Raw genomic sequence first — 144,179 nt, forward strand, 5'->3', positions numbered from 1 at the left:
TATCATATGTAGCAATGTTTATTCATGAAGTAGAATTCAAAGATAATTAACATGTGTAAAAACTAAATGAACACTGATATTTTAGGAATCAGTGAACTAAAATGGACGGGAATAGGTGAATTTAATTCAGATGGCCATTATGTCTACTACTGTGGGAAAGAATCCCTAAAGAATCGAGTAGCCCTCACAGTCAACAGGCCTTCCCTTGTGGCTCAGCTGGTAAAGAATCCGCCTGCAATGTGGGAAACCTGGGTTCAGTCCCTGGGTTGGGAAGATCGCCTGGAGAAGGGAAAGGCTACCAGCTCCAGTATTCCGGCCTGGAGAATTTCACAGACTGTTTAGTATGTGGGGTCACAAAGAGGTGGACACAACTGAGTGACTTACACTTTCACGGTCACAGTCACCAAAAGAGTCCAAAATGCAGTGCTTGTGTGCATAGTAAGTCCCTCCAGTCATGACTGACTCTGTGACACCATGGACTATGCCCTCCAGGCTCCTCTTTCCATGGGAGTCTCCAGACAAGCACACCAGAGTGGGTTACCATGCCCTCTTCCAGGCTGAAATGCAGCACTTGGGTGAAATCTCAAAGACAACAGAATGATCTTGGTTCATTTCAAAGGGAAACATTCCAACATCACAGTAATCCAAGCCCATGCCCCCAGCCACTAATGCTGAAGAAGCTGAAGTCAAACAGTTCTATGGAGATCTACAAGAAATTTTAGAACTAACACACACACACACACACACACACACACACACACAGATGTCCTTTTCATCATAGGGGACTGGAATGCAAAAGTAGGAAGTCAAGAGATACCTGAAGTAACAGGCAAGTTTGACCATGGAGTACAAAATGAAGCAGGGCAAAAGCTAATAGACTGTTGCCAATAGAATGCATTGGTCATAGCAAACACCCTCTTTCAACAACACAAGAGACAAATCTACACATGGACATTACCAGATGGTCAATACCAAAAGTAGATTGATTATATTCTTTGCAGCTGAAGATGGAGAAGTTCTATACTGTCAGCAAAAACAAGCTGGGGAGCTGACTATGGCTCAGACCATGAGCTCCTTATTGCCAAATTCAGACTTAAATTGAAGAAAGTAGGGAAAACCAGTAGGCCATTCAGGTGTGACCTACATCAAATCCCTTACGATTATACAGTAGAAATGACAAACAGATTCAAGGGATTAGATCTAACACAGAGTGCCTGAAGAACTATGGATGGAGGTCTGTAACATTGTATAGGAGATGGTAACCAAAATCATCCCCCAAAATAGAAACTTAACAAGGCAAAATGTTTGCCTGAGGAGGCCTTACAAATATCTGAGAAGGGAAGAGAAGCAAAAAACAAAGGAGAAAGGGAAAAATATACCTAACTAAATATAGAGTTCCAAAGAATAGCAAGGAGAGATAAGAAAGCCTTCTTAAGTGAGCAAAGCAAAGACAGAGGAAAATAGAATGGGAAAGACTAAAGATATCCTCCAGAAAAATAGAGATACCAAAGGAACATTTCATGCAAAGATGGGTGCAATAAAGCACAGAACTAGTAAGGACTTGACGGAAGCAGAAGAGATTAAGAAGAGATGGCAGGAATACACAGAAGAATTGTACCAAAACAGTCTTAATGACCCACAAAACCACTATGGTGGTCACTCACCTAGAGCCAGACATCCTGGAGTGTGAAGTCAAACAGGCCTTTGGAAGCATTACTATGAACAAAGCTAGTGGAAGTAATGGAGTTCCAGCTGAGCTGTTTCAAATCCTAAACCATGATGCTGTGAAAGTACTGCTTCCAGTATGCCAGCAAATTTGGAAAACTCAGCAGAGGCACCAGGACTGGACAGATAAGTTTCATTCTAATCCCAAAGAAGGGAGATGCCAAAAATGTTCAAACTACAGTACTGTTGCGCTCATTTCCCATGCTAGCCAGGGAATGCTCAAAATCTTTCAGGGTTCACTTAAGCATTATGTGAACTGAGAAATTCCAGATGTACAAGCTAGACTTAGAAAAGGCAGAGGAACGAGAGATCAAATTGCCAACGTCCTCTGGATCATCAAAAAGAGAGAGAGCTCTAGAAAAACATCTACTTCTGCTTTATTGACTACGCCAAAGCCTTTGACTGTGTGGATCACAAAAAAATGGAAAATTCTAAAGAGATGGGAATACCATACCACCTTACCTGCCTCCTGAGAAATCTGTATGCAGGTTAAGAAGCAACAGTTAGAACTGGGCATGGAACAACAGACTGGTTCCAAATTGGGAAAGGAAGATATCAAGGCTGTATATTGTCACCCTTCTTATTTAACTTATATGCAGAGTACATCATGAGAAATGCTGGGCTGGAAGAAGCACAAGATGGAATCAAGATTGCTGGGAGAAGTATCAATAACCTCAGATACTCAGATGACAACAAACTTATGCCAGAAAGCAAAGAAGAAATAAAGAGCCTCTTGATATAAATGAAAGAGGAGAGTGGAAAAAGTTGGCTTAAAACTCAACATTCGTAAAACTAAGATCATGGCATCTGGTCCCATCACTTCATGGCAAATAGATGGGGAAACAATGGAAACAGTGACAGACTTTATTTTTTTGGCCTCCAAAATATCTGCAGATGGTGTCTTGCAGCCATGAAATTCAAAGACACTTGCTCCTTGGAAGGAAAGTTATGACCAACCTAGATAGCATATTAAAAGCAGAGACATTACTTTGCTGGTAAAGGTCCATCTAGTCAAAGCTATGGTTTTTCCAGTGGTCATGAATGGATGTGAGAATTGGACTATAAAAAAACTGAGTGCCAGAGAATTGATGCTTTTGAACTGTGGTGTTGGAGAAGACTTTGAGAGTCCCTTGAACTGCAAAGAGCTCCACCCAGTCCATCCTAAAGGAAATTGGTCCTGAATATTCATTGGAAGGACTGATGTTGAAATTGAAACTCCAATACTTTGGCCACCTGATGCAAAGAACTGAGTCATTTGAAAAGACCCTGATGCTTGGAAAGATTGAAGGCAGGAGGAGAAGGGGACGAGAGAGGATGAGATGGCTTGATGGCATCACCGACTCAATGGACATGAATTTGAGTAAGGTCCAGGAGCTGGTGATGGACAGGGGAGCCTGGCATGCTGCAGTCCATGGGGTCACAAAGAGTTGGACATGGCTGAGCAACTGAACTGAACTGAAGCTCTGCTTCATTGACTATGCTGAAGCCTTTGACTGTGTGGATCACAATAAACTGTGGAAAATTCTTAAAAGTGTTGAGAATACCAGACCATCTTACCTGCCTCCTGAGCAACCTGTATGCAGGTCAAGAAGCAACAGCTAGAACCAGAGATGGAACAATGGACTGGTTCAAAATTGGGAAAGGAACATGTTAAGGTTGTATATTGTCAGCCTGCTTATTTAATTTCTATGCTGAGTACATCATGCAAAATGCTGGGCTGGATGAATCTCAAGCTGGAATCAAGATTGATGAAATTGAAAGAGGAGAGTGAAAAAATTGGCTTGAAACTCGGCATTCAAAAAACTAAGTTTATGGCATCCATTGGCATCACTACCTGGCAAATAGCTGGGGGAAAAATGGAAACCGTGACAGACTTTATTTTCTTGGTCTCTGAAATCACTGTGGATGGTGACTGCAGCCATGAAAGTAAAAGACATCTGCTCCTTGAAGGAAAAGCTCTAACAAACCTAGACAGTATATTAAAAAGGTGAGACATCACCTTTCTGACAAAGGTCCATCTAGTTAAAAGTACATTATTTCCAGTAGTCATGTATGGATGTGAGAGTTGGACCATAAAGAAGGCTGACTGCCAAAGAACTGATGATTTCAAACTATGGTTCTGGAGAAGACTACTGAATGAGTCCCTTGGAGAGCAAGTGGATCAAACTAGTCAATCCAAAGAAAATCAACACGAAATATTCATTGAAAGGACTGAAGCTGAAGCTCCAAATACTCTGGCCACATGATATGAGGAGCAAACTCATTGGAAAAGACCCTGATGCTGGGAAAGATTGCAGACAGGAGGAGATGGGGGTGAAAAAGTTGAGATGGTTGGATGGCATCATTGACTCAATGGACATAAGTTTGAGCAAACTCCAGAGATGGTGAAGGACAGGGAAGCCTGGCATGCTGCAGGCCATGGGGTCACAAAGAGTTGGACACAGCTTAGCAACTGAACAACAACAAATACATTTATAACCTAAAGTTAAAAAAAATATAATTTAAATATGTCTTATATGTCATCTTACAAATATGCACCTTTACAAAGCACACATTTTCTCTGCAGTATTCATTGCAACGTATTGCTTTGCATCACAAGGAGAAATAAACCAAAAACAGTACTTGAACCTGAGTACCTCCCTAGAGAATTATTATCACACAATATTTAGGAAAGTAAACTTTAAAATTTGCAACTCCTACACACACACATACACACAAGCAATATAGAGAAAAGTATATCATGGAGTACTAACAGAAGTCAGAAATAGTACTTTAGTATTATAATAAATAGTATTTTGCTAGGAGTTAGAAATGTTCCTCTCCTAAGTGTTCTTAAATAAGCAAACATCATTCAAAATGAAAATAGTCATGATTTGAATGACTACAAATGAAAACAGAATCCAGCCATATTAATATGTTTTAAAATAGGATCTGTTTATTTTCATCTTGGATTTGGAATGTCCCAATATGAAGACAGACAGAGGGACAGAGAGCCTGAAAAGTCTGTAGAACCCTTGGGGGCCAGAGCCAGAGAGAAGAGGCTGATCAGTCGTGGATGAGGACTCAATCCCTTTTTATATGGGAGACACAAGTGCAAGAACACTACCAAGATGACTGACCCCAAAGGTCCTGTCTAATGGTTATGCCTGTTTATATAATATGGACTATTAATGTCTTTACCTTTGATCATTCAAAAATAGTAATTTTACTTTTGGAGGGTCTGTAGAGGATAGGTAGTTACAGTGGATTTGCAGAAGAATAGCATTAGCTGGAGGGACAGAATCTGCTGTATCCTTAATGCCAATCCTGATCTTCATATGATGCATGAACTGTCTTCATAAAATCAAACTGAAGAATTCTTTTTCTCACATATTCTATGAGAAATATTTTAAAGTTTTAATGTGAAAATCAAAGTGGACATATTTCCAACAGACACAGGTTTCACTAAACTTTAAAATAAAACATAGAAAATTAAATGTTGGTTTTATAGCAGGTGGTAGCAAGTTTCATTTCCAGAGATCTCCATATAGTATTGGGTTGACCAAAAAGTTTGTTCAGGTTTTTCAGTAAGATATTGCAGAAAAAGCCTAAGCAACATTTTGGCCAACCTAATATAAGCTTGAATCTCTATTACATTAGGGCTACTTTGGTAAAAATATTTCCTAAGTCATAGGTGTTAAGGAAAAGCAACTGGATCTGAATTAGCTTTTTGAGCCCACACAGCACTTACTGGATATGAGGTCTTGGCCACAGATCAATAGTTCCTTGCTTCACTTTCCCTATTCTGAGACAGAAATAGTTAATATGTAACTAGAAAAATGCATGTAAATGGGGAATACATAATAAGCTTTCAAACAAAGGCTTGCCTTCATTACTATTACTATTAACAGTATTACTATTACTACCACTATTACTAATATTACCAATTCTGCCACCAGTAGTTCTTTCATTGGGTACCTACTTGAATAATTCCAAGGACACTGGCTTTAATACTATGTACAAGAAGATCTGCGTTGTTAGATGGATCAAATAATTTATCATATTTTCCTTACTGTTATTAAATAAAAATTTGCCTCCCAATAATTTTTATCTACTTATTTTTTTCTCTTTATGGAAACGACTTCTGCTTAGAGTAACCCTTATTCTGATATCTGACATAAATGGCATAGCTCAAGTGTGTTCAGTTTCCTCAAACACTTCTCATAAGTGGTTTCTATTATTATTGTCCTGCTGCTGCTGCTGCTAAATCGCTTCAGTCGTGTCCGACCCTGTGCGACCCCAGAGACGGCAGGCTCCCCCATCCCTGGGATATGGTTTGGCTCCTCAGTGTCCTTTGTAAATATTGCGCTCTGAATTGTATAAAGTGTTACTCATGCAGCCAGAACAACACAGTAAATATGAAACTCTTTTACATGTTAACAGTTTCCCAATTAACTTTATTGAATTGTTAAAAGTTAATTTATTAACTTTATTTAGAATTATGATGTCATGTTTCCATTAAACTGACTGGTATTCTGATGACTTCCCCTTCCTGGCTCCTTTCATGAAATTAATCTTTATGCTTTCACCTCAATTATTTTTTTTTGAAAAGTGAGCATTCCTCTTTGTCTCTACAATATTTTAAATTATCTGTTTGTTTGACTTATGGGAAGTGAAGTCTTTATTCACACGGAAAATCACATTCATCTTGATGTCTTCCGTGTTTATTGAATAAACATATAAGCAAAATAGTAGACTGAGAATTCTAATTTTAAGTCCAAAATCTGGTGTTTCACTTTTAAATACATATGCTTGGTAGTAAAATATCCAGTCATAAAACTCTTCCCAAAATTTATTTCAAATGATGAACCAAGAAATAAAAAGCATCTACAACTTACTTCTATAACATGTATTCAATAGGTAGAACTAATGAGCATTTTGTTCTTTTTAATGTGAAACAAAAATCATTTTAAAGAATCATATAGATAATGCTTCATTGCAATAAGCACTAGTACAAATAATACTAAGTGAGTGAAGTCGCTCAGTTGTGTCCGACTCTTTGCGACTGTAGCCTACAATGGTCCTCCATCCATGGGATTTTCCAGGCAAGAATACTGGAGTGGATTGCCATTTCCTTCCCCAGAGGACCTTCCCGACCCAGGGATCGAACCCAGGTCTTCTGCATTGTAGGCAGACGGTTTACCATCTCAGCCACAAGGGAAGTCCTACAAATAATACTACACCTATTCAAAAACATAGATCTCAATATTCCTAAATAGTGCTACATTTTAAAAAAAATAAGATTTTTTTCGAGGAAAATTTTTCTTTAGCTCAATTTGTTAAAGAAATTTCCTTAACAAATTAGCTTTCTTGAAAACCAAATATAATTGTCTTAATTTAATGATCAAAATTAAAACCTACCTGACTTCAGGCTCTTACTACAAAGCCACAGTTATCAAGACAGTATGGTACTGGCACAAAGACAGAAATATAGATCAATGGAACAAAATAGAAAGCCCAGAGATAAATCCACGCACATATGGACACCTTATCTTTGACAAAGGAGGCAAGAATATACAATGGATTAAAGACAATCTCTTTAACAAGTGGTGCTGGGAAATCTGGTCAACCACTTGTAAAAGAATGAAACTAGAACACTTTCTAACACCATACACAAAAATAAACTCAAAATGGATTAAAGATCTCAATGTAAGACCAGAAACTGTAAAACTCCTAGAGGAGAACATAGGCAAAACACTCTCTGACATACATCACAGCAGGATCCTCTATGACCCACCTCCCAGAATATTGGAAATAAAAGCAAAAATAAACAAATGGGACCTAATTAACCTAAAAAGCTTCTGCACATCAAAGGAAACTATTAGCAAGGTGAAAAGACAGCCTTCAAATGGGAGAAAATAATAGCAAATGAAGCAACTGACAAACAGCTAATCTCGAGAATATACAAGCAACTCCTACAGCTCAACTCCAGAAAAATAAATGACCCAATCAAAAAATGGGCCAAAGAACTAAACAGACATTTCTCCAAAGAAGACATACAGATGGCTAACAAACACATGAAAAGATGCTCAACATCACTCTTTATCAGAGAAATGCAAATCAAAACCACTATGAGGTACCATTTCACACCAGTCAGAATGGCTGCGATCCAAAAGTCTACAAGTAATAAATGCTGGAGAGGGTGTGGAGAAAAGGGAACCCTCTTCCACTGTTGGTGGGAATGCAAACTAGTACAGCCACTATGGAGAACAGTGTGGAGATTCCTTAAAAAACTGGAAATAGAACTGCCATACGACCCAGCAATCCCACTGCTGGGCATACACACTGAGGAAACCAGAAGGGAAAAAGACACATGTACCCCAATGTTCACCGCAGCACTGTTTATAATAGCCAGGACATGGAAGCAACCTAGATGTCCATCAGCAGATGAATGGATAAGAAAGCAGTGGTACATATACACAATGGAGTATTACTCAGCCATTAAAAAGAATACATTTGAATCAGTTCTAATGAGGTGGATGAAACTGGAGCCTATTATACAGAGTGAAGTAAGCCAGAAAGAAAAACACCAATACAGTATACTAATGCATATATATGGAATTTAGAAAGATGGTAACAATAACCCTGTGTACGAGACAGCAAAAGAGACACTGATGTACAGAACAGTCTTATGGACTCTGTGGGAGAGGGAGAGGGTGGGAAGATTTTGGAGAATGGCATTGAAACATGTAAAATATCATGTATGAAACGAGTTGGCAGTCCAGGTTTGATGCACGATACTGGATGCTTGGGGCTGGTGCACTGGGACGACCCAGAGGGATGGTATGGGGAGGGAGGAGGGAGGAGGGTTCCGGATGGGGAACACATGTATACCTGTGGCGGATTCATTTTGATATTTGGCAAAACCAATACAATTATGTAAAGTTTAAAAATAAAATAAAATAAAAAAAAAACACAAAACAAACAAACAAACAAAAGTTACTGATACAGAGAATTTTCTCTGTAAATGTATGTAAAGAAATAATGATTTTATTAATAACCTAAAAATATGAGGTTTTTTAAAACTGCATATCAATTACAGATGGAAAAATATTATATTTTCAAGAGCCATCTGTTGAAATCTTTAACTTGCTATTTGTTGACACTTGTTTCAATATAAAACACTTAAATTTTGTGTCTATGTTTATCACAGTAATTTTGTAAAATTAATCCCATTAAAGATGCTGCTGTCAAGTGCTAATGGAAAAATTGAGAATAGTAATCTTAGAGCTGGAAAATGCTCTAATGACAGAGTTCCACTTTAATTTTTTTTTAGTTTTAGTAAGAAATTATTTGTTATTTATGCTGAGGCTGTGAGTATATAATGATAAACAACAATCTAATAAATTAATTTAATTAACTCAGAAATGTGACTTTTTAAAAATCAGTGTTTAATTTTTCTTAAAACAAACAACACCATACAACAAAACAAAAAACTAAGCTTCCTTAAAACAAAGTTTGAAATTTCTTATACTCACCTTCTAGTCTACCAGATACTTGGGTTTTATTTTATAACATTATAGATCTTTAATGACCTTAAGAACATTAACTCAAAACTAAACAATTTACTTTATACATTTATTTTCTTTAATATTTATGTTTACCTTCATTTTTATCCTCCTAGGTGTATTGTCTTTTCTTATAAAAGTCAAATTAAACCGACACTTAAACTCATGGACATGTCCAAATACTTCTAAGTGCTTTGGTTTGCTGGACTTTTGAAATGTCTACTTTGATCTACATAAAAGTAATGTTGTTTAGAAATACTTTTTAGGATATACTCCTAGTCTTTTTCCCAATCTATTTTCAATTGCAATGTAAAGAAAATGAACATGTAGAGAGCATTAGGATTTATACTGTTTTTTAAAATTTTATTTTATTTTTAACTTTACAATATTGTATTGGTTTTGCCATATATCAACATGAATCCGCCACAGGTATACATGTGTTCCCCATCCTGAACCCTCTTCCCTCCTCCCTCCCCGTACCATCCCTCTGGGTCATCCCAGTGCACCAGCCCCAAGCATCCAGTATCGTGCATCGAACCTGGACTGGCGACTCATTTCATATATGATATACCTTTTGAACCTTGAGATGTTTACCACTCTAGGTGAAATCTACATAAGCTTTTTAAGATGTGATTTTAAATATTAATCATGTAAACACCAGCTTAGTGTAAAAACTGGTGTTCTGTATTGAGGCAGCTCCTTATTCATCTTTTCTGTTCAAATAAATACTTTTCTTGTAAAATATTACTTGCTAAAAATTTAAAAATTCATGATTCAAGAAATTAGAAGGAATAAAATACTCCTCTCACTAGCATATAGCTTATATCTTCATACCAGTGGATTATGTTCTAATTAAAAATTTTATACCATTTTATAAGAGTATGGGGTTCCATTGCACCTTCAAAGTTTCTACTCATTTGCACCTACTTCATGAAGCCTTTGATGATACATAATATCTTCTTCCCCTTCTCAATTTATTTTACAGTTATAATCTGCCTATCTTTTGCATCATAGTCCCTGATCTGATTCTGTAGCTATTGTGCAAACATTTTCTTTGCTTTGCCATCTCCTTTCCCTTCCACTATGAAACTAGAAGCTTCGCAAGACCATAGGCCATGTAGTAGATTTCTTCATATTGTATCACAGTACGATTACTGAACAAGGTACAGAACAAGTGATTAAAATATACTTTATGTTTTATGTAATTATCCCATTCCTATAACAAACTTCATTTGGTTATAACATTAAAAAATACCTTCTGAATTAACTTAGGGTTTTGATGAGTGTTTATTACAACTAATTTTATGTCAGAAAAACAAGCGTGTGGGGCAAACAGCCTTTACGCTCTAATAGGGATTGGCATAAGTAATTGTGATTCTGGCAAACATCATGCTGCCAGTCTCAGAGAAAACAGCTGGCAGAGAACCAACAAATAGAAATTCTCAGTAATTTTTCCAAGGGTAAACCTAGGGTGAATTAAAGCTCTGAAGTCTACTAAAACAGGAATAACTAAAACATGTAAATTATATATATATTTTTCTTCCTGTCAACTAAATAGGCATGGTTTTAAAGCATGATTTAATCCAAAAAGCAGATACTTTTCCCCTACAATACTAAATGGAACCAACTGGCTCGCCTAGTACTTTCCCCCCCCTGTGGTTATTGGAAGTGACAGGTTGAAAGAAGTAAGAATTATAATTTCAGGATATGGCAGTAGATGCAGAGAACTGAGTTCTAATCTGTTAGTGGAAATAGGAAAAAAAAAAAAAACAGAGAAAGAGAAAAAAGGACTTATAAGGGGGAGAATACTGGCATTGAAAGCAATGATGTCAACCAGAAATTACATTATGCAGTGATAATACTAAAAAGCAAGTATTATAAGTTCCTAATAGCCCTTCCACATGTACCTAAAGGACTCTTATGTACTAAATCGATTACTAATCAATAAATTTGTTAGATGTTTGCTATCACTTAACTACCTTCCTATAAAAATATAAATCCCTTCCTCAAAGAATGCAAGATGTGCCACATATTTCTCATATGGTGGCCTGAGAAGCTATACTTATTGAATTTGTAGACCTTTCTGGATAGGCCTACAGATTTTAGCTCTCAGAGAGCTTCTTATTTGTGTCTGTATTTGTACCATGTAGCTTAGTGCCAACTACTCCACAACTACCTTTTGGCATTTTTTATATACAGATGTGAAATAGTCAAACGGGTCAAGAATATAATTTTGTAGTTGGAAAACTCCATCACTCTGACCCAACACTGATTTGTATTACCTAGTATGATAAAATAAAAGTATAAAGTTTAAGCTTTCTGGTTTTTGAGTTTTTAAAAGATTTAAATTAAATCTATGTAAAGCACTTCACTCTATTCCTAGCATATATTAGACATTCAATAAACGGAATTGATTGTTATTAGCAACTAACTGAAGGGCATTACAGTATTTGGTCTTACAGTGAAAAAGACACTTGAAATTCTAGCTCAGTTCAGTTCAGTTGCTTAGTCATGTCTGACTGTCTGCGACCTCGTGCACTACAGCATGCCAGGCTTTCCTGTCCATCACCAACTCCTGGAGCCTACTGAAACTCATGTCCATCACATGGGTGATGCCATCAGGGATTCTCAAGAATCTTCTCCAACACCACAGTTCAAAAACATCAATTTTTCAGTGCTCAGTTTTCTTTATAGTCCAATTCTCACATCCGTACATGACTACTGGAAATTCTAGTTCTGAGTCAAAAAGAGGGTTTTATAGTCCGGGTATATCGCGCCTTCAGGTTTGCTTTGCTTCCCAAATCCAAAGTCCCTAACGAGAATCGCACTGGGACAAGCAAGCTGAGTCCTTAATAGGAGTTGTCTACATTGATTGGTAAAGGAGCATATTGCTGATCCTTTTCATGGGGCCAATTGTCTTGCTGTTCAAAATGTCTGCACTGTTTGTTGAACTCAGGGTAGGCAAGGCTCACGCTGAGGGGCTGGAGGAAGACTCAAGGAGCTGTAGGAACTGCAGACACGTTTATTCTCTCCTGGCTGGCAAAGTGGCCATAAACACAGCCTCTCTCCTGGCTCACATAGCAACCATAGCAGCAACCACAACACAGCATAAAGTAGCCATAATATAACCTCACATAACATAATCATGATGCTGCCCCAGTGTAGACGTGATGCAGTAGTAGCCAGGGCTTTCACAGGGAAGTTCTTACAAGCATACTGCACAAAGTAGCGCATGACAGGCGAGTACCTCGTGATGCGCATGTGCGGTACTATAAGTGAGCTCAGCTGTTACATAACCATGCAAGGTCATTGTTTACAAAACATGGGGTGAGAGGGCCTGACCACACCATCTTGGCTATTTTGCCTTTTCCCTACAAGGAGCTAAACTCTTCCTTACAAAGTTCAAATTTCAGTAAGAGTCTTACACACTTTGAGTTCACACAACTCGCTTTCATCCAGAATGAAGCACTTATATTAAGATATTCAGGATACCAATAAGGAAAATTACAATTTGAGCATATATTCAAGACCTTGTGACTGATGGCAATAGACTGGAAAATAAGCTGAAATGTTTTAGAACTACATCTATCCTATTATTGCATTATATATCAGGAATACAATAGTGTTTAATAAGAAACATAGGGTATTTGGGGGTGTAATTTGGATTTCATTATGTAGCTAAATCTAGTGTGGGATGTATAATTGCATTTATGTTTTCGTGCCAGGAATCCCATGTTGTTTTGTGCTGCATAGGCCAAATACTGGAGTTCTATATATGTACTTGTTGTTGCTCAGTTGTCTGACTATTTGTGATCCCATGGATGGTAGCACATCAGGCTTTCCTGTCCTTCACTATCTGCAGTAATTTGCACAACTCATGTCCATTGAGTCAGTGATGCCATCCAACCATCTCACTCCCTGTCATCCCCTTCTCCTCCTCAGTCTTTCCCAGCATCAGGGTCTTTTCCTGTAGTACTGTAGGCAGGAGGAGGGGGTGACAAGGATGAGATGGTTGGATGGCATCACTGACTCAAAGGACATGAGTTTGAACAAACCACAGGAGATAGGGAAAGACAAGGGAGCCTGGTGTGATACACTCAATGGGGTAGCAAAGAGTTGTTCATGACTGAGCGACTGAATAACAACAACAAAAGGCTTTCAAAAGGCTCAACAACAGCAACAAAAACAAGAACAATGTTGAGTGTTTGCCATATATATGCTAAGCATTCTTCTGTGTGCTTTATCTGTGTTAACTCATCTACCATCACTGGAACTCGGTGAATTAAGTCTTGTTGTTATCTGTACAAGTCAGTGTTCTCCAAAGAAATATAATATATATATGTATGTATGTATGTAAGAACAAGAGGTCCCACAGTCTGCCTTCTGCAAATTGGAGAACCAGGAAAGCTTGTGTGTAACTCTGAGTTACACAGTTCAAAGGCATGAGAAGGGGTTGGGGAAGAGGGGTAGATGTTGTGAGTTCTTGTCTGAGCCAGAAACTCCAAGAAACAGGAGTGCCGAAGTTCAAGGACAGGAGAAAATGGAAGTTTCAGCTCAAGCGGAAATTAGCCTTTCTTCACCTATTGTTCTATTCAGGAGGCTGGATGATATCCACTTGCCTTGGTGAGGGAGCTGTTTATTCGGTCTGCTACTTCAAATGCTAATCTCTCTGAATACACATTTAGAAACCAGGTCTTCCAGTTATCTGGCATCCCTTCGCCCAGTCATGTTGACATATGAAATTAACCATCACATAATCTGAATCTTACATATGAGTAAACTGGAGAACAGAGAAGTTAAATAATTTCTCCAAGGTTTACCCTTAGTGAAATAAACATATTTTAAAAGATTTTCTAAAATTTGATGTATTTTGAGAGATAGGAGAAATTTTAGAAGAAAAGTTCTGTTTCTGATAGAATGCACTGAATATTTATCTATACTTATTTCAAAGTTCGTGGGGTCCCCTTGTGGTAAAGAATCCACCTGCAAAGCAGGAGACATGGGCATGGGTACAATCCCTGGGTAGGGAAGATCCCCTGGAGAAGGAAATGGCAACCCACTCCAGTATTCTTGCCTGGAGAATTCCAGGGACAGAGGAGCCTGGCAGGCTACAGTTCATGGAATCAAAAGAGCTGTACACAGCTTAGCGACTAAACCACCACCACCACCGCCACCATCATCTATAGATTATTTTCTTACTATTAGATTTTTAATTAAATTTGAATTGCAAATTATATCATAACAACCACAAATTTTCTCAGACCTTATCTAACTTTTAAGAGAGAGAAAGAGCGGTATCTTCTGGTAACCTCTAAGTCATTCAGAAAATATAGATTACTAAAGAGATAAACAACACAGCGTGTCATTTATGGAGACTGACAGACAGGAGTCCCCCAAGAAGCTGCTAACTGAGGTATGATGTAAGATTCCTGAAGCAGCTGCCTGCCCAGGTCCACTGCCTGTCTCCACAGGAAGGGGTCAAATGACATCTCTTTACCCGGAGATGTGTCTTTCTGTTATACACATTTCTCAGAATTTGACCTAGTTATTCACAGAACTCAGTGAGAGAAAAATGTTATCCTATCTTTAAAATTCATGTTTTATTTTCCATGATCAATTTCTTCCCATAATGACTGACACTGAAAAAGTCAACTTTCTGTTGAGGAAAGTCCAAATTCTACCCATAGGTATAGGGTTTGCCCCACATCTCAAACAAAGAATCACACAGTTATCATACATGGACCTCTGCTCACAATAGTGTTCTTACATAAATAAAATACAGAAATTATAAGAAAAAACAATTATGTTGAAATAAATGGGCCTTTAAATTAAGCTTTAAATAAGCAGATTATACTCTGGGTGTAATTAAAATCATAATTCCAAAGGAGTTACAAGGTAAACAGTATTTCAGAATTTTTAAAGAAATTGTAACTGAACAAATTTGCATCAAAGAAATTGCTTTTGATGGCAAACTCACAGTTACTGCTAATAGTTCAGAAGTTAGTGAGAACAGGGAATAACATTATTTTACTCATAATTGTTCAACTTGCCCTTAGCATTTCATTTGCAAACTCTTTCATGTTTTGAGGTTTTCTTTCTAGGTTATTAACTCTGGTGTAGAGACAAATAAGAAGATTTAAGAGCAGTCATAAAGCGGACCTTATGATAACTGTTGATATTGAGACAAAAAGTTAAGAATAGCAAACTTTGTTTTAAATCATTTGAACAAGATAAATAAACTCTGCATCTCAAAACTCCAAGGAAGCCTACTATTCACATAAAAGCAAATTGCAGGAGAAATAGAAATCAAACAGAAATGAGATTTGGTTAATTTTGGAGTGGAGAGGAGAGGTTTGGGACATTACATGCACTTGAAACTCCACTGGAGGAAAAAGTCAGATCCACATGGAAATTTAGGGAAAAAATTTGGAAAATGAAAAACTGTTTGGAGGAAACCAATTATATTAAAATATATGGGCTCGCAAAAAGAGGCCAATTGAGTTAATCTTTTTTGATCCTCAAAATACTGAGTAATTTTAACTAACATCTGGGTAAAATAAACAATGTGGTGATGAACATCTTTGTATAAAACCCTGTGTACATCTGTGTATGATTTCTTGGGATATATTTCTAAAAGCAGAATTTCTAGTTCAAAGAATGCAAAATAGAGAGGAGTGAATAGCCTCATGATCATAAATCCCCCAGTTGAAGAAACAAAGACACCTGTCAGACACCTGCCTTCAGGTTCCTCTCTCCATTATACCTTCCAGTGTTTGCCACTGGACCAGCTTTGCTGGTTTCTTCCCTAAAGCAGCCATGTCTATTAAGATGGCCCCTCCAACTTCTGCTGCTGCTGCTGCTGCTAAGTCGCTTCAGTCGTGTCCGACTCTGTGCGACCCCATAGACGGCAGCCAATCAGGCTCCCCCATCCCTGGGATTCTCCAGGCAAGAACACTGGAATGGGTTGCCATTTCCTTCTCCAATGCATGAAAGTGAAAAGTGAAAGTGAAGTCCCTCAGTCGTGTCCAACTCTTCGCGACCCCATGGACTGTAGCCTACCAGGCTCCTCCGTCCATGGGATTTTCCAGGCAAGAGTACTGGAGTGGGGTGCTATCGCTTTCTCCGCCAACTTCTGCAGGAGAGTTAAAATTTACCTGGGACTGAGCGCCTGAAAAGTAGCTGACACTGAAAACAAAACAAGTAACCTAACTGTTAGCACTGTGAGAAAGAATGCTTAACAATGCTAGCTGAAAAGTTAATAGGAAACATTGTTTCTCCCAAGGTCATGCAGGAGCTATAAAAAGACACAACAACTGCTTCTATGTAGCTCCAGTGCTCTTAACAATGATGTTCACAGACCCACTTTGCTATTCTCATATAACACCCGGGATACCCAAATGCTAAACCATTCTCGCCTCATGGCAGCAAGCAATATCTACTTAATATTCCATTTTCTAATCTTACCACAGAGTTTCCCAGTGGTAAAGAATTCACCAGCCAATTCAAGAGATGTAGGTTCAATCCCTGGGTTGGGGAGATTCCCCTGGAGGAGGAAATGGCAACCGACTCCAGTATTCTTGCCTGGAAAATCCCATGGACAGAGGAGTCTTGTGGACTACAGTCCATGGAGTTGCAAACAGTCAGACACGACTAAGTGATTGAGCACACACAGTCTGACCACAGAAACACAACTAATTTAAGCTGCCCTTAGTCTCCGCCTCAGAATCCCTCAGAAGGATCCCAAACCTTTCAAAAGATGCTTCCCTCCTTCCTCTTGTCCACTGGCATTCCGTGGTTCATCTGGGTTGCCCTCTTCATTGTATAAGGTCAATAAGTATGATTCTGTCATATTTAGTGCTTAGTGGGTCTTTGGTATTAGTAGTTCACTCAGATTATAATTTGTCATCAGGCGCATCCATGCTTCCCACTAACTCAGACAACCACTGCTAAACTATGGAATTTCCTCTCACGACAGACTCCTCTCCTACACTGTCTCATCTACTGATCACTCTCCAATACTGACCCCCTGCTTCCCCTTATCTCTGACTTCCATGACTATGTTAGATTATTGAGGGGCTATTTGTCAAAGCCATTGCCTCTACTCTCTGATATCATGAGGCTTTTTGGTCTTTTCTGCTATAAACTACCCTGAAATGCCTACTGACATCTAATCTTAACTATCTCACAAGCACAGAAAATTCAACATGTCAAAACATTAAGTCTTTGATTTCCCACCTAAAACCTAATGTTTTTTTTTTTCAGTCTTTTTCTTTTTAGTTCCACTCTATACAAATAGTTTAACTAAATACTTGATGTTTTCCCTCTTTTCACTGGTTTCAATCCATCAACAAGTTCTGCCAACTCTAGCTCAGCAAGATAGATTTTGAAACATGCTTTGCCCCCATCTTCATAGCTACCAACTTTGTCCAAACCATTATTATATATTACTTGCTCTTCCTTGTTAAGTACTTAATTGTGCTTTCAATTTATTTTGGTTATTTCATGTACAGATTTTTAATTAAAATATATTTATATAATTATTTTTAATTACAGGAACTATAAAGCTTTTTTCCTTTATGTTTAATTAGCATCTCTTTGCTAGGTACTTTGATAGGCATTGAAATATGAAGCTCTCTATTTTCCCTGCCCAGAGGACAGTGGAGAAACAGACAAGGAAATCCAGGCTTAAAATATGAGCAATATGAGAAGACAGGGGTAACAGGAAAGTGTGGGGATGTATGTGAATATATAATAAGGATATGCATAAGGATCCTTGCCATGAAGCTAAGGAAGCTCAAGCTGAAGGACCTTTTGCCTACAAGCACCCATTTCAAAGCCCCAAGAGAGGATTCTAGAAATCTGTTTTCATGGTCATATGTTTTTGTGAAATGTGCAAGAGTAAGATACTTTAACCACAATTGTAAAGAGTACTGTCTTTTTCCACTCAGACCTCCCTCAGACACAATCTTTCATCTAAGGTAGCATTGCAGTGGCCGCAGTCATTTTGAGGGATCTGGTAAAAGGAAGTTGAGCTGGAAGTATATTTAGTTTTGGCTTAGTGGGATATATTTTTGTGGTTCACAGTATTTCAGTGTATACTTATATTCCTGCAAGCCATCGTCCAGCACTAATGACTGCAAAGAATGTATTTCCCCTTCAATATGCCACTCCACCCGTCTTTCAGATATAAAAGGACTGTTGGTTGTATCACATATGTATCAGGAAACTTAGCAACTTTAAAAGAAACTTGATAAAAGCTTTACCATATTTGGTAAGGATCATAAAAACTTTCTGGACATTATGAATAACAAATTGTAAAGAAGAGAATTTTTCAAACATCTGATGATAATAATTTTAAAGAAGTTCTTAATTACTTTTCTATTCTTGCTACTGAAATTTGTATCACAAGATTACTGTCATATGAAGAAGCAATCAAAGAGGCTGATACTTGATTTTTTTTTAATTATCATAGACTCCTGACAGCTAATACAATTATTATTATTTGTATGAATATTGTGATATTTATAGTCGGTGATGACTTTTTTTATTTTTATTTTTTTAATCCCAGGTGACTGTGGTTACATCTAAAAAAAGTAAGTAATGGAGGAGAGGGCAAGAGACCCAAATGTCATTATTTATTTATTTGTTAGTATGAAAAACTTAAATAGAATGTACTATTGTTCTAAGGAAGAACAATTTGAATTTATTCTTTTGCTTCTTTTAGGTCTGCCCTTTTAGTTATTGAAATTAATATTATTTAAGTTTGTATTATATTCACCAGTGATAGCTGAAATTTATCAGAATTGCCTATCACCTGCACAAAAGAGACACTTTTAAAAGCAGCCTCCCCAAATCCAGATGGGAAAGTCTGTCCCTAAACTATGTGCAATAATTACAACCAAATTTGAATGAACAAGACCACCAAAGAAACACCACAGATGATGTTACAAGAACTGAAAATTGAAAATGATTGCTTTATGTTTGTTATAATAATTTCCACTAATATTTATCTTATATTTGAATTTTATTTCAAAATCATACTTTCCTATAAACTTAAACTATTTCAATAATAATGAAAACAATTTTTCCTAGAAAACTTCTTCCCAATTTTAAACTCATATTATAAAAAGTTAATATATCTTACAACTTCCAGATTCTGATCAAGCAGGGGAGAATGTTCTAATGCTGAAAGAATTCAGGGCTGAATGGATTGGCTGAATGCAAATTAAGAGAAAAAACAGTATATTCAACGCCTTCAGTTTTAGTTTGAAAGTAATGGAAATGACAAACACAAATCTCTGTGGATTTTCCTGTTACATTTTCTGTCAGTTGTCTTAATAAGAGCCTCTCCCATGATGCTAATGTTGCCTTTAAAGAAGTGTTAGATATTATTTAATTTCCAATATGTCGCTATGGTAAAGAAGATTTTGCTGTCTGCTCTTTGAAGATAGTTAAGCTGAAAGGGTTGTGCAACCTTTTGATTATTCTTGATTTTATTTTAAAGTCGGCAGCTGGGAAGAAAATCTTCCTAAAGGAAGTATGATATATGACTTGGTCAGGAATCAAAACACTTTGAAGTGGCTCCTGAGCCAGTGAAAGAAACCATCTGCCTGTGAAATATCTGTGAATGAAGTCTGACAGTAAATATCAGAGAAGTGAGCGTTCCATGGCAACAGACTGCCACACACAGTTACAATACATACTGAAATTTCCTTCTATACACACATTCATATGGACATCTAATTTTACCGATGAATAGCAATGATTGCTTGGCAGATCTAACCCATCATCAAATGCTTTTTGGCATCTGGGTTGGGATGTCTGTTATTTAACCTCTTTAGAATGATTTAATGGGACTGGACTAGAGGGAATGTGGAGAAATTGAGCCTGCTAGACCAGATTATTGAAGGAATTGTCCAGGTCAAATGCATCTCAAGGGGTCCACTCCTTTTGATCAGTATGTTCCTTTACCTAAATCAACCCCCTACATCTGATGACAATCAGGAGTACTTCTTCATTTTGGTTTCTTTAATTAGATTAGGATTCCTTAGCACTATATTTGGGGAAAAACATCACATGCCATTTTCAGAGATAAACCCTTATTAATATTTGTAAAATGTCTTATAATTTTTATCTATGTAAATACACATACAACATAATATGATACAATGTAAATTTATACAATATGCTTTTCTGTAGCTATATTATATTTTAGTTAAGTAAAAAGGCAAAAAAATGTGTGGAACAAATATTGATAATTTTCATATAAGATGACAATATTATATATATTTTACTATTTTTACTATTATTATAAACATGTTTAAAAATATGATTTTAGTGCCTGCAAATAACATATGCAATATTTTATTTAACTATTTCCTTCTTTTAAAGTTATTCAATATTACAAATCATATTTTATCAGATAGACTACTGGATAATACTCATAATTTCAAAGACAATTTGACCACTTTTTCAATTGTTTTTTTTAGGTTACTAAAAATGTAATTATGAATAAATCGGCACTATTTTTTGTTTGTTCTTTCTGATTTTCATTTCTCTGCCTTCACCTTGGTATTTGAGCATTTTTTGGGAATCTTATTCTGATTTATTTGTAGTGTTTTTGGGTGTATCTCTTTGTATAACTTTAATGGTTGCTCTTGGAATCAGTTTGCATATATATGTAACACTATCAGTATTATTAGTTCCAATGAAGTGTAGAAATCTAATATTCCTTTACGTTCTTTTATTTTTCTCATAACAATTTTCTTTTAAAAACTAGTTTCTCTAAAAAAAAATCAGAATCACTAAAACATTGCTATATTTTATGAATATAAAATCCAATCATGAAATATAATTTTGAAACCTCAAGGAGAGAAATAAACAGTATTTTATTTACTTCCCATTTTTGCTTACTGTTTTCTGATATTCCTACATTGCTTCTTTTATTTTTTACTCCCTGTTTAGAAAACTTCCTTTATTCATCTTTTCAGTGTAGTTCTGTGAGTGGCAATTTCTCAAGCATCATTATGTTTAAATTACGATCTACCACTAACTACCAAGACAAAAATGAGCAAAGCTGTGCATGAAGTTTATAAAATGAAGTCTAAGATTTTATTCAACTGGAGTCATTAAAAAAGAACATACTGATTATTTTGTATGACTCCTCCTCAGTATACTAATATTCTGTGGGATATTATTACTTTAATACAGATAAGAAAGTCTCTTGCCTATTTTATGTCTAGAAGTAAGCCAGGCAGTAAACTAACAACAATTAACTTTAGGCTACACCTGGAACCGCATTTTTTTAAACATTTTAACTGCATTCAAATCCTTGTGACAACAAATGAGAGAGATCTTTTATTATTCCCACTGGTGGTACCAAGTTCGCATACTTGCCAAACTGAGGGACTTGTGTGAAGTCCATGCAATCTGACCCCAGAACCAATGCTGCTGTCTACTCTACCGCACTGTCTTTTTACACCCAGGAAAGATATCAAATAACAATAACAATGTCATTCTATTTTCGTTTTCATTGATAATAAAATTAAGAATAAAGTGATTTATTTAAGCTAACTTGATAGCAATAAGCTAAAGAGTCTCCTTTCTAGGTGAAGTGTGAAAATTTCAATCTGGCTCTGTGTGTGTGCATGTACACATGCATGTACACGCACACACACACATTTGCACATGTGTGACTGCTTAAGATAAACCAAAGATAAGATAAACCAAAGTTGTACAATGAAATAAAACACGATGAAGAACAGGAAAAAGAGAATAAAGATTTAATCTAATATGACAAAGGTCTTCAGAGATTTTTCAAGATATGTTATTACACATCTTGGAAAATTATAAGATTTCTATGTGTAGTCTTCAAATCCTGTTATATCTTGTCATCAAATGTCAAACATTTTATCATATAATTAAAGAATTCTGCCTCTATGATAGAAGCAAGTACTCAGTATCTTCATAGAATGAACTGGATTTTATTATGATAAACCATATCTTTCTTATATACCAATATCATGTGTCTACCAACCTGTGCTGACACAAAGAGGTTCTTGAGGCTTCTAATACAATCAGCTAGTTCTAACAAAATACATCGCTTATAATTTTCACAGTGGTTATCTCTTCATAATTCCACAGGAAAATCTAGTCATGGTATCTTCTATCTCTATGGACATTGTTCATATCCTATCAAGTCAAATCAAAATCTTTTTCACAATTGATCACACATAACACTATGCATTTTTTAAAAATTCCTGTTTTGAAAGCTCCAATGTCAGTTATTCAATTGGCCACATACCCTACCAACCTGATTTTCTCCACTTAAAAGAAAATTATTCTACCAAAAATAAAAAAGAAATTTATTCACTCCTGATATATTCCCATATCATGTAATTTAGTAATCCCATGTGACCCCATATCTTTAACCTAGTCTTCTATATTTTCAAAGAAGCATGATTTTCAATATTTCTATGTCACATTTCTTTAATGTTGAGACATAGTCAAATACAGTGTGAGATGAATATAATGAAATTTTATGTAAGAAACATAAAATATAATCCCTATTCATTATATCAACCAATTTTCACTGAATTGTTATAAACTGAATAAATTATTAACCAGTGGTATAATCTTAATTTCCAAATACTGCTAACAATATTTTTATCCTAGTTTCCAAAATTGTTGTGGAATGCTTCGATATTGGATCAAACCTATGCCACTAACGATTTGAAGCATGCTGCATATATCATATATTCTATCTCAGCACTTTGCTATTTCTATTTTTTTATACAGAAGAATTAAGGTAGCTTATAGGATATACACACATAAAATGATGGCACACTAGAAAGCAACAAGAATTTTAGCCCAAAACCAACATATTGTCCCTGAAATAAGATTCACTTCAAAAAGTCTAGATGAAGGCCTTCATATAATTGCTGTAGTTCAACTTGACAGTAAATCCTGAGTTTCTTGATAACCTATATGAAACATACTTTTTACTGTACAGGGTTCTCACAGGAGAGCACTGACTAATAAAAGCAACTGGGAGAATGAATTGAATATCACTATGTTTTATGTTTATGTAGTGTCATATTTACATAATTTATGGCATATATTGTCACATTCAATGACAATATAAAACACAGTGACAACACAGCACACTGAAAAAATTATTCAGGACATTATCCTGAGAGAAAAATATCTCTACGATAGTTATTCTCCTTGGAGCATTTTTAAATTTGTGGAGGTAAGCGAGGCATTATTGGTGTTTTGTATAAACAGAAAGAGGCTACAGATAGCAAGCATGCTGCAATGTATATAATAGTCTTGCACAACCAAGAATTACCCAGAAATCTACCTGAGTTACAAATGTCTTACTAGACATTTTGGCTTAGATAGTAAAGAATCTGCCTGCAGTGTGTGAGACCCAGGTTCAATCCCTGGGTTGGAAAGATTCCCTGGAGAAGAAAATGGCAACCCACTTTAGTATTCTTGCCTGAAGAATTCCATGGACAGAGGTATAGTCCATGGGGTCGCAAAGAGTTGGACACAACTGAGCAACTAACACTTACTTTCACTAGACTTTCGCCTGGGTTGGACATGTATTTACAAGTATTCAAGCTTAGAAACTAACATCATTTTAAATAAAAAATGCAGAGCATTCTTTTGTGGTTTATTATGCATAGAAGGTAACTGCTGATAAATCAATTTAAATTTTTATTTGTTTGGTTTGGAAGTACATCAAGAATTACTTTCCATTCTGGGGAAATAGCATCACTATGTCAAAAGTACTTGAATTGCTAACCTCAAATGCACATCAGTCTGTTTCTGTACATGCAGATTTTCCTTGGTTCCTAGTTCAGTGAGTACGTATGTGTGTGTTTTCTTCATTATACTTTCTAGTGTGGTCATGCCAACACATTTTTACCTTAAAATATATTTATTATGAATTACTTTCTTATTTATACTTCATATTACCATTAGGACTTTATATATGGCATGCTTTGCTTTCTTTTCAAAGTTGTATTATGAGAATAAAATTATGGTATTTACTAATTTCTTTTCAGTAAAGTGTGTATTGGGGCTTCCCAGTAGTAGAGAACCCGGCTGCCAATGCAGGAGACACAGGTTCGACCCCTGGTGGGGAAGAACCCCTGGAGGAGGGCATGGTAACCCACTCCAGGATTCTTGTCTGGAGAATCCCGGGGACAGAGGAGCCTGACAGGCTACAGCCCAGAGGGTTGCAAAGGCTAGGACATGACTGGAGCAATTTAGCACACATGCATGCAAAGTGTCTATTATAAAATTATATTTGGTATAAAACCTGAAAACCTGAAAGAGTCTTTATTCTGCTGAGCTTGAGAATCACTAACTTAAGCTAGTGAGCAAGTGAGTGAAAGCTACCTCAGGCATATTATTTATTTTTATGATGCTTAGCTGAATATAAGTGCAAATACAAAATAAGTAGTGATGTAGAAAAGTGTTCATCTTTAAAATGATTTCCCCAAAGTATGTTTTAGTTTTTAATAAAACTTAGAAAAAATGAATAATTCAAACAAATATTTTCTAATAAGTCTAGAAAGTTTTAATTTTTTTTTCAATATTGAGGAATGATATATCTGATGCAATAACATTTGATTCAGTTATATGAGGGAAAACAATCAAAACCACTGGAAAATGACAAATTTTAATATATGAAAATATGGTTAACAGAACTTAAATGTACAGCTTAATTGAGATATTGACTACTGAAAAGACTGAATAAAAGAAGTTATATAATTTGATATAAATTATTGTTTTTTACTCCAAAATTTACTTTACCCAGACCAGTGTTTTCTTTATAAGATTATGTGTACACCAGAAATAAAATGATAAACAAAGAATCACAGATAACTGTTAACTTAGGAGAGGCAAGTTTCATTTCTGAAATTTTCATCTCTTTTTATCCAGAAAAAAAAAATGTAAATCTTAAGAATTTATTTTGGGGGTTCCTAGGACATGATCCTATGCAATATCTCATCTATAAGAAAACCATTTAAAATTAGATTATAAGAACTGTCACAAATGCAAAACTCTATCTTCAGTGTTCACTCATAACCACGACTGTCACATGTTTCATTGATCCTGAAAATAAATGTGTCATGTTTTCTTTTCTCATTTTTTTTTTCTCAACAGTGGACAAACATGGAGTTTCCCATATCCAATTTTAAAATTAGAATGTTTGGTTAGAAAGTGAAAAGAAATTATAAATTTTTACATGGGCATGCACAGATGTTTTCAATAAGTGTTTAGATATAATAAAGACAATGAAACCTTCTTTGGAAGAAAGGTTTCCTGTGCTGCTATTGTTACTGTTATTTTATTGTGGTTATATTTAGATCCTAAGGTAAAAGCAGGTACCCAATAGGGATTGCCAGCAATTGACCCTTGGAAAAATAACTGGGTTTACTCAATTTAATTTATATTTTGCCTTCACATGTAAAGGCAAATACATATAGTATTCAATCATGTATCAAATGCTTTTTATCTTTTAAGCAATAAATGATATCATTTTTGGATCAACAAGTCAACCGACACTTTCTAATGTAAAAGTTTATATAAACTCTATAACCTAAAGTTGGAAACCCCATTTAACCTCCTTTCCCTTAACTTCTATTGCTCTTTTCCAGAAAAAGAAAACAAACTCACTTTTCACTTTTATATCTTCCTGGCTTATTCTCTCCACATAAAGACACACACACTTCACATATGTGCACACACGCATTAGCACATTTATATGCAAGAGGACAGTACTTTATGCATTACTGTGAACATTTTGTAATGTAAATTTAAAATTATACTCTGAAAATTCTCATATATCTCCATAATATGTATTGATTGCATCTAATTAGCAGTAAAATTATTTAATAATAAACAAAAATAACATGGCTCAGGGCTTCTAAAGACAACATCATTTGTTTTTAAAAAAATGATGACTTCAGGGCTTCAAATTTCCACCTCAAGTGCCACATAAATGATCTGGTAGCTTCTGTATGTGCTCTGAAGGACATGTTTATCTCCTATAGTCAGAGGTCTGAGACTGCTAGAAATGAAATTCAGAACCTCATCCTGTGATTGGCTGCATTATAACCAAGTTGACCTCCCAACCTCATGGCTAGTCTACTGTTAATGTTAGGACACTGACTGGGAAAATGTATGATCCTTCAAGTTGGAATAAGGACATGTGGGAAGACCCTGATGAATCTAGGGACACTGAGCCCTTAAATTCTGACATTTCGAACAGTGAAAGTAGCCTCTCTAGCCCAGTCGGATTGGCCTCAGCACCCCTCATCTGAGAAGATTAACTATGTACTGCATGAGGAAGCTGTAATGGTCTCTTATGAGGTAGTTGCTGAGCAAGACAATGTTGAGTCTGCACAGGAAACACCCCCACAACCCCATGAGACTTACAATTAATCCAAGTCCTAGTAGGCCCTAAAGATGAAGTTAAAAGTGTGACTCATCATAGATGCACTATACTCCAAAAGACCTACTTGAGTTTTCTAATTGATGCAGACAGAAATCTGGGGAACATGTGTGAGAATGGATACTAAGCGTGGGATAATGGTGGAAAAAAAAATTGAATAAGGTTGTATATACTGATAGGGCTCAATAAGCAGACATTCTGCATTTAATGTTGCAGCTTAAGGAGGTAGAAAGGATTCTGGATGGTTGGTTAGTTGGCTAGAATATGATGAAAAAGGGGCCCACCAAAGTGAGCAAGTTGGAAATACCTGATCTGCCTTGAAAAGGAGTACGTCAAGGCTGTATATTGTCACCTTGCTTATTTAACTTATATGCAGAGTGCATCATAAGAAACGCTGGGCTGGAGGAAGCACAAGCTGGAATCAAGATTGCCGGGAGAAATATCAATAACCTCAGATATGCAGATGACACCACCTTATGGCAGAAAGTGAAGAAGAACTAAAGAGCCTCTTGATGAAAGTGAAAGAGGAGAGTGAAAAAGTTGGCTTAAAGCTCAACATTCAGAAAACTAAGACCATGACATCCAGTCCAGTCACTTCATGGCAAATAGATGGGGAAACAGTGGCTGACTTTATTTTGGGGGCTCCAAAATCACTGCAAATGGTGACTTTCAGCCATGAAATTAAAAGACATTTACTCCTTGGAAGGAAAGTTATGACCAACCTAGATAGCATATTAAAAAGCAGAGACATTACTTTGCCAACAAAGGTCCATCTTGTCAAGGCTATGGTTTTTCCAGTAGTCATGTATGTATGTGAGAGTTGGACTATAAAGAAAGCTGAGTGCCGGAGAATTGATGCTTTTGAACTGTCGTGTTGGAGAAGACTCTTGAGAGTCCCTTGGACTTCAAGGAGATCCAAGCAGTCCATTCTAAAGCAGATCAGTCCTGGGTGTTCATTGGAAGGACTGATGTTGAAGCTGAAACTCCAATACTTTGGCCACCTGATGTGAAGAACTGCCTCATTTGAAAAGACCCTGATGCTGGGAAAGACTGAGGGCCAGAGGAGAAGGGGATGACAGAGGATGAGATGGTTGGATGGCATCACTGACTCAATGGACATGAGTATGGGTAGACTCCAGGAGTCGGTGATAAATAGGGAGACCTGGTGTGCTGCAGTCCATGTGGTCATAGTCAGACACTACTGAGTGACTAAACTGAATTGAACCTTGATTTAATATAAAGCAAGGAATTAAATGGCTCAGGTATATGTAAATATTATAGTGGGTTTGTCACATAAGACCTATATACCCACATTGGGATAGTATAGAAGATTTGCTTCTCACCAACACTGTGAAAAAAAATTTGTGAGAAGACTTCCAGAGTCCTTAAAGTACTGTATGAGTACTCTTCTCTGTAGGCAAGAACTTACAATGTGAACTACAGTCAGTGAATTGAGAAATCTAAGTGCAATGGAAGTGACTGGATCTAGGGATCCAAGAGGGACCAAGTGGCAGGGGCCAAGTGGCAGCGTTCAGTCACTAAAGACAAGGTGGGAATGGATTCTATAATACACAACAGTGTTAAAGCATAAATGAGAATAGTCTGAAGGGCTTAATTTCCAAAATATATAAACAAGGAATACAATTCAATGATAAAAACAAACAATCCAAACAAAAAATGGACAGAAGACCTAAAGAGAAATTTCTCCAAAGACGACATACAGATGGCCAACAGGCACACGAAAAGATGGTCAACATCACTAATTATTCTCTGTGCACTCAGTTCTGTCTGACTTTCTGTGACCCTATGGTCTGTAGCCTGCCAGGGTCCTCTGTCCATGGGATTCTCCATCCATGAATACTGGAATGGGTTGCCATTTCCTACTCCAGGGAATCTTTCCCACCCAGGGATCAAACTCACATTTCTTATGTCTCTTACATTGGCAGGCAGGTTCTTTACCACTAGCATTACCTGGGAAGCCCCACTACTTATTAGAGAAATGCAAGTCAAAACTATAATGAGGTACTACTACCTCACACCAGTCAGAATGACCATCATTAAAAAATCTGCACATAACAAATGCTTGAGATGGTGTGGAGGAAAGGAAACCCTCCTAGACTATTGGTGGGAATATAAATTAGCATAGACACTATGGAAAACAGTATCAAGCTTCCTCAGAAAACTAGAGTTGCTATATGATCCAGCTATCCTACTCCTGGGCATATATCCAGACAAAACCATAGTTCAGAAAGATACATGCACCCCTATATTGTGCAGTAGTCTGCACAATAGCCAAGACACGGAGACAACCTAAATGTCCATCAACAGATGAGCCCTGCCACAGGGCTCAGTGGTAAAGAATGTGCCTGCCAAGCAGAAGATGCAGGTTCAGTCTCTGGGTCCACTGGGTCAAGAAGATCACCTGGAGAAGGAAATGGCAAAAAATCCCATAGACAGAGAAGCCTAGCAGGCTACAGTCCATGGGGTTGCAAAGAGTCAGACATGACTTAGCAATTAAACAACAGCAGCAAAATACATACATACCACACACACACAGGAATACTACTCAGCCATAAAAAAAGAATAAACCAATGTCATTTGAGGCAACATGGATGAACCCAGGGATTATCATACTAAACTAAGTAAATCAGAGGAAGACAAATACCATATTATTTCACTTATATGTAGAATCTAAGGCATGATACAAATGAACTTATCTATGAAATAGACTCACAGACATAGAGAACAGACTTATGGTTGCCAAGGGGCAGGGGCAGATGTGAGAGGGCTGAATTGAGAGTTTGAGATTAACAGATGAAGATTATTATACATAGCATGGATAAACAACTAGGTCTTACTATATAGCAGAGAGAACTATACTCGGTATCCTGTGATAAATCACAGGATTCTATCAGTGGAATGGAATGGAAAAGAGTGTGTGTGTGTGTGTGTGTGTGTGTGTATGTATACACACGTGTATATGTATATATAATTGAATCACTTTGCTGTACAGCAGAAATTAGTAAAACATTGTAAATCAACTATACTTGAGTTAAATAAAGTAAAACAGACAAACAAAAACAGAACAGTCTGACTCATACAGACCAATGGCATTGACTGGTTGATCACAGTATTCCTAAAAGTGAAATATGTAAGAAGGCTTACTAAATTCTTACTTGATCTATATAAGCAAGAAGGTTTGAGGTCAAGTGAATAAAAAGATAACCTGAATCATAACAGCAATGAGCCATGGTCTTTTTATTAATTCCCTGATTAGAGCCAGTTGACTAACCCAGAATCTCTGTAATGAAGAAGAGGCTGGGTCCCTTTGAGAAAGGATCCCTTTACACTGATAAAAATTTGTATAGCTAACCTTTCTCCAAGTCTTCACTAAAGGAATCCACACTCTTTTACCAGGGTAACTAGACATTAAGAAAAAGGACAGACTCGGGGGGACTACTTGACACTATTTCTGAACTGACACTAATTCTAGGAGACCCAAAATGTCACCGTGGTCCACCAGAGTAGAGACTTATTAACTCCAGGTGATGAATGATATTTTAGCTCAGGTCCACTTCACAATGGGCCCAACTGGTTCTTAAACCCACTGTGTGGTTATTTCTCCACTTGTAGAATGCATAACTGGAACACATACATTCAGCTGGCAGAATCCCTACACTGATTCCCTGGCCTGTGAGATAAGAGTTAAAATGTTGGGAAAGACCAAATAGAAGCCAGTAGAACTATCTATCTAGGGAAATAGTAAACCAAAAAACCTACCTCATTAGAGGACAGATTGATGACACTCTCTAGGACTTGAAAGATACAGGGGTGATGAGTTGCACCACATCCTCATTCAATTCACTAATTTGGGCTTGTGCAGAAGAGAGACAGATCTTGGAGAATAACCACAGATTATCATAAGTTGAACCAGTTGGTGACTTCAATTTTAGCTGCCGTACCAGATGCAAATTATTGCTTGAAAACTGAACACAGGCTCTGGTCCGTGGAATATGGTTATTAATCCAGTCAGCAATATTCTTTGACTCCTCTAAATTAGGACTATATCAACTCTCCATCACATTATAATTCAGTCTGCAGAGATCTTGACTGCCTTTAAGTTCCCCAAGATATCACACTGGTGCATTACAATGATGGCACTATGCTAATTGGACCCAGAGAACAAGTAGTAGCAACTCCTCCAGAACTGGTGAGACATTTGTGTGTCAGAGAGTGGGATACAATCTGACAAAAGTTCAGGGGCCTGCTACCACAGTGAAATGTCTAGGCATCCAAGATGTCTAGAGTGGACATGTTGAGATATGCCTTCTAAAGTGAAAGTATTAATCAGTCACGTCTGGCTCTTTGGGACCTTGTGAATGGTAACCCACCAGGCTCCTCTGTCCATGGAATTCTCCAGGTAAGAATACTGCAGTGGGTTGCCATTTCCTTCTACACAGGATCTTCCTGACCCGGGGATTAAACCTGGGTCTCTTGCATTGCAGGCAGATTCTTTAAAGTGTGAGCCATCAGGGAAGCTCATACATTCTAAGACGAAGGATAAATTTTTGCATTTGGTCTCCCTACAAAAGTGAACAAACGAAAAGCACACCTACTAGGGTTTCTTTGGATTTCTAAGGTGACATATTCCTCTTTGGGTGTGTAACTCTGGCCCATTTACTGAGTGAACCTAAAAGCTGCTAGTTTTGAGTGGGACCCAGAACTAAAGAAGGCTCTGCACCAGGTCCAGGTTGCAAGGCAAGCCACTCTGCCCTCTTGTGCCACATAATCCAGTGGATTCAAAAGTGCTTGAAGTAGCAGATAGGGCTGCTGCCTGAAGCATTTGTCAGGCCCCGATAGGTTAATCATAACTCAAACCCTTAGGATTTGGAGCAAAAATCTGTCATCTTCTTCTGAAAACTGTTCTCCTTTGGAAAAACAGTTTTTGGCCCATTACTGGGCCTTTACAGAGACTGAAAAGTTAACTGTACTGTATCAGTAGAGTTTGGTTTTACTTCTCTGGAAACCTCTACCGAGTACACATATGTCCACAATAAGATTTCTATTTAAATATTCAAGGCAACAACATTTAAAGTAGCCAAAAACAGGAAATAATCAACCAGTGAATTAATAAACACATAGTGATATATCAACATAGTAAGATACTAGTTAGTCGTTAAAAGAAATGAATACATGCAACAATCTTAGTGAATTTCAGTTGTCAGTCAGTTCAGTCGCTCAGTCATGTCTTTGTGACTCTTTGTGACCCCATAGACTGCAGCACACCAGGCTTCCCTGTCCATCACCAAACCCAGAGCCTATGCAAACTCATGAACATCGAGTCGGTGATGCCATCCAACCATCTCATCCTCTGCCGTCCCCTTCTCCCCCTGCTTTGAAACTTTCCCAGCATCAGGGTATTTTCCAATGAGTCAGTTCTTCACATCAGGTGGCCAAAGTACTGAAGTTTCAACTTCAGCATCAGTCCTTCCAATGAATATTCAGGATTGATTTTCTTTAGCATTGACTGGTTTGATCTCCTTTCAGTCCAAGGGAAACTCAACAGTTATCTCCAGCACCACAGTTCAAAAGCATCAATTCCTTGGCACTCAGCTTTCCTAAGAGTCCAGCTCACATCCATACATGACTACTGGAATAAGCATAGCTTTGACTAGATGGACCTTTGTTGGCAAAGTAATGTCTCTGCTTTTTAATATGCTATCATAACTTTTCTTCCAAGGAACAAGTGTCTTTTAATTTCATGGCTGCAGCCATCATCTGCAGTGATTTTGGAGGCCAAAAAAATAGCCTTTCATTGTTTCCCCATCTATTTGCCATGAAGTGATGGGACAAGATGACATAATCTTAATTCTCTGAATGTTGAGTTTTAAGCCAGCTTTTTCACTCTCCTCTTTCACTTTCATCAAGCTCTTTAGTTCTTCTTCACTTTCTGCCAAAAGGATGGTATCATCTGTGTACCTGAGGTTATTGATATTTCTCCCAAAAATCATGATTCCAGCTTGTGCTTCATCCAGGCCAGCATTTCTCATGATGTACTCCGCATATGTTAAATAGTCAGGGTGACAATATACAGCCTTGATGTACTCCTTTCCTGATTTGGAACCAGCCTGCTGTTCCATGTCAGGCTCTAACTGTTGCTTCTTGACCTGTATTCAGATTTCTCAGAAGGCAAGTACGATGGGAATAAAGTTATTCCCATCTCTTTATGAATTTTCCACAGTTTGTTGTGATCCACACAGTCAAATGCTTTGGTGTAGACAATAAGGCAGAAGTAGATGTTTTTCTGGAACTCTCTTTTCTTCCCAATGATCCAACAGATGTTGGCAATTTGATCTCTGGCTCTTCTGCCTTTTCTAAATCCAGCTTGAACATCTAGAAGTTCACAGTTCAAGTATTGTTGAAGCCTGGCTTGGAGAATTTTCAGCATTACTTTGCTAGCCTGTGATATTAGTGCAATTGTGTTGTAGTTTGAACATTTCTTTGGCATTGCCTTTCTTTGGGATTGGAAAGAAAATTAACCTTTTCCAGTCCTGTGGCCACTGCTGTATTTTCCAAATTTGCTGGCATATTGAGTGCAGCACTTTCACAGCATCATCTTTTAGGATTTGAAAAATTCAACTAGAATTTCATCACCTCCACTAGCTTTGTTTGTAGTGATGCTTCCTAAGGCCCATTTGACTTCACATTCCAGGATGTCTGGCTCTAGATGAGTGATCACACCATTGTGGTTATCTGGGTCATGAAGATCTTTTCTGTATAGTTCTTCTGTGTATTCTTGCCACCTCTTCTTAATATCTTCTGCTTCTGTTAGGTCCATACCATTTCTGTCCTTTATTGTGCCCAACTTTGCATGAAATGTTCCCTAGGTATCTCTGATTTTTTTGAAGAGATCTCTAGTCTTTATGATTCTATTGTTATCCTCTTTCTTTGCACTGATCACTGAGGAAGGCTTTCTTATCTCTCCTTGCCCTTCTTTGGAACTCTGCATTCAAATGGGTGTATCTTTCCTCTTCTCCTTTGCCTTTAACTTCTCTTCTTTTCTCAGGTATTTGTAAGGCCTCCTCAGACAATCATTTTGCATTTTTGTATTTCTTTTCTTGGGCATGGTCTGAACCACTATTTCCTGTACAATGTCATGAACCTCTGTCCATAGTTCTTCAGGCACTTTCTTCAGATCAGATTTATTATATTATTTACAGCCAAAGATGGAAAAGCTGTATACAGTCACCAAAAAAAAAAAAAAAAGACCAGGAACTGACTGTGGCTCAGATCATGAACTCCTTATTGCAAAATTCAGACTTAAATTGAAGAAAGTAAGGAAAACCATTAGACCATCCCAGTATGAAATAAATCAAATTCCTTACAATTATACAGTGGAAGTAACAAATAGATTCAAGGGATAGATCTGATATGATAGTGAATCTCAAAAGCATTTTATTCAGAGAAAGAAGACAGACATAAAAGGTGATGTACTATTTGACTCCATCTATTTGACATTCTGAAAAATGCAAGACTATAGAAAGAAATCAGCCCTGAATATTCTTTGGAGGACTAATGTTGAAGCTGAGGCTCCAATACTTTGGCCACCTGTTGCAAAGAGCTGACTCATTGGAAAAGACCGTGATGCTGGGAAAGTTTGAAGGCAGGAGGAGGCAGTCGTGACAGAGGATGAGATGGCTGGATGGCATCACTGACTCAATGCACATGAGTTTGAGCAAATTCTGGGAAATAGTGATGGACAGGGAAGCCTTACATGTTGCAGTCCACGGGGTCACAAGAGTCCAACATGACTGCAACACTGAACAACAGCAACACAAATAGGAAGAAATTAGGTCAGTGGTTGTCATGGGCTGTGATTAGGGGGTACTATAGAACTTTTTAAAACGATGTGAATGTTCTATATTTTGTCTGTGGGGGTGGTTACATAACTGTTGAAGAAGGAAATGGCAACCCACTTTAGAATTCTTGCCTGGAGAATCCCATGGACACTGGAGCCTGATGCGTTACATTCCTTGGGGTCGCAAAGAGTTGGACATGACTGAGTGACTAATGCTTACTTAACTGTATAAATTTGCCAAATTGAATCATGCACTTTAATTTTTATTTCAAATTATTTAAAATTGCATGATTTAATTTTGTGTGTGTGTGTGTGTGTGTGTTCTCCAACTTTATTTTTCTTATTTTTCTTGGACATACACATGAATTTTAGTACTATCTTCTCAATTTCTAAACAAAAAGCTAGCTGAGATTTTGATAGGCATTGCATCAAATCTATAGATGAATATAGAAGTATTATCTTCATATGTGTACTTGTGGCTGATTCATGCTGATGTATGGCAGAAACCAGCATAATATTGTAAAGCAATCACTTTCTAATAAATTTTTTAAAAACCTATTGTTATGAATTCTACCAAAAATTTAGAGAAGAGCTAACACCTATCCTGCTCAAGCTCTTCCAGAAAATTGCAGAGGATGGTAAACTTCCCAACTCATTCTATGAGGCCACCATCACCCTAATACCAAAATCTGACAAAGATCCCACAAAAAAAGAAAACTACAGGCCAATATCACTGATGAACATAGATGCAAAAATCCTTAACAAAATTCTAGCAATCAGAATCCAACAACACATTAAAAAGATCATACACCATGACCAAGTGGGCTTTATCCCAGGGATGCAAGGATTCTTCAATATCCGCAAATCAATCAATGTAATACACCACATTAACAAATTGAAAAATAAAAACCATATGATTATCTCAATAGATGCAGAGAAAGCCTTTGACAAAATTCAACATCCATTTATGATCAAAACTCTCCAGAAAGCAGGAATAGAAGGAACATACCTCAACATAATAAAAGCTATATATGACAAACCCACAGAAAACATTATCCTCAATGGTGAAAAATTGAAAGCATTTCCTCTAAAGTCAGGAACAAGACAAGGGTGCCCACTTTCACCATTACTATTCAACATAGTTTTGGAAGTTTTGGCCACAGCAATCAGAGCAGAAAAAGAAATAAAAGAAATCCAAATTGGAAAAGAAGAAGTAAAGCTCTCACTATTTGCAGATGACATGATCCTCTACATAGAAAACCCTAAATACTCCATGAGAAAATTACTAGAACTAATCAATGACTATAGTAAAGTTGCAGGATATAAAATCAACACACAGAAATCCCTTGCATTCCTATACACTAATAATGAGAAAACAGAAAGAGAAATTAAGGAAACAATTCCATTCACCATTGCAACAGAAAGAATACAATACTTAGGAATATATCTACCTAAAGAAACTAAAGACCTATATAGAGAAAACTATAAAACACTGGTGAAAGAAATCAAAGAGGACACTAACAGATGGAGAAATATACCATGTTCATGGATTGGAAGAATCACTATAGTGAAAATGAGTATACTACCCAAAGCAATCTATAGATTCAATGCAATCCCTATCAAGCTACCAACAGCATTCTTCACAGAGCTAGAACAAATAATTTCACAATTTGTATGGAAATACAAAAAACCTCGAATAGCCAAAGCGATCTTGAGAAAGAAGAATGGAACTGGAGGAATCAACCTACCTGACTTCAGGCTCTACTACAAAGCCACAGTTATCAAGACAGTATGGTACTGGCACAAAGACAGAAATATAGATCAATGGAACAAAATAGAAAGCCCAGAGATAAATCCACACACATATGGACACCTTATCTTTGACAAAGGAGGCAAGAATATACAATGGATTAAAGACAATCTCTTCAACAAGTGGTGCTGGGAAATCTGGTCAACCACTTGTAGAAGAATGAAACTAGAACACTTTCTAACACCATACACAAAAATAAACTAAAAATGGATTAAAGATCTAAACGTAAGACCAGAAACTATAAAACTCCTAGAGGAGAACATAGGCAAAACACTCTCTGACATACATCACAGCAGGATCCTCTATGACCCACCTCCCAGAATATTGGAAATAAAAGCAAAAATAAACAAATGGGACCTAATTAACCTTAAAAGCTTCTGCACATCAAAGGAAACTATTAGCAAGGTGAAAAGACAGCCTTCAGAATGGGAGAAGATAATAGCAAATGAAGCAACTGACAAACAACTAATCTCGAGAATATACAAGCAACTCCTACAGCTCAACTCCAGAAAAATCAATGACCCAATCAAAAAATGGGCCAAAGAACTAAATAGACATTTCTCCAAAGAAGACATACAGATGGCTCACAAACACATGAAAAGATGCTCAACATCACTCATTATCAGAGAAATGCAAATCAAAACCACTATGAGGTACCATTTCACACCAGTCAGAATGGCTGCGATCCAAAAGTCTACAAGCAATAAATGCTGGAGAGGGTGTGGAGAAAAGGGAACCCTCTTCCACTGTTGGTGGGAATGCAAACTAGTACAGCCACTATGGAGAACAGTGTGGAGATTCCTTAAAAAACTGGAAATAGACATGCCTTATGATCCAGCAATCCCACTGCTGGGCATACACACTGAGGAAACCAGAAGGGAAAGAGACACATGTACCCCAATGTTCATCGCAGCACTGTTTATAATAGCCAGGACATGGAAGCAACCTAGATGTCCATCAGCAGATGAATGGATAAGAAAGCAGTGGTACGAATACACAATGGAGTATTATTCAGCCAGTAAAAAGAATACATTTGAATCAGTTCTAAGGAGGTGGATGAAACTGGAGCCTATTATACAGAGTGAAGTAAGCCAGAAAGAAAAACACCAATACAGTATACTAATGCATATATATGGAATTTAGAAAGATGGTAACAATAACCCTATGTATGAGACAGCAAAAGAGACACTGATGTATAGAACAGTCTTATGGACTCTGTGAGAGAGGGAGAGGGTGGGAAGATTTTGGAGAATGGCATTGAAACATGTAAATATCATGTATGAAACGAGTTGCCAGTCCAGGTTCGATGCATGATACTGGATGCTTGGGGCTGGTGCACTGGGACGACCCAGAGGGATGGAATGGGGAGGGAGGAGGGAGGGGGGTTCGGGATGGGGAACACATGTATACCTGTGGCGGATTAATTTTGATATTTGGCAAAACTAATACAGTTATGTACAGTTTAAGAATAAAATAAAATTAAAAATAATAATAATATTAAGCCCATGAGCATGGATTGTCTTTCCATTTATTTAGGAATTCTTTGCCTTCCTTTAAGAACATCTTATAGTTCTCAAGGTACAAAGTTTTATAATTTTTTTATACTTTTGTTAAATTTATCCCTAAGTAGTTTCTCTTTTTGACGCCAGTATAAATGGAATTATTTTTTAATGTTATATTCATTTACCTCAATAAAGATGAGCTTGAAAACAATAAATTGAACTTTAAATAATGTCCAAATTTCACAGAGAAAAGAACATAAAAGACTCCAGTGTTAGTTAGCCCATTAAAGATATTTTAAATAAAAGTGTTAGGAATTTTTAGCAATACAACCTATAAATTTTGGTAATATTAATTCACCAAAAATATTTTCCATTTATCTGTAGCTGATTTTCATCATTTATAAGGATATTTTTAAAAAGTGAAAACTGATCTCTTTTTGAGAAAATTTCCAAAGATGACTATAAAAGTCTAAGTAAGAGATGTTCATTGTATGAAGTGACAATGATTTAGTCTGGGCTCATGCCGAACAGGTAATGACAAATCTTATGAACTCTAGCTTCCTAACAAAACCAAAATTTGCAATGTGGGTGGATTCAGTCTACAGAGTGGGAGGGGAAAATATTGTTTGGCATGTATTTTGGCAAGATGTATGTAACATCTAGAATAACACAACCTATAAAACTAGTTGGCAGTATTTATAAGAAAAAAGTCTGCCACTTAAAATTATGTTATACATTTCTTTTAAAAATGCCTATAACAGATTATAATACAGCTCGTCTTTCAGAAATTGCCCAGCAGATGCTTTGTGTTTACATTTTGTTCAAAGACAATATTTCATTCATTCTTGATTAAATGTTTATATGACTCAAATTTAGGTTAACTTAAAATTATGTGTTTTATTTGAATTCTGAGAGCAGGAAATGCCCTGCCCCACCATGGCATAATGTAAAAGGCAAATTATTTCAAAATATCTGCTGGTGAAGTAAACCTTTGTGTTTTGCACAGAGCATTTTATTAGCACTCATTAATACTATGCTCAGCAATTAAATTCTATATTGTGGTGGGCATTATAAAAGCTATAATGATTATTTTAAACCTGTCTTCAACAGAAGGTTACTTTTATATGTAATTTTAGAAACATAAACAATGCAAGTTGTAGAACATTATAAAAAGTTTCCATACAATGAGGCAGACTCATTCAGAAGTTTCAAAACTTTTAACTCAGAGCAAATAATCTGGGAAAATTCATGAAAACTATTTTTTTAAAGTTTAATGGCAATGTAATTATATGGAGTTCTTATAAATAGCTTTTCTTGAAAATTTTAGATGAGTTTGAGGATAGAGGGAAATAAAAATAGTAGAAGTAGTTATGAGAGTCTCCATAGTAAATTAGGTTAGGAAATTTGGTTTTCTAAATGTACTCTCAGAGTTTGTCCAGATACACATATTGCACTTTCATTCTAGTAACTTTTCATGGAAAGTATTTTTGTAGACTCTGATGAAATACCAATATATGCTATGGTGTTTCAAGGGATGAGAGTAAGGAAATACATGGCAAATATTTTAACAATTTTCCTATCAGAACTGGAAATGGGTTTTCTTTCCTGAGATAAGAATAAGCAAAACATGGAGAAATATAATACAAGAATGGCAAAGATCAGTGCCATACAGGACATGATTGTGTGTGCATGCTCAATCCCACAGCTCAGAAAAGCAATGGGTTTAACATATATCACACTATGAGGAAAAGATAAATTTTTTCATTAACATTCACTGACATTGTTACCTATTTACTTTGATAGGATAAGATCACATTCTTTACTGAATATTGCTATGATTATCTGAAACAAATAATATTTAGAAAATATGTATTAATATATGTCAATATTTATTTCCTGGTGATTGGACAGATATTCTTATGAAAGATTAGAAACTGGGAAACCAATCTCTCTCATTCTCCCTCTCTCTCTCATTCATGTGTCTATATGTGTGTGTGTGTGTGTGTGTGTGTGTGCGTGCGTGCGTGTGTATTCTATAGAAACATACAAGCTAATAAGCTGCATGCAAAGGAAGATTTTTAACAAAAGAAGAAAAGTCCCCACTCCAAAGGTGTTTCTTAAGGACAAAATTCTCAGAGATCTGTGGGGCAAGAGTAAGTTGCATATGCTGCTTAAATGGTGAAACAAAATATCTCATAAGATCAGAAGGACTTTATGCTAAAGTTAATCTGTGTAATGTTATTATAAATATCATTTTAAGAATTTACAACAAACAAAAACAATGAAAGTAGAATTGATAGAACATATCAAAATGAAATCACGTTTGGCAATTACTCTCGTACTGTGAATCTTCATAGTCTTTGTATGTAATTTTGAGTCTATTTTTCAAAACAAACTAAGTCAGTAAACAAAATGCTATACTCATAAACAACTAAAAACAGAAACATATAAAACTTACTTCCAAAAAATTCCTTTTTGAATTTATGTTTTTGCTGAAAATTTTCAGAGCAAAAAGGACCAGGTGCTTATGCAATAATGTTTCTACTTCTTATGAGCAAAAAAGAGAGAGAATTTGGGTTGTGGTTTAGAATGAAAGGTTGACAGGAGAGAAATTAGACCTCAAGAAATGTTAAACTTTTGTGTGTAGCTTCAGATACTTTTCCAAATATAATTTAACTATTTTTTTCCTCACAATGATGGCAGGAAACATATTCCCTGAGTCATTCCTCTTCCTTTGGTAGTATTATGGGAATAGTTTCATAGCTATTAAAAAATACTCCAAAATAGTTTTTAATTAATTGTTTTTCCTTAAAATATTTTTCCTTTAAACTATGTGATTTATTGTTGCTAATCATTTCCTCTTCTCTGGACAAATACAAAAGAAAAACAAAATTAGAATAATCTAGAGATTAGAAGTCTTTCTTCAAGATTGTATGGATTTTCCTTATTGGCTTCCTTCAATGTTGGCATTTTCTGATCTATTTTTTTTAATGTGAACTTTCAGTCAAAAAAATTGAACTCAACTTTAAAAAACAGATAATATGTAATTTGGAATTATTTTAAATTGTCTACTTAAAATTACTTGGACTTCATCGATTTTATTAGTGAAAAAAAATAAAATATTTACACCAAAAAAACGCCCAAAAACCCCTCCTCAGGACAATACAACAGGTCCTAGGATTATTAGAAGGTAACATTTGAGGAAATAATGGTTTCTAGACAGAAGAGTAGCCTACTACCATTTTGGAAAGAAGTATTTGTAGTATATGGCTGTTTGCATAAAAATGTCAAGAATTCTATCATGTTGGATTTTGTTATAATTAGTTATGAAAGTGAAGTCGCTCAGTCGTGTCTGACTCTGTGACCCTGTGGACTCTAGCCCACCAGGCTCCTCCATCCATGGAATTTTCTAGGCAAGAGTACTGGAATGGGTTGCCATTTCCTTCTCCAGAGGATCTTCCCCACCCAGGGATTGAACCCAGGTCTCCTGCATTGCAAGCAGATGCTTTTACCATCTGAGCCATGAGGGAAGCTAATTAGTTATGGTCCTACGACAAACATATGACTCCAAAATTTAGAGACTTAAAACAATGAAAACCATTTTGTTTTTGCTCATGGTTTCTTCAGGAATTTTGTTTTTGCTCATGGTTTCTGCAGGAAGTGCCTGACTGAGCTCTTTAGTTTGGGGTCTCTCACATGGTAGCAGCCAGATGGGGGCCAGAGTTGAGACAGGGAAGGGGAACATGGAGGATCTGGAGCCTGTGCAGGCCCCTTTCTCTTCACGTCTGCTCAGGGCTGCTCCACACAGTCTCTCTGTGGGGGCTGGTTTGGACTTTTTCTACATGGTAGCCTATTTGCCATCAGACTCCTCACATGGCAGCTAAAGGCTCCAGCAAGCATGTCTGCTGAACCAACATGGCACCTGTTTGGCCTTTTATGACCTGCCCTGAGAAGACACCTAGCATCTCTCCCACTGTACTCCAGTGGTGCGAACAGTCACAAAAATCTGCCCAGTTCTAAATGTCACCATCATACTGTAAGAAGAGCAAGTGGGATGGCGGTTAACACTGAGGTTATCTTGAAAAGTACAACTTTATCAAAAATGCATTTTGTTTTATTAAACTGATGTCAATTTATAAAATAATTTAGTTGGATCCAAAAGTAATCAAAAAATAAAAACTAATTTAAGTAGAAGAAAAATTATGTCAAAGAACCATAAACACGTCATAATAGTCATAAACATCATAAACATTTAAACATGTCATGAACACTTTAAAAGAAAACAAGAATACAAAGAGATTTCTTAGGCAGTACACTAAGTCTGCAAACCTTGACTAGGAGCTTCATATTTTCATTTGCTGCTATTCCTTCAACAATTATGATAACTATGGATTGTTGCAGAAACTTTACATTATAGCTACAGGATAACTTTTACACACATCTTTACTCAGCCCTCACTGCTTCTTTATAAAGTAATGCTGTTTTCAATGTTAAAATAAGAAAAAGGAAGGTCAGACAATTCATTTTTCCTGTTAAGAAACAGAACACCTCAGGATAGAGCTTTTGGTAGACAACAATATCTGTATAAATGTTTATATTTCCATTCTTTCCATATGCTTTTGCTGTATTAGTTGGTGATGATATTAGTCTCCTGTGTTCTAATAAAGTGTACATTCGAATCTCCAGGCTTCAAACAAGTCAATTCAGAGGAAGACGGTAAATATATGATAGCTAATGTGGTAGGTGTGCATATGAAACATGAAGGTGAAAGTCACCTGACAAGTTCAGGACACCCTGCTGCCTTACACACAGGGCGAGGAGGAAATAACTATTAGAATAAAATTAGAGTATTTCCAAACATGCACAATTTTTATAAAGTAACATTTTATAGTTTTACTTAACCTTCTATTCTAGATGTTGTACACTTATTATTGTTTCCCACTGTCTTCACTCTTTAGCGGTGGCAAATGCAACATCTACCCTGGAGACAGATGGATGGGATCTTCTTAGACTTCTATAATCACAGTGAAGAGTGGACTGCCAGGAATACAGAAGTCAAGTACCACGCTTACACTTCTCTTATCTGGCGAGCTCCCGAAAGTCAGAGACCATCACCAATTTAGCAGTCATGGAATTGGGATAAAAAAAATGAAACAAAAAAGGAAAGGGGGAAAAAAAGAAAAAAAAATGTGGCTTGTTCCTAGAATGATCCCTATTTTCTAAAACAATATTAGTAGTAATGATACATTTGAAAAATACAAATAAATAACTCCTATTAACTTCTTGCCAAGGAGGCAGTTGGCTTGGAAAAGAGTTAGCTATTTCTTTGTATAATAATTACATTCACTTTCAGACGACAATTGCTAATTACATTAATTTTAGAAATTATCAAGGATTATAGTATTACAAATGCTTGAAATCATATATATATATATTAAGTATAATTGACATACTCATTAGTTTTCATTACAAAGAGGTTAATTGAAATAATCTCTAAATTCCACAAAAACGAACACCAATTTTAGGTGTTTACAGCCATAAAATTCCCCAAGCTTTCACAATTACTGCAGCTATACTGACGATCCCCTTTTCTGAGCCCCTCATATTTACATTATGGAATGACAGAAATTCCCTGATTGAAATTAAAGTCAGATTGAGGTCTTATTGTAATATTTTATCATTTAACAAAGTTGAACACTGGGTCTTAAGTTTGGTGAAATTATTCCAATTCCTCTTTTAAAATACAAGAATAATGACATAACACATAAGTGTTAGAAAAATGTGAATTACCAACTTGTCAGTGTGGCAAAAAATTATTTTAGAGAAATTTATGGATAATTCTAAGTAAAAAGGTCTTCACTATTTGAGTTTTCATTGAGCATATTTCTACTCTACCACACCTCACTTCTATAAGAGAAAACACATGAGATGTCAAAATATCTAAAGTAAATAAATTTATATACTCTAAAAACATGCAGGTACAAGATACACTGCACACATTTAATATGGAGCATTTATAGAGTATTCATTCTCCTCTTGTACAACCCAAAATGTTTACAGGTTATCATTCTTTGACAGCATTTAATATATAGTACATAGGTGGTCAATAAATTATTTTCCTAAGCCTTGTGAATTACTTAAAAAAATTCACCATGAAAGACCAGATGGCTCAACAGATTGGCAATTTATGAGCTAACTTTAATCTCTCACTGGACAAAATGACTAAAGGTCATTGTCATCTGCCATCTGCCATGTGAATAATGAAGTGGTGGGCTTAGTCTTGTTACCATAGACAGGTGCCTACCATAGAAAAGATGAGCCTCATTCCAATTGGAAATAATTTATTTACATCTCCAAAGAAAGACCTTTGATAAATGATGAAAGTTGAGTTTCCCAACTAACGCTGAAAAATAGCTCTAGGTTAAATTTAATAGAAAGTGAGAGACTAATAAAAGTGATTTCTAAACTTTCTATCTCAAAGAGTATAATTATTTCCCCACGTTTTCATGACATTGAGTCAATATATCTGCAGAATTAGAAGTTACTCTTCACTCTTCAAACTTTCAACTTTGTAGAACATTTTAAAAAATAATTGTGCCTAGATGCTAGATTTATATTTAGAAAACATTAAGCATCAATAATATGTGTAGCATATAATATACTATTTTAAATCTGACAATTTTATTTTTAAATATGCATGTATAAAATTGAGATTTTTAACTATATAGGATTAAGAAGAGAGAAGGCAGAATTCATGCTTTAGTCAGAGTGAATAAGTATGAGAAAGGGGGAGAGAGATTTGTAGGGAAAAAAAATCTATAAGCATAATCTTGTTACTCAAACTTGAAAACCCCAAATATTTAAATATATTTACTGATATATGAGTTTCTGTGCTATAGTTAAAGAAAATAAGCCTAAATATCAATTATTGGAAAGAATCTGGCTAATGTTTAAAACAAAAATGTTGAGTAGAAAATTTGTGGTTAGGATTTCTTTCTTTGTCTGTTATTCATTTTTCCTTGAACACAGAGTGATTAAAATTTGCATGCATTGAGGCATCTTGGTTCCATTAACATCTTGCCAAAAGTGGGTTCTGGTGATTCTGGAGAAGATCTGAGGGGAGGCAGAGCCGCTGTACTTAAATAACTTGGAACCACAGAGCTTGGAAATAACTCACTTTTAATCTCTCTGATTAAATAATGGGGAAACTCATTAGTATCCCTCTAAGCACATGCTAATCCCCTTAACAGAGCAACAGTAGGGCTCAGATGTTGACAAGCAAATGGATACAGCAAAAATGTCATGATATCATTGCATTTTTATTTTATTTGCATTTATTTCCACAGCTATTTTTAATCATACCTCTAACAGATTTTTCACTTGCTGTTATGGTACAATTTTTTTTAGCTAAAACTATTTAAATTTTTAAATATACTCAGGTTAAAGTCAAGTGATACTGAGACATGGGAAAATCCATAAGGAGCCAAGACAATGTTTTAAAATTATGTAGAGTTTATACTAATTTGTTTCATTATATACTTAGGAAATATATTTATATTATTGAATATTTCATGTTTCAATCAATGTGCAATCACAGATTTTAATAACTATATTTTAATTATTTCAGCCTTTTCCGATTTTCAAAATGGATTGCCTTTTGTCCCCTTTAACTCTCATTTTTTAGGTCAATAGAATCTATTTTAATCTCATGCACGTGATCTGTTAGGTGTTTTAGACTGATTTTGAGATCTCTGTAACTAGTCCCTCGCTACTTTTGTACTATTAATTTGTTAATCTACTCTGTTAAATTAAAATTCAACTTGTACCTGAAAGCTTAATTCTTAACTTTTGCCTTAGGAATGGTAACGGTTTCCTTATTTAATTTATCGTAATTGAGTTAATGTCTAGATTTTCTCATGATTATCATGAGATCAGATCAGATCAGTTGCTCAGTCGTGTCCGACTCTTTGCGATCCCATGAATCACAGCACGCCAGGCCTCCCTGTCCATCACCAACTCCCGGAGTTCACTGAGACTCACGTCCATCGAGTCAGTGATGCTATCCAGCCATCTCATCCTCTGCCGTCCCCTTCTCCTCCTGCCCCCAATCCCTCCCAGCATCAGAGTCTTTTCCAATGAGTCAACTCTTCGCATGAGGTGGCCAAAGTACTGGAGTTTCAGCTTTAGCATCATTCCTGCTAAGTAACTGGTAGCCCTATCTGACAGTTCCTCTGCATGCTAAATTGCTTTAGTCCTATCCAATTCTTTGCCACCCTATGGGCTGCAGTCCTCCAGGCTCCTCTGTCCATGGAATTTTCCAGACAAGAATACTGGAGTGGGTAGCCATTCCCTTCTTCAGGGTATGATCCTGACCCAGGAATCGAACCCAGGTCTCCTGCATTGCAGGCGGACTGATTCTTTACCGTCTGAGTCACCAGGGAAGTCTGACAGTTCCTCTGTCTGCTGACAAACTTCTCTTATACTCATCAGCTCCATGTCTGTAGACTTTGAAATATAACATTTTTATGCTCTTTTCCCCCGGTGTTGGAAAATTATTAATATTATTGGTTAGACTCCTAATAGCAGTTGTTTTCTTCAGATTACAGCCCTTCTGATATCATATTCTTCCTTAAGGATATACCAACCGTGTTTTCCCTATTTCCTTTATCAGAAGACCCACCTTATATATTTTTTCTTCATTTGACTAAGCTTCTTGGTATCCTCAGTCATGAAACAGGCAATAAATATTATGCTTAAAAGTACAAAGTATTTTATTTTTTACCTTATTCACATATATTCACACTATATTAACTTTTAAAATGTATATATTAATAGTTACAGTTCCCTGCTTTGATGAATACAAACTAGGGTGATGTGATAAAAAGGAAGGGGGAAGAGAGGAAGGAACTGATTTAACTAGGATGGTCACATGAAAATGGTTTAGACAATACTTTTTCAGGCAATGAAGTACTTCATGGAAAACAGGTTTCATATATATTCAGATGAGTGCAACCAAAATTTTATGCAAGGCAAGTAAAGTTATTTGGCCTTTTACCAGATAAACAGAAAACAAAACAAGGTTTCTGCACACCAAATATTACAATCTAATATCAAGATACATAAGTAGAAAAAGATCAGTACATTAAGACAATGTCCAAGAAATTATTTATATACATATACACTTACTTTGACAAATGTACTATTTGAGGTTTAAAAAATAGGTTAAAATAAGTGCAAAAGGCTAAGGCAGTACAGTAGAAGAAGCTACATCCTATTAGAGAAAATAAGAAGCTATTCACTTCACTGGAAGGACTGATGCTGAAGCTCCAATACTTTGGCCACCTGATGCTAAGAGCTGACTCTTCAGAAAAGACCCTGATGCTGGGAAAGATTGAGGGCAGGAGGTGAAGGGGATGACAGAGGATGAGATGGTTGGATGGCATCACTGCCTCAATGGACATGAGTTTGAGCAAGCTCCAGGAGATGGTGAAGGAAGTGAAACCTAGCGTGCTGCAGTACATGGGGTTGCAAAGAGCTGGACATGGCTAAGGGACGGAACAACAACAACAGGTACAGATTAGTTCTAAGTAGCAGAGACACAGAAAAAAGACAAGGCAAGGATAAAGAGAATACATATGAGGTAATTATTACAGGTGGGCTTCTCAGGTGGTGCAGTGGTAAAGAATCTGCCTACCAATGCAGGAGACACAAGAGATGTGGGTTTGATCCCTGGGTTTGGAAGATCCCCTGGAGTAGTAAATGGTAACCTGCTCCAATTTTCTTGCCTGAAAAATTCCATGGACAGAGGAGCCTGGTGGGCTATAGTCTGTGGGGTCGCAAAGAGTTGGACATTACTGAGCTCACACACAGTTCCTAGAGGTAAAGAAAAATAAAAGCATAAATTCTGTCCAGAAAGTTTTATGTAATCCATTTGGAAAGAAAAAGATCAAATTGTAGAATATGTGAATTAAAGCACAGTAAAGTAGGTTTCATCATGCTACTGCTTTGAATAGATGTTGCATGTATATATTATATACACATTGATTTTAGATTTATATAAAATGTACATACATTGAGATGATAAGATGTTTTAATTTTTTAGAAATTATTCCTCAAAGTCTATAAAACATATATATGTAAAATAAAAATATGTATGACATATATAAAATAAAATATATGTATATAATATATATATGTTTTTTATTTTATATATAAAAACACATATATAAAATAAAAGTTAATACTTCCCATTGTATAAGCTCATTAAAAGGAAAAAAAGTGAAAGTAATCTTGCTCAACAAATCAATGTGCAATTGCAGTTCCAGAGAATAAAAGACTCTGAGTCGATAGTGATGTATAAAAGACTATTTTGTACCACTCAATTGTAAAAAAAAAAAAAGAAAAGAAAAGAAAGAAAGGAAAAAAAAAAGAAAAACAAACAGCAACAGTGTTTAAAAAATAATCACATAGCAAAGTAGGAAAACGGCATGCAATTAAAAATGCATTGCTTCTTGCCCAAACCTCAAAAGATGGCAATGGCAGATGATAACTAGCACTGGTTCCAAGAGTATGTGAAGGACTACTGGAAAGAAAGACAAGCAATACGTTTAGGATTGTTAAGGGATATATCCAGGCAATCTCCTTGACATTAGGAGTTTCTATGAGAAATAAATTCTATTTTTAATAATAAGAAGACATAATTACTTAAATCATTAAGAATCTCTATCTGTGAGCTATATTTACCTATTGTAAGTAACAGGATAAAACTAAACTTATATTTGAAATATTACAATTTAATATGGAAGAAAATAGGACATTTTAATTCTCTGTGGTTTATCTACATGGGGATATTAACTCTGAGGTTCATATACTGTTAGAAAAAATAAGTAGGAAATTAGAATCATTGCAAGTTCCCAGGGTGATATAGCCTACTTTTCTTAAAGAAAGTAAATTATAGTAGTTTTTATTCCTTGAAAACTATTTTATATTATTTTTGAGTCATTTTAATAAATATTAGGGTTGCCCTAGTTAAAAAATAACCTGGTAAGGAAAGGCTTTTTTGGGGAGAACTACCATCACCATGAAAAGCTTTATAAAATCATTCGGATACAACCACCTACATTTGCAGCTGCTTGCATTTGAAAAAAGTATTAATATATTCATACATTAATTCAATAACTATCAAGTACCTACTACATGTCTGGCACAGTTGTAGGGATTGAAGATTCAATGGTGAGGAAATGAGACAGCATCCTCTGCAGTTACAGTACTATTGTGGGAAAACATAATAAATAAGCAAACAATTTCAGACAGTGGCATATCGTGTCTGTTAACAATCAGTTATATTAAAGAGTGATAATAGCAATAGGGAGAGAGTCACTTCCTGACAGAATAATTGCAGAAAGCATTATTGAGGATGCATTGGATACAGGTATCAATTAGAAGATTTGAGGAAAGTACTAGGTTGGAAGAAGCACAAGTGCCAAAGTGAGAGTAAGAAATGAGCCTGGAAAGTTCCGAAAACAAGGAGTAGTTGTATATGGCTGAAATGCATTGATAAGGGGAAGAATCTCATGAGGCTGACAAGGCAGGCAGGTGCCAGGTAATATACTACGCTGTAAGCCTCATTAGGGAATTAGATTTCATTGTAACTCCTATTGGAAGCTGGGAAGAGATCCATAATTGTCACCTATCCATGCACTATACACTTCCATAGTGATTGAATACATAACCACACAAAGGTGGGCCAAGGAGATACATTTATCAGCCTCCCCTGTAGCTAAATAAAGCCAGAGAATTTTGAACCAATGGAGCATAAGATGCATAAACTGGTAACTTAAATAAACTTTCTAAAATTCAAATGCCATGTGCCTCCTCTCGCTTTTTGCCTCAGTGTCTCTTTCTTTCCTGCTGGCTGAAATGTGTAATGACTAGAGCTAGAAAAGGCATCAACCCACTCCAGTGTTCTTGCTTAGAGAATCCCAGGGACAGAGAAGCCTGGTAGGAGGCCGTCTCGGGGGTTGCACAGAGTCAGACACGACTGAAGCGACTTAGCAGCAGCAGCAGCAGAAAAGACATCACTTGCCTGTAGTGAGCTTCTTATTGCATCATCTTTATATTAAGATATAATAAACTAGGTTCCTGATGATCTAGTGAGAGCAGAGTCATGACATCAGCTGGGATCCCCTTACCATTCTACTGCTTTCTGAGATAAAAATAAAACCCTGTCTTATTTAGGTTAGGTATTTTGAGCTTTTCTTACTCACAAGAAAACCTAATGTTAGTTGATTTCTCTTAATGGAATTTTTAAGCAGAGAAGCATATGATTTCTGTGTTTACCAGGATAGTAAAATGCCATACAGTTGACTCAAGTCTTGAAAGTCAAGAACACATTATGTGCCAAGTATCTCCTCATGACAAAGTTAGGCGCTGGTCCACTTATTTGGGAATTGGAAGGATATCATTGAAAACCATATAATTTCTCATAAGCAAACACTCTTCTAAGGAAAAAAAAATGGATTAATGTTGAAAAGACCAGAAGAGAAAAAGTGTTCCTTGGACTCTGTGACACTATGTGAAGAGTCATTTCTCCTTGAACTAAAGTCAAATAAGAGGGGATATAAAGGAACAATTGGAAAGATTGACTAGGATCCCTTGTTTCTGGGGATAAGGTAACAAAGAAATCTGAAGCTGAAAAATTGTTGTTAACAGTCTGAGGCTTCTAAGTTAACAAACATGGTCCCCTCCTTCTAGATATGTCACAGCAACATATGTGTGATTATTTCTTAGGACGGTAAACCAGCTTGATGTTGCCTTTTAAGCTAGAAGGGTGATAAGACACTAAGAGAAAGGTGCAATTCATATGGCCTGAGCCACCTAGATCTTAGTTGCCTAGATCTTAAAGGTTTCTGTTCCTAGGTTAACTAATGAAAGGAGAAGTAAGTTATGCTGGTCAGAGGGTTTGTAATTAGAATTTATCAGTGGGGACATTTCTGAATGAAAGTGCTATATGAAAGGTGTGAGATCTAAGTCCTGCCCTGAGAGCAGTGAGCCCTGACCTCTCCTGCTCATTGCTTCCCTTTCTTTCCTTTTTCCAAATCTGGGAGGATCCCAGGACAGGCTGGGTCGGGATGGGACAGGAGCAGAGAGGAAGCAGAGCCAGAGAGATGAGACAGAGAAGATGCCGCGTGTCCTGTGCTGCTTCTTATAGCATGAAGAAAACCCAGGTTGAGACAGAAAAGACACCTGAATTTTAAACACTGTTTTGAAATTTTGCTGGCCATTTTAATTATCAAACAATAATTCTTGTGATTAGAAATGACATTATATCTTCTAAATGACCAAAAATGGAACCTGACCTAAAATTGTTTCAAGACACAGCTAAAAAGAGTTAGTTAAAAGAAGAATCTAGAACTAGTTGCCTTGGCATGAGCTCTGTGTATGTATGTGTGTGTTTGAAAAGGAGAAAGAAAACTAAAATAGATAGCCAATGGGAATTTGCTGTATGACTCAGGGAACTCAAACCATGTTCTGTAACAAAAACTAGAGTGGTGGGGTGGGGAGGGAGGTGGGATGGAGTTTCAAGACGAAGGGGATATAGATATACTTATGGCTGATTCACGTTGATGTTTGGCAGAAACCAACACAATACTGTAAAGTAATTATCCTTTAATTAAAAAATATTATTTTTTAAAAAAGGAAAAAAAAACACAAAAAAACTCGAGTATTCTTTGACTTGTACCTTACTGACTTGAGCATTTTCAGCACATAAGTAACATAAGTTTTAAAAGCACTGGTGAAAGAAATCAAAGAGGACACTAATAGATAGAGAAATATACCATGTTCATGGATCAGAAGAATCAATATAGTGAAAATGATACTACCCAAAGCAATTTATAGATTCAATGCAATCCCTATCAAGCTACCAACAGTATTTTTCACAGAGCTAGAACACATAATTTCACAATTTGTACAGAAGTACAAAAAAACCTCGAATAGCCAAAGCGATCTTGAGAAAGAAGAATGGAACTGGAGGAATCAACCTACCTGACTTCAGGCTCTATTACAAAGCCACAGTCATCAAGACAGTATGGTACTGGCACAAAGACAGAAATATAGATCAATGGAACAAAAAGGAAAGCCCAGAGATAAACCCACGCACCTATGGACACCTTATCTTTGACAAAGGAGTCAAGAATACACAATGGAGAAAAGACAATCTCTTTAACAAGTGGTGCTGGGAACTCTGGTCAACCACTTGTAAAAGAATGAAACTAAAACACTTTCTAACACTATACACAAAAATAAACCCAAAATGGATTAAAGATCTAAACATAAGACCAGAAACTATAAAACTCTTAGAGGAGAACATAGGCAAAACACTCTATGACATAAATCACAGCAGGATCCTCTATGACCCACCTCCCAGAATATTGGAAATAAAAGCAAAAATAAACAAATGGGACCTAATTAAAATTAAAAGCTTCTGCACAACAAAAGAAACTATTAGCAAGGTGAAAATACAGACTTCAGAATGGGAGAAAATAATAGCAAATGAAGCAACTGACAAACAACTAATCTCAAAAATATACAAGCAACTCCTACAGCTCAATTCCAGAAAAATAAATGACCCAATCAAAAAATGGGCCAAAGAACTAAATAGACATTTCTCCAAAGAAGACATACAGATGGCTAACAAACACAGGAAAAGATGCTCAACATCACTCATTATCAGAGAAATTCAAATCAAAACCACAATGAGGTACCATTTCACGCCAGTCAAAATGGCTGTGATCCAAAAGTCTACAAGAAATAAATGTTGGAAAGGATGTGGAGAAAAGGGATCCCTTTTACACTGTTGGTGGGAATGTAAACTAGTACAGCCACTATGGAGAACAGTGAGGAGATTCCTTAAAAAACTGGAAATAGAACTGCCTTATGACCCAGCAATCCCACTGCTGGGCATACACACTGAGGAAACCAGAATTGAAAGAGATACATGTACCCCAATGTTCATCGCAGCACTGTTTATAATAGCCAGGACATGGAAGCAACCTAGATGTCCATCAGCAGATGAATGGATAAGAAAGCTGTGGTACATATGCACAATGGATTATTACTCAGCCATTAAAAAGAATACATTTGAATCAGTTCTAATGAGGTGGATGAAACTGGAGCCGATTATACAGAGTGAAGTAAGCCAGAAAGAAAAACACCAATACAGTATACTAATGCATATATATGGAATTTAGAAACATGGTAACGATAACCCTGTATGCGAGACAGCAAAAGATGTATAGAACAGTCTTTTGGACTCTGTGTGAGAGGGAGGAGGGGATGATTTGGGAGAATGGCATTGAAACATGTATAATATCATATAATAAACGAATCACCAGTCCAGGTTTGATGCAGGATGCTTGGGGCTGGTGCACTGGATGACCCAGAGGGATGGTATGGGGAGGGAGGTGGTGGGGGGGGGGTTCAGGATGGGGAACCTGTGGCACATTCATGTTGATGTATGGCAAAACCAATACAATATTGTAAAGTAATTAGCTTCTAATTAAAAAAAATAAATTAAAAAATAATTGTGGGAAATTGAATAAATGAATCTTTGAATAAATAAATAAATATGGAAAATTGAAAAAAAAAATAAAAGCACCCGTTGGCTGTCAAAACTGAAGGGTTGTCTGAATAGAGGTGTGAGACAATTTTAATAGTTCGTGGAAGTGGTCAGAGTAGCTTGCACTCCAGAGAAGGCAAGTCAATATGAAGGGAAGTGGATAAATCCAGCATATATTTTGGAGGTGGTGCCCCAGAGATTTTTAGGTACAGAATTTACAGCAGTGTGTCTGACCATCTCTGATACAAACAACTTCCCTTGGGGGGAGACACTGTCCTCTCCCCTCCATTCACAAATCTTTACAGTTACATTAACCTTGAGAGGAATTACATATTCCCCTTTCTATCATACATTAATTTCTGCTGATTTTACCAGCCTCCTTACACCATTCTTCCAAAGAGATTCTTGGATATGAATTTGTTAACCATATGTTTAAGCAGCATTAAGTTTTTTTTTAATTAATTAATTAATTTTTTTTTGGATCTGTTTCTTTGACTTTATTTATTTTTATTTTTTTTTAATTTTATTTTATTTTTAAACTTTACATAATTGTATTAGTTTTGCCAAACATCAAAATGAATCCGCCACAGGTATACATGTGTTCCCCATCCTGAACCCTCCTCCCTCCTCCCTCCCCATACCATCCCTCAGGGTCGTCCCAGTGCTGAAGGATAATTGCTTTACAGAATTTTGTTTTCTGTCAAAACTCAACATGAATCAGCCATAAGTATACATATATCCCCTCCCTTTTGAACCTCCCCCCGCCATAGGGCTTCCCTGGTGGCTCAGATGGTAAACAGTCTGCCTGTAATTTGGGAGACCTGGGTTCAATCCCAGGGTTGGGAGATCCTCTGGAGAAGAAAATGGCAACCCATGCCAGTGTTCTTGTCTGGAAAAATCCCATGGACAGAGAAGCCTGGCAGGCTACAGTCCATGGGGTTGCAAAGAGTCAGACATGACTGAGCAACTAACAAGTTTTCTTTTAGATGACTTAGAGAAACATCTTCCTAAAACCAGTTCAGAGATACAACATGAACAGTGGAAGAAATGTTATATAGCCTATATTCACTACCACATGGAGAAACTTTTAAATGGATAAAATATATAAACAGACCATTTTGAATTTGCTGTATGACTCAGGGAGCTCAAACTGGTGCTCTGTGACAACCTGGGGGTGGGGATGGGGTGGGAGGAGAGAGGGAGGTTCAAGAGGGAGGGGACATATGTATACCTATGACTGATTCATGTTGATGCATGGCAGAAACCAACACAATATTGTAAAATAATTATTCTTCAATTAAAAAACAACATGCAAAAGCCATGAACAGAGCTTATTCTATGAAAAAGAAAAAAAAAAACAGATAATTTTCAGAATTTACTATGGTAAATGTTACATGGAACAAAGTTATTTTTGAGGAAAACTGTTGTCCAGAATTCATAAAGCAGTTTTGTTTTCACAATGCTATTCCTAATAACACTGTTTGAGTATAACACTATAATTCTAAATCTATTAAAAGAAAAACTCAGCCATCAAAACCAGAAGAGTACACTACAGGAAACCTCCCACCTCTACTTTAAAATAACAAAATGGCCAAATTATTTTTGCTTAAATAATAGGCAGTATCTTTGAGTAATCTTTTTCATAGAATATGCAAAGCTGTTTAACATTTTACTTTTCATTTCAAAGACATGTGAGCCAACTTTTATGTATGATGTATCTTGTAGGGATTTTGAGACCAGCATGACTTATGTTCATAATATGTGGATGTTTTGTATTTTTCTTGGACTTATCTACACACTGGTGTCCGTGCCAGGAAGAGAAAGGAAAAAATAGAATTTGATCCTCATTCTCAAATGTTTAAAGCTGTAACTGTTCTTGTTCTTTGCTTTCTTCTTGTAGGACAGAATGTCTAGTATTTTTCTCATTGAGTGAGCCAGCTGTATCTACGACTTTAACAGCCTCGGTGTAATCTGAAGAGCACACACCCAACAGCAGCTCCATGGCACGAAGAACATGCTGCGTTTGACTGACAGTGGCAAGAAGCTTACAAGCCATTCTTTTGTCTAGACACTCTCTTCCTCTCAAACTTCAGAATAAACAAATTCAAGACTTGCAGCTGCATTGGCGTTACATACAGACAAGATGGGTAAACAAAATTTGATTTTCTTCCCATCACAGTAGGCACAGATAGTGAAAAACACATTTCCAACACTGCATGTATCCCTATCTCATCTGCCAGAGGGAAGGCCTAAGGAACAATGTGCTCATGCCTGTGTGCCTGTGCAGACGATAGCCACCACATATTTCCAGGGTATCCTGTTCTCTCCCATTCATCACGGACACAACAGCTACAGCCCTTCAGTTTATCCATATTAAATGAACAGTGCTTTATGTTTTTCTGACATCACTCCATTTGGGATGAAAGAATAAGCAAATTGAATTTGGACAGAATCAAATTCCATCTAAGTCTTTGTAGAACATTCAAAAGGAAAAAAAAAATTGGACATGTGGCAGACAAAATATTTCTGTCTAATTTTTCCATTTCATCGTTAATGTAAAGATCTTTACCTGTACCTTATAGCAGGATTGCCCACAATCTTAGTAAATAAAACTTCTTGGTATGTAGTTATAAAAGCATGCTGTCATTTCACATGAAAAGTGGTTCCCATTTTAAATGGAAATTTTATAAGTACAGAAGCTTTGTTTGACATGCTCATGTCTACAGCATTGACTCTATTAGAGAAGACTCTAATATTTTGATTTTTAGCTGTAACTTTAATATTTCGATAAATCCATTTGGTCATTGAGACGGAGGCTTTTTGTGCCTCATATCAGACACTCTCCTGGTCATCTCTCACTTTAGCCAAGCTGCAGGTGGGTGATTCTGAAGGTGCCAGGCCACCTCATCTCTAGTATGCTCTGTAGTTCCCTGCGTCTCTGCCTCAGGGCTTTCTTTGAAGGTCAAAGCACACAATCCTTCCAATGGCTGCAACCCAAAAAGGAGAGTGTGGGAGGTAGAGTTAGGACTGTGAGGACAATTTTCAACTTATGAAGAATGGTGGAAACCAGTAGACAAATGCTCCAGTCTCCATATTTAGGATGGCTAACACAGAGATAACTGTAATTTCTCAGAAAGTTCCTACAGAGTCAAGTGCTTGTGTATTGCATACACACTAATTGTGAAAACACACCATTTATTGGCTTTTCCTTTTTTTCCCATCTAACTTCCCTAATTTTCTCACCCACTTTCTCTGATCAGTTTTCAAACAATATACTAGCAACCAAGTCCTTTTTTTCAGGCTCTACATTTATGAATCTGAAACTATGATAATCCCCAGTGAAATATTATGCTACACAGAACAAGGTAAATGCCCAGCTCAAAATTATCCTCTGGATTTCATATAGTAAAATGTAATACATATCACTAATGCATATGATAGCACTGTGAGAGTCTTGAATTGCCAATGAGACTCTAACAGAAGACAGATCTTCCATAGAGAAAAATTGTGAGGAGTCCATCTATCAGGATATCTTAGACACAGGTAGTCTGAATTCCATAAAATTCATATTGACAAATTCTACACTCAATGATTTTTTTATAATTTTAAAATAAACATGTGGAAAATTCAGGTAAAGGGTTGATAGCACATTATCCTCAGTGGAAAAGACCACAAAGATAATTTCTCTCTCTCTCTTTTTTTTTCCCCTATACCTGCACACTGGCCATCTCTTGGCAAAGTAAGCACTTTATAACTACATAAAAAACAGATGAATATACCATTTGACAGGATTTCAATGTCTCTATCAATGGGTAGAAAACAAAATTAATGAAAAATGTGCCTCCCTATACATCAAGCTTCCCAGGGGGCTCAGACAGTAAAGAGCTTGCCTGCAATATGGGAGACCCAGGTTCAATCCCTGGGTTGGGAAGATCCCCTGGAGAAGGGCATGGCAAACCACTCCAGTATTCTTCCCTGGAGAATCCGATGGACAGAGGAGCCTGGTGGGCTATAGTCCATAGGGTCACAAAGAATCTGACATGACTGAGCAACTATACATCAAAAGCTGAGTCAAAACATTTTTTTTTCCCCATATCCTTGGGAAGGTTGAGAAAAAGAATAGAGTCCTGTATAATAATTCTGAACTGTCATGGTATCATTCTATAAAGAAATTTCATTTCATTAAAAATGAACATGTCCTTTAGGACTTCTGATGATACTTTATATCCAAGAATCATAAACCTTCACATTACCTTTCTTCTGCTACCATATTGTATTGAGAAGGTCATATTTTTCTAAGAATTTCACTTGGTGCTAGGTTAAAAACAAGCACTACTTTTTCATAGTTAAGATGCAATAATTCTTATTTAGAGTTCCCAGTGCTATATAGTATGTTCTCATTAGTTATCTATTTTATATATATCAATAACATATATATGTCAATCTTAATCTCCCAATTCCTCCTACCCCTCCATTTTCCCTCTTGGAATCCAAATACTTGTTCTCTCCAACCTGAATGGGAAGGAAGTCCAAAAGGGAGAGAATATATGTATATGTATGGCTGATTCGTTCTGCTATACACTAGAAATGAGCACAACATTGTAAAGTGACCATAAAAATTAATTTATAAGATAAATTTTTATTTAAAATTATCCAATAATTTATCCAATAAAATTATCTAATAAATAATTTTTATCCAATAAAATTAATTTAAAAAATGAAATGATCCAGCAATTCTAAGATATAATGGCTGTTACAGCCACAAATCCTCTGATATATCATAATTGAAATTTCAGAAACTCAAAGTTAAAGAAAACTTTTGTCACTTTCTTCCATGTAGAATGAAATGGCAGTTTCTAACAGCTCCTCATCCCTGATAGGCAGCAGCTGACTGTTAGTTTAGACTGTTCTAACCAAAATTGGTGAAATGTGACACTGAAAAGAGTAGGAATCATCCAGATATCCCTATCTATGAGAGCAGGAAGAAAGGTGTTCCAGAAGCTGGGGGGAATTACAATGGTTGGAAGTCATTTTTGAGTGAGGGAGATCTGAGGCCAAAGAAACAAGGCTCAAAACCTGGAGCTGTTGGAACTTTCATATGAAGCACATTAAAAAGAAACTATCTTCCTATGTAATTATTCCCTTTTAATTACATGAAACCCTTGATTGATGTTCCATGCAGCTGTAGAGCTGAATGCAAATTATTTTGATGAATAAAGAAACTGAATATTAGAGAGAAGAATAGTATATAATGAATCAATGAATTGAATATTAGAGGGAAGAAGAGATGGTGGCACATTATTATTATTATAATTATTATTAATTTCTCTAGTTCTTTTGGCGAGAAATCACATCCTCTATAGGGATGTGGCCTGGGGTTTTAGACAGTGATAAGAACTGACCAACTTCCTTACAAGTAACACATTTGTTCATGCCTAGAGGACTTTAGACAGATGAAAAATATTTGTCTGCTTTTAATTCTTAGCGTGAAGGAAACCTGAGAGATAATGGTGATTCAAATTCATACTACAGCATGATTGATTAAAAGGTGGCCCTTTTGAAATTCATGGAGTAGGAAATGGCAACCCACTCCAATATTCTTGCCTAAAAAATCCCATCGACAGAGGAGCCTGGTAGGTTACGGTCCACGGGGTTGCAAAGAGTCAGACACGACTGAGCGACTTCACTTACACTTTTGAAGTTCATCAGATTTGGAATCAAAGGTTGGAGTGATGGTCTGTAGGGAAAGCATGAGAATAACAGGCACCTCAAGGGTTACGAGGGATCAAACCTCCGTTTGACTCAGTGGTAAAGTGGAAGCTCCTTGGTGAGGCCTTCATCCTTGTCCTCTGAGGGCTGCTTCCTATCTGAAAAGTTCCCTTCCACGACTTTCCAGTGCTGGGCCTCTGATCTCAGGCTCTCCTCTTGAAGGACTCTCCCCACTGGGTGGAAGTCTAGGGAAGAGGGGTGGTGAGGGGCAGCTGGGAAGGGGCTGATGCGGAGAATCGGATTTGGGGGAATATGTGGGGGTCTGGCTGTGGGACCTGGACTCCTGCCTCACACACTTGGGGCTTCTTAGGGTTGGTATCTTTCATTTTCTCAGATCAGGATGCTAAAATCAATTAATCAATCAATCATTTAATCATTTACTACTCTAAGCAACTACTTAGCATATACCATGATTTCATTAAAAAGGAGAATTTTAGCCATTTTTAATACATTGGAGATGTGCACATGTGTGTATATATCTATCTATGAATATATATACACACATACATATATATATAGTTATAGATGTACACACACACACACACACCCCCATGTATGAGTGAGCTCAGTGATGTGTGAGTGAACTCAGTCATGTCCGACTCTTTGTGACCCCAGGCTCCACTGTCCATGGACTTCTCCAGGCAAGAATACTGAAGTGGGTTGCCCCACTTCAAGGGGTTCCTCCTGACCCAGGGATTGAACTGGTGTCTCTCGCATCTCCTGCATTGGCAGGTCGATTCTTTATCACTGACCCACCAGGGAAGCCCACATGTATACACATATACATATATAGTTTTATGTTTGTGTGTTCTTATATACTAAGAAACAACAGTCACTCACATTAGTCTAAAATTTATCTAAAGCATCACTATATTATTCTCCACATTTGTCATAGTGTGGTTAAAAAAAAGAATCATAGATCAACATCAGACCTCAAGCTGAAATTTAGAAGCCATGTAATGAGCTGAAATTCTATCTCAAATTAGGAATGCAAACCCTCTCCTTCAGCATTTCCCCTCCTACTGATGTCTGTTGCCCTTCTAAAATGATAGTTCACAAACTGGCTTCTATACAGTTTAGGACTATTTCAGGGATGATAAAAATTTGAACTCAAGACAGGCTCTCTTCACTGAAGTGGCGAGTGTGAACTCACATTGCACTGGACTGTTTGACAATTTAAGTCAAGTGGCTCCAAAGTTTTAAAGTCAGCAGGTGAAAAATATCTTAGATAAGTATGAAATAATGAACTCCTTATACTGTAAGTGTTTATTATATAAGAATGAATAGAATGAGGTGGGAGAAGCATAGGTAGATATACACCAAGAACTCTTGCCACTTTGAATACTAGCCAGAACTATTTTCCTTACAGATGTTTCTGTAAGATTTTTCTCTAAGCACTATGTAATTTTCAGAAGTACTTTAATAAATGTTCTGTTTATACTCATCTCTAAAGAGCTCATTTATCCATGTATATTAGCACATTTCTCTGATGTTTTCCTTTAGTTTTATGCCATGTGATTTCTAAAAAATTAAATCACCTAATAATGAGCTCCATTTCATCCACCTATAACTATACTCTCTTCTATGTGAAAAACAAATGGTCCCTTCTTATAGCAAATTTTGAACATGAGGAATATTGTTATGATTAGGTTTCTCATGGTTGTTTTATCCTCTGTACTCTACACATATCATTTTTAAGGGACTCAAATTACTTTGAATAATAGAGGTATTGGCTGTTCATAAAGAAATCAAACACACTTAGCTGCTATTTTCCAGTTTATTTTATTATTTTACAGCTCATATTTCTTTTTATCCAGAGTAACCCATGCCAAAAATTTCAAAAGCACTTTTGGCAGATATGTAAATAATTTGGAAAGCAAATACCCAATTAATACACTTTGGCTGATAGCCTTTTGGATCCGAATGAGAAGAAAAGAACATTTTAATATCCTTGACCAATTTATTACTACTAACATCATTCTGCAAGTTTTATTGGAGGGGAGTGTGACCAGGGAAATCAGTCAGTTAAGAAAGCCTAAATATTTCAGATAACGTGAAGTAGTTTTCTTTCTTTCAACAATGCTGCTTCTTTCTGAAAACAACTGAACTAAAACTTTTGTTCATTTGTTTTTCTCTGAGTACTGTTTTTATTTTTAATAACGTATAACAGTAGAAGATGCAAAACTGTTTCAACTGTTACGATCTCATACCAGACAGGCAGCTGAGGACAGCAGCCTGGCCATTTATTCTCAGAGCATTTTTTCTCCTCATGAACCTGCTGCTTGCTTCCATAAATCTGTTTAAAGCAGTGACTGTTAGCTGACTCTAAGGTACTCAGGAAAAAAGCCATGTCTAATATTCATAAACTGGAACATGGTAACTCAGTCCAATTGTTTCCCCTCATGGAGGAAATGATGAGACCTGGAACCATTTCTAAAATGGAAAAACCAAGATTGAACCTTTTCAATGAAAGGATGTAATGCCAAGGCTTAATTTACAAAGCAAGCTTCCATTATTGCAAATAACTTTTAAAACCCCAGACTCTATTTTAAACCTCATACAGAACTTCTTTCATAGATGCTACTTTATAAATAGCACCTTTTGAAATTCCAGTTTTCCATCTTTTCATTTTTGCCTCTCTGCTTGCATGAATGGCTTCAGAATGCTATATACAGATGTTGTTTTCCATTATTATCAGAAATAATTATTTTGAATGGTCCTGGCTACCTTTAAGAGAAAGCGCATCAGACGCTGAGACATAGAGTAGTAAGTCTTTGTGGAAGCCTCATGTGCTCGTGTCTTCAGTAGACCATCAAATCCAAGCAGCATTCTGGTCATTTGACTACTTCACTAAGACTACAGAAGCCCTTACTCCTTACACATTTATCCTTCAAACCATAATGACAGTACTTGCAATGCTGCTGCTAAGTCACTTCAGTTGTGTCTGACTCTGTGCAACCCCATAGACGGCAGCCCACCAGGCTCCCCCGTCCCTGGGATTCTCCAGGCAAGAACACTGGAGTGGGCTGCCATTTCCTTCTGCAATGCATGAAAGTGAAAAGTGAAAGTGAAGTTGCTCAGTCGTGTCCAACCTTCAGCGAACCCATGGACTGCAGCCTACCAGGCTCCTCCATCCATGGGATTTTCCAGGCAGGAGTACTGGAGTGGGATGCCATTGCCTCCTCCGAAGTACTTGCAATAGTGCATGGGTAAAACTCTTCTCTGTAGAATACACTGTGGTAATGGAATCTTCACTTCTTTCTTCCTAATTTACAACCAGATCTAAAAACATCACTTGCATATTTTAGGGTCTAATACCTTATACAGTATAAGAAATTTACCGAGATTGTGACAAGGCTTACATACAAACCCCCCCCCCATACACACCCATATACACCTACATATACGTGCATATTATTACATAAAGTAAATTTCTTTTTTATGCAACATTGGGTGTATAGCCATACACATTTCATATGTCAAATCACTCCATGTATTCTTTCTTCTAAGGTTGTCATCATTATTGACTAAAGTGAAAATCATTCAGTCATGTCCGACTCTTTGTGAACCCATGGTCTATACAGTCCATGGAATGTTCCAGGCCAGAATACTGGAGTTGGTAGTGGTAGCGGTAGTCGCTAAGTCATGTCCGACTCTTTGCAATTCCACAGGCTGTAGCCCACCAGGCTCTTCTTTCCATGGGATTCTCCAGGCAAGAATACTGGAGTGGATTGCCATTCCCTTCTCTAGAGTATCTTTCTGACCCAGGGATCAAACCTGGGTCTCCTGCATTGCAGGCAGATTCTTTACTGTTAGAGCTACAGGGAAGACAAGAGCAGTAGTAGGCGGATTCTTTACCATCTGAGCCACCAAGGAATGCAAGAATACTGGAGTGGGTAGCCTATCCCTTCTCCAGTAGATCTTCCCAACCCAGCAATTGAACCAGGGTCTCCTGCATTGCAGGCAGATTCTTTACCAGCTGAGCTACTAGGGAAGCCCATTACTAAGGAACATATTTAATTATTTTTTAATTCAACAAATGTTGTGGCCCTATTTTGTATTAGTCCTTTTTATCAACTTTATTGAATTCTAATTTACATTCCTTAAAATTCATCTGTTTTAAGTGTAAAATTAAATTATTTTTAGTGAATCTGGAGTTGTGCAAAAATCATCACAATCCAGCTTCAAGTATTTTCATCCCCCAAACATTTCTTCTATTTATGTTTATTACCCCTTTCCTCCCCTAGCCCTGCTGCTGCTGCTGCTAAGCCACTTCAGTCATGTCCAACTCTGTGCGACCCCATAGACGGCAGCCCACCAGGCTCCTCCATCCATGGGATATTCCAGGCAAGAACACTGGAGTGGGATGCCATTGCCTTCTCCACCCCTAGCCCTAGGCAACTTCTATTCAACTTTATGTTTCTCTTTTGAACATTTTATATAAATAGAAATGTAAATACAGGGTCTCTTATACCTGGCTTCTTCAACAGCACAATTTTTTGAGGTTCATTCCCTGTGGTAGTATGTATCCATAATATATTATTTTCTATTGTTGACTAGTATTCCACTGTATGGATATAGCACATTTTTTTTTATATTCTTACTAGTTGATTGACATCTGGGTTGGTTCTAGGCAGGGAGTCTTATGAATAATGGTGCTATAAACATTAATATATATATTCTTATGTAGACATATGTTTTTATTTCACTTGTATATATACCTAGGAGGAGAGTTACTGGGTCATTAATGTTTGACTTTTTAAGAAACTATCAAACTGTTTTCCAAAATCATTGTACTATTTTATATTCCCACCAGGAATGTATGAGGTTTTCAATTTTTACCACATCCCCACCAACACTTGTTTTTGTACGTCATCATGATTGCATCCATCCTACTTAGTGTGAAGTGGTGTCTTGTGATTTTGAAATGCATTTCCCTAATGACCCATGATGCTAAGCATCTGTTCATGTGCTTACAGCCATTCATTTATCTTCTTTAGTGAAATGTCCACACAAAGCTCAGGCACTGTTTTACATCAGGGGATATTGCACAGAACAAAATAAATGCCTCACCCTCATGAAGCTCACATTCTAATAGTAGGGAGGCAGATGATAATTGCATATAACCATGTCAACTGGTATTATGAGATATGCAAGATGCAAAGCAATATAATGGACATAGGGCATACCAGATTGGGGGTGGGGTGATATTTTAAATAGCACTTACAAGGAAATTCTCAGTGATAAGTAAATTGCAAAAAGCCCTGAAGAAAGTAAGGGAAAGACCCATAGGTGTTTATAATGGATATCTGTGTATGTATTTGGTAGCATAATTGCATTAAAACAGGTAGTATCATGAGCACATATTAAATTCAAAGGAGCAGTAACACTCTCCATCCCCCATCGAGTGTGTGTGCGTGTGTGTGTTAGTTGCTCAGTCATTTATGACTCTTTGCAAACCCATGGACTGTAGCCCATCAGGCTCCTCTGTCCATAGAATTCTCCAGGCAAGGATACTGAAGTGGGTAGCCATCACCAAGAACATGGTTATTTAAAGGAGAACCTGAGTCACTGATAGAGATACTAATGTTATTAATGAGTTTGGTATTTTTTAGTGCTTTTTAAAACCACTTCAAAAACTACACAGGACAAATTATTATAATATTTATGTAACCTGTATTATATTGCTAATGAAGTGAGTGAAACTTCCCAATTTATTGCTGCTGTGTATGTGTTGTTTTTAATTTTATATCATTGAAATATGATCATTTACATTCTGTTTGATGGAGGCCATTTATTATACTATAAGAAAGAAATCTCTTCTCACTAAATCAGCTAGAAATATTCTACCGATAATCCACCATAGCATCATGATAAAATGCATCTCAGATAACACTGGAAGGATGAAGACACAGAGTTTCTATTTAGATTTTTTTGATGTTTGTTAAAGGTAAATTGGGTTATTACAATTTCCAGGATGTACTAAGGAAGGTATATTATTCTATGATAAAAACTCAGACTGGAAATTTTACTTTATATAAATACATACAGAACCACATAGGGTTAATAAGAATCACTAGACATTCCAATGCAAGTAACACGGTTTCTACAGAGAAGAGCGAATGCTAGGCCTCAAACAGAAACAATCTCATTATCCCCACCTAGGAATGGCATCTGGTCCCATCACTTCATGGGAAATAGTTGGGGAAATAGGGGAAACAGTGTCAGACTTTATTTTTTGGGGCTCCAAAATCACTGCAGATGGTGACTGCAGTCACGAAATTAAAAGACGCTTACTCCTTGGAAGAAAAGTTATGACCAACCTAGATAGCATATTCAAAAGCAGATACAGTACTTTTCCAACAAAGGTCTGTCTAGTCAAGGTTATGGTTTTTCCAGTGGTCATGTATGGATGTGAGAGTTGGACTGTGAAGAAGGCTGAGTGCCGAAGAATTGATGCTTTTGAACTGTGGTGTTGGAGAAGACTCTTGAGAGTCCCTTGGACTGCAAGGAGATCCAACCAGTCCATTCTGAAGGAGATCAGCCCTGGGATTTCTTTGGAAGGAATGATACTAAAGCTGAAACTCCAGTACTTTGGCCACCTCATGCGCAGAGTTAACTCATTGGAAAAGACTCTGATGCTGGGAGGGATTGGGGGCAGGGGGAGAAGGGGACGCCAGAGGATGAGATGGCTGGATGGTATCACTGACTCAATGGACATGAGTCTGAGTGAACTCCGGGAGTTGGTGATGGACAGGGAGGCCTGGCGTGCTGCGATTCATGGGGTCGCAAAGAGTCGGACACGACTGAGCGACTGAACTGAACTGACTGAGTAAGCATTATCTGTAGGACCAGTACTTTGCCATTTAATTCCTGAATTTGTATCATCCGCTTTTACATGATGACTATGTGCTCACTTTACCTCTATGGAGACTTTGATATCACATGCCCTTGGTGTCAGGAGACAACATTCATAACCTGCCAACTTTGGTTCTTGTTTTCCCTTCGCTTAGACATCTCCAGGCTTCCCTTGTGGCTCAGCTGGTAAAGAATCCACCTGCAATGCAGGAGACCTGGATTCAAACCCTGGGTTGAGAAGATCCCCTGGAGAAGGAAATAGCCACTCCAGTATCCTGGCCTGGAGAATTCCATGGAATATATAGTCCATGGGGTCACAAAGAGTCAGACACGACTGAGCAACTTTCACTTTACTTAGATATCTATAGATGGGAATCAGTTACTGGATTGCTGTATGGAATTCTGCTGGGTCACTTGGGGAATTACCATCCACAACAAAGGATCTGGTTAGAATTAACCATACAGACTAAGCCACTGTCCATGCAACAGAAATTCTGGAATTACCATCACCAAAAGCATCATCTGGATTGAGCTCCATAGTTTAAGGAGAGGAAGGAGGACAACGGCAGAGATAAAGAGAAGGAATGTGCAGTAAAGTATTTATTTATTTATTTTAATTAGTAAGGCTTACACAGGATTGCAGTAGATGAAGGTGGCAGTAAAGGCTATCATAGGCCAAAAACACTGAACAAAATTTCTGAAACCCACAGGTGTTGAGTGTGTGCCATTGAAAAACATGGAAATGATTGCTGGCTTAATAAAGTTTATAATCCAGTATGTGGGAAAGACAAGAAAGAATCCAAGAATAGAAATTATATTAATGCTATCTTTGCCATTTTCTCTGAAAGTAAGAACTGAACAATATGAAAAGGGAATGACAAAACCCGTCTAGATTAGACTGTGTATTCAGGAAGATACTGAGTCATAGGCCTGTGTGATGATATGGCTTAACAGGTGAAGCAAAGAGTTGACCTGACTGAGCGACTAAACACAGCACAACAGGTGAAGAGTTGTGGTGAGTATCCAGTGCAAAAGGTACAGCTTATTCAAAGGTCCTGAATAATAAAAGCACTTGAAATTTGCAGGAAATGAAAAGACCTTTGAGGCTGACACAGGGAAAACATAAAGAGCACTGCTTCAAAACCCATTATTTTGCTTAACTCTGTTTACTAGAATATTCAAAAATCTTTAAAACATGAAAAGGTGATGGTGTGCTTCGTGCAGAGACACCAGTATGAACAATAGCCAAGAAATACTACCTTGCTCTGTAGATTTCTTAAAGGGAAAGAAAATCAGAAGGGGAAAGATGCATGTGGCAATGGCAGAGAATGTTGGTCAAATCAAGGACTTTGAGAGAGAATCAGAGGGTTTGGGCAGTGCATCCACCCAGGGCACAATCCCCACATCATGAGTGAGGATCCACAGTCTGCCCTCTTTCACCATACAGCCTGGTGGTCTTTCTATTTTTACCTTGAGATTCTACCATGTCTCGAATTTTCTTCTCCCATATACTAAATAATGTATAAAAACCAAAGTGTGAATTCAGAATTTCTCCTGTTTATTACAAATGGGATCTAATTAAACTTAAAAGTTTTTGCCTAGCAAAGGAAACCATAAACAAGATGAAAAGACAGCTTTCAGAATGGGAGAAACTAATTGCAAATGAAGCAACTGACAAAAGATTAATCTCTAAAATATATAAGCAGCTCATGTAGCTCAATATCAGAAAAACAAACTAATGAAAAACAGGCAGAAGACCTAAACAGATATTTCTCACAATGGCCAAAACACACATGAAAAGATGTTCAATGTTGCTCATTATGAAAGAAATGCAAATCAAAACTACAATGATATATTATCTCACACCTGTCAGAATGATCATCAAAAACCATACAAACAATAAATGCTGAAGAGGATATGGAAAAAAGGGAATCCTCCTACACTATTGGTGAGAATATAAATTGATACAGCCACTATGGAGAACAGTATGAAGATTCCTTTAAAAAACTAGGAATAAAACTGCCACATGACTCAGCAATCCCACTACTGGGTATGCACCCTGAGAAAATCATAATTCAGAAAGACACATGTACTACAATGTTCACTGGAGCACTTTTTACAATAACTAGGACATAGAAGCAACCTAAATGCCCATTGACAGATGAATGCATAAAGAAGTTGTTTTACATACATACAATGGACTATTACTCAGCTATAAAGGAATACATGTGAATCAGTTGAACTGAGGTGGTAAACTGAGAGCCTGTTATACAGAGTGAAGTAAGTCAGAAAGAGAAAAACAAATAGCGTATATTAACACGTATACATGGAATCTAGAAAAATAGTACTGATAAATCTATCTGCAGGGAAGGAATGAAGACACAGACATAGAGAACAGACTTGTAGACATAGCAGGGGAAGGAGGGGCTGGAACAAACTGAGAGAGTAGCATTGACAAATATCCACTGCTGCTGCTGCTAAGTCGCTTCAGTCATGTCCGACTCTGTGCGACCCCATAGACGGCAGCCCACCAGGCTGCCCCGTCCCTGGGATTCTCCAGGCAAGAGTACTGGAGTGGGGTGCCATTGCCTTCTCCGATACTATGTGTAAAATCGCCAGTGGGAAACTGCCATGAAGCACAGGGAGCCCAGCCCAGCTCCCTGTGATGAGTTAAAGGTGTGGGATGGTGGAAGGGAGGCTCAAGAGGTAGGGGGATATATATGTGTGTGTATATATATATATCTGATTCACATTGTTCTACAGTAGAAATCAACACAACTTTGTAAAGCAATTATCCTCCAATTAAAAATAAATTAAAACAGGAAGAAAAAAACAAAGTCTTCATCAAAAATTTAGATGTAACAAAGATAAGGTCATGGTGTTTTAAGAGACTTTGTGGTTGAAGAGCACCTAAGAAAATTACAGAAGTCTGTGTTTTTCAGAAATGGTTACATTTGGAGCAATATATTTTGGGAAACAAATTCCTCATAACAATAATGCTGAGGATGTAAAGATGGACCTTTTTAAAAATAATAAATCTATGATTAATGATGGTCTTGAACCACCTAATGACTCAAATGATGGACTGAGGCTCTTGAGAGTGGAAACCTTACGAAACCCATGAGATTTTCTGTAGGCTTTGGTTTGTGCCTGGCTTGGAATTCCAGTACAAAAGTCTTTCTTGTGGTGGCTCGACTCTGTCATTTTTGGATGTTGCCAATGCCAGGAAATAGACTGAGATGAGGCAATATAGTGTGTTTGGGGCTGGCTGTTTTGTTTTTTTGTTTTGTTTTCCCTTCATTTTGTTTTACTTCCCCACTAAAAAGCTTGCATCAGGAAAATGAAGCCTGCTGTGTCTCAGAAGAGAGTTTACAAAGGTTAAGTGAGTCTGTGTGCTCAAAATGGTTCTATAATACTGAATTTTTAAATTAAAAAATAAAATACTCTTTGACAAGAACAGACTCACAGATTTATCAGAATCCACAGTTGCCAAAATTCTGGACCCTTGCATTAGAATCAACTATGAGACACTTTTGACTTTGCAATCTAGCAATGTCAATCTAGCAAAAATTTGTATATTACAATGTAGACATAGGTATACAGAAGAGTTAACAGAGTTACCCATGGGACCTAATTTAAGACAGGGGGAGAAAGTAGGGATACAGTCTTTCTTATTAGGGAATTCTGAAATGTCTTCTACTCACTACAATTTGTAATTCTGTTTATTCAAACTGAGTAGAAAATTGAGTTTACTTTCTGTGGTCTGAAGGCCTCCCACTTTGTTCTGGGACCCCATAAGCAAGGAACTTGCAGCCCAAAGGTGTCTGTGGCACTCTTTGGACACCCAAGGAGAGTAAGTCTGCTTAGAAAGTGATATTAAAATTTCAATTACATAGCCATTTTGCAAATAAGTTCTGAGTTTATGTCCCCAGGCAACTTTAGAAGAGGTCACAATGTTGCTTTAGGTGTTGGGTTTTGGAATAGGGTATAATTTGAGGTCCCTTTTACTTCTGCTTTTTCAAGAAAAACAAGGCCAGCTCCTGGTTTTCTAACCACAATCAGTTTCATATTAAAGTATTTCCTGAACTTTCACCTTCTAACAGAGAAGTGCTCTGAAATGATTTGAACTGTGTTCTATATTGGAAAATGTTGCACATTTTGGAAGTTAATTCTTCTACAGTTTAAGTGCTGTTATTTTAGATTATTGCAATCTAGTAGACATTTTCCAATAGATATGCCATAACAATATTTTAGTACTATTAATATATTTTATTATTAATCCTATTTAAATAATTTTCATTGTATTATTTTATGCACCTTTACTTCCTTAGTTGGAGAAGGCAATGGCACCCCACTCCAGTACTCTTGCCTGGAAAATCCCATGGGTGGAGGAGCCTGGTGGGCTGCAATCCATGGGGTTGCAAAGAGTCGGACATGACTGAGTAACTTCACTTTTACTTTTCACTTTCATGCATTGGAGAAGGAAATGACAACCCACTCCAGTGTTCTTGCCTGGAGAATCCCAGGGACAGGGGAGCCTGGTGGGCTGCCATCTATGGGGTCGCACAGAGTCGGACACGACTGAAGGGACTTAGCACTTCCTTAGTATTTATTAGGAAAATATCATGGCATTTTAGCCAATCTATTTGTGTACACACACACGCACACAAAACTGAAATCTTGTCAAAAACTCTTTCCTTTCAAAATTTCGTCTAGACTCCCTAAGATACTGCTATTTAGTGATTGCTATTATTAATGATTTTATCAATTATTTTTCTAGGTACTGTTTTATACTTAAAATATTACAGAACTATATATATGAATGCAGCTAACATATTAACCTATAAATCCTTTTGTGTATATATATATCCTATATATATTGGGTGTATATATCCTATGTATATTTTGAATATATATATATATATATCCTAATGAATATGTGGGAAAGAACTGCTGGAAATGCACAAGTGGATGACAAGGTAGAAGATGAATAAGAAAGTACTGGATTTAACATGGTGATCATTTTTAAGTGTACAGAAATATCAAGTCACTATGTTGTATAATTGGAACTAACAGTGTTAGAGACCAGTTACTCTTCAAAAACAAACTCATTAAAAAGAGATCATATTGCTGGTCACTGGAGATGGGGGTGGGGAAGAGGAACTGGATGAAGGCAGTCAAAAGATACAAACTTGCAGTTGTAAGTTAAATAATATGGATGCAATGAACACCGTGATTAATACAATTAAGACTGATGTATGCTACATATGAAAGTTAGGAGAATAAATTTTAAGAGTTCTCATGACAAGAAGAAAACATTTTTTCTACTCTTTAGTTCTGTATCTATGATAGATAATAGATGTTCACTAAATTTATGATGGTAATCATTTCATGATGTATGTCAGTCAAATCTTTATACTATACACCTTAAACTTACACACTGCTATGTTTCAATTGTTCAATAAAATTGAAAGAAAAAATAGATACTGATTTATTAATCTACCCTTCATATCCAGGAAACTACAACCTTACCATGAATCTATAAGCAAAGGAGATCTTTTGTAGTGAATAATATATGTATTCCCATACACAGCTTGGTTTCACTACATTCCAAAGAAATGTTGTGTTAGAATCATGTGTGGAAGGTCACTAACTTTAAACTGCTTGTTTCATCTTATGTATTTAATGTACAAATTCAGCAGCAGAGTTATTTTTGATATTATTATAAACCCCAATTTGTATATATTTTGTATAAGTTTTCATAAAGTTCTATGTACTTTCATCTTACACTTTCTCAATTTCTTCCTTCCTTCCTCCTTTCCTCCTCTATTTTTTCTTCCTCTTTCCCTCTCTTTTTCTCCCTTCCTTCCTCCCTTTCTTTTTCCTTTACCTAGCTATATAATCATTGATCTAGTCCCTATTTCTCTACCACTTATACGATATATATAAATCTATGATTTTATATATAAATATATGATTTTCAACATCTGTGATTGAAAGCCTATGTTTGTATTTAGTCAAAGTCATATATGTCTATGTGTGAGAAGGTATCAATGTTATTTTTGGCATTGTTTTGATCATTAAAAATTAATTCTTAAGACAGAGCTAACTTGCCAGGCTTAATTTTAAAATAAATTTATTATGATAGTAGTAATTAAGAAGGGAAGACATGCCTATTTAAAATTATGTATTCAAGCTTATCATAACCTTGACAAAAATGATCGCTTTAGGCTGAAACTTTCCAAGTTTGGTCTCCATCAAGAGTGCTACCAAAAATTAAGGTATTTGGGCTTCATCTATTTTTATGTTACCTGTGCACCAATATGGGAAAACAATACTTAAGTTTTTAAATCTCAGATTTCTACACTGCTCTATTTTAACTTATATTTGAACACTAATTCATGGAAGTACCCAGTAAGTTTTTAGTAATACTCTGTGTGGCTTTTAGTTCTCAGTAATATTCTGTGTGTGCTCTGCTCATTTGCTTCAATTGTCAGACTCTCTGTGACCTCATGGACTGTAGCCCACAAGACTCCCCAGTCCATGGGATTCTCCAGGCAAGAATACCAGAGTGGGTTGCCATGCCCTCCTCCAGGGGATCTTCCTGACCCAGGAATTGAACCCATGTCTCCGGCACTGCAGGTGGATTCATTACCACTGAGCCACCAGGGAATCATATTCAGTAATACTCTGACTTGAGCTAAATTTGTTAAGAGAGATGGTTTCTGCTTACATGTTTTGTAGATCTGACCTTAAGACAATTATATCATGATGCATTTGTAAATATGTGTAGTATTAACATTGTCATCTGAAACACATATTTTCTTAAAATTTTATCCATATAATAATGACAAAAATGTGGCTCACATATCTTAAGTTGACTTTTAAAATTACGTTGTATTGATTTTTTTCCATTTCCTTGCTCAAATCACATAGAATCACATTAATTAAAACTCTTTTATGAGTTCTGTCTAGAATTGAGTCTCAACTTATGTTAGCAAGATAATCAAGGAGATTAGTCTTGATATGTGTGTTGATCACCTTAGGACTTTTTTTACCCTAGTAAATTGGTCAAGAATATGACTGTCATTAACTGTTGACTGGCTAGGCATATTAAAGATTCTCCAAGGAAGAAACCCTTTTGAAAAGTAAAGGGAGCAAAGAGACCTTGCTGATACTGATCACCTTTATACCTGTCCTCAGCTTGTGTTCAGTACAATTTAGAACATGTTAGGAATCTCTGACTTTGCTCAGCTTTTGTGTGTGTGTTTTAAATATATATATATATGGGCTACCCTGGTGGCGCCAGTGGAACCTGCCTGCCAAGGCAGGAGATGTAAGAGACAAGCATTTGATCCCTGGGTCGGGAAGATCCCCTGGAGGAGGGCACAGCAACCCACTCCAGTATTTTTGCCTAGAGAATCCCCATGGATAGAGGAGCCTCGTGGGCTACAGTCCATATATGTCAGGTTCTCAAAAACAATATTAATGAGAGATAGACTCTAAAAAGCAGCAGTATCTACACAGTTAATACAATATGGTAGTTTCTCCAGTCAAGAAAATTCAACTCTTTAAGACGTTCTGAATTGGAAGAAATACTAACTCAAGTAACTGACAAGTTTTTATTTTATCATAGAAAAGTTCAAATAAGTTTCCATTTTACTTTATAGAAATGCATATAGCTAGCTTTCTATGTTTTACTAGAATGCTACTGTAGGAGGTTCATCTTCTTATATGGATATAGAAATAATTCATTTAATAAAAAATTAACTTGAATGACTCTTGGAATTATTACTCATCTTACATGTCTCTTTATTTTAAAAATATTTTCCTACTTTTAAATAAAGGATTTTTTTCCAGGAACTTTGGTTTAAAGATTATTTTGGAAGCATCACAATATTAAAAATATACAGAAGGTCTAATATTTAAATCTAAGTTAAACTTTTATTTCAGGAGTAAAATCATCCTAAGGACTCTAAAAATGCCAACTGTACACCCTTTGGATTATGGCTTCCATAAAGTCTAATTACTTTTCCTATTGAGAAAGAATATATATCAAATAGCCTGCTGCCATTACCAGTGATAGCTTGCCAGGTGTTCACTGTTTATCACTGTCATAATATTTCAAAGACCTATGTGAAATAATGTATAGTAAAGAATTGTCTAAGCAGGTTCCAAATCATAATTTTTAATTCTTACATGTAAACTCTGTGTGTGTGTGTGTCTCACCACTGTGTCAACAGATATAGTAGGGACTATTTTCAGAAAAAAATTATTAAGTATAATGACAGTGATTTGGTGTCATGATGTAGCAAGTGTATCTATGTAATTATTTATGCTTTCAGTTTAATATCTATAGAGAAGAAGCAGGGTTTAAGAATTTGGCAGCTTGATACTTTCCATCATTATCCTTATTTTTTAATCTTCAACAAATTCAATAGAAGATTTTTTTTTAATTCCCCTTCAAAACTTCAGCTGAATATATCTGTGTGTGTGTATACACAGAAGTGTAAATATAATTAGAGAAAATTTTAAAAGTCATGGGCATAGCAAAATCATTCAAGAGAAAATGTTCACTCTCAGAATTCAACACTGATACCAAAAAAAAAAAAAAATAGCTTCTTTTAGTAGTGACAGGAAACTTGAGACTACTTGGTAACAGCCACCCTTAGCAAAAGCTCACAGGAGGACCTTACTCAATCAGATTTGAATTCAAAGGTCTCTGTGGCTTAGGTTTGGGTTGGAATAGACTCCCCACAGATGAAGAAACATAAAATAAAGGTAATCCTTCACTGATTTTCACTCACTAGGCAACCACTTCCTAATTCTCAATGCTATACCATTTGCTATACCTCATTCTTTCCAGGTTACTTTTATGCACGTTATGTATCAACCCTTTTAATAATACTACCTTTAAATAAATTTAAGGGGCCAAAGAATAAATGAGCATTGATGGTTTCCTCAGTATATGAGTGCCAAGAATCACTACTCCTGAGTAAGTCAAGACATGGAAAATCAAAATAAACCTTTAGTGATACATTTAATTTGATTCTACACATATTAAACCAAGTCTAGCCAGAGTGATAAAAATTCAAAGAGAAAACTATACTTCTTTTTCCTTAAAATGTTACAATATAATGTGTGTATGACTGTATATTTTTCTAATGTGATAAACTTGTGATACATGTTCTATCATGAAAGTCATAGCTCTAAGAATTCTCTAAGATAATACATACACATTTTCTACATTATCTTTTCCATCCTTATATCTGTACCTTTTATACCTCATATACTATTTTTTAATTTTAGAATAGTCATATTGTATATCTCTAATGGAAAGATGAAAATGGGCTATGGGTAACTTGAGAAAGGGCATATTAAGTCCTGCTGGGGGCAGCTGGGACCAGGAAAGCCCTCTAAAGCACATGGATTTCATTGTTCAAGAGTCAGCTGATTTAAACAGAGATGGTTTTCCAGTGTTACATCAGAGAATTCAAACCTCCAGCTACCGGCTCATGCTTTAACTGTTGTTGATGATGATGATTGTTTTAATAGGAACAGCACATCAGATGATGCTATTCAAGTTTTATTTAACTCACATAATGTTTTAAAATATTTAGATTCATCTCATATATATAAAACAGAGTATTTCACTTAAAAAGCTGCATTTTCAGCTTTTAAAAAAAATTTTAAATCAGAGCTATGGTAAGACCTAACCCTCATCTCTCCATAGCAACAGTTGGCTGCGAACATCAGTTTCCATTTGCCCACCTGGTGCACACCACTCATTTTACTTGCCTGACTGGGAAGACTGTCAAGTGAGATTTTACCCCTGCTTGAAAAATAGAGTAAGAAGTATCTGCCTCCCTTATTTTACAGGAAGAATGATAGCATCTCATAGGAAGAGGAAAATGTTTCCCAGAAAAAACAACAAAAGCTGAAAATAGTCTTATCCATTCAAACTGTCAAAGAATAGAGTTAATCCACTTGTTTTATAATTCCTAAATTTTTATGCTAGGATTTGATCCTAAATAGTTTAAAGTAGGTACAAAAATCTAGTCAAAGGGTATATATTCGCTTTGACTAGATTTTTATATGCATTTGTATGAGTGTGTGGGTGTGTGTGTGTGTGTGTGTGTGTATGTGTACATATCGGCAGGTTATAAACACATTAGTAGTTTCTATTACAATCAAGTTAGGTGTATTCACCAGTGAATTTAATATGATTGGCCTAAGTTTATACTCACATTGTGGAAGTGGGAAGCAAACCACATAATTTTTAGCTACCAGTATAATGTTTCTTAGATGTAAGATGACAGACAAATCTAAATGAGGCAGAAAATTTCCAAAACACTAGGAATTCATTCTATTTGAATCCTCACAATGGTTTGGAGGCCATTGCATCTAATCTATGGATCACCTATCTTTCATCTTTTATGCTTCTATATTTTCTAAATTATCTTTTCCATCATTATATTTGTACCTTTTATACCTCATATGGAGAAGGCAATGGCAACCCACTCCAGTACTCCTGCCTGGAAAATCCCATGGATGGAGGAGCCTGGTGGGCTGCAGTCCACAGGGTCGCTAGGAGTCGGACATGACTGAGGGACTTCACTTTCACTTTTCACTTTCCTGCATTGGAGAAGGAAATGGCAACCCACTCCAGTGTTCTTGCCTGGAGAATCCCAGGGACGGGGGAGCCTGGTGGGCTGCCATCTATGGGGTCGCACAGAGTCAGACACGACTGAAGTGACTTAGCAACAGCAGCAGCAGCATATCTCATATGCTATTTTTTAAATTTTAGAATAGTCATATTGTATATCTCTAATGGAAAGATGAAAATGGGCTATGGGTAACTTGAGAAAGGGCATATTAATGCCCTTAGTTTTTCTTCTAAATTTAGTTTAGAAGACTTGGACACATAGTTTTTCTTCTAAACTCCATCCTCCACCATCAAAAGTTATTTACTGTTGTTATTTGTTTTTAGTACACCTTCCTGAAAAAATTACCTTCCAGGAACCATACACTGGACTTCTCACCCTTCTGTTTTCTGCACTAGCTAGCCCAGGTTTAATTACCATAACCAATTGAAGAGTTTATGCCTGAACCCAGAACATGTCTAAACATACTGTTTGCTATAACAAGGCATTAATTCTCAACATGATTATTTTAATTTTTAATTTTCAAACTATGTGTTCTTATTTCTAAAATATATCTAATTTCCCATTTAAAATATGTGAATTATAAAAAGATATATGAACTATCAAGAAACTTCTCATGTTTAAAAAACTCAAAGCCCTAGATGACATATTCCTTTTTTTTAAAAAATCACATTCTTATATTTTTCTATTAAAATAAATTGTCTGCATTAATTTAAATTCAGATTCATACAACAAATGTTTGCTTCAAAGTTATTTATCTTTACTTCCTTCAGTTCAGTTCAGTCGCTCAGTTGTATCTGACTCTCTGTGACTCCATGGACTGCAGCATGCTAGGACTCCGTGTCCACCACCAACTCCCAGAGTTTATTCAAACTCATGTCCGTTGAGTCGGTGATGCCATCCAACCATATCATCCTCTGTCGTCCCCTTCTCCTCCTGTCCTCAATCTTTCCCAGTGTTAGTCTTTCGCAATGAGTCAGTTCGCATCAGGTGGCCAAATTATTGGAGTTTCAGCTTTAGCATCATTCCTTCCAAAGAACACCTAGGACTGATCTCCTGTAGAATGGATGGATTGGATCTCCTTGCAGTCCAAGGGACTCTCAAGAGTCTTCTCCAACACCACAGTTCAAAAGCATCAATTCTTCAGCTCTCAGTTTTCTTTATAGTCCAACTCTCCATCCATATATGACTACAGGAAAAACCATAGCCTTGACTAGATGGATCTTGCTTGGCCAAGTAATGACTCTGCTTTTAAATATGCTGTCTAGGTTGGTCATAACTTTTCTTCCAAGGAGTAAGTGTCTTTTAATTTCCTGGCTACAATTACCATCTGCAGTGATTTTGGAACCCAAAAAATAAAGTCTAAAACTGTTTCCATTGTTTCCTCATCTATTTCCCATGAAGTGATGGGACCAGATGCCATGATCTTCGTTTTCTGAATGTTGAGCTTTAAGCCAACTTTTTCACTCTCCTCTTTCAATTTCATCAAGAGGCTCTTTAGTTCTTCTTCACTTTCTGCCATAAGGGTGGTGTCATCTGCATATCTGAGGTTATTGATATTTCTCCCAGCAATCTTGATTCCAGTTTGTGCTTCCTCCAGCCCAGCATTTCACATGATGTATTTTGCATATAAGTTAAATAAGCAGGGTGACAACATACAGCCTTGACGTACTCCTTTTCCTGTTTGGAACCAGTCTGTTGTTCCATGTCCAGTTCTAACTGTTGCTTCCTGACCTGCATACAAATTTCTCAAGAGGCAGATCAGGTGGCCTGGTATTCCCATCTCTTGAAGAATTTTCCACAGTTTGTTGTGATCCATACAGTCAAAGGCTTTGGCGTAGTCAATAAAGCAGAAATATATGTTTTTCTAGAACTCTCTTGTTTTTTCCATGATCCAGTGGATGTTGGCAATTTGATCTCTGGTTCCTCTGCCTTTTCTAAAATCAGCTTGACTATCTGTAAGTTCATGGTTCACATATTGTTGAAGCCTGGCTTAGAGAATTTTGAGCATTACTTTACTAGTGTGTGAGATGAGTGCAATCATGTAGTAGTTTGAGCATTCTTTGGCATTGCATTTTGGGGGGACTGGAGAGAAAACTGACATTTTCCAGTCCTGTGGCCACTGCTAAGTCTTCCAAATTTGCTGGCATATTGAGGGCAGTACTTTCACAGCATCATCTTTTAGGAGTTGAAATAGCTCAACTGGAATTCCATCACCTCTACTTGCTTTGTTTGTAGTGATGCTTCCTAAGGCCCACTTGACTTCACCTTCCAGGATGTCTGGTTATAGGTGAGTGATCATACCACTGTGAATAATCTAGATGGTGAAGATCTTTTTTGTATAGTTGTTCTGTGTATTCTTGCCACCGCTTCTTAATATCTTCTGCTTCCGTTAGGTCCATACCATTTCTGTCTTTTATTGTGCCCATCTTTGCATGAAATGTTCCCTTGGTATCTCATATTTTTTGACAAGATCTCTAGTCTTTCCCTTTCTATTGTCTTCCTCTATTTCTATGCACTGATCACTGAGGAAGACTTTCTTATCTCTCCTTGCTATTCTTTGTATCTCTGCATTCAAATGGCTGTATCTTCCCTTTTCTTCTTTGCTTTTTGCTTTTCTTCTCTTCACAGCTATTTGTAAGCCCTCCTCAGGCAATCATTTTGCTTTTTTTGCATTTATTTTCCATGGGGATGGTCTTGATCCCTGTCTCCTGTACAATGTCATGAACCTTAGTCCATAGTTCATCAGGCACTCTGTCTATCAGATCTAGTCCCTTAAATCTATTCCTCACTTCCACTGTATAATTATAAGGGATTTGATTTAGGTCATACCTGAATGGTCTAGTGGTTTTCCCCACTTTCAATTTCAGTCTGAATTTGGCATTAAGGAGTTCATGATCTGAGCCACAGTCAGCTCCTGGTCTTGTTTTTTCTGACAGTATAGAGCTTTCCATCTTTGGTTGCAAAGAATATAATCAATCTGATTTTGGTGTTGACCATCTATAATGTCCATGTGTAGAGTCTTCTCTTGTATTGTTGGAAGAGGGTGTTTGCTATGACCAGTGCATTCTCTTGGCGAAACTCTATTCCTTTGCCCTGCTTCATTATCTACTCCAACACCAAATTTGCCTGTTACTCCAGGTGTTTCTTGACTTCCTACTTTTTTTGTGTTTCAGTCCTGTATAATGAAAAGGACATCTTTTTTGGGGTGTTAGTTTTAGAAGGTCTTGTAGAACTGTTCAACTTAGCTTCTTAAGCATTACTGGTTGGGGCATAGGCTTGGATTACCATGATATTGAATGGTTTGTCTTGGAGACGAACAAAGTTCATTCTGCATTTTTGAGATTGTATCCAAGTATTGCATTTTGGATTCTTGCTTACTACGATGGCTACTGCACTTCTTCTAAGAGATTCTTGCCCACAGTAGTAGATATAATGCTTTTCTGAGTTAAATTCACCTAATCCATTCCACTCTAATTTGCTGATTCCTAAAATGTTGATGTTCACTCTTGCCATCTCCTGTTTGATCACTTCTAATTTGCCTTGATTCATGGACCTAACATTCCAGGTGTCTATGCAATATTTTTCTTTACAGCATCGGACTTTACCTCCATCACCCATCACATCTACAACTGGGTTTGGTTTTGCTTTGGCTCCATTTCTTCATTCTTTCTGGGGTTATTTCTCCACTGATCTCCAGTAGCATTTTGGGCATCTACCAACATGGGGAGCTCATCTTTCAGTGTCCTATCTTTTTGCCTTTTCATACTGTTCATGGGGTTCTCAAAGCAAGAATGCTAAAGTGGTTTGCCATTCACTTCTCCAATGGATCACATTTTGTCAGAACTTTCCACCATGACCTGTCCATCTTAGGTGGCCCTAAATGGCATGGCTCATAGTTTCATTGAGTTAGACAAGGCGGTGTTTCTCTGATCTTGGACATGGGGTATCTCCTCATGGCCGCTTGCTCCAGTGCCACACAGCTGCTGCTCACTCCAGTGCCACGCAGACTATTTTTTAAGTAAGTTCATATTTAAATGTTTCAGCAAACAAAATATTTTCAAGAGGATCTATAGTAGAATTTCTTCACATATGTTCCTTGGAAAATATTTTTGAAAAATAATGTGTGTTTCACATATAGTTTTTCTCAAAAAGTAAACATCTCTGCCAACTATTTTTTATCCTAAAATGCAAACTGATAGAGGAGAAATTGTCATTTTTCTCAATTTTTTAATTCCAATGAAGAGAAATGAAACTTTCATTACATATATAGTATACCCATGTGCGTGTTACTTTGAGTTTCTTTGCTATTCCCTCTAAAGTGTACCTGAACACATTGCTGAATGAACTCTACTCATTTTTATTATGTTTCAGATATAAATCAAATGTATTCATTTAGCCTAAACAGTGAGGGGATTTGATATGAAAGAATATTTTATTAAAATAAAATGCCAGACCACCTCTGCAATGCTTTCTATTGCAGTCCAAATCTAGAAATGGACCTAATAATTGAGTGTTCTTATATGGTGGAATTATCTCCTCACTTTCTGAAATTACAGCATTGTATCACTTGTGTATTAAGCCACAAAAAGCGTACATTTGGGTATTGAAATATGATGCATAACATATATGGTTTCTTAAAAGGTGACATATTAAATATATTTTTGGAAAAAATAAAGAAGTGTACAACCTGGGTTTTCTTATTAGGATTAAGAAAAAATATAACTAATGTATATTTTCTACCTTTATTACACTTTGCAGTTTTTATTTCCTCCATTATTCCATGATCCCAAATAGGTATCTAAACATAAGGAAGGCAGACTGTTTTTACAGCTGCTCTTACAAAGTTATACCTATGCCCTGTAGACCACACAGGGGGAGCACAATTGTTTAACTGTTAAAGCAATACCAAAGACAGTTCAGTCAAGGTTATTGAATTGCCTTGCTCAGCAATCATCTCTGCATGCATATACTTGTCAGCATAAGAATAGAAATAGAAGTGGAGAAAGTGGAAGCAGATTTTATTTTCTTGGGCTCCAAAACCACTGTGGATGGTGACTGCAGTCATGATATTAAAGGACACTTCCTCCTTGGAAGAAAAGCTATGACAAACCTAGAGAATGTTTTAAAAAGCAAAGGCAAAGCCATGATTTTTTCAGTAGTCATGTACAGATGTGAGAGTTGGACCATAAAGAAGGTTAAGCACTGAAGAATTGATGCTTTTGAACTGTGGTGCTAGAGAAGACTCTTGAGACACCCTTGGACAGCAAGGAGATCAAACTAGTCAATTCTAAAGGCAATCAGCCACGATAATTCATTGGGAGGACTGAAGCTGAAGCTAAAGCGCCAATACTTTGGCCACCTGATACGAAGAACTGACTCATTGGAAAAGAACCTGATGCTGGGAAAGACTGAAGGCAAAAGCAGAAGAGGGCAACATAGATGGGTGGTTAGATAGCATCACTGACCCAACTGACATAAATTTGAGCAAATACTAGATGATAGTGAAGGACAGGGAAGCTTTGCGTGCTGCAGTCCAGGGGGTCATAACGAGTTGGACATGACTTGGCAACTGAAGAACAACAACTAGAACAGATCAGTAAGGAGATTAATTTTGGAGAACTGTGTTTTAGAATAACATGGAAGAGAAGAACAGCATTTGTAACGTGATAAAATTGTCCATGTCCCATGATATGGAAAATACATGTGCATTATGGTGTCCTCTGTGCCTAAGCACATGTTCATGGCATCTCAAACACATGCTTAAGGGTAAGACAGAAGTAAGCACAAGTAGAAGCCCCAGGGTTTCACACAAGATTATATTCTGCTTGTGAAAGTAATTTCTCAGTACATTCAAGTGAGCTACACCATTTCCTTGTTTATCATTCAACTCAGATTAACACATCTATTAAATAAATACATACACCCCCTCATAGACAAAATTTGTCATCTGTCAATAGAACAATATGAAATAGATGAAAAGTACAACAAAAATACTGAATCTAATACTGTAATACATAGTCATAAAGAAAGTTGAGGACTGAAGAATTGATGCTTTTCAATTGTGGTGTTGGAGAAGACTCTTGAGAGTCCTTTGGACTGCCAGATCAAACAAGTCAATTCTAAAGGAAATCAACCCTGAAAATTCTTTGGAAGAACTGATGCTGAAGCAGAAGCTCTAATACTTTGACCACCTGATGTGAAGAACTGACTTCTTAGAAAAGATCCTGGTGCTGAGAAAGATTGAAGGCAGAAGGAGAAGGGGAAAACAGAGGATGAGATGGTTGGATGGCAACACTGACTCGATGGACATGAGTTTGAGCAAGCTCCAAGCGTTGGTGATGGACAGGGAAGCCTGGCATGCTGCAGTCCATGTGGTTGCAGAGTCGGACACAACTGGGTGACTGAACTTAACTGAAAACACTGAATACCACTAAAGTCAACATCTATTCCTGCAATCAACTGAATCCCCAACTTGTATGCAGCCTTAGAATCTCCTATCCTTCTATCTTCAAGAAAAGGACAGGGAAGTTCCCAAGCATTTAAAAGTGCACTGTAGCATATTCTACTTTTCTTTTAAGTTTTTAAGTTAAGAACACAAAGATGTGGATTCTACATATCAGTGTTGTTTGCCTCCTTGAGGATTACTTAGCATATAGATTTTGAAAAGAAAGCAATCAGTTGCTCAGTAGCTATGAAATATCAAAACATTAAAATTAACATTGATTTCTTTTTTTAATTTTATTTATTTTTATTTTATTTTTTTAACTTTACAATATTGTATTAGTTTTGCCATATATCAAAATGAATCCACCACAGGTATACATGTGTTCCCCATCCTGAACCTTCCTCCCTCCTCCCTCCCCATACCATCCCTCTGGGTCGTCCCATGCACCAGCCCCAAGCATCCAGTATCGTGCATCGAACCTGGACTGCTGACCCATTTCATATATGATATTATACATATTTCAATGTCATTCTCCCAAATCATCCCACCCTCTCCATTTCCCACAGAGTCCAAAAGACTGTTCTATATATATGTGTCTCTTTTGCTGTCTCGCATACAGGGTTATTGTTACCATCTTTCTAAATTCCATATATATGCGTTAGTATACTGTATTGGTGTTTTTCTTTCTGGCTTACTTCACTCTGTATAATAGGCTCCAGTTTCATCCACCTCATTAGAACTGATTCAAAAGTATTCTTTTTAATGGCTGAGTAATACTCCATTGTGTATATGTACCACTGCTTTCTTATCCATTCATCTGCTGATGGACATCTAGGTTGCTTCCATGTCCTGGCTATTAGAAACAGTGCTGCGATGAACATTGGGGTACACGTGTCTCTTTCCCTTCTGGTTTCCTCAGTGTGTATGCCTAGCAGTGGGATCATAAGGCAGTTCTATTTCCAGTTTTTTAAGGAATCTTCACACTGTTCTCCATAGTATCTGTACTAGTTTACATTCCCACCAACAGTGTAAGAGGGTTCCCTTTTCTCCACACCCTCTCCAGCATTTATTGCTTGTAGACTTTTGGACTTTATTACTTGTAGACTTGAGACTTTTCGCAGCCATTCTGACTGGCGTGAAATGGTACCTCATAGTGGTTTTGATTTGCATTTCTCTGATAATGAGTGATGTTGAGCATCTTTTCATGTGTTTGTTAGCCATCTGGATGTCTTCTTTGGAGAAATGTCTATTTAGTTCTTTGGCCCATTTTTTGATTGGGTCATTTATTTTTCTGGAGTTGAGCTGTAGGACTTGCTTGTACATTTTTGAGATTAGTTGTTTGTCAGTTGCTTCATTTGCTATTATTTTCTCCCATTCTGAAGGCTGTCTTTTCACCTTGCTTATAGTTTCCTTAGTTGTGCACAAGCTTTTAATTTTAATTAGGTCCCATTTGTTTATTTTTGCTTTTATTTCCAATATTCTGGGAGGTGGGTCATAGAGGATCCTGCTGTGATGTATGTCAGAGAGTGTTTTGCCTGTGTTCTCCTCTAGGAGTTTTATAGTTTCTGGTCTTATGTTTGATTTCTATATCACTATTTTCTTGAATCTCCAGACTAGTTCACAGGTTTATTTAATTCCACAGGGATATGTGACCAAATCACTAAAAAGAAACATATTAGTTTAAATATTAATGCCAGACAGTTTCCAATAATCCCTAAATGAATGTACAGCTAGACTTAGTGGCATTTTTATTAGGTAGCACATAAAACGTCCTAGATTCTAGCCAATTTAACAATCTAGATCTTTGCAAATCAACTTCCTTGTATGTATCTCTCTCTCTTCCCACCTGCAGTTGTTTTTATCTATGTAATTTAAGATTGCTGGTGATGGTGCTTCCTTTTAATAAAAGTAACTGTTATATTTTGCATTTTACCCTTATCTTAAGTCTTTAAAATGTACAAACACATTTAATTTAAAGACTACACTATTAAATGTATTTAAAATGTATTTAAATGAATTTAAAATAATTTAAAGATGAAAATGTATTTAAATGAATTTAAAATAATTTAAAGATGAAAAACTGATTCAAGGAAGATAGGGTTTTTTTTTCTAAAAGTTATATAACTGGCAAAGTGGCAGGGCCAGAATTTGAACCCAGGGAGATTGGCCTCTGAGCTTATCCTCATGAGTACAATGTTAATCTGCCTCTCTGCTTAGTGTCCACTCTTCCTCTTAAAACCCTAACAAAAGATAACACCAACTGTGGTCTACAAAGAAAGACCATTTGATCCAACTATATTTATCCTGAACATCAAAAGGATTCTGAATGTGCATAGAGTTTTATAAAGAAATGAAATGCTCTGGCTTATGTCTCAAAATGAATATAAAAGATTAGAATAACCAAAGGCTGGGAGCAAAATACTAAGTTTCTAAATATTTGACTCTAGAGGACTTGCTCAAAACAGTATAAGAAAAACCAAAAAATCACAGATGTTAAAAAAAAAGGAAAATTAATAGGTAAAAATATAAGCATTCTCCTAAAACAGATTTATATGACACTAATAATTTTCATCCCTCAAAACTCTATAGCCATATTATTTAGAATGACACATATAGGGTGCATTTTTCTTTATTTTTTTTTAACTTCCTGCACAAACAAACTGTGAATTGAGACTCATAGTTCTATAAGGTGGGAAATGAAGATAAGCTTTCTTACAAAAAATAAAAAAAATAAAAAGAAGATTAAGGTCTGATAGCTATTTGGTCATATATATTAAATCTTTTATAATTAGTTATATTTAAACAAAAATACCTCTTGAAAATCTACTCCCATGTAGTTTAAGAAAATATTTTTAAAAAGTAGGAAAAATAAGTAGCAGAACTGCAGCCACAATCATGATCCATTTCAGTTTGAATCATTTCAAAATCTGTTTGGATTCTCCTACTTCAGGAATACAAAGTATTTTCCCAGAGTCAACTTTCATCAGTATTTATCTGTAACTTTATCTCTATCACCCACTTTTACTCTTGTATCTTCATCTAATATCATTCGATTCATTCCAACAAAAATTAACTTTATACAGACTTCTACATTTAGAATTGAAAACATCAGAATATTAGTTGGTCTGAAGAAAGCATCTGCATGTTGGAATTTTTCACTTTTCACTTGGATGCTTACTGTCATGTAGACAGCTGTTCTCTAGAGATATGATAATATTTTAATTTTAAACATTTTATTTATTTGGCCAATTCTTCAACTTCTAAGAGATCCCTTTTTAAGCACATTTGTTCCCTCTTTGGCTAAATTAAAAAATGTTGTATTTCCACTAAACCAAAGTAGATTTTAATTGCAAAGATTTTTGTTTTTTTTTTAATTTTGGATACATCAAGGTTTCCTTGTGGGAGTCATGCAAGTCAAAGTGTACAGAGTTAACACCTTCTTTTAGGTAGTTGAGTTTTATTGAGATGAAATTTACCTATAGTGAAAAGCAAAGATAGTAAATGTATATTTTGATGAATTTTGACTATATATAGTATTCTCCCATTTGTGGAAAAACATGTTCTTAAAAAATATATGTTTTTAAAAATGGAAAAAATGAATGGAAAAATTATTCAACTCTTCATACCATACACAGACTAAAAATCGACTATATAAATGCACATAAATGAAATATATATATTATTGACCTATTTGTCTACTTTTCTGCAAAAAACATATGCGCTTCATTACTTGTAAATTTAGAGTGACTTTTGAAATCATGTAATATAATTATTCCAATGCTGTTCTTATATTTTATGATTATTTGGACTATTACATGTGTGGTGCCTTGACACATCATTTTAGAATATAAGTAATTATATTTATATATATTTATATTGTATTTAATATATATGACCAGGTAGCAATGGCAATCCACTCCAGTACTCTTGCCTGGAAAATCCCATGGATGGAGGAGCCTGGTAGGCTGCAGTCCATGGGGTCGCTAACTTTCACTTTTCATTTTCATGCATTGGAGAAGGAAATGGCAAGCCACTCCAGTATTCTCACCTGGAGAATCCCAGGGCAGAGGAGCCTGGTGGGCTGCCATCTATGGGGTCACACAGAGTCGGACACGACTGAAGCAACTTAGCAGCAGCAGCAGCTAATATTGAAAAGTCTGTTAGAATTTTCACTGTGATGACTTTGAATCTCTTCATCAATTTGTGGACAGTTAACACTACTAAAGAATTTTCCAATCCATGACTTCATATTCACTTAAGCTATCTTTGATTTATCTTGCATATTTTTTCAGTGTACAGTTTTACATGTATTTGCAAAATCTTATCTAAATATTCCATGTATTGTGGACTTTAAAGTAGTATTTTAAAGCTTTATATTTCTATCTTCTTTTTTGTATGATATACAAGTGACTTATAAATGTGACTTTTATTTATTTACCTTTTATTCTATAAACCTCCAAAAATTACTTAAGTATTTTAATATTTTGTGGGGATGAGAGTTACTTAGAATTTTCTTATGTAATAACATGTGTGCACTGGATATAAGGAAGCTACTGATTTTTCTTGTTAGTCTTTATGAATTTATTGTATCCCTTACTTTATTGACCTTTATATAACATTGAGCATGTTTAACAGAATGGTAAGAACAGACATTCTTCAGAGGAAGCACTCAAAATTTCACCCTTATGAAAATGTTGCTATTGGTTTTTCATGGATATACTTTACACATTGAGAACATTACCTCTATTTCCAACTTGCTGAGAGCGTTGTATCAAGAGTATATGTTGAAAAGCTATAATAATCAAAATAGCATGGTACTGGGACAAAGCAGAAATAGAGATCAATAGAATATGATAGAAAGTCCAGAGAAAACCCCAAATATATATGGCCACCTAATCTGTAACAAAAGAGGCAAGAATATATAACAAAGACAGCCTCTTCAATAAAAGGTGCTGGGAAAACTGGATAGATTTATATAAAAGAATAAAATTAGAGAACACTCCCTAACGTCATTCACAAAAACAAACTCAAAGTGGATTAAGGACCTAAATGTAAGGAGAGATACTATAAGTCTCTGAGAGGAAAACATAGGCAGAACACTCTCTGATATAAATTGTTGCAATATCTTTTTAGATCCACCTCCTAGAGTAATGAAAATAAAAATAAGCAAATGGGGTCTAATTAAACTTAAGAGCCTTTGCACAGCAAAGGAAAACATAAACAAAATGAAAAGACAATCCAGAAAATGGGAGAAAATATTTGCAAATGAAGCCACTAACAATGGATATGGATTAATCTCCAAAGCATACAAACAGATCATGCAGCTCGATACAAAAAACAAATAGATATTTTCCCCAAAAAGACATTCGCTGTTGTTCAATCACTCAGTCATGTCTGACTCTCTGTTATCCCATGGACTGCAGCATGCCAGGCTTCCCTGTCCTTCACCATCTCCCAGAGCTTGCTCAAACTCATGTCCTTTTTGTGAGTGATGCCATCCAACCATCTCATCCTCTGTCGTCCCCTTCTCCTCTTGCTCTCAATCTTTCCCAGCATCAGGGTCTTTTGCAATGGGTCAGCTCTTCACATCAGGTGACTAAAGTACTGGAACCTCAGCTTCATCCTCGGTGCTTCCAATGAATACTTGGGGTTGATTTCCTTTCAGATTGACTGGTATGATCTCTTTGATGTTCAAAAAGCACATGGAAAGATGTTCAACATTGCGAATTATTAGAGAGATGTGAATCAACACAACATGAAGTATCACCTCACATTGGTCAGAATGGCCATCATCAAAATATCTACAAACAATAAATGCTGGAATGGGTGTGGAGAAAAGTGAACCCTCCTACACTGTTGGTGGGAATGTAAATTGGTACAGCCCTTGTGGAAAACAGTATGGAAGTTCTTTTTAAAAATAATAATAAATAAATAAAAATAGAGCTACAGTTTGTTGTCAGACACTAAGTTGTGTCTGACTCTTTAGTGACCCCATGAACTTAAGCTGTCCAGGCTCCTCTCTCCATACGATGCTTCAATCCCACTCCTGGGCATATAACTAGAGAAAACTATAATTCAAAGAGATGCATGCACCCCAGTGTTCATTGCAGCACTATTTACAATAGTCAGGACGTGGAATTAACATAAATATCCATTGACAGAGAAATGGATTGTGAAGTAAAGAAAACGAAACAATGTCATTTGCAGTAACATGAATGGACCTAGATATTGTCATACCGCGTAAAGTAAAACACAGAAATAAATATTATGTATATCTCTTATATGTGATATCTAAAAAAATGGTACAAATGAACTTATTTACAAAGCAGAAATAAAGTCACAGATGAAGAAAACAAACTTATGGTTACCAGGATGGGAAAGGGCTGAGGAATAAGTTGGGAGATTGAGATTGATATATACACACTACTGTCTATAAAACAGATAACTAATAAGGACCTACTGTATACCACAGGGAATTTTATCAATACTCTGTGATAACTTATGTGGGAAAGGAATACAAAAAGATGGATATACATATAAACGATTTACTTTGTTGTACAGCAGAAACTAACACAACATTGTAAACCAACTATATATCAACAATTTTTTAAAAAATAAAGTGTATGTTGAATGCTGTCAAATACTTTTGTCTGCATCCATTTAGAGGATTTTTTTTCTCACTTAGGTATTATGCTGATTTATTTCTGAATGGAAAACAAGCCATGTATTCCTGAGATAAACTCAAATTTGTTATGATGAAAATTATAAAAATTTATTAAGGATTAGTGCTTTTATACTTAAGGATATTGACTTGTGATTTTTATGACATCACAGACATTCATGTTTATTTTATCTCTCAGTTGCATAACATATATGCGACACATGTATGTGGTTATGTTTGTGTATTTTGTGTTTTTTTCTTTTATTGGCTAGTTTATCAGTTTTAACAAATCATTAATCTAATTCTAATGGTGGAACTAAAACAAATTATTTACTTAAAATATGGATTGGTGTTTAACAGTCACAGAGTCAGAGTCCAGTGAATATAAATGTCAGTTGTAAGACTCACTCGTGAATTTGTAGGACAGACAGGGGAAGACAATGGTTGAAATCTGGACAAAGAAGGGAGTTCATGCTCTTTGTGAATCTTGACAACAGTAGAGAAGAAAGAAAGTGTGAGTGAATTAAGTCACAACAGCATGTAGGTCCCCAAATATTTCACATCAACCCTTATCACTTACTGTCAAGGAATAAACAGTTACGTGCTTGCAGGTTCCAATAGATGCATCAGGAATGGCCTGAATCCAGGCCATTTGATACTACTGATATGATACTTTCTGCTGCTCTGGAAAGATGCTGTAACCTCCCCTGGCTTTTTTTCAGAAGGAAAATTAATTTGGGGATGTGAAACTAAGGCCCAAGGACATTAACCAAGAATTCAGGTCCCATTTACAATGGTACCAGGCTGAAAAGATCTGAGATTCTCCAGGCAAAATAGACTCACCAATCTTTTATAAACACATATCTAAAACCTATCAAACATTCACATTTCAATGGTACTAAAAATTCAACCAGTCCATCCTAAAAGAAATCAGTCCTGAATATTCATTGGAAGGACTGATGCTGAAGCTGCAACTCCAATACTTTGGCCACCTGATGCCAAGAACTGACTCACTATAAAAGACCCTGAGGCTGGGAAAGATTTAAGGCAGGAGGAAAAGGGGACAACAGAGGATGAGATGGTGGGATGGCATCACCAACGCTATGCACATGAGTTTGAGTAAGCTCTGGGAGTTGGCGATGGACAGGGAAGCCTGGCGAGCTGCAGTCCATGGCGTCGCAAAGAGCTGGACATGACTGAGTGACTGAACTAACTGAAAATTCAAACAACTGCATTAACTCGTACCTGCCAGCTTTATATCTATGCTGTGTGGATTTTACTCTTGTGCACACTATAGTGAACAATGAAAGAAAGTTTCACATTAAGATGGACTTTATTGTTCCTATCATTTGGTTATTTAGCCTAGGTCCCTGATAAGGAATTAAGATTATTCAAGGCACAGCACACTTAAGCATATAGGTTTTCTATTACTTGCATTTGAATGAATCTTGACAAATTTACTCTGTTAACACAACTATCTGCCTTAGTACAAGTTCACTTGTAATGAGGAGGCAAAATTGTTACTCTGCTTCTATAAAGCTACAGTCTTTTGCAGCTGAGGGTTCAGGGTGAATGTTCCAGGTGAATATAACTTGCATGAAACTCTTGCAATAAGAGACCCATTCTGCTCAACACCTCACCTTGGCTTGTGCTATGGAACTTTTACTCTAAAGAGTAAACATATCTTCCTTGTTTGACAATATTCAATAGGTAATTATTTGTAACTATTTTAAAATTTATATTACAAAAAGAACAAGTTTTTTCTCCTGTACCCTTCACCCCTACATAAATACTTTTCTTGACCTTCATTTGAACTGGTAAAATAAGAATTTCATAAATATTCTCAAAGCACAGAACCTCATTAATTTCTTTTTGTATCTCATTTTGGCCTTAAGCTGCCATTTTTGCACCTGTTAGAATATCTTCCACATGTATTAGTATATTTGACATTTTGAAGATAGCTGCTGTCAATAAAAGTTATAGATACTTATTTTAAGTAGTGTGACTGGAAATCATCCAACAGATCTTGAAGGAAGCCAGGTCAGAATGAAAGCAAAAGCATCCAAAAAATAATCCTTTACCATATGGCGTGAGAGGCCTAAGAAACAGCTTAGTATGGTTTTTAGCTATAGTACTTAATGAATTAAAATCAGTCTATACAAGTAGTAGTTATAATGGAATGAACTGATTTTAAACAATGTATTTAAATAATATTTTAATTCATTTCTCTCTGTCATAGATAATACTTATATGATTAGCCATAATTCATTGAATACTGTCATCTGTATGCTTTTATTCCTTTCAGTTTTTTATTTTCTTTGAAATGTAACATATACTCCTATTTTCAAAATTAAAAAAGGACCCAAACTCTCTCAACCAAAAGCTAATCTTCTCATCTCTATAACTGAGTTGGTATACACACACACACACACACACACACACACACACTTATTCTTCATCTGCAAATTAGATCACAAAACTATTTTTTTTCATTATTAGCCACATTTTACATTCTTTTTCATATATGCTTCACTTTCCATAATTATGGTAACACCCAAAAATTTGCCATCTTTGCCATTTTATTGTAGTTTATTATTAAGTATATTTACACATTGTTGTGTAACCAATCTCTAGAACTTGTTCATCTTGCAAAACTGAAACTCTACACCCATTAAACAATGACTTCCCATTATCCCTACCTGCAGCCCTTTGCAACCACAATTCAACTTTCTGTTCCTATGAATTTTTGACTACTTCAGACACCTGATGTAAGTGGGATAAAACAGTATTTGCTTTTTTGAGGCTGCCTGTTTCACTTACCATGTTTTTGAAGTTCATCCATGGTGTATCATGTGCCACAATTTTCCCTTTTTAAGGATGAAAAATATTTCATTCTGTTTATATACTATGTTTTATTTATCCATTTTTCCTTTGATGGATATGGTTTGCTTTGAAATTTTGGCTATTGTAAATAATACTGCTATGGACATGCATGTACAAATATCTCTTCAATATCCTGCTCAGGTCTTTTGGGTATATACCCAGATATTGCTAGATCATATGGTGATTGTATTTTTAATTTTTTTAGAAACTGCCATTTGTTTCTCATAGTGACTACACAATTTTACATTCTACCAACAGTATACAAGGGTTCCTTCCAATTTTTCCATATCCTTACAGCTGTTTTTTTTTTTTTTAATAGTAGCAATCCTGATGCATGTAAGGTTCTACTTCACTTTTAATAGTTATATATTTCTTAAATGATTATATCATGACTTAAACAGTTCCACCTTTGATGAACACTATAATTGTGTTCAATGACCACTGAAATAATAATTTTGTGTGTGTGTGTGTGTGTGTGTGTATATATATATATATATATATCTTTGTGTATTTACACAATTTTGAATACATTTTAATCAGTGGAATATCTGAACATAAAATCATTCTCCATTTAGACAAAGTAAAAATGAAGTTTTTTATAACTATCTTTATTTATCTTTTGGGAGTATATACAGAAAGAGCAAAATATTTTCTTGTGTCTCCTTATCTCCTATTGTTGCTGTTTAGTAGCTTAGTTGTGTGCAACTCTTGAGACCCCATACTCCTCTGTCTCTACACACACACTTTAGCCAAAATGCCCTCTAAAAGTGCTCAAAGCATTTATACTGTCAACAAGAGCACAGAAGGGAGACTCTCTTCCTTATTGGTTTTCGGTCCTGAGTACGATCACCTTCTCATCTCTGTTGGTGTGGTGGAGGAATACATCATCTTCATTTCCTTATTTTTACTGTGGCTCGAGAGTAATCACTTTGTGTATTTACTAACCACTTGTTTCTTTTTTCTTCTTCCATGAACTACTCACATTTTTTAGCCCATTTTTTATTGAAACTATCTTTTTTTACTGATTCACAGAAAATCCTTGTAAATTAAAGAAACAAGTTCAATTCTCACCATATTAGTCTCAAGTAAATTTTTGTATTTGGGTAAGGTTTGCCAATGTCATTTTGATTTTTATCAAAAGATCAGCTTTTGGTTTTTGTTCACTGTATTCCCTTCATATTTTCAGCTTGAATGATTTGTACTTTAGTTTTTGTTATTTTCTTTCTCAGCTTGCTTTAGGCTTACATTGTTCTTCTAGGTCCTAAAGTGAATCTCTGGCCGGTGATCTTAGATCTTTCTCATTTTCATACATTTCATTCAAATGTATAAATTTCCCTCTAAACACTTTTTTCTGAATCTCTCAAGTTTTGATGTTATCTTTTTATTCTCTTCCTTAGTTTTTCTACTTCATCTGGACAGAAGATTTGGGCCAAACAGTTCAGTTATCCATCCTTGGATAATTCATCCCTTCTCAATTTAGTAGGAGAATGACCAGATTTATTTTCAAACTGAAGTTTAAAACAACCACACAAAAAATGTCCTCATGATTAGATAGAGTTCATATAGAAATGTTACCATGTCTACCTCACCCTCCACTATACCTCACTTCAGTTCAGTTGCTCAGTTGTGTCCAACTCTTTGCAACCCCATGGACTGCAGCATGCCAGGCTTCCCTGTCCATCACCAACTCCTGGAGCTTACTCAAAATCATGTCCATCAAGTCGGTGATGTCATCCAACCATCTCATCCTGTCATCCCCTTCTCCTCCCACCGTCAATCTTTCCCAGCATCAGGGTCCTTTCAAATGAATGAGTCAGTTCTTTGCATCATGTGGCCAAAATATTGGAGTTTCAACTTTAGCATCAGTCCTTCCAATGAATATTCAGAACTGATTTCCTTAAGTGAGTGACATACAACAAATGTTGTTGATTGAGAAACAAAAAATAAATATTACTAATAAATGATTGCTGCTGCTGCTGCTGCTAAGTCACGTCAGTCGTGTCCGACTCTGTGCTACCCCATAGACAGCAGCCCACCAGGCTCCGCCGTCCCTGGGATTCTCCAGGCAAGAACACTGGAGTGGGTTGCCATTGCCTTCTCCAATGCATGAAAGTGAAAAGTGAAAGTGAAGTCCCTCAATCATATCTGACTCTTCGTGACCCCATGGACTACAGCCTACCAGGCTCCTCTGTCCCTGGGATTTTCCAGGCAAGAGTACTAGAGTGGGTTGCCATTGCTTTCTAATTTCTAAACTGCTCTTTCTAGAAAATCAGTTACAATGTTGGCTAATCTCTAAAAATCTTTATACATTCAATGAAATATTACTTTAGAATAAGTTTTTCCAAGTTAATTATTTTATAGAACTTCATAAATCACCTTAAGAAAGTGGGGATTAGTGGATTTGTGTTCAAATATTCTGTCTCCACCTTATACACTTCTAAATTAGCTTCATACCACTTATCCAACTTAGAGTTTATTCAAAAAGTGAAATATTTTTTTAGAAAAAAAGTCAGAAATATTCAGTCAGCATAGTGCACATTTGCAGAAAATCCCCTGAAATACACTAGATTAATCAAGGGAACTACATTAAAAAGGGTCACGCTCCCTGGGGGAGTGGAGTGCATCCATCTAGCACTTCTGAGAAGTGGTGTGTTACTATAACAATAAAAGATGTACCAAATTGAAGTACTGTACCTACAGTTAACAGACTGTTTCACTCCTAGACATCTGTGTATATTATGTTGAATTTAATTAGAGCTCTTTTTGTAAATTCTTCAGAGAATCTTTATAAGAAAGGTGTGTGGTTAGAGACAAGGCAGGTGTTTGGAGAAATGAGGATTAACCTTCTAAAGGTCTATGTTTTGAATGTGTTATAGACATGGTGTTAAGTGTGAAGGAGCGGTCACTGGATTTTAAAGGCCTTATGCTTGATGTGTACTCAGCTTCTAGAAGAATAATGTCAGGATGAAGATTTCATACAAGACCCAAATTGATAATTTAGAAATATTTTAAACTTTGATTATATAATTACCCTATTAAGAGATAATTTTATGAATTTCACACACACACACATAAAACTTAGCCATAAGTAGCATAAGTTTTATCATCATGCTGCATTAGCTAGCTCATTCCGAAGTTGCAGATTAGGCCAAAACCTGTAAGGTTCTCTCAGGAAACCCCCAAAAGTTTTATCTGCACTGATTCCTGTCTTAAAGGCGACATATATGGTAAAAACTTTCCCAAAATGCTTCCACACCTGATTCTAAGCTCCTACCTTATCCCACAGGCAGCTAACTGACTGAAATATAGGAGAACAAAACAATTTCAAAAAGTTGAATAATACTATTTAAAAATAAATAAGTTAAATAAAACTCATATTAAGATGCTCAGGAATTAATGGGACTCAAGACTTGTCTTTAATTTGTTAACAAGTTTGGACAGAATTTTCCCAATTGTGTCCCAATAAGTGGCAAAAAAAAAAAAAAACTAATACAAGCCAAGACAAAAATTGTTCAGCAAGAAAATTAGGAAGAAGTATGATATTTTGATAATTTTTAAAACACCTTCTGGCAAAAAATAATACTTGTTCTAGAGAATGCAGTTTGGCTCACATGTTATTTTTCATGTCAAATAAGAAACATCTTAATGAGACACCAAAATAAGATTTAATGGAATTGTCAGAGCAAGTAAATGAATTCAAGTGAGGAAAAGCACAATCACACAATCAAAACCTAATAAGAACATTTGATCATCTATAGAATTCAGGCTTTAGAAAAAAACATAAATTGCTATAGAAGCAGAAGAATAAAGGTGAAAAGTCAGAACAGTTGGTGTGATGGTTACTTTTATGCGTCAACTTAGGCTATAATACCCAGCTGTGTGTATAAAACACTAATCTGTGTGCTGCTGTGAAAGTGTTCTATAGATGTGGTTAATTAACAACTATAATTATTTAACTTTAAGTAAAGGAGAGTGTCCTCCTTCTTGATGTGGTAAGCCTCATCCACTCACTTGATGTCTTAAGAGAAAACGGAGGTGTCTCTGAAGAAAAATTCTGCCTCAACATTTTAGCATCAAGAAACATACAAACAATAAATGCTGGAAAGGGTGTAGAGAACAGGGAATCCTCCTACACCTTTGATGGAAATGTAAATTTGTCCAACCATTGTAGAGAAGAGTATTTTTTTTTTTTTCCCATGGACGTAGGAGCCTGGTAGGCTGCAGTCCATGGGGTCGCTAAGAGTCAGACACGACTGAGCGACTTCCCTTTCACTTTTTTTTTTTAAACTTTACATAATTGTATTAGTTTTGCCAAATATCAAAATGAATCTGCCACAGGTATACATGTGTTCCCCATCCTGCACCCTCCTCCCTCCTCCCTCCCCATTCCATCCCTCTGGGTCGTCCCAGTGCACCAGCCCCAAGCATCCAGTATCGTGCATCGAACCTGGACTGGCAACTCGTTTCATACATGATATTTTACATGTTTCAATGCCATTCTCCCAAATCTTCCCACCCTCTCCCTCTCTCTCAGAGTCCATAAGACTGTTCTATACATCAGTGTCTCTCTTGCTGTCTCGTACACAAGGTTATTGTTACCATCTTTCTAAATTCCATATATATGCGTTAGTATACTGTATTGGTGTTTTTCTTTCTGGCTTACTTCACTCTGTATAATAGGCTCCAGTTTCATCCACCTCATTAGAACTGATTCAAATGAATTCTTTTTAATGGCCAAGTAATACTCCATTGTGTATACGTACCTCGGCTTTCTTATCCATTCGTCTGCTGATGGACATCTAGGTTGCTTCCATGTCCTGGCTATTATAAACAGTGCTGCGATGAACATTGGGGTACATGTGTCTCTTTCCCTTCTGGTTTCCTCAGTGTGTATGCCCAGCAGTGGGATTGCTGGGTCATAAGGCAGGTCTATTTCCAGTTTTTTAAGGAATCTCCACACTGTTCTCCATAGTGGCTGTACTAGTTTGCATTCCCACCAACAGTGCAAGAGGGTTCCCTTTTCTCCACACCCTCTCCAGCATTTATTACTTGTAGACTTTTGGATCGCAGCCATTCTGACTGGTGTGAAATGGTACCTCATAGTGGTTTTGATTTGCATTTCTCTGATAATGAGTGATGTTGAGCATCTTTTCATGTGTTTGTTAGCCATCTGTATGTCTTCTTTGGAGAAATGTCTATTTAGTTCTTTGGCCCATTTTTTGATTGGGTCATTTATTTTTCTGGAGTTGAGCTGTAGGACTTGCTTGTACATTTTCGAGATTAGTTGTTTGTCAGTTGCTTCATTTGCTATTATCTTCTCCCATTCTGAAGGCTGCCTTTTCACCTTGCTAATAGTTTTCTTTGATGTGCAGAAGCTTTTAAGGTTAATTAGGTCCCATTTGTTTATTTTTGCTTTTATTTCCAATATTCTGGGAGGTGGGTCATAGAGGATCCTGCTGTGATGTATGTCAGAGAGTGTTTTGCCTATGTTCTCCTCTAGGAGTTTTATAGTTTCTGGTCTTACGTTTGGATCTTTAATCCATTTTGAGTTTATTTTTGTGTGTGGTGTTAGAAAGTGTTCTAGTTTCATTCTTCTACAAGTGGTTGACCAGAGTTCCCAGCACCACTTGTTAAAGAGATTGTCTTTAATCCATTGTATATTCTTGCCTCCTTTGTCAAAGATAAGGTGTCCATATGTGCGTGGATTTATCTCTGGGCTTTCTATTTTGTTCCATTGATCTATATTTCTGTCTTTGTGCCAGTACCATACTGTCTTGATAACTGTGGCTTTGTAGTAGAGCCTGAAGTCAGGTAGGTTGATTCCTCCAGTTCCATTCTTCTTTCTCAAGATCGCTTTGGCTATTCAAGGTTTTTTGTATTTCCATACAAATTGTGAAATTATTTGTTCTAGCTCTGTGAAGAATACTGTTGGTAGCTTGATGGGGATTGCATTGAATCTATAGATTGCTTTGGGTACTATACTCATTTTCACTATATTGATTCTTCCAATCCATGAACATGGTATATTTCTCCATCTGTTAGTGTCCTCTTTGATTTCTTTCACCAGTGTTTTATAGTTTTCTATATATAGGTCTTTAGTTTCTTTAGGTAGATATATTCCTAAATATTTTATTCTTTCCGTTGCAATGGTGAATGGAATTGTTTCCTTAATTTCTCTTTCTGTTTTCTCATTTTTAGTGTATAGGAATGCAAGGGATTTCTGTGTGTTGATTTTATATCCTGCAACTTTGCTATAGTCATTGATTAGTTCTAGTAATTTTCTGGTGGAGTCTTTAGGGTTTTCTATATAGAGGATCATGTCATCTGCAAATAGTGAGAGCTTTACTTCTTCTTTTCCAGTTTGGATTCCTTTTATTTCTTTTTCTCCTCTGATTGCTGGGGCCAAAACTTCCAAAACTATGTTGAATAGTAATGGTGAAAGTGGGCACCCTTGTCTTGTTCCTGACTTTAGAGGAAATGCTTTCAATTTTTCACCATTGAGGATAGTGTTTGCTGTGGGTTTGTCATATATAGCTTTGATTATGTTGAGGTATGTTCCTTCTATTCCTGCTTTCTGGAGAGTTTTGATCATAAATGGATGTTGAATTTTGTCAAAGGCTTTCTCTGCATCTATTGAGATAATCATATGGTTTTTATTTTTCAGTTTGTTAATGTGGTGCATTACATTGATTGATTTGTGGATATTGAAGAATCCTTTCATCCCTGGGATAAAGCCCACTTGGTCATGGTGTATGATCTTTTTAATGTGTTGTTGGATTCTGATTGCTAGAATTTTGTTAAGGATTTTTGCATCTATGTTCATCAGTGATATTGGCCTGTAGCTTTCTTTTTTTGTGGGATCTTTGTCAGGTTTTGGTATTAGGGTGATGGTGGCCTCATAGAATGAGTTTGGAAGTTTACCATCCTCTGCAATTTTCTGGAAGAGCTTGAGCAGGATAGATGTTAGCTCTTCTCTAAATTTTTGGTAGAATTCAGCTGTGAAGCCGTCTGGACCTGGGCTTTTGTTTGCTGGAAGATTTTTGATTACAATTTCAATTTCCATGCTTGTGATGGGTCTGTTAAGATTTTCTATTTCTTCCTGATCGAGTTTTGGAAAGTTGTACTTTTATAAGAATTTGTCCATTTCTTCCACATTGTCCATTTTATTGGCATATAATTGTTGATAGTACTCTCTTATGATCCTTTGTATTTCTGTGTTGTCTGTTGTGATCTCTCCATTTTCATTTCTAATTTTATTGATTTGATTTTTCTCCCTTTGTTTCTTGATGAGTCTGGCTAATGGTTTGTCAATTTTATTTATCCTTTCAAAAACCAGCTTTTGGTTTTGTTGATTTTTGCTATGATCTCTTTTGTTTCTTTTGCATTTATTTCTGCTCTAAGTTTTAAGATTTCTTTCCTTCTACTAACCCTGGGGTTCTTCATTTCTTCCTTTTCTAGTTGCTTTAGGTGTAGAGTTAGGTTATTTATTTGACTTTTTTCTTGTTTCTTGAGGTGTGCCTGTATTGCTATGAACTTTCCCCTTAGGACTGCTTTTACCGTGTCCCACAGGTTTTGGGTTGTTGTGTTTTCATTTTCATTCGTTTCTATGCAAATTTTGATTTCTTTTTTGATTTCTTCTGTGATTTGTTGGTTATTCAGCAGCGTGTTGTTCAGCCTCCATATGTTGGAATTTTTAATAGTTTTTCTCTTATAATTGAGATCTAATCTTACTGCATTGTGGTCAGAAAAGATGCTTGGAATGATTTCTATTTTTTTGAATTTACCAAGGCTAGCTTTATGGCCCAGGATGTGATCTATCCTGGAGAAGGTTCCATGTGCGCTTGAGAAAAAGGTGAAATTCATTGTGTTGGGATGAAATGTCCTATAGATATCAATTAGGTCTAACTGGTCTATTGTATCGTTTAAAGTTTGTGTTTCCTTGTTAATTTTCTGTTTAGTTGATCTATCCATAGGTGTGAGTGGGGTATTAAAGTCTCCCACTATTATTGTGTTATTGTTAATTTCTCCTTTCATACTTGTTAGCATTTGTCTTACATACTGCGGTGCTCCCGTGTTGGGTGCATATATATTTATAATTGTTATATCTTCTTCTTGGATTGATCCTTTGATCATTATGTAGTGACCTTCTTTGTCTCTTTTCACAGTCTTTGTTTTAAAGTCTATTTTATCTGATATGAGTATTGCTACTCCTGCTTTCTTTTGGTCCCTATTTGCATGGAAAATCTTTTTCCAGCCCTTCACTTTCAGTCTGTATGTGTCCTCTGTTTTGAGGTGGGTCTCTTGTAGACAACATATGTAGGGGTCTTGTTTTTGTATCCATTCAGCCAGTCTTTGTCTTTTGGTTGGGGCATTCAACCCATTTACGTTTAAGGTAATTACTGATAAGTATGATCCCATTGCCATTTACTTTATTGTTTTGGGTTCGAATTTATACACTGTTTTTGTGTTTCCTGTCTAGAGAATATCCTTTAGTATTTGTTGGAGAGCTGGTTTGGTGGTGCAGAATTCTCTCAGCTTTTGCTTGTCTGAAAAGCTTTTGATTTCTCCTTCATACTTGAATGAGATCCTTGCTGGGTACAATAATCTGGGCTGTAGGTTATTTTCTTTCATCATTTTAAGTATGTCTTGCCATTCCCTCCTGGCTTGAAGAGTTTCTATCGAAAGATCAGCTGTTATCCTTATGGGTATTCCCTTGTGCGTTATTTGTTGTTTTTCCCTTGCTGCTTTTAATATTTGTTCTTTGTGTTTGATCTTTGTTAATTTGATTAATATGTGTCTTGGGGTGTTTCGCCTTGGGTTTATCCTGTTAGGGACTCTCTGGGTTTCTTGGACTTGGGTGATTATTTCCTTCCCCATTTTAGGGAAGTTTTCAACTATTATCTCCTCAAGTATTTTCTCATGGTCTTTCTTTTTGTCTTCTTCTTCTGGGACCCAGAAGAGTATTTTGCTAAGTCGCTTCAGTTGTGTCCAACTCTGCATGACCCCATAGACGGCAGCCCACCGGGATACCCCGTCCCTGGGACTCTCCAGGCAAGAACACTGGAGTGGGTTGCCATTTCCTTCTCCAATGCATGAAAGTGAAAAGTGAAAGGGAAGTCGCTCAGTCATGTCCAACTCTTCGCGACCCCATGGACTGCAGCCTACCAGGCTCCTCCATCCATGGGATTTTCCAGGCAAGAGTACTGGAGTGGGGTGCCATTGCCTTCTCCAAGAGAAGAGTATAGAGATTCCTTTAAAAATTCAAAGGTAGAAGTACATATTGTCCAGAAATTCCACTCCTGGGCATTTATCCAGAGAAAAACCACAATTTGAAAAGATAGATGTACACCAATGTTCACTACCAAACTATTTACAATGGTCAAGACATGGAAGCAACCAAAATATCCATCAACAGATTAATGGATAAAGAAGAAGTGGTATGTATATATAACTGAATATTACTCAGCCAGAAAAAAAAAGAGAAATATTGTCATTTGTAGCAACATGGATGGATCTAGAGATTGTCATAATAAGAGAAGTCAGAGAGCTCCAAATATTCTATGCAATCACTTATATGTAGTATATAAAATATGCTACAAATGAACTTATCAATGAAACAGAAAAAAAGATCACAGAACAAGTGATCACAGAAGTAGAACAGAACAAGTCTGTTCTCTATGGGGAACAGAGAAAGGATAAATTAGGAGGTTGGGATTAACATATACATACTATATATAAAAAGGATAATAAAAAAGGACATACTGTATAGCATAGGGGATGCTACTCAATATTCTATAATAACCTGTATGGGAAAATAATCTGAACAATAATGGATGTATGAATATGTATAACTGAATCACTTTGAAGTACACCTGTAACTAACACAACATTATAAATCAACTATTCCTAACATAAAATAAAAATTAAAAAGATTACAGTATCCTTCCTACCAGAGATTTTTTAACATGCCAGTCTGCCCAATGGATTTGTGACCTGACAGTCCCCTCAATCTTGGAAGCCAGTTCCTAGAAAATACTCTCTCTTCTTGACAAACTGGCAGATAGACAGAGAGATACATACATATATAGACAGACATCCTCCTGGATCTGTCTTCCTGGATAACCCTGACTGATATAGTAGATATAAGAGATAGATACTAAACAAAGATCCAGAGCATTTATTGGCAAATCTGAAAAATATATAACCAGAGATGCAATAATTTTTCCTAAACTGAAGGCATATATGTATTTTTGGATTAATATATCATACTTTGTTTCAGGAAAACTTAATGCAAGATAATCAATTTATTCATATCATCAGGCAGCTAGTTATTCATGAATAGGTTTCAAGAGAGCTTTAAGTGTCCTGGCAGACTAATTTGATCTTCTACAAAGAAGAGTAAATAAGAATAATCACATCCCTTTTAACAGGATGAGATGCCAGAGAAAATGAGCCAATATGTATAAAGTTTTGATGGAGAAAATGATGTAAAACAAGGATTCTTAAATCATTCAAGTTGTGTTTTCCACTAAAGAATATAGAAATATATTATCATTAAGGAAAAAAGGAAGCATGTTACTCATATTCTTTCCTAAACTATGAAATCAGAGAAAAATCCATTCTTTAATATCTGAGCCGTTTGCTATCTTCCTTTGTGGAAAACATCTAAAAACTTGTTTCTGCTAGAAACTAGCTTTGAGAAGCCCTATATTATGGATGAAAATCAGATAATATGGAGATAAAGACTGATAGATTTTATCATTTAAGATGAATATTAATTCAAAAACAATTTAAAAATTTCAATAAAGCATAAAATAACTGGTAAAAATTTCAAGTGGAAAAAGTTGCAAACATTTTAATTAGAAAAGAGGCAAAACACATAGATAATTCACAAGATGAAACACAAATGAAGTACAAATAAAATAACCTCTTTAATTTTGTTGATGTATGGGAAAACCAATACAATATTGTAAATTATAAAAAATAATAATAATAATAAATGCAAAAAAAATAAAATAAAAGTCAAAAAATTCCAAGGAAAGGGTCATATAAGTTTTTTGGCAATAAAATTAAAAATTATATAATTTTTGCCAACTACAGTGTCATCTAGGCTGTGAGGTAACAGGAGCTGTCTTTATTTCATTAATAAAGTATAAGCAGAAACAGCTAGTTTTGAATCAACATATATTTGTTCTCTAAGTTTAAAATGTAAACACTTTCTGCCTTAGCATTTCCAATATTAGAAATGTATGCCATGGTAGATAACTGTATACATTTGCAAAGAATCATGTCCATTCTATGGTGCTAAATAAAATAGTGAAACTTATAAATATCAGCTTTTAATCAATTAAATTATAATAAATTCATAGATTAGAACATAATGCAGACATTCTAATTATGATGGATACCTCTATATGTTTATGGACATAACCACAAATAAAAGTTGCAAAGTAAAAAGATTTACAAAACAGCATCTTAAAAAATGCCTATGAAGTATAGAGATAAATAGAATAATGGTCGCCTAGCTTCTTTTGTATAGTTTTTATATTACTTGTATTTTCATGAATGCACATGCATACTTTTTATGATCAAAATTTATTTAAAGAAACCTTGAAAATTATTGTTGGAGAAGGGAGTATTTTTGATGATTTAGATGAGAGAATTACATAGAAATTGCATTTAATAATATTTATTTTTTCTTTTCCTTTCTTTTCTTTCTATCTTCATCCAGTTCTCTCTCTCACCATCCTCTGCCTCTGTTAACTAATATTGGATCTCTTTTTCTATGAGTTTCTCTTTGGACATATTGTTGACCTACAACATTATGTTAGATTTGATATTTCCATACATTAAAATAAGTGCCACAATGTCTAGTTAACATCTGTCACCATAAAAAGATATTACTTTATTATTGACTATATGTGTTTTTTAATTCTACTTTTGAATAAGGGGTTCCTAGGTGGTGCAATGGTGAAAAATCTGCCTGCCAACTCAGGAGACACTAGAGACTGGGGTTCCATCACTGGGTTGGAAAGATTGCCTGGAGTAGGAAATGGCAGCCCACTCTGGTATTCTTGCCTGGAAAATTTCATGGACAGAGGAGCCTGGTAGACTACAGTCCATGGGATCCCAAAGAGTCAGAAATAACTGAGTGACTCAGCACACACTTGATATAAGAATCTATAAAATAGTAAAGCATTAAGAAGGAGCTGCAAGAAACTATAACCTAACATCACATTTCAGATGACTAGTCTTACTGTGATTACAATGATGTTAATAAAGAATTCTAAATTTTAATGAAAAAATCTCCCCAAATGCTTCCCCCAGAATCTGAAATGATGAAGGGCAAAAGATATAGAATCAGCAGAAAGCATTTGATTACTGACAAAACAAAGGCTAGTGTTTTAAGTTAATGAGATAATATTCTAGAAAGAAAAAAATTATAGCCAGAGAAGACATCATTTTGGCTATGTGTTTAGTAATCAATTTTACAGGAAGCCAATTGCTACATCTTATTTATAGTCCATCTTTTTGATAGAAGATGCAAGTTACATGAAGGTTCTATTGTGACAGTAAGGTATAGTATATCTGCTGAGATTGGTATTCTTATCATTCATTATCAATCGATTTATAGTCATCAAAGCACAATGTGAAAAGAGAGTCAGCCTGAAAAAAAAAATTAAATGGAAACAATTTTATCACATGCTTATCAGAAGCATAAAATGATAATTCCAAGTCACACAAGCTAGAAAATGTCCAGTATATTCAAGAGAAGGAAACTAAATAGACATGAATTTTCAAGTTCATGAAGTCCATTTGTGAAGCAGGGATGATTCACCTGATTCATCACATTATACTTGAAATATCACTCAAAATTATGCTTTTGTTACTCACTAACATCTCACCAAAATGCATTGAGTAATTGTTGGGGGCCGGCGTGAGGCACTCCGCCCATGGCAAAGGTCATGAGGAAGGAGGCTCGACATACGCAAAGGCGGGATCGAGCCTCAGGAGTCCCCCTGGAAATCCTCAAGCATCTACCCCCATAACCAGAGCCTGCCTACTTTACTACTTTGCGCTCTCCCCTACACCTCTGACTTTATGGGGGGCTGTCCCCCACCACCTCTTTCGGAGAAGGAGTTAACTTAGAGCTCCAGTTAATAATAATTCCTGGGCGTGACAAGAGTGATTCAACCTACAAACTCCTCTGAAGGTTCTCTAGCCTGCCTGACGGGCTTGTCCGGCCACATGTGATTGCTCACAGCCTCCCAACCGTGAGAGGCACGAGATGCTTTAAACCTTCTAAAAACAGGCTCCTTAGAAAAGTTAGAAAACCATTAGTATAAGTATAGTGGGCTGATTAGAAATTGTATTGGTGAAGGGTTTTTCATTTGTTGAGCTAATGTTTGTTGCTAAGTCTCCATATCCCCTGCCCTTACACACATTAATGAATATATAGAAGAAATAAGTATTAACCTTTGATATTAATCACGTTAGACCTTAGGCTAAGTAAATTCTTTCCTTAACTAAAACCCACTACACCCTCGCCCTATAGGAATGTAACTTTATTTGGGTGGCATCTGTTTTAAGAATAATCACCCCAGGAGAAATAAGTGTCCTGGTTGACTGACCGCTGTCACAAGGAGAGGGTCATAAATTGTCAGCAGGCCTCCTGGCCAGAGGATGATGTAACATCCCTAAGACCTCTGTATACATTTGTATGAAGCACCTGACTTTGATAAAAGTCAGGACTGCTGACCCCGCGTGACTTTTGCATAACATCTCAGTGTATAAAAACAGACTCTGAAAAATAAAGAATTGGGATCAGTTCCTCAAAAGACTGGTCTCCCCATGTCTCTCTCTCTCTCACTCTGGCTGAGTCTCCATCTGGAGTGCGGAACCCGCCATGCTTACTTATTATGCCTGGGCTTCTAAGATCTGACTGGGGAGGCCTCAGTGTCTCCTCTCCTTTGGGAGAACGGAAGGATGCCTGCGGCCTCCGTAAGTGGTGCCAACTTCTTGTCTTGAAGTTTTATTGGTCTCCCACGTAAACCAAGCTACTCAGCCTCTTTTCTCCACTGAATTTTCCTACTGAGCTATCCTCATTCTATTACTCTTTATATCTTTGATGAATAAATAATTAAATAGGTCGCTGACGTCGTACCCGCTTCGAATACCCTGGATCAGCCGGGGCTGGACCCCAGCAAGTAATAACAATAATTTATACAACATTTACCTGGCCTAGTGTTTGAAAAGGCTCAATCTCTACACTCACATTTTCAGTAATTTCCTACTTGACTTAATACCTCTCAGAGGACAACCATTTTTACTGTTTTGTAAGTTGATGGGGAGGGGGTGTCTGACTATTAACCACATGAACCACCAACACCAACTTGTCAGGATCAAGACCTGTGGCCCACCCATATTGGGCCCATAAAGACTGCACAGCATATTAGCTCAGTCACATCTTGATATTCCATCTGGGCCAGGCATTATTTAAGTGTGTCTATCAGAAGACCTGGCCCTAAAACGTCAGTAAGTTAAATAATCCAAAGTCAAAGGTGGTATACTTTCCCTCCACTCTCTAATTTATAGGTTCCTTGAGGACAAAAATAAAGGTGAAAGTGAGTGGTTGGGCTGAGCTGGTTTAGGGAGTGTGAAGGTGGCCTCTCTCAGAGCAGGGGGTCAGACAGTAGTCTGGAATCTAGGCTTTAACCGTAAAGCCGCCATTTCACTGAGCCTCGGGGGTCACTTTATAGGTGTTCTATAAACATTTTATAGCTAGACTCTGGCTGTTCCTTTTTTATAACTGCCCATCGCATCCCTTCTGGAGATGCTGACCCAGCAGGGGGTGAAGTAATAGCCAGTTTCGAAGATCAGAATGGATTGCTTTCTTCACCCACTCACCTTTCACCTACTGTTTAATGACCACCCAGCCATTCCCTGCACAACCAAGAGAAATCAGCAGGAGCAGCTCTGAAAGGACAAACAAAGAGGAGTTTAGGCCTGAAGTTCTCACTGCTGCCATTGCATGAATAAATGGCCCATTCTATTGTGCTTTCTTGAGCACTGGCAGGATTGTATTTTATTCATTAAAAAAATCAACTGAATCTGATATAGGAAGAACCACGGGAAGGTACAGAAGAATTGGTAAGGCTTCCTCCCTTGTCATTCTGAGAGATAAGCAAAATTATTTTTTTCTAAAAATGAAGTATAGTTGATTAATGCATAGCACTCACATAACAGTTAAGGGGAAACTCAATGCTCATACAAAATTTTGAGATTGTGCATAAGTCTTTGCTATGGAGGGAAAAATAATATTTAAACTTATAAGCTTGTCTTAAAATATCACAGAATATTTACTTTCTTTCAAGTATAGTTCTGCTGTATTTTAATGTCATTGTAGATAAAATGCTGTAGATAAAAATGAAGAATAAAAAGTGATATTTTGGTTACTGTGGTGGTAAGTCTTAATTTTCAATTTTATATTAGAGTATGGTTGACTTACAATATTGTGTTAGTGTCAATTGTATAGCAAAGTGCTTCAGTTACACATATACATCTATCCCTTTACAGATTCTTTTCCATATAAACCACATTGATATAACTTTTAATATAGTATATTATTATAATCATGCTATTTTATTAGTTATTGCTATTAATCTACTGTGTCTCCTTCATAAATTAAACTTTATCATATGTATGTATAGGAAGAAACAAGGTATATAGGCGTTGGTACTATTCATGTTTTCAGGCACCTACTGGGGTGTTAGAATATATCCACTATGGATAAGGGGGGACTAATGTATGGTGATTTTCTTCTTTTTGGCACAGTATAAATTTTCTTGCATTCCTCTGTTTTGGAATGCTGAGGCCAGATCAGGAAAGGACTGTCGCTGAAAACACAGTTTGTTACTCAGAGTACCCAAGAGGAGGCGCACCCCAAGCCATGCAAGGCCATTGAAATGTGCTTATAGAAGGTAGGGCCAGATGAAATACTAAGAAGATTTAAAAAACAAATAAAATTGTAATTTGGATGTATGAATTACATTATCCCCTCTTCTTTGCTTCCCTGGAGAAGTGCCAGGATCGTCAAGAGGTAGAGGAACCAAGGGAAGATGTACTGAAGTTTTGGAGGGAAGGAACAGGTGGGGCAAAGTAGGTAGCTGAGTAGTTTGAATAGCCTTAGCAGCTCCCAGGGCATGGGAGCTGGCCTTAGGTGCCTGGTACCTGATCCTGGGATGATTAGGGCAGGAGAATATTTGCCCAGAGTGTAAGAAGGCATGGGGCAGGGGAGGCTCTGAATTGGTTAGTTTGCCTACAAATGTTTGTTCACATCCAGCCCTTCACTATATCTGTGTATCTGCCAGCCCTGGGTCTATAAAGCCTGAATATCAACACATAAGAATAAAAAGACATGCTTAATATACCCTCCTTGTTTTCTATACTTAAATATCTGCCCTCAAAGGCTTTTACTTTAATGTTTAAATGGCTGACATATTAAAATATTATCATCCCAAGAAATGAGCTTATATAGACAGGCCTCATCAGAGATGTGTGTTAAATGCAGGTCATATAGGAGGTTCTTCCAGAGGCTCCTCTCACCACCTGGGACTGAGATTATCCTGCTCTGTGTTTCCAAAAATAATAACTAGGGAAGTAGTGAACGGAGTGTAAAGCACACTATAAATACTGCCCTGCTGCTTTGTTTATTTCATGACTCTTTTTGTTGATATTTGAAACAGCTTTGTAAATGAAAATCTAAACTGAATGTAAACCAGGATACTCAAATAAATACACTGCAACTGATACTAGGCTTATCATTAATTAACCATCAAGCAAATGTTTTAAGTTGTCTCAGTGATATCAGTCAAACACAGAACTTAAAACAACAACAACAGCAAAAAAAAACCTAAGTTTCTGACCCTTTTCTTCTCTTGAAATGTTTATCTTTCCCTTTTTGTTAGGAACACATTTAAAAAAGGAAAAAAAAATGTTCCCCCTAAACTCTTTGTAAGAGTTTATAGCAGCAGAAATACTACTGAAGTGGTTCTGCCCTCGATATCCATGTTTATTTCACTTCAATTTAGAGAATCAGGGCAGGAAAATATGGCACAGCATACCATAGCATAATTGAAAGAACAGAGCAGATTTGTTTATAGGGTGCAAGTCCAAATGAAACTTTAAGAAGATTTAAGGGTCAAATAAAAATAATCATTTCACTATATTAGTAATCTTTTCCCCCTCTCACAAATTAAAAAAAAAAGTATATTTAAAATATGTATGTCAAGAAGGAGGATGTACATATATATATATACACACACACACATATATATAGTTATGACTAGTTTGCATTGTTGTACAGCAGAAACCAAGACAACAATGTAAAGCAATTATTCCCAGTAATTTTTTTAAATATATATGCACTATGGTTAAAAAAAAAACAACTGTGTTCTTGTATGTACAATTAATTTCTCAAATAAAAGAACTTTGCTTTTAATTGTCCACTCATAAAGTTTTAATTAGCCAATTTCTAAAACATGACGGCATACTGCTGAATATCAGCCATAGTTTTGATGTATAGGTCTGCAAAGAATTACTTGGTAGCAATCAGAATGAATTGCACAGCTTATGTCCAAGACTTTCTCATGGGGCATAAACACAAACAAGTGGTGGTAATTCGCCTTGACTGCACTAGCTGGGGGAATTTAGCACAAGTAGTCAAAATGCTAAAGGTGTGCTGTCTGCTAGGTTACATGTCATAAAATAGCTAAGTGCGTGTACTCTCTATTTCACACATCATATGGCACAGTGGTAAAGAATCCACCTGCCAATACAGGAGATGCAAGAGACTTTGGTTCAATCCCTGGGTTGGGAAGATCACCTGGAGAAGAAAATGGCAACCTACTCCTGGAAAATTATTGCCGGGAAAATCCCATGGACAGAGGAGCCTTGAGGGCTATAATCTATGGATCACAAAGAGTCAGACATGACTGAATAACTGACACATAATTAAACACACACACAACACAGACACATAATTAAATATAGAAATTACAGCTAAGTTATATCACTAAAGGGCTTGTCTGGTGGCTCAGATGCTAAAGAATATGCCAGCAATGCAAGAGACACAGGTTTGATCCCTGGTGGGTCAGGAAGATCCTCTGGAGAAGGGAATGGTTACCCACTCCAGTATTCTTGCCTGGAGAATTGAGGCAAAAGTCGAACATAACTGAGCAACTAATACACTTTAAACTTTATATCACTAAGCATAAAGTGTTATTAGAATTACATTGGGCTGCCCAAAGAGTTTGTTCAAGTTTTCCAAGAAGATGGTATGAAAAACCTGATTGAACTTTTTGGCCAACCCAACAGACCCTGACATACAGATAGTGGATTTCAGGATTTGCTTGAGCTAAGGTGGAATTCAGCACATTTTTGTATAGATTTCTGTTTTTTTTGTTTTTGTTTTTGTTTTTTTTTAAGTATAGCTTTCTATTTCTCCCATAGCATAGTATTACTCTTTATGTGATTTTTTTGTTTACAAATATTGTGGATATTCAGGGACAACAGAGGAATAAAATAGATTAAACAAAACTGTTTTTTTTCACTTTGCAAATCAAATCCTTGCCCCATCTTAAATGTTTGTCAAAAATTCTTTTAGCCAAATTTTATGATTTTTGCACCAAATTAAACTTCCAAAGAGACACTCAAGGTGCTAGCAGCTTATAGTAACTGTGAGAAAAATATACTATCTCTAATAACATCAGCATTAGTGTCCCAAATTCAAAGCGTGAGCACCATAAACACTAATAACATGGTGCTTAGATTAAAAGTAGGATTTCAACTTTCAAAACATATTTCTTACTCATCGGCTGGAGTTCTTCAGGCTTAGGTCATTGCTATCAGGATGTCCCTAAGAATGTAAAAGAAGGAACTACAATTCCTAGGTATGAAGATTTTTGTATTAGGTTAAAAGAAGAGTGTTGGACTTCCCTAGTGGTCCAGTGGCTAAGAATCCGCCTGCTAGTGTGGGGAACACTGGTCCATCCCTAGGCTGGGAAGATTCCACATGCCACAGGGCAAATAAGCCTGTGCACCTCAACTACTGAGCCATGCACACTAGGCCAGTGCTCTGCAACAGAGAGGCCACTGCGATGAGAAGCCTGTGCTCCTCAACCAGGGAGCAGCCACCATTCACAGCAACTAGAGAAAGCGCACACAGAAACAAAGACCCAGCACAGCCCAAAATACACAAATAAATACTTTAAAAGGGTGTAACACAGTATAAAATGTGACACATACATGACTGAAAAAGACTCCACATGAAGTTTCCATCTCCTGCTAACTAAGGCTTCCTCATGGCACAGGGGGAATAAGAGTACTATTAGGGCAAGAAAAAGTTCCTCCAAAGAATACGGCAAGAGTGTTGGTGGATTCTACTCTCCCATAACAGATTACAACAACAATAAAAATACAAGACTACTTTCAAGTGTGTAGCATAAAAAAAGACAACCTATAGTAACTTATGGAGAAGGAAATGGCAACCCACTCCAGTGTTCTTGCCTGGAGAATCCCAGGGACGGAGGAGCCTTGGTGGGCTGCCGTCTATGGGGTCACACAGAGTCGGACACGACTGAAGCAACTTAGCAGTAGCATAGTAACTTAAGAAGCATTTTAAGGTTGAATATAAGTTCATTATCTACTTTTAGTCTTTATGTTGGGGAGAAAAGATGAAACACCAAATTCCTATATTTAAAATGCTTACACTGTATACCAGACTTGTGCTAAGAAAATTACGAACATAATTTTACTTAATCCCAGAACAACCCAAACTGTAGGAACTATAGATCATTTCTTTTTACTAATGAAGAAATGGAATCTTAGAATAACGAGTAACTCCCCCACCTAAGTCCAAGCAAGTGATGTAGCCAGAATATGAATGGCTCAAAACAGTCATCTAAGGGTGACATTTAAAAACACATTCAAATGTTATTGATAATTTATACTTCATTAAGAAGAAATTTCAGAACATTTCTGAAAGGCCATTTTATATTATTAATTATAAAAAAGCTTTCCAGTATAATTTTATTTCCTCCAATAATGTGTAAATAATCACGTTGCGACAAATGTCATCACACAGCTAAAACTATAAGGAGGCACTTTCAATCACTTTTTTAAAAGAGATGGTTCATTTATTTCAGCAACTCCTAAGTCAGTTCACATCAGGAAGGCTGTAGGAGTGAAGAGGAGGAGGGAAACAAAAGAAGCTGGAAAGATTTACCATGATGCAGGCTAATGCCTTATATGGGAAATTTCTCTCTTTACAGAAACAAATTTTGACCAGGGTTAGCAGAAAATAATTTTGAATCTTGAAAAAATTGCAAGGTTTATCTTAAACCTTTGGAAGCTACATCTGTCAGAACATTCAAACAAGCCATCATGTTATTACTATTTCTTTAGAAAAGCCAAATAAATAACTACACAGAGATTACATCAATTTACACAAAAGTTCCTATCCAAAGCTCAGTTCAGTTCAGTCACTCAGTCCTGTCCAACTCTTTGCAATCCCATGGACTGCAGCACGCCAGGCCTTCCTGTCCATCACCAATTCCAGGAGCCTACTCAAACATGTCTATCATGTCTGTGATGCCATCAAACCATCTCATCCTTTTTCGTCAACTTCTCCTGCCTTCAACCTTTTCTAGCATCAGGGTCTTTTCAAATGAATAAGTTCTTCCCTTTAGGTGGCCAAAGTATTGGAATTTCAGCTTCAGCATCAGACCTCCCAACAAATATTCAGGACTGATTACATTTAGGATTGACTGGTTGGATCTCCTTGCAGTCCAAGGGACTCTCAAGAGCCTTCCCTAACACCACAGTTCAAAAGCATCAATTCTTCGTCGCTCAGCTTTCTTTATAGTCCAATGCTCACATCCATACATGAGAACTGGAAATACCATAGCTTTGACTAGACAGACCTTTGTTGGCAAAGTAATAGCTCTGCTTTTTAATATGCTATCTAGTTTGGTCATAGATTTTCTTCCACGGAGCAAGCGTTTTGTAATTTCATGGGTGCAGTCACCATCCACAGTGATTTGGGAGCCCCCTGCAAAAAAAAATTCTCTCATTTTTTCCATTGATTCCCATCTTTCTGCCATAAAGTGATCTGACTGGATGCCATGATCTTAGTTTTCTGAATGTTGAGTTTTAAGCCACCTTTTTCACTATCCTCTTGCACTTTCATCAAGAGATACTTTAGTTCCTCTTCACTTTCTGCCATAAGGGTGTTGTCATCTGCATATCTGAGGTTCTTGATATTTCTCCAGCCAATCTTGATTCTAGCTTGTGCTTCATCCAGCCCAGCGTTTCTCATGATGTTCTCTGCATATAAGTTAAATAAGCAGGGTGACAATATACAGCCTTGACATACTCCTTTTCCTATTTGGAACCAGTCTGTTTTTCCATGACCAGTTCTGTTGCTTCTTGACCTGCATACAGATTTCTCAGAAGGCAGGTAAGGTGGTCAGGTATTCCCATTTCTTTAAGAATTATTCACAGTTTGTTTTGATTCACACAGTCAAAGATTTGGCAAAGTTGATAAAGCAGAAGTAGATATTTTTCTGAAACTTTCTTGCTTTTTCAATGATCCAACAGATGTTGTCAACTTGATCTCTGGTTCCATTGCCTTTTCTGAATCCAGCTTGAACATCTGGAAGTTCACGGTTCACATATTGTTGAAGCCTGGCTTGGAGAATTTTGAGAATTACTTTGTAGTGGTGAGTTGAATGCAATTGTGTGGTAGTTGGAGCATTCTTTGGCATTTCCCTTCTTTGGGATTTGGAATGAAAGCTTATCTTTTCCATTCCTGTAGCCACTGTTGAGGTTTCCACATTTGCTGGCATATTGAATACAGCACTTTCACAGCATCATCTTTTAGGATTTGAAATAGCTCCACTGGAATTCCATCACCTCCACTAGTTCTGTTCATTGTGATGTTTCCTAAGGCCCACTTGACTTCACATCTCAGGATGTCTGGCTCTAGGTGAGTGATCACACCATCGTGATTATCTGGGTCATGAAGATCATTATTGCATAGTTCTTCTACGTATTTTTGCCACCTCTTCTTAATATCTTCTGCTTCTGTTAGGTCCATAACATTTCTGTCCTTTATTGTGTCCATCTTTGCATGAAATGTTTCCTTGGTATCTCTAATTTTCTTGAAGAGATCTCTAGTCTTTCCCATTCTGTTGTTTGCCTCTATTTCTTTGCATTGATCACTGAGCAAGGCTTTCTTATCTCTCCTTGCTATTCTTTGGAACTCTGCATTCAAATGGGTATATCTTTCCTTTTCTCCTTTGCCTTTATCTTCTCTTCTTTTCTCAGCTATTTCTAAGATCTCCTCAGACAACCATTTTGCCTTTTTGGATTGTTTCTCTTGGGGATGTTCTTGATCACTGCCTCCTGTACAACGTCATGAACCTCAGTCCATAGTTCTTCAGGCGCTCTTTCTATCCCATCTAATCCCTTAAATCAATTTGTTACTTCCACTGTACAATCGTAAGGGATGTGATTTAGGTCATACCTCAATGGTCTAGTCATTTTCCCTACTTTCTTCTATTTAAGTCTGAATTTGGCAATAAGGAGTTCATAATCTGAGCCACAGTCAGCTTCTGGTTTTGTTTTTGCTGACTGTATAGAGCTCCTCCATCTTTGGCTGCAAAGAATATAATCAATCTGATTTTGGTATTGACCGTCTGGTGATTTGCATGTGTAGAGTCTTCTCTTGTGTTGTCAGAAGTGGGTGCTTGTTATGACCAGTGAGTTTTCTTGGCAAAACTCTGTTAGCCTTTGACCTGCTTTGTTTTGTACTCCAAAGCCAAATTTGCCTGTTACTCCAATATCTATTGACTTCCTACTTTGCATTCCAGTCCCCTATAATGAAAAGGACATCTTTTTGGGGTGTTAGTTCTAGAAGGTCTTGCAGATCTTCATATAACCATTCAACTTTTTCAGCATTACTGTCAGGGCACAGACTTGGATGACTGTGATATTGAATGGTTTGCCTGGAAATGAACAGAGATCATTCTGTCATCTTTGAGACTGCATCCAAGTACTGCATTTTGGAATAATTTGTTGACTATGATGGCTACTCCATTTCTTCTAAGGGATTCTTGCCCACAGTAGTAGATATAATGGTCATCTGAGCTAAATTCACCCATTCCAGTCCATTTTAGTTCACAGATTCCTAAAATGTCAATGTTCACTCTTGCCATCTCCTGTTTGACCACTTACAAATTTTCCTTGATTCATGGACTTAACATTCCATGTTCCTATGCAATATTGTTCTTACAGCATCAGACTTACACCCATCACCTATCACATCCACAACTGCATGTTGTTTTCACTTTGGCTCCATCTCTTCATTCTTTCTGGACTTATTTCTCCACTGATCTCCAGTAGCATATTGGGCACCTATCAATGTGGGGAGTTCATCTTTTAGTGTCCTATCATTTTGCCTTTTCATACTGTTCATAGGGTTCTCAAAGCAAGAATACTGAAGGGGCTTGCTATTCCCTTCTCCAGTGGACCACGTTTTGTAAGAACTTCCACCATGGCCCATCTGTCTTATGTGGCCCCACATTACATGGCTCACAGTTTCATTGCGTTATTCAAGGCTGTGGTCCATGTGATGAATTTGGTTAGTTTTCTGTGATTGTGGTTTTCATTCTGTCCACCCTCTGATGGAGAAGGATAACAGGCTTATGGAAACTTCCCGATGGGAGAGACTGACTGGGGGGAAAACTGGATCTGGTTGGTGGGAGATTCACATCTTCTGATCACATGAAATCTAGGTTCTTCTCTCATCTCCTGAGAGAGTTCCAAAATTACCACTCACTCCTGAACAACCATAGACAGAAGAATGTTGGATCTCACCAAAATAAGATACCCCATGTCAAAGGCAAAGAAGAGGCTCCAGAAAGACTTAGGAGGAGTGAAATCGCGTTTAGAATCAAACGCCATACCAACCAGAGCCCCTTGGAGGGCTCAAACAAACCCTGTGCACACCAGGACCTAAAGACCCCACAGAGACTGATCCGGAACTGTGTTTGAGTATCTCTTGTGTAGTTATGGGTCAACAGGGGCAGGGGCTCTGGATGAAGCAGACCTGGGTATGGCATAAGTCCTCTTGGAGGAGGTTGCCATTAACCCCACCATAAATCCACCAGAACTTATACAGGACTGAGGAAACAGACCCTTGGAGGGCACAAACAAAACCTTGTGCACACCAGGACCCAGGAGAAAGGAGAAGTGACCCCAAAAGAGACTGACCCAGACTTGCCCATGAGTGTCCAGGAGTCTCCAGTGGAGGCGAGGGTCAGCGGTGGCTGCTGCAGGGTCGAAGGCACTGAATGCGGCAGTGCCCGCATGGGACCTTTTGAAGGAGGCCACCATTATCTTCATTACCTCCCCAGAGTTTGACTTCATGTCACACAACAGGGAGGGCACACAGCCCTGCCCATCAACAGAAAATTCAAAGTTCAATCCTGAGTAAAAACAGTGTGGAACTTCCAATAAGGCAGATGGTGTTCCTATTCTAGTGAATGATTTCACAGTGGAAGGGAAGAAATGAAGCAAGATGGAAAGAAGGTAAATTTTCAATGGTCCTGGTTTTCAGTTCTCTCAGTAATAACTGAGAGATCCTAAGTAGATTATTATTTAATCTGTCTGAACTTTATCATCCTTACCTATAAAAGAAGCATACACAATATTAAAAAAATTGTTATATATAACACCTGAGAGGGTAGGAGCTCCAAAACTAGTAACTATAATCACTAAGGCAACTAAAGTCTTAGACTTAGAACTATTGTTAGGGATTGTTTTGGGTCTCCTCTTTAGCAGTACTGTCTCAAAATTATTTCTCAAAGCATTATATTTACAACATAAAAACCTACAAATCCTTTAAATATTATATAATAATGTAAACTGAATGTATTAAAGTGGGAGTATACAAACATGTTAATATATATGCATTTCCAAAATTCCTTTAAATCATTGTATTTTTTTTTTACTGTATGTTATTGATTAAACCCTAAGTGCCATGTATGTTTCACAATAACCCACAATCATAAATTGAATATATGTACACACTGGCAGAAAATAGGACAAAGACACAGGCAACTGAAAGACTTAAATTGATCTAAAAGACTACCGGTCATCTTTGAGAATGAAACTGGGTTAAGCTTTCAAACTTTTGAATTCTATAATAAGAGTGCAGGCTTAGAAAATTCTCTCTTCCTTTCCATTAATTCAGAGAGGCATTTCTAACAGATATTCAAATGATGAAAGTGGTAAGCCCAATTTCTTGCTTATAACCATGAAGAGACTTCACAGTTAAATACTGGATAAAATCCCAAGGATTAAAAAAAAAAAAAAAAAGCAGAAAAGCTCCTTATGTCCATCCTGTTTATTCATCATATAAGAACACCCTTTGATATAAGTGCAAATCTATTCCAGAGCAGGGGGAGGGAAGAAAGAAAAGGCTGGATAATTAATTTCAGTAGAGGATAATTACTACATGAACAAATAAAAAAGAAAATGAAACTTTTAGTAGATGACTGGGGGTCAGGCTTGTAACCTAAAGCGTATATTCATTCTTTTGATAAAATATGAGAAGGGATAGTGTTAGACTAGGTGTGAAGTGATAGTTGCTCAGTCATCTCCGACTCTTTGTGACCCCATGGACTATAGCCTACCAGGCTTCTCTGTCCATGGAATTGTCCAGGCAAGAATATTGGAATGGGTAGCTATTCCCTTCTCCAGGGGATATTACCAAACCAGGGACTGAACTCAGATCTCCCACATTTCAAGCAGGTTCTTTACCACCTGAGCCACTAGGGAAGCCCAGACTGGGCACTAGACAGAGCAATTAGGAAACCTGAAGCAGTTTTTCCATGTACCTTAATACTTAATATCTCTTTATTGTCCTTAGAAATCAGACATGAAAAGTAAAATGACTAGAGAGATTATACTTGGGAGAAGAAAATAGAAAGGTAAGAGTCCTGAGGAGTCAGTCTTTATTGTTCTTATTCATTCACATGTGCTTCTGACAGGGTCAGATGTTGCTAAGAAAGTAAGAAGAGGAATGGACCATGCAAACTTGCTGAGAACAGTATTTGGTGGAGTCACTGCCCAGAGGCTAATTAGCAGTGGGTTGAAAAGAGTGTTAGATGAAGAAATGGGCACACTAATTATGAACATCTCATTTGGAAGTTGTCTCTGAAGAAAGAAACTAAAAAGAAATTGTATCAGTAACTAGGTTGTTTATTTTCTTTTAATTGGATAAATGCAAGAGTTTAATGGAGAAATTTGAGACTTAAAAAGTGAATACAGGGAATTCTAGTTGAGACAGAGAAACTGAATACACTGGGAAGAAAAGGAGTAACATTGTAAATTTCTGAGAAATTAAGAAGAGAAGGAAATGTGCCTTCTACAGGCAAAGAAACTGCTTTTCAAAGGAGAGAAAGAAACAATCTGTGTTTTCTTCACTTCAATGCACACAAACAGGAAACTTGTTAAATGTAGATCTACATTCAGTAGGTTCACGTTTCTAACACATTTCCAGGTGATGTCCAAGCTGCTAGTAAGCACAGCACATGTGGAGTAGCAAGGCTATGTTTCTTTGTTTGGTGCTGAGAAGTATCTTCTAGCATTTGTTTGTACCTTCCTATAAATTAGCAATAGTCATCAAACAATCAGAGGGAGGAGAGCAAGAGTAGTAAGAACAAAGGTAGTTAGAGTGTTGACAGACTTTTTTCAGAGACTGAGTGAGCTGATTGGACTTGAGAAATATGGTAAAAATCATGAGTGTTTTATGAAGTGAGTGGTCACCAACGAATAACAGAACTTGTCTCTGATGATGTACCTCTCCGCATGTGTTCCATTGCAGGTACAGAGAAAACGCATCCTTAGGATCATTGAAGACTAGGGTTGTGTGTAGACATGTGATAAAAAAAAAACAACAGATAGGCAAGAGTGTAGATTACTACTGAGACTGCATTCTATGTAAATTAAGCTGGTTAAAGAGGGAAGTTAAGATGAGAGAATGCTAATAGATTGAGCGCAGTTAAAGTATATACAGGTATGAGCAAAATCAGAGAATCTCCTTTTGCATTTTTGGTTTTATATTTTACTTTTGACATATATTTATACATTACTATTTAAGATAAATAGATTAGAGTCTTCTTCAATCAGTAGGCATTAATTAAGAGATATAAAGCTGGGAAATTCCCATTTCTGTTGGGTTCATTAGAAAAGATATTCAGCCTACAGACCCATATTCCAATGTTATCCTGCTCCTGTGCAGAGTGTAAGAGGAAACACTCCCAATGGAGGTCTGTGACCTCCAGAACTCTAATCAGTGTTTTAACGTAATATTAGAAAAATGACAACAAGTAGAATATTGAGAAAAGGATGAAACTGGTAATAAAAAAATGATTTCTGTCAGAATCAAGTAAGAGTGTGTATGGCTATTAATCAGCTAAGGATTCAATGTTCATAGTAAATTGAGTGCATCACCTAAAAAGAAGGTTTACTTAAACTCTGTTTAGCAGCTACAGCTGGGATTGTAGGTCCTGCTACAGATCACCATAGCAAATACCACAGATCTGCTAAAGACCACCAAGAAAGTCTTTTGCCTTCTCTTCTGAGAAGCACTGACCCATGCAGATCATGTGTGAGTCAGGCCAGATTGGCTAGCAAAACAAAACTGGACATCAGGAGAAAAAATAATACTGCTCAAAAAATCCTCAAAGTCTCCTTAGCAATGTTCTACTGCTAATATGTGAAGAACAAAGGTTCTCTTTGTGGAAAGCTAGCCAACTGGGATTTACCTATCTTTCATCTCTTCTCTGAAGAACCCTTTCTCAAAAACAGATGCACTCCATCCATCACAGAATACTACACATAATTTACCATAAAATAGTGTATTAATTCATAGGAATTCTAGATATCATGTAACATTTAGGCTGTCAAAAGGTAGAATGTTTATATTATTAAATTAATTTGGTTTAAAAAAAGAATCTCTTATCTTTAAATTCAGAATATTTACTTCACTGCATAGAAAAATATAATTATTCAGAGCACAACAAAAGATGGAAGCGGCTTCTGATCTTTGTCCTGAAGCTGTGTCCTAACAATCTGTGTCTCCCACTCAAATTTAAATAAAATATGTTTTCAAAGCCAACATGGATACCTATTCTTTCCCAGTAGAATGAGACCTTTCATTCATAAATACCTTCAACTCTTTTGTTTTCCAACATCCCACACAAGTTTCTTGATTTGTGATTAGACCATGTTTGTTTGCTAACTGGCATCCATAGAAGTTAAGACTCCTGAGCTCATGAAGAAACTGAGATATTGGAGTTCTATCAGAGACTGAGATACAGGAATTCTATCTTCCTTGGTGATTACATTTGAGTGGGATGGCTCCTTGGTTCTTTTTTAAAAAAATATTTGTATTTATTTGGCTGTGCCAGGTCTTAGTCGTGGCATGAGGGATCTTTGATCTTTCTTGCAACCTGCAGGATCTTTTTATTTGTGGCATATGAACTCCAAGTTGTGGCATGTTCCCTGACCAGGGATGGAACCCAGACACTCTAAGTTGGGAGCACGGCATCTTAACCACTGGACTACCAGGAAAATCGTGGCTCCAGGCAAGTAAGATATTTCTGGATTGTAAAACTGGCAAGATGCTTTTTGAAAGATTTATATCTCAAAAGGCTACAGAAATAATTTACAATTACATGTTTTCTAAGGTAAAGGCAAATCAGGGCCTAGAGTTAGAAGAAGCCTGTTTAAAGTTCAGTCAAGTTGAAGGAAGCTTTAAGACCATCTTGGTCATTGCCTATTGTTGAAAGAGAAAGTTCTACTCCTGGTTATTGAATGCACAAAAGTAGATTTTAAAAATATTCCTGGGGTCTATCAAGTGATATTCAGGTAGCTTTTATTCAAGGAAGCCCAGAAACATCTACATTTAGCCCCAACTCTTTATCTTTACTCAGATTTCCCAATAGATGACATAGGTATGAGAATCAAGGGCAAATGGAGACCCAAATATCACATCTGTTGGATACACATAAACTTCAATCAAGAAACTGTGTTAGTTACTTAGTTGTATCTGACTCTTTTGCGACCCAATGGACTATAGCTCACAAGGCTCCTCTGCTCATGGGATTCTAAAGGAAAGAATACTGGCGTGGGTTGCCATTTCATTCTCCAGGGCATCTTCCCAACCCAAGGACTGAACCCAGGTCTCCTGCATTGCAGGCAGACTCTTTACAATCTGAGCCACCCATGTCGTCACTGAAGACAACACTGATAAATCAGATTAGGTTTTAATGAAGCAACCTCATTCCCTAAATAGTTAAAACTAAATAGAATCTAATCAAGGCTGACTCTGCAACCTGAGGACTACTCTTTTTCCAGCTAAACATCATATAGCAACATCTTTGTTTAAAACAATGCAGTTTGCAATTTTACCACGTATTGGCCACCAAATACACACACACACACACAAGCTATAGAAAGAGAGTTTGGTGTTTTTACAACTCCTGCCATAAATGAATTAGATAGAAAGAGAAGAAAAATCTATGTCCTCTGGCTTTTTAAATTCTCAGTGCTTCCTAAAATTCAAAAATACTACATTATTTTACCATCTAAGGGGATGGGTATCAGACATATGAAGAATTGGTACAGGGCCAAAAAAAAAAAAAAAAAGGTAATAATACTTCCCCTTTTTAAGTTATGCTCCCTTGATTATCATCATTTTTTCTCTTTACCCCATTGGACTGTTGGGCCCATTGGCAATTGATAAGCTGATATTCAAAGAAAAGACCTGATTATATCCTCCTGTATTTCAGAGAAGACTAGTCTTGCTTTTAAGCTCTCAACACCTTGTTTAAGTCTCTACAGTATTTCAGCTCACTAGTTTGCATCTTCCATATCCTTGTTTTCACACAAGAGTCCCTATCTAGGACTCCCTAGTTTTACAGTTTGCTAAAGTCCTTTTGTTCTTGTTTAAAATAGCTGCTCTAATTACCACCTCATTAACAGTTTTTAGCCCTCCAAATATTTACAGCAATGCTGAGGACTTATGTTTCTTCTCATAACCTGATCTATGTTTTTATGCTTCCACTGAATTATCAAGCTCTTCTCTTAAGCTAACCATAATTAAAGACCCAAAGTTTAAAGAGGATCTCCTCCAAAGAAGACACAGCTGGTGCCTTAAGAGTAAAAGAATTGCAAATGGAAATCTTAAGTGGGCTTTATTAAAAAATGATTTGTTTTCCATCATCAGTGAAGTACACTGAAGAATCCCATTTCCCTAAACTAGTTAGACACAGAAAGCTTTGGTCCCAACATCCAATCCCCTTACTGGGTAAAAATTCATAAGAAACAATTAGAGGGATGCAAGGTTGAGCTTGTGAATGGAGAATAAAATTGGCAGAGATCTTGAAAAACTAGAAACACACAAATTTTTCAAGGTTATAGATTTGTAATTTTCTAGAATCAGATGAAGGTGAGAAATTGAGAAGAAATGTGTCATGGTATTATTTTTGTTGACCACATTGTAACACAGGCAAACTGTAAAATGAGATGTGCATAACTTAATTAAAAATTTTATAAGATAGGTAATGGAGCATGGTTTGTGTGTACCAATAAGTAACAAATGGTTCTACATAATTCCGTCAGCCATTCAAAATTTTATAATGTTTATTATAACATTATAATGATGTTAGGTTTAGATCTTCAGCAAGGTATGAACACTTAAGAGTATATACTTACTCTAGAGGATGAATAGCTTAAGAGAGCAAAATAACCAAAGCATTCTTAGCTACTATAGAATACCAGATGAAAGAGGTACAAGAAAATATGGGGAAGCAGGAAAAAGTGGAAACCAGAGCTACCGGGGAAGGGTTAACCCTTGTGGTGAGGGATACGAATCACTTTTACTGAGATAAAGCATTAAGGATGAAGGAAGCAAACATACATAAATTGGAAAAAAAAAGAGTAGAAATTTGATTTTAATCCAAATAAAGACACATATTTCCTATACATAGTAGGACGAAGATGGTTTGCAGAAATGGAAGTGTGGGTATAAGGGAATAGGGTTTAAGAAACCTGATAAAAAATTAAATACATGTGAAACATCTGAGAAGATGTTGCCTTCAGAGAGGCAACAGAAAGCAGCTTATGCATTTCTGAAAATTCAACTGAAAGCTGGAATGAGTTCATGATGGGACAAATCCATTGGCCATAGTATATTCTGCATTCTGGGTTGATATCTCACCACTAAGTGTGGAAGTACACATGTGGTCATGGTGGGGCTAGTAAGGAGTTAGGAACTTGCAGGTATTGGCAGGCGGAAAATGCAAGAATAGGTGGCATAGCCTGGACAGAAAATAAAGTGAACAACAACTAAAGACAGAGAGGAGACTGATTATTGATGACATTAGAATAAGGATAGAATTAGAGCAAGGGAAGTGGACTGCTGTGGTCAGAGGGTGGGATAGTAAAGTTTTAGAAGGATTTTCACATCGGGGGATTTGGCATCTTTTTGAACTTACTGATTTCTTCTTACTGACATTCTCAACTCCTTTCAACTTGTCCCCTGAGCTCATTTCCCTCTGCCAATATTCATATTGTAAAGATAGAAGATGCAGTCAATCTTTTTATCTGTTAAGAAGCACTTGTTTCTTAGCACATGAGATGGTATTTAAGTGTAACGGATATTTTAGATACAGAACGACTAAATACTACAATGGCAGCAGTATCTCAGAAAGTTAATGATTAGCAGTAGTGGTAGCCATGCCTTTAGTTTTGGCTTAGTAAATACACCCCTGATGAAAAGAATTTAAATATAATGAAAAGTGTATCAAGTCTTTCAAAGCAAATTGACAATCTGGCAAAGAATGTGTGCTGTGCTGAGCTGCTTCAGTTGTGCCTGACTCTCTGCGACACTGCGGACTGCAGCCCACGAGGCTCCTCAGTCCATGAAATTCTCTAGGCAAGAATACTGGAGTGGGTTGCTGTGCCCTCCTCCAGGGGATCTTCCCAACCCAGGGATGGAACTCGTGTCTCTTATATCTGCATTGACAGGTATGTTCTTTAACACTAGTGCCACCTGGCCAAGAATACTAAGCAGCAAAAAGAAATGTGACTGAGTAATGGAAAGAGTATCAAAGGTGGCTTTCCTTTGCAGGATTTACAGAACCCTGGCAAGCTGTCTTCGTAGAGCACAGGGGACAGAAAGAAAAAAAAAAGTTTAGGGCTTGCCAAAATTTGGGAACACAAGAGGAGATCCCCACATTAACTTCCTTAGTGTACAGGGTAAACTAGAAATAAAGCCTGACTCTCACCAAAAATACTGCAAGGGAAATTGTTTATCTTAGACTGTGCCATAGAATTGGATAGAAGAAAACAAAAAATATCTCTTTGAGAATTTGTCCCCATAAGATGGCAGTCATACATGTTTACAGCTGAATTTTATATTTCCTTAGACATTTCAAGCTGATAATTTAGTTTGAAATCATCACAGTTTCTACTGCCAGGTCTCTCTCGAGAAAGCCAGTCACTATTACCTTCAAAGAAGTCCCACAGACCCAATTTCAAGGATGCAAAGTGGCAAAACACATGAGGGAATGAGCTCCCATTAGACAATCACAGAAACTACACACAGTCCAGTTCTTAAATCACGAATAAAATAATCATCACCCATTTTGTTTTTCTCACTTATATAACAAGGTCATCCTCACAATTGACCCTAACAATAGCTTCTTTGGATCCCTGGATCCAGGTTACATGTTAGCAGTTGGGAAACATTTGTGACCACACATCACATTTATAGCTGTGCTTGGTCATGAGCACACAGTGACACTGATTTCAAAGTGATTCTCACTTTGTTGAGAATCCAAACTCTAGGAAACTATCACATAGTGAGAAGGAAAATATACATGTTAAAATCAAAGTAAATTGAGCATTTTAAATATTTGACTGAGCAACTGAACTGATCTTTTCCCCAGGTCTGGTGCTAACCAATATCTGAAGTGTTGAAATTGAGCAGAACCTGGGCACAAAATTCTTTCTCTGTCCCCCCTTTCCTGATTATGGGAAATAGATTTCATTCAGCCTCCACGAGTTTCCCTATGTTCCATGGGCAGAATAAAACAGTTGCCAATTTGCAGAGAGGGGATGCAGAGATGAGAGAGTATTGGTGAAGGAACATAGTGCAACATTTGGCAGGGTCATTATTCCCCCCTCAAGGGGTATACATCAAAATTTCTGAGTTGTTTTGCAGATACTGAAACCCCTATTATGTGGACGAAGTTAATGGTATGCAGTCCACAAGCATACAGACCCCAGATCAGTTGGAACCTGAAGGTTGATAATGCTCTCACCTACCTCACCACCAATCAATCAAGAGAATGCCCACAAGCTGACCACTCACTCCTCATTATCCCTTCCAGGTGGAGACACAATTTTGAGGGCATTAGCCCTCTGTGGCCTCCTTTGCCTGGCAAGGCAATAAAGCTATTCTTTCCTTCTGCTGCTGCTGCTAAGTCGCTTCAGTCGTGTCCAACTCTGTGCGACCCCATAGACAGAAGCCCACCAGGCTCCCCTGTCCCTGGGATTCTCCAGGCAAGAACACTGGAGTGGGTTGCCATTTCCTGCTCCAATGTATGCAAGTGAAAGGGAAGTCGCTCAGTCATGTCCGACTCTTAGCGACCCCATGGACTGGAGCCTACCACGCTCCTCTGTCCATGGGATTTTCCAGGCAAGAGTACTGGAGTGGGGTGCCATTGCCTTCTCCAATTCTTTCCTACCTCACCCAAAACTCTGTCTCTGAGATTTAAATTGGTGTCAGGGTACAGAGGCCAGATTTGACTTCACTATTAACCAGTAGTAAAGTGTAGCCTATCATTGGCTTTGTGCTTTAGCCTGATAAATGACAAGTTTCTCATCCAGCGTTCTTAGAAGCAATGACAGCAGGTTCAAATTTTTTTTTTTAATTACAGCTTAGTTTATATAAACTAGATTCACCAGACATGTCATGTCATTGGACTAACTGAACTGCATTGCAGTGTGATTCCTCACAAGAGATTTCAGTATTTATCATCCAACTATACTCCCAAACTTAGAACACTAGTGTGCAGGAATATATGTAACAAGTCAGAAGATCTTTGAGTCTACCAATAATGTAGCTCAAAGCAGAAGAAAAAGAGAGCAGCTCTTTAAACCTAAGGGAGAAATACAGCCTTGTTTCAGGTCATACATAGGGCAAGTATAATACATTGTTTCCCTAGGAATGCATTTAATAAATTCATTTTCATTTGCAAAATGAAGTTGAGAGGATTTTTCTTTTTTATGAATTTTGGCCCATATGGCTAGAAAAGAGGAACTCAGATGGCAGGGACAGGATGAGTCTGAAGCAGATAGGTTTGCTCTCTTAAAAGTCCAGGATCAGGTATGTCTCTGCTTTGAAGGATGGCATGTCATATAATAATCCAAGGACCAGAGCTAGAATTCAAATTCTCAGTGTCCACAGTAGCCTTCATGGCCCCATTTACAGAGTAAAGGCTGAAAGCCAAATGTTGCTCTCTGTTAGTAACAATGCCCTGTGTCACTTCCTTAGTGTTGTCTCTTCCTGATTTTATTCTGTGGGCCAGTCGTCCCCAAGCTCGGATTCAGCCCATTCTCAACTACAGAGGCTGAGTACTGCCTCATAGTTCAATGTCTATTTGTTAAAACATTGCCAATAGCCCCTCCAATATGGGTGTTACCCAGAAGCCGGGCGTTAGTTAATCCTAGGGAGAGATTCCTTGTGCCTGAATGCGATCAAGTAACCTTTGTCAAGTACCGTGTCATTCCAGTAATGACCTAAGTTGGTGTTTGAAAGTTAGTCTAACACAGAGAGAAATTCTGTTTCTTCTTTCATTCTGGATATCAATAGTATTCAGAATGTTGTACAGAGACTTCAAGTATTTGAAAGATTTCTCAGGGGTGGCCATAAAAATTAAACAGCCACCAAAGAAGGTGCAGTTCCTGCCTTCTTCACTTCACACTCTTTAGCCACAAGATAATTTTTTTTTCTCCCTGCTTTATCTCTGTGTGGATTGTTTGAATAAAAGATTTCTTTATCAAAAAACTACTGTTTTATTTCATGAACTAAAATGGTATTTTGCTATAAAGTATTTGGATAATCACAATTACGCAAGATTTCATTTATGCATAAATGACAAGTTTGGAAAGACGTGTCTGAAACCGTAACAACAAAACAAAACAGCACTGTTCTCCCTAAAGTTGCCAAAGATGACCAACTACACCCGGTGGGAACATGCTGTGTGCATATGTGTGAATGTCTCATACGACTATGATAATGAGAGTCTGCACATAAAGTAATGCATAATAGCATATTATGCACTAACATTTCTAAGTGTGTCAGCAGAGCTGGTAGGGTTTGATAGAGCTTACTGGTTGCTGCCTTCTGGCAAAATATGATGGAGATCAGAGATGACATGCAGATTTTTTAATTTTTACTTCTTGGTTCTATCAAAGGTAGGGATGGATTTTTAGGTAGTCTCTGAGTACATTTAGCATATGAGCACAATCTCCTATAATTGAGAATGAGCCACACGGTGTAAGAACTTGTCTGAATCTTTCTCAAGCTGTTGTCCAGATTTCGTGGGGTCTTGAAAGACTTATGCTCCAAAATCAATTTGATGTTCCTGATTGCTAATGTTTGCTTTATGGCCTTAACACTAAACACATGTATACACATGTGGCCACTTAACAGCTTAATGTCTCTGCATTTGTGCAGACTGTCAAACTGCTCTTAATTCATCTATGGAGATCTTTCCTGTGAGATGTTTTTCATCTTCATGAATTAGGAATAATGGAATTTGAATTAAGTTCTATCAGTGGATTTAAGAGACCTCTTTTCAAAATGCTTCATTTTTGAAGATTTGTGAGGACAAGTTGAATGCAATCTTCATTCTGCACTGATAGACGTTAATGAAGAAAATGTATCAAAAACTATGTGATTTATCTCACATTTGATTATTCACATCAGTTAATTATATAAAACTACCAAGAATGATGCATTTTATATGCAATAGCCAATACCCAGAGTAAATATCTTAAGTTAAAATAGTGTTACTCTGTAAAACTGCTTCACCTTTTAAAAGAAGAATGCAATTTCAGAATGTTTACTTTATTTTTTTTTAATTTTATTTTTAAACTTTACATAACTGTATTAGTTTTGCCAAATATCAAAATGATCACATTTGCACATCTTCCACACCTTCATCTTCTCCCTCTTCTCTTTTGGCTAACAGTACTGAGCATGTTTTTGTTATGAGGAAACTATATACATATTGAGAGGTATATTATTATTGGGCTTCCTAGGTAGTACAGTAGTAGAGAATCTGTCTGCCAATGCAAGAGATGTGGGTTTGATCCTTGGGTTGGGAGGATCCCCTGGAGAAGGAAATGGCAACCCACTCCAGTATTCCTGCTGGGAAAATTCTATGCACAGAGGAACTTGGTGGACTACAGTCTATAGGGTTGCAAAAGAGTCAGACACAATTTAGTGACTAAACAATATCATCATCATTAATATCAATTAGTTTTTTTTGTTGTTTTACTTTTTAGAACATGAGTTGTTTTGCCACAGGATTAGAAATAAATATAAATTGCTTTATTTCACTCCTTTGGTAGCTTTGATGTTAAAATGATGACATAGAAATATATGAGACTCATAAAGAATTTTTAATCTCATTTAGTGCCAAATGTTTACCTAAGAGATCAAAATACGTACTCCTATAATAAAATACTGCTTGTTTTGGTGAAAGAAAAATTACAGATGCAGAATCAGTAGAATCCAAATTATTGTATAATTTTCACAGAAAAGTGTAAAACTTGCATACTTAAAATGTTTGAAGAATATTAAAAGACCCCGTTTATCACTGTTTCTATTCCCCATAGTCATTTTCATTACTATTTTCCCTTTTTCCCTATTACTACAAACTGTTGAACTGTTTCTCTTTCTTCTTTGGTTTCTCTCAAGTGAAAATGTTTGAAATGACCTCATATTATCCATTTTACTTCTTTGTTTATACAAAACTTGATGTTCACTCTTCTTCAAAGGCAAGTGAACTGTATTTCCTTCAGCATACTCAATGATTTTATCTATTAATTGTGTACAAGCATCCTCAGTGTTATATATATAATTAAATGATATATAATATACATATATATGTGTATATATACAAAAGTTTATTATGATAGGTGAGCTGCATGCAAGGGAATAAAGCTGAAATCTTTATTTGAATGATTAATAAAATCTTTATTTTATTTATTACCCTCAGCATCTCAGTAATGACAAGAGGAATAGTGAGCTCAAAGGATTTAGCAGGCACCTCCTCAACCCATCATGTCTTATAGGCCATTAGTAGTCAGTTTCAAGTCTCATCACTCATCTCCAAAAATGTTAGTAAATACGTAAAAAAAAAAAAAAAAAAAAGATTTAAGGAGACAGTTTTGGTGATACAAACAAACTTCATTTAACACATGGTGAAATGGACAGTCTCAGAGAACTACCAAAGAGGGCAGAAGACAGAAAACTTTCATAGGATAAAGAATAAAAAGCAAGAAAGGGAAAAATATATATATATATATCTGATGGACTGAGACCATATAGTTAACCTATGTGATTACATCTAACAGAAGTGGAGTTTTTGGAGTGGTGGGACTAGAACTAGTTAGCACTGGATCTTTTATGGCTGATTTATGGTTGCTATTTAGACCATGGCTATGAAAATCCCATCTTACTATCTCCTCACATATTCCTTTATCTGTTTAGTAATTCAAAAGCAGATCATTTTTCCCAGCTTAGAGGTTTTTAACCACTTCCTTCTTGACATTTTATCCAGAAATAGTTAATTTGGGAAAAATTAAAGGTAAGCTTCTAGAAATAAACATTATGAATGAATTATGTACACCTACAGATGTGATGATTTCAGTTACAAATCTGAGTGCTATTTAATATTTTTTTAATATATATTGGCCTCACTTGCCCTTTCTCATATAGGCTATTTATCTGTAGTTGAATAGTTATTATTTGTGAAATCATCCCACTATATGCTTCCTCAGCTGCTGTTTGCTAAAATTCCCAGAAATGTTCTGGGGTCACAGAAAAATTCTGGGATAGTTATACTGGGAGTCTGCAATAGATAGCAATAGCATAAATAGCCCAAGAAATCTGGACTGTTTCCACCAAGATTTAAAGTCTAAATAGGTATAAGTTAGACTATCAAAAGCCATCAGCGTGTCTGCACTATACAGAAATTTTGTGAAAGGAATAAAAATAGCACAGTGTTGTTGTTTAGTTGCTGAGGTACACTGTACAACATCACAAAATCCCCAACCCAGTGGCACCTAACTCTTAGGTATTAATTGGCTTAGCTAAATAAATGGGATCCTCATGTGAGAACTTAGCTTAGCTTTCTGACAGCTTGGGACAAGCAGGTTGTTGGTTCTTGCATATGCAGTCAACTCAACCATCAGGTTACAGGTCCAAATGCACGACCAGACAGAAGTATGGCTCGCACCCACTTTCAGCTAGATACACCTGATTAGAAAGTTTGCTTGCACCTCATTTGTAGCTAGGATCTCATAGCCTGCTGTCAGCTCTCAGAGGAATTATCTAAATCTTTCTTTTGGTTATCTTTTGGGGAGTGGCTGTGATTCCTGCAAGAATAGTATCTGTTCCATCTTATTTGTGGCACCTCTTGGGTCCCTTGAGTCATTTGATACTACCAGGAATATATATTGTTAGTTCCAGCTAGTTTCTCAAAACATGCTCGACTCTTAGCAACTCCATGTACTATACAGTCCAGGGAATTATCCAGGCCAGAATACTGGAGTGGGTAACTTTTCCCTTCTCCAAGGGATCTTCCCAACCCAGGGATCAAACCCAGGTCTCCTGCATTGCAGGTGAATTCTTCACCAGCTGAGCCACAAGGGAAGCCCAAGAATACTGCAGTGGGTAGCCTATCCCTTCTCCAGCAGATCTTCTTGACCAGGAACTGAACCAGGGTCTCCTGCATTACAGGCAGATTCTTTACCAACTGAGCTATGAGGGAAGTCCTAGAACCTGACAGGATATATGAAATTATTATTTTTTTTCTTTTTAACCTCTGGTCAGAAATTGGCCAAACTGGAAGCTGATATTCAAAGCCTGATAGGAATTTTTTTAGGCCTTCTTCCCTAAGCTAAACAAAACTGTGAACCCAGAGTACAGGGAAAACATTCCATCTAACCTTACTGATTCTGCCATTTTGAATATATTACTGAAAAAGTTATGTTAAAGTCTTTAATCAAGTGGGTTTCTCATTTTTTCTTTGTAGCTTTAGATATATCATCATGTAAATATAATTTAAGAATTAATGTATAATTTAATGTTGTCACATTCATTTTAATGTACACATTTAATAAAGACTGAAATTCATCTAGGTATGTCCTTTTCATAAACAAGATAGTCTAAAACCTTAATTCTATTATCCCCTAGAAAAATGAAGGAAGTGATTGCTGTATAAGATTTTATGTTCACCCTGGTTTTTTTCCTGTTGTACAAAATTTTAGATATACTTTGATTCTTACCTCTATAAAATGTACTTATATATACATTTAATATCTGTTACATTTATCCACAAATTCTTTTAAGTTACAAAATTTTCATTTAGAAATCTCTTTAGTGAAAGTGTGTTAGATTTTTATCTAGACATTTACCCTCTTAAATGTATCAAAAGTGGAAGTGTTAGTTGCCCAGCTGAGTCCGACTCTTTGTGACCACATGGACTGTAGCTCACCAGGCCCCTTGTATGTGGAATTCTTCAGTCAGGAATACTGGAGTTGGCAGCCATTCCATTCTCCATGGGATCTTCCTGACCCAGGGATGGAACCTGGGTCTCCTGGTTGAAGGAGATGGTAAAAAATTACAGGCAGATTTTTTTTTTTTACCATCTAAGCTACTATGATAGCATATTCATATATTTAAATACACAAAGTGTCTACAGTGACACTGTCTTTGAAGATATTATTTTATTACCTTTACATGTTCTTTTGCTGCCATTAAGAAGTAAACAAATACAGATAATCTGCCCATTCTGTCTTAACTTTTTTTTTAAACCTCTCATGGTCTGAAACAGCAATTATATTTGTACCAACCTAATATGCATATTTCATTTCTAGAACATTAACTGGTTCCTTTTCAAATATGCTTAATTTTATACACTTTTCATCTTCTATTATTTTTACTTTTTAAAATATAATTCTTGAATTGGCTCTTGATGTGTACCACACAGATTTTGTGGAAGAGAACCCATTGCAAGAAACAGTATTGCTGATGACCCTTTGGATACTCCAGAGAATCTACATTAAAGATATTTTTCCTTATTTATTCTCACAAATGGAGTTCCAATGGGTAACTTCCCAATGGATTGGCAGACAGTTTCTTATAATTTGCTGTTATCCGACTCTTCCCATCATATTCTTCCTTCCTTTTTTGTTTCTCAGGTATCAGACATACCTCTCCAAATTCCTCTTTCTTATCTATCATTAACATTTCCTCCCATAAACCTCTTGTATGGCTAATTCTGATTTGGCATTTCAGTCACAAAGAACACTGGTGTTTGAGGTATTTGTGAAAACAGAATTCTGTGATATATAGCTACTCTCAATTTGACTTGTTTCCTCCTGTCTTTAGAGTTTAGCAATTTTTAACTTCAATTTTGGATTTTATTCTTGCACTGAACAACTATTCATTAAATATAAATGGGCTGTTATTTTTTAAAGAATGGTAAAAAGCATATAACATAAAATTTACCATTTAACTATTTTAAGTGTGCAGCCTAGTAGCATTCTGTATGTTCACATTGTTTTCCAAAAGATCTCTAGAACTTTTTCATCATGAAATTGAAACTTTATACCCATTAAAAGACTCCCCATTCCCCTGTCCAAACCACAGTCCCTGGCAACTATTTTCCTATTTTGTTTCTGTGCATTTGACTATTTACAATAGCTCATATAAAAATCATAAAATATTGTCTTTTATGACTGGCTTATTTCATTTAGCCTAATGTCTTAAAGGTTCATCACTATTGTAGCATGTGTCAGAATTTTTTTAATTAAGGTTGAATAACCCTTTGGTGTGTGTGTGTGTATACATTTTATTTACCCATTCGTCCATCAGCAGACATCTGAGTTGTTTCTACATCATGCTATTATGAATAATGTTTCAAAGAGTGTGGGTGTATATCTCACAGAGATATAGCTCACATATTATGTTGCTACAATATAATTGCAGTTTGGGGCTATGAATTTTAAATCACGGTATCTAGTCTGAAAAATGTTTATTAACCAAAAGAGGAACCATGAAATCAACATATCTCACAGAGATATGGCTTTCCATTCTCTTGGGACTACACTAAACTTAAAAACTTTTGTTTATCAAGGAAATAATAGAGCGAAAAGTGACCTATATAATGGGAGAATGTACTTGTAAATATATAGTACGGCAAATAGATGGGGAAACAGTGGAAACATTGGCTGACTTTATTTTTTGGGGAACCAAAATCACTGCAGATGGTAATTGAAGCCATGAAATTAAGACGCTTGCTCGTTGGAAGGAAAGTAATGACCAACCTAGATAGCATATTAAAAAGCAGAGACATTACTTTGCCAACAAAGGTCTGTCTAGTCAAAGCTACGGTTTTTCCAGTAGTCATGTATGGATGTGAGAGTTGGACTGTGAAGAAGGCTGAGCACTGAAGAACTGATGCTTTTGAACTGTGGTGTTGGAGAAGACTCTTGAGAGTCCCTTGGACTGCAAGGAGATCCAACCAGTCCATCCTAAAGGAGATCAGTCCTGGGTGTTCATTGGAAGGACTGATGCTGAAGCTGAAACTCCAATACTTTGGCCACTTGATGCGAAGAATGGACTCATTTGAAAAGACCCTGATGCTGGGAAAGCTTGAGGACCAGAGGAGAAGGGGACGACAGAGGATGATATGGTTGGATGCCATCACCAACACAATGGACATGGGTTTGTGTGGACTCCAGGAGTTGGTGATAGACAGGGAGGCCTGGCGCGCTGCAGTTCACGGGGTCACAAAGAGCTGGACACGACTGAGCAACTGCACTGAACTTAATATAAAGAATATACAAAGAACTCCTACAACTCAACAGCAACAACAACTACAACAGCCTCCAAACATCCTGTTAAAAAAGAGGGGGCACAATCCTTGAATAGACATATCTTGAAATAAAATAAACAAATGGCCAATAAGCATATGAAAAAATGCTCAACATCACTAATCATTAGAGAAATACAAATCAAAACCACAATGTGATATCACTTCACACCAAGTAAAATGACCATTATTTTTAAAAATACCATAACATGGACAACGTGGAAGAAATGGACAAATTCTTAGAAAAGTACAACTTTCCAAAACTCAACCAGGAAGAAATAGAAAATCTTAACAGACCCATCACAAACACGGAAATTGAAACTGTAATCAAAAATCTTCCAGCAAACAAAAGCCCAGGTCCAGACGGCTTCACAGCTGAATTCTACCAAAAATTTAGAGAAGAGCTAACACCTATCCTGCTCAAACTCTTCCAGAAAATTGCAGAGGAAGGTAAACTTCCAAACTCATTCTATGAGGCCACAATCACCCTAATACCAAAACCTGACAAAGATCCCACAAAAAAAGAAAACTACAGGCCAATATCACTGATGAACATAGATGCAAAAATCCTTAACAAAATTCTAGCAATCAGAATCCAACAACACATTAAAAAGATCATACACCATGACCAAGTGGGCTTTATCCCAGGGATGCAAGGATTCTTCAATATCCGCAAATCAATCAATGTAATACACCACATTAACAAATTGAAAAATAAAAACCATATGATTATCTCAATAGATGCAGAGAAAGCCTTTGACAAAATTCAACATCCATTTATGATAAAAACTCTCCAGAAAGCAGGAATAGAAGGAACATACCTCAACATAATCAAAGCTATATATGACAAACCCACAGCAAACACTATCCTCAATGGTGAAAAATTGAAAGCATTTCCTCTAAAGTCAGCAACAAGACAAGGGTGCCCACTTTCACCATTACTATTCAACATAGTTTTGGAAGTTTTGGCCACAGCAATCAGAACAGAAAAAGAAATAAAAGGAATCCAAATTGGAAAAGAAGAAGTAAAACTCTCACTATTTGCAGATGACATGATCCTCTACATAGAAAACCCTAAAGACTCCACCAGAAAATTACTGGAACTAATCAATGACTATAGTAAAGTTGCAGAATATAAAATCAACACCCAGAAATCCCTTGCATTCCTATACACTAATAATGAGAAAACAGAAAGAGAAATTAAGGAAAAAATTCCATTCACCATTGCAACGGAAAGAATAAAATACTTAGGAATATATCTACCTAAAGAAACTAAAGACCTATATATAGAAAACTATAAAACACTGGTGAAAGAAATCAAAGAGGACACTAATAGATGGAGAAATATACCATGTTCATGGATTGGAAGAATCAATATTGTGAAAATGAGTATACTACCCAAAGCAATTTATATATTCAATGCAATCCCTATCAAGCTACCAACAGTATTCTTCACAGAGCTGGAACAAATAATTTCACAATTTGTATGGAAATACAAGAAACCTCGAATAGCCAAAGCGATCTTGAGAAAGAAAAATGGAACTGGAGGAATCAACCTACCTGACTTCAGGCTCTACTACAAAGCCACAGTTATCAAGACAGTATGGTACTGGCACAAAAATAAAATATAGATCAAGGGAACAAAATAGAAAGCCCAGAGATTAATCCACGCACATATGGACACCTTATCTTTGACAAAGGAGGCAAGAATATACAATGGATTAAAGACAATCTCTTTAACAAGTGGTGCTGGGAACTCTGGTCAACCACTTGTAAAAGAATGAAACTAGAACACTTTCTAACACCATACACAAAAATAAACTCAAAATGGATTAAAGATCTCAACGTAAGACCAGAAACTATAAAACTCCTAGAGGAGAACATAGGCAAAACACTCTCTGACATACATCACAGCAGGATCCTCTATGACCCACCTCCCAGAATATTGGAAATGAAAGCAAAAATAAACAAATGGAACCTAATTAACCTTAAAAGCTTCTGCACATCAAAGGAAACTATTAGCAAGGTGAAAAGACAGCCTTCAGAATGGGAGAAGATAATAGCAAATGAAGCAACTGACAAACAACTAATCTCGAGAATATACAAGCAACTCCTACAGCTCAACTCCAGAAAAATAAATGACCCAATCAAAAAATGGGCCAAAGAACTAAACAGACATTTCTCCACAGAAGACATACAGATGGCTAACAAACACATGAAAAGATGCTCAACATCACTCATTATCAGAGAAATGCAAATCAAAACCACTATGAGGTACCATTTCACACCAGTCAGAATGGCTGCGATCCAAAAGTCTACAAGTAATAAATGCTGGAGAGGGTGTGGAGAAAAGGGAACCCTCTTGCACTGTTGGTGGGAATGCAAACTAGTACAGCCACTATGGAGAACAGTGTGGAGATTCCTTAAAAAACTGGAAATAGAACTGCCTTATGATCCAGCAATCCCACTGCTGGGCATACACACTGAGGAAACCAGAAGGGAAAGAGACACGTGCACCCCAATGTTCATCGCAGCACTGTTTATAATAGCCAGGACATGGAAGCAACCTAGATGTCCATCAGCAGACGAATGGATAAGAAAGCAGTGGTACCTATACACAATGGAGTATTACTCAGCCATTAAAAAGAATACATTTGAATCAGTTCTAATGAGGTGGATGAAACTGGAGCCTATTATACAGAGTGAAGTAAGCCAGAAGGAAAAACACCAATACAGTATACTAACGCATATATATGGAATTTAGAAAGATGGTAACAATAACCCTGTGTACGAGACAGCAAAAGAGACACTGATGTATAGAACAGTCTTATGGACTCTGTGGGAGAGGGAGAGGATGGGAAGATTTGGGAGAATGACATTGAAACATGTAAAATATCATGTATGAAACGAGTTGCCAGTCCAGTTTGATGCACAATACTGGATGCTTGGGGCTGGTGCACTGGGACGACCCAGAGGGATGGTATGGGGAGGGAGGAGGGAGGAGGGTTCAGGGTGGGGAACACATGTATACCTGTGGCGGATTCATTTTGATATTTGGCAAAACTAATACAATTATTTAAAGTTTAAAAATAAAATAAAATAAAAAAAAAATACCATAACAGCCCAGAAAAGAACACATTGTCAAGAATGGGGAGAAATTTGAACCCTTGTGTAGGATTGGTGGGATTGTAAAATGTTGCAACATATATGGAAAACAGTATGGTAGTTCCTTAACAATTAAAAAGATAATTACTATGCAATCTAGTATAGCATAATTCTCATATTCAGGCTGCAGTTTTAGGTAGAGTGGGTATACATGACTTCATCAAGCAAGTGACACGTAGGAAACAATTCAAGCTGGTGAAAGAATCAGCTGTACTATTACCTGGAGAGCATATTTTACTAGAAAGAGCAGGTAATAATAGACACTAAGATGAGACTGCTTCGAGTCTATGAAAACCTGCCAGAAGACAGAGTAGCTGGAAAGAATGAACTAGAGAGTAAGAGTACTAGGAGGTGAGTCCAGGAAAAGGTGTTGAGAAAACTGGACAGTCACACACAAAATAATGAAACTAGACCACTATTACACATCATACATGACAAATTCAAATGTAAGTCCTGAAACCATAAAACTCCCAGAAGGAAACTTCAGTTGAGTTCAGCTCAGTCGCTTAGTCATGTCCGACTCTTTGTGACTCCATGAAGTGCAGCACGCCAGGCTTCCCTGTCCATCACCAACTCTCAGAGCTTACTCAAACTCATTTCCATTACATCAGTGATGCCATCCAACCATCTCATCCTCTGTCATCCCCTTCTTTCCCGCCTTCAATCTTTCCCAGCATCAGGGTCTTTTCAAATGAGTCCATTCTTCGCATCAAGTGGCCAAAGTATTGGAGTTTCAGCTTCAGCATCAGTCCTTCCAATGAATATTCAGGACTGATTTCCTTTAGGATGGACTGGTTGGATCTCCTTGCAGTCCAAGGGACTCTCAAGAGTCTTCTCCAACACCACAGTTCAAAAGCATCAATTCTTCGGCACTCAGCTTTATTTATAGTCCAACTCTCACATCCATACATGACCCACTGGAAAAACCATAGCCTAGACTAGACGGACCTTTGTTGGTAAAGTAATGTCTCTGCTTTTTAGTATACTGTCTAGGTTGGTCATAACTTTTCTTCCAACGAGCCAGGATCTTTTAATTTCATGGCCGCAGTCACCATCTTCAGTGATTTCAGAAAACTTAGGCAGTACAATTTTCAACATTGGTATTAGCAATAGCTTTTTGGATATGTCTCCTCAAACAAAGGAAACAAAAGCAAAAAATAAACAGGACTACCATCAAACTAAAAAGCCTCTGCACAATGAAAGAAACCAACAACAATGCAAAAAGATAACTTACCAATGAGAGAAGATATTTGCAAATCATATGTCTGATAATAAGTTATATCCAAAATATAGAAAGAACTCATACAAATCAACAAGCATGAAAATAAAAAACCTATTTAAAAACATGAGAAGAGGACCTGAATAAACATTTTTTTCTAAAGTAGACAAAAAGATAGCCAGCAAGCACATAAAAGATGCTCAGCTAATTACTAGGGAAATGCAAGTCAAAGCCACAGTGATATATCACCTAATTCTCATTAGGATGGCTGTTATCAAAAGGTAAAAGCAAGAAGTGTGCTGAAGAGAATGAGAAGGAAAGAGAATCCTCATATTCTGTTAGTGGGAATGTAAATTAGTGCAGCCACTATGGAAAATAGTATGGAGAAGCCTAAAAAAAGTCAAGAATAGAACTAACATATGATCCAGCAATTCTACTTCTGGGTATTTATCAAAAAAAAATTTCTAAAAGATGCATGAATTCCTACATTTATCGTGGTGTTATTTATAATAGCAAAGATGTGGAAATAATGTAAGCATCCATTGACAGATGGATAAAGATGATACTGCATTTTCACACAGACACACATGCAAACACATACAATGCAATACTATTCAGCCATAAAAAAGATGAAATCTTGCCATTTGCAAAACATAGATGGACCTTGACGATATTATGCTAAGTGAAGTAAGTCAGAGAAAGATAAATACATTATGATTTCACTTATATGTATAAATTTTTAAAATAAAAATTAAATGAATGCACCAAGCCAAACAAAAGCAAACACATAGTTACAGATAAGAGAGTAGTGGTTACCAGAGGGGTAGGGAGCAGTGAGGAGGTCAAATGGGTAAAGGGAGTCAACTGTATGGTGGGGAGTTTTCTTTTATGTTGAGTAGTGTTTCCTTAAAGTTCATGTCCACCTGGACACTCAGAATGTGACCATATTGGAAATAGGACTTTGCAGATTTAACTAAGAATCTCAGGATAAAGTCATCCTGGATTAGGCGTGGGTCCTAAATCCAATGACTGGTGTCCTTATAAGAAGAATAAGAGATGACCCAGAGAGAAGTACAGAAGACCGCCATGTGGAGAAGGAGACAGAGATGGGGTTCTGTTCCCACAAGGCAAGGAATCCTGGGGCCACCAGAAACTAGAAGAGGAAAGGAAGGATCCTTCCCTACATCCTTCAGAGGGAACACAGCCCTGCTGACACCTGGATTTCATACCTCTAAGCTTCCAGAGCTGGGAGGGAATACATTTATGTTGCCTGCCTGCCTGCCAAGTCACTTCAGTTGTATCTGACTCTCTGCGACCCTTTGGACCATAGCCCACCAGGTTCCTCTGTCCATGGGATTTTCCAGGCAAGAACACTGGAGTGGGTTGCCATTTCCTTCTCCAGGGGATCTTCTCCACCCAGGGATCGAACCTGCATCTCTTACATCTCCTTCGCTGGCAGGTGGGTTCTTTACCACTAGCAAAATTTATGTTACTTCAAGCCAGACAACAAAGAAAAAGATCCTGGGAGTTCACGGAGGAGGCTAAGGTAGATAACGGATATTCCTATGAGATCTGTTTACATACAATCTTTAAGACAGTTTCTCTGCTGCCTCTGAGAGTTGTATCAGACAACCTTAACTGAATATTTGATTGAGGTTTTCTGAAATTCAGGTACAGGTACACAGTCCTTCATGAAGAACCAATTCTTTATCTTTTTTACTTAGTCATGCTATCTTTTTGTTTAATTAAATAAACAATGCTGCCCCAGAGTCCACTGTAGATGTTACTGTAATATAATTACACATTTTTATCTCTTTAAACTCCTTAACTTCTGAAAATCAATGCATCTGACTCCAACCAAGGGTTTCAGATAAGAAATTAAGGCCCTATAGTAAGTCTGCCTTTTTTCTCCTCATTCTTCCTTCTTGGGGTTGAAATGTAAAGTTGACAAATAAAAGTTTATCCCTCAAGATTTATTTTCTAGGATCCCCAGCTTAAACACATTTTTTAAGTTCATTTGGTTATATACTGCATGAATTTAAAACATAAGCCAACTTAAATTCCTAATGTATATGATACTATAAAATATTCTGCTAATAATGATTACACTAATCAATACTGATTCTTGCCAGACCCAGTTTCATCCCTACTAACTGGCAAGAATTTGTGCTCCACTCTGTAACTGAGCCAAATAAGGAAATATGTCATGAAATTTGTCCTCTTTAGTAGTTGAGGCATGAACCTAGCATGTTTATGGAGGTCACTCTAGAGCCAAAATCAATAATAGGTGCACATCTCTGACAAAGCTTTCTTCAGGGTTCTACCTTCCTTTGAAATTTTATGACTGATCCTCCACCTGGTTCCCTAGTAATACACTCCAGTTTTCTAGTCTGACTTACAGCCACCCACTAGGCCTGGGACTTCCATCCACCCACTAGGGCTGGGTCCCTCTTCTGAATAACATCCAGCCTCTGTGAGCTTGAAAATTTCCCAGATGTTGCACATTCCCTTGCCTTCAAGACTTGGATCCTTCCCTGCATAGTCTAGCTTGGATCTTTCTCCAACGAGATTACTTAGAGTTACGCTTTCAACCACCAGATTAATTATTCCACTTTTGACCAGACTTCCACTCTGATGCCCTCTAACCTGCTCAGATCCCTGGGGATGTATACTAATTCAGACTGCAGTGGGAACTTTTGGTTAACCCCATAGTAAAAAGAGTTCTTAAATTCTTAGTTTTCTTTATTCCTAGTTTTCGTCCTTTCTCACACTTTTGGAGAGCCAGCATTCCATTGACCTCAAGTAACAAGGGTTTTGACTTATACACATTCCCAAATAAGATTTGGGAGCTAAAGATTTAAAGACTCTCAGCCAATATACATTATTTTCTCTGTGCTTAAATATTTCTAAATCTCTAATGGGAATGAGGTTCTACTATTAGAGTAAGTCAACATATGGGTCTTAGTGATCCAGTGAAGGGCAGAAAAACATGGAGGATGGGTCTGACAGACCTCAAATTATTTTATAGCAAATTTTTAAAAATATCACACTAAAATCAGGTTCAACTTGATGTCTATCTGTTAAGTTGTTGCAAATACTAGTGAATTTCCAAAAGAAAGTATGAAACAAGTTCACTAAATATATTGCAATGTTGAGGTGATGAATTTACCAGTTATGTTGTGAGAATAACATAACCTCTTCATGAGGAAGGTAGGCTAGCCAACCTGAATATATCCATGTCAACATCCAACAGCATTTTCAACGTAACCTTTTATATGTCCTTGTCCTAGTGAGAAGCTTAAGATCTCAGAGAAACAAGATTATTAAACTGACCTAATATGGTTCTAACTATATACTTAACCAGGATTTATAGTTAGAACCCCATTAGAACTGTCTATGATCACTGTTAAGTATATTGTTGCTATTATTTTATTTAAGTGAATGCACAGAAACTGGGTGGACCCTATCAGGAGCTGTGCGTATTTAAGAAGGTATGACCAAGGCACTTGAAAATATGTCATAGAGCTTTTTAAAAAATTTCTTTGTTGAAGAATATAAATAACACAGCTCACACTGAATACTATATGTAGAGCATGATTATTGCAATGAACATTTAATTTTTGTGAAAAAGGAAACTGGCATACAACAATATTAAACTAATCAGTCAAAACCCTCCATCAAGAACTGATGAAATGGAAACTTGATTCAGGTTTCTTGAAACAGAATACTACGGTAGTTAAGCTTATGAGTTCTGGAATCAGATTCAGATCAGATCAGATCAGATCAGTTGCTCAGTCATGTCCGACTCGTTGCGACCCCATGAATTGCAGCACGCCAGATTAGGGAATTTCAAATCCTAGCATTAATATTAAATTAGTATTATTGAATAAGTTACCAGGTTCATTAAATGTAAACCTGAGAAATTAGTATCTACAAAAAGCATTCAATAAGATGGTTATGTAAACTTTATTTTTCAGTCTGGTTTTTGCTCTTCACTGTGGCACTTAATCTGTGACCCAGTGATGAAACAGTTACATGCATGCCTTTGTTTCTTTTTGTTTTCATAGCTATAACCATCAATGAAAAGATTTAAAAAGTCGTAATTAGTTACGCATGAAGGGGTTGGTATGTGTTAAAGTGTGGTTAATATCAGATATAAAGTAGGGACCTCCTACACTGCAAATCCAACCTCACTGTGCAGTGATCAACATATTTACTTATATCTGCTCTGTGTTCTAGCACTAGTCAGTTTCTCATCATTCATTTTCTGACTGCATAACCTTTCCTTACCTTCCCTGCAGCCATGTTTTACCACCTCCATAATACTTTGCACAATAGATGTTAAGCTAAACACAGAGTGTTCATCAAATACTTGTATGTGTACATTCAGCTGCTGCTGTTTTTAATGGCAGCTCTCCAGATTTATGCAATAAGAAAGAAAACTGCATGTTCTCCAAAATGCTTGATGCCTGTGAAAACTATCTATACAAGCTGTTCATTCTGTGTCATACTGTCACAGTAGATGAGATTTTACAAATCTGCCAAGACTTTTTAGAGTGAGAAAATATAATTTCTAAACTGGATATTATTTTACAAAATTTCCCCACTGTTGACACGTGACTTATTTTATGGAACATTCTATTTTGAATGATCTGTAGCATTCCAGATTT

This window comes from Bubalus bubalis, chromosome 17 (genome assembly GCF_019923935.1).
Source record: "Bubalus bubalis isolate 160015118507 breed Murrah chromosome 17, NDDB_SH_1, whole genome shotgun sequence".
In the NCBI taxonomy this organism is placed as follows: Eukaryota; Metazoa; Chordata; class Mammalia; order Artiodactyla; family Bovidae; genus Bubalus; species Bubalus bubalis.